The 114,797-nt window shown below is 39.8% G+C and overlaps 12 protein-coding genes and 1 long non-coding RNA gene across 24 annotated transcripts; 5 read left to right on the forward strand and 8 right to left on the reverse strand.

The window, feature by feature from the left end:
- The first annotated feature begins 10,872 nt into the window (after positions 1–10,872).
- Positions 10,873–18,358, forward strand: p2rx3b (purinergic receptor P2X, ligand-gated ion channel, 3b). The gene is made up of 12 exons (XM_018660606.2): positions 10,873–11,489; positions 12,284–12,419; positions 12,501–12,572; positions 13,606–13,675; positions 13,798–13,891; positions 14,259–14,336; positions 14,418–14,559; positions 15,356–15,492; positions 16,318–16,411; positions 16,907–16,972; positions 17,222–17,299; positions 17,695–18,358. The coding sequence occupies exons 1-12, from the start codon at positions 11,368–11,370 to the stop codon at positions 17,818–17,820; spliced, it is 1,215 nt and encodes a 404-aa protein (XP_018516122.1). The 5' UTR covers positions 10,873–11,367; the 3' UTR covers positions 17,821–18,358.
- Positions 18,359–19,070: 712 nt separating this feature from the next.
- LOC108872767 (zinc finger protein 239) lies at positions 19,071–31,728 on the forward strand. Of its 4 annotated transcripts, none has more exons than XM_018660663.2 (9): positions 19,071–19,175; positions 19,989–20,063; positions 21,050–21,134; positions 22,915–23,022; positions 23,570–27,209; positions 28,450–28,561; positions 29,705–30,008; positions 30,302–30,340; positions 31,327–31,728. In XM_018660663.2, exons 4-5 carry the CDS (start codon positions 23,020–23,022, stop codon positions 24,662–24,664), a joined length of 1,098 nt encoding a protein of 365 aa, XP_018516179.1. In that variant the 5' UTR covers positions 19,071–19,175; positions 19,989–20,063; positions 21,050–21,134; positions 22,915–23,019; the 3' UTR covers positions 24,665–27,209; positions 28,450–28,561; positions 29,705–30,008; positions 30,302–30,340; positions 31,327–31,728. The 4 variants fall into 4 exon arrangements, with proteins under 4 accessions (XP_018516179.1, XP_050926522.1, XP_018516144.1 ...); XM_051070565.1 differs by lacking the exon at positions 22,915–23,022 and adding an exon at positions 30,876–30,967; XM_018660628.2 differs by lacking the exon at positions 22,915–23,022.
- A 1,839-nt stretch (positions 31,729–33,567) lies between these two features.
- On the reverse strand, positions 33,568–35,670 carry LOC127142429 (uncharacterized). Its single transcript, XR_007813168.1, has 3 exons — positions 35,460–35,670; positions 34,622–34,685; positions 33,568–34,184 (listed from the first exon to the last, which is right to left on the reverse strand). It is a non-coding gene; the product is annotated as an uncharacterized LOC127142429 (long non-coding RNA).
- A 974-nt stretch (positions 35,671–36,644) lies between these two features.
- On the reverse strand, positions 36,645–42,122 carry LOC108872852 (zinc finger protein 239). 2 transcript variants are annotated; one of them, XM_018660747.2, is made up of 4 exons: positions 41,333–42,122; positions 41,001–41,118; positions 39,867–39,948; positions 36,645–38,456 (listed from the first exon to the last, which is right to left on the reverse strand). In XM_018660747.2, the coding sequence occupies exons 3-4, from the start codon at positions 39,882–39,884 to the stop codon at positions 37,575–37,577; spliced, it is 900 nt and encodes a 299-aa protein (XP_018516263.1). In that variant the 5' UTR covers positions 39,885–39,948; positions 41,001–41,118; positions 41,333–42,122; the 3' UTR covers positions 36,645–37,574. The 2 variants fall into 2 exon arrangements, with proteins under 2 accessions (XP_018516263.1, XP_018516270.1); XM_018660754.2 differs by lacking the exon at positions 41,001–41,118.
- Positions 42,123–42,274: 152 nt separating this feature from the next.
- On the reverse strand, positions 42,275–48,019 carry ndufs8a (NADH:ubiquinone oxidoreductase core subunit S8a). The gene is given in 9 exon segments (XM_018660788.2): positions 42,275–43,329; positions 43,574–43,669; positions 43,671–43,703; positions 43,938–44,001; positions 44,689–44,797; positions 45,190–45,279; positions 45,606–45,671; positions 46,495–46,550; positions 47,930–48,019. Coding segments are annotated over 8 exon segments (633 nt in total). The 5' UTR covers positions 46,538–46,550; positions 47,930–48,019; the 3' UTR covers positions 42,275–43,197.
- A 105-nt stretch (positions 48,020–48,124) lies between these two features.
- Positions 48,125–52,223, forward strand: si:dkey-9i23.8 (parapinopsin). Its single transcript, XM_018660724.2, has 8 exons — positions 48,125–48,767; positions 49,137–49,276; positions 49,375–49,438; positions 49,595–49,720; positions 50,318–50,456; positions 50,804–50,968; positions 51,538–51,622; positions 51,761–52,223. Coding segments are annotated over exons 1-8 (930 nt in total). The 5' UTR covers positions 48,125–48,766; the 3' UTR covers positions 51,971–52,223.
- tmem187 (transmembrane protein 187) lies at positions 50,904–54,306 on the reverse strand. Of its 2 annotated transcripts, XR_001959289.2 has the most exons (3): positions 53,357–54,306; positions 51,836–51,904; positions 50,904–50,977 (listed from the first exon to the last, which is right to left on the reverse strand). XR_001959289.2 is itself a non-coding variant. In XM_018660776.2 (2 exons), exon 1 carries the CDS (start codon positions 54,194–54,196, stop codon positions 53,393–53,395), a length of 804 nt encoding a protein of 267 aa, XP_018516292.1. In that variant the 5' UTR covers positions 54,197–54,306; the 3' UTR covers positions 51,782–51,904; positions 53,357–53,392. The 2 variants fall into 2 exon arrangements, 1 of the variants encoding a protein (XP_018516292.1); XM_018660776.2 differs by lacking the exon at positions 50,904–50,977 and having other exon boundaries at positions 51,782–51,904.
- A 267-nt stretch (positions 54,307–54,573) lies between these two features.
- LOC108872805 (uncharacterized) lies at positions 54,574–61,359 on the forward strand. 5 transcript variants are annotated; one of them, XM_051070566.1, is made up of 8 exons: positions 54,574–54,836; positions 55,565–57,437; positions 58,150–58,292; positions 59,058–59,377; positions 60,006–60,094; positions 60,202–60,304; positions 60,421–60,539; positions 60,630–61,359. In XM_051070566.1, the coding sequence occupies exons 2-8, from the start codon at positions 55,629–55,631 to the stop codon at positions 60,732–60,734; spliced, it is 2,688 nt and encodes an 895-aa protein (XP_050926523.1). In that variant the 5' UTR covers positions 54,574–54,836; positions 55,565–55,628; the 3' UTR covers positions 60,735–61,359. The 5 variants fall into 5 exon arrangements, 4 of the variants coding, with proteins under 4 accessions (XP_050926523.1, XP_018516219.1, XP_050926524.1 ...); XM_018660703.2 differs by having other exon boundaries at positions 55,730–57,437; XM_051070567.1 differs by having other exon boundaries at positions 55,735–57,437.
- A 444-nt stretch (positions 61,360–61,803) lies between these two features.
- Positions 61,804–65,642, reverse strand: saraf (store-operated calcium entry-associated regulatory factor). Its single transcript, XM_018660713.2, has 7 exons — positions 65,455–65,642; positions 64,772–64,950; positions 64,025–64,223; positions 63,654–63,932; positions 63,326–63,479; positions 63,134–63,234; positions 61,804–62,667 (listed from the first exon to the last, which is right to left on the reverse strand). The coding sequence occupies exons 1-7, from the start codon at positions 65,519–65,521 to the stop codon at positions 62,642–62,644; spliced, it is 1,005 nt and encodes a 334-aa protein (XP_018516229.1). The 5' UTR covers positions 65,522–65,642; the 3' UTR covers positions 61,804–62,641.
- Positions 65,643–66,472: 830 nt separating this feature from the next.
- On the reverse strand, positions 66,473–81,898 carry galnt7 (UDP-N-acetyl-alpha-D-galactosamine: polypeptide N-acetylgalactosaminyltransferase 7). 2 transcript variants are annotated; one of them, XM_018660799.2, is made up of 15 exons: positions 81,218–81,898; positions 78,438–78,549; positions 77,374–77,692; positions 75,103–75,269; positions 74,141–74,271; positions 73,869–73,948; positions 73,300–73,482; positions 71,685–71,802; positions 71,458–71,580; positions 70,972–71,087; positions 70,765–70,867; positions 70,552–70,650; positions 69,407–69,532; positions 69,214–69,244; positions 66,473–67,973 (listed from the first exon to the last, which is right to left on the reverse strand). In XM_018660799.2, exons 1-15 carry the CDS (start codon positions 81,338–81,340, stop codon positions 67,867–67,869), a joined length of 1,938 nt encoding a protein of 645 aa, XP_018516315.1. In that variant the 5' UTR covers positions 81,341–81,898; the 3' UTR covers positions 66,473–67,866. The 2 variants fall into 2 exon arrangements, with proteins under 2 accessions (XP_018516315.1, XP_018516324.1); XM_018660808.2 differs by lacking the exon at positions 73,300–73,482 and adding an exon at positions 72,866–73,048 and having other exon boundaries at positions 81,218–81,897.
- A 1,028-nt stretch (positions 81,899–82,926) lies between these two features.
- LOC108872917 (ankyrin repeat and SOCS box protein 5) lies at positions 82,927–89,528 on the reverse strand. 2 transcript variants are annotated; one of them, XM_051070569.1, is made up of 8 exons: positions 89,258–89,401; positions 87,518–87,635; positions 85,212–85,291; positions 84,972–85,079; positions 84,715–84,868; positions 84,400–84,534; positions 83,835–84,026; positions 82,927–83,722 (listed from the first exon to the last, which is right to left on the reverse strand). In XM_051070569.1, the coding sequence occupies exons 2-8, from the start codon at positions 87,567–87,569 to the stop codon at positions 83,595–83,597; spliced, it is 849 nt and encodes a 282-aa protein (XP_050926526.1). In that variant the 5' UTR covers positions 87,570–87,635; positions 89,258–89,401; the 3' UTR covers positions 82,927–83,594. The 2 variants fall into 2 exon arrangements, with proteins under 2 accessions (XP_050926526.1, XP_018516357.1); XM_018660841.2 differs by lacking the exon at positions 87,518–87,635 and having other exon boundaries at positions 89,258–89,528.
- Positions 89,529–92,637: 3,109 nt separating this feature from the next.
- spcs3 (signal peptidase complex subunit 3) lies at positions 92,638–96,079 on the forward strand. The gene is made up of 5 exons (XM_018660871.2): positions 92,638–92,893; positions 93,397–93,470; positions 94,612–94,688; positions 95,503–95,618; positions 95,790–96,079. Exons 1-5 carry the CDS (start codon positions 92,751–92,753, stop codon positions 95,920–95,922), a joined length of 543 nt encoding a protein of 180 aa, XP_018516387.1. The 5' UTR covers positions 92,638–92,750; the 3' UTR covers positions 95,923–96,079.
- Positions 96,080–98,045: 1,966 nt separating this feature from the next.
- Positions 98,046–113,159, reverse strand: kdm2aa (lysine (K)-specific demethylase 2Aa). The gene is given in 26 exon segments (XM_018660820.2): positions 98,046–98,900; positions 99,487–99,705; positions 100,333–100,479; positions 100,575–100,738; positions 100,891–101,142; positions 101,503–101,668; positions 101,785–102,390; positions 102,583–102,688; positions 102,830–102,865; positions 105,209–105,292; positions 106,455–106,583; positions 106,656–106,779; positions 106,952–107,079; positions 107,575–107,604; positions 107,606–107,653; positions 107,766–108,007; positions 108,102–108,228; positions 108,313–108,428; positions 108,524–108,677; positions 108,855–108,948; positions 109,084–109,190; positions 109,435–109,613; positions 110,314–110,360; positions 110,461–110,539; positions 110,884–111,022; positions 112,433–113,159. Coding segments are annotated over 26 exon segments (3,741 nt in total). The 5' UTR covers positions 112,469–113,159; the 3' UTR covers positions 98,046–98,718.
- Between the last annotated feature and the right edge of the window lie 1,638 nt (positions 113,160–114,797).

Genomic DNA, 114,797 nt, shown 5'->3' on the forward strand with positions numbered 1-114,797 from the left:
ACAGTATGGTTCTCTACATCTTGTCTTGGTTTTTCCTCACACTTAAAAATGTCTTAGAGTTGGATTAGTAAACTGAATGTTTTAAATCTCATCTAAAGACCTAAAGCATTTTACTGTATAATATGATGTTTTGTAACTAATTGTGAAGCACTTTGTCATTTTGGTTTGGTTTGGAAACTTTTACTAACTTATGTTCTTAAAAAGTGTGTCTTTTCTTTTCTTTCATTTACTTTTTTTTTTTACATTATTTTGTTTTGTCATTTTATCATAGTTTATTTGATATTTCAATTTGTTGAGTTTTTGTTATAAAGCACTTTTTAAAAACGTTTTCTGATAAGGTGTGAGATAAATTTAATTATTATCATTTAGTCCATGGACAGGCAATTAAATCAGGTCCAGCTGGGATGTGTTGACTGAGTGATTGTGTGTTTATGTGCTAATAGGAATGTCTGACATCCCAGACTTTCAAGTCAGCTAGTTAAATTGCATTCATGTGTCATTGCTGTAAATCCAAAGAAGGCCAGCAGTCAGTGTAAAGCTGTAAACAACTGCAGTTTTCACTTCACATACAGATTCCTTGCAATGCTTTCTGCTCTACAAAATAATGAATGATTATTTAATTGCATTTTTAGTTTTGAATCATAATTTTTTGTTTCAAAGATTCAGTATCTTTCGTATCATATCGTATAAGTTTCGTTCAGGCCTCATTTCTCAGCAAGTTTAAATTTCAGTTTGGTCTCTGAATATTTTTCTCAAAATGAAATTGCCATTGTAAATAACATATTTCTGACAAGAGCTTTGTATATGACACTTTGTTTGATTGACCTGAAAGGTGAGTCCAGGTGTGCTTTTGGCCTAAATCAGGCCTTTAATGGGAGACCAGATGTCAGTTCATGAAGGAGTCTGTTCTGCATGTTAGCACTGATTTTTGAAATTTGTAATGTCACCAGTAATGAATGTAAAATCTGTGCTATCAGTATTCATAAAATATAATAGAATAAGATTGATTAATTATTGATTTCACAGATGAATTGTGCAGTAGGTAATTGTATGTTACATGGTGCTGGTGTGCAGTTCTACTACTCATGTTGTGTTACCCATGCCGAACTACCTTTTAGGGACAAAATTTACAATAATGTAAATCATTAAGTCAAAGAAGTCATCTGAAGTGATAGAAACAACTTTATATGTGTGTGTATGTGTGCATATATGCACACATACACACACTATCTGATTCATCTATAGCTGATTTTCTATTATTAGTATCATTACCAGCAGCAGCAGTTGAGAGCAGCAGGAGAATCCAAATTAACAGTGATGATACTGTTACCAAACAGGCAGCACCAGCTCATCATTTGATCATTTAATATTTCATGTAATGGATTTCTAACAGACGACTGTTTTAAAACACACCGCTGTGATTCAGATCAGAGAGCAGGTTTTTATTCTTTGTAAATCTGAAAAATCATATGCTGTGGATATTAAACCATTAAATGATTCCTACGTACACTATACCTGCAAATTTGACTGAGAGCAATCATCTTGGCTTTTATCTCAGGCTTAACTTTTCATTTCTTATTTGATGTCTTTATGCATTTTATAAATTTTTTTAATATTCTTGCTCTGAATGTTTTAATTTTGTTGTTGCTCTTGTTTCTAAAATTATGCTGCATGGTGGATGAAATATTAGTAACATCTTTCAACATAATTCAGTCCACTATAACATCAATAATAATCATAAAGAAGGATTATCCCCTCTCTGAAAAAGGCTACGCTTTGTGAAAGTAGAATTTTGTTATAGAGTTATTATATTGCATTGCGTCTGAGTGTACAGGTGTACCTAATAAAGTGATCAGTGAGTGTGTTCTTAAAGAAAAAATGATCCTCAAAGAACAAAAAAGTGACATAAACAAATGTAACTCAAAATAATTGTTTTCTTAGTTTTTCTTGGAGCCAGCATACACTAGAATGTCAGTGTCTTTAGTAGACATAAACAAATCCATGTCCAAATAAAATAAAATGTTTTGAAATGTTTTTAATTTTGAAATAAGCAAAATTAGAATAATCAAATTAATTTAAATTATCTTTGAAAAAAGTCATGACGTGACAATAAATCACCATCTTACTCACGCTTGTCTCCTCTTCTGTCTCTCTTTTATTCAACCTTGATTTACAGCAGTGTGAGCAGGTCAGTCGCGCTGGCAATTTATTGGTCATTAGTTGCAATGTTGGCAGGTCTCACACCTCTTAATCCTGGGTGGCCCTCTCCTTACCTCTGCCTCTTTCGAAATCAAACCCAGGAGTTTGTCTGAGGGGAAAACACATTTTACCTGCTCTGTTTCAATCACTTCAAATTGGTTTTTATCAAATAGAGAAAAAAAAAATCTCAATCTCTGCCAGAATTTCTTGTGTGCAGGTAAAACTAGCTCACTACACTACTGTCACGAAATGCAGGGCAATGTTCAATACATTGTATATTGCAATGTTCTGTAACAAATTTTAATGCACAAATTGAAAGAGCAGAAACACAAGTAGAGTGCTGACAAAATTTCAACCTCTGGATTTGAGAACAACAGAGGGTTTGGTTCCTGTTTGTGGATCAGGCAGACAGATAATAAAACCAGCTATTACCCTGCGTACTCATGCTTTCACCTGAAACAAGATGTGATTATTCTGCAACACCCTCCTGGTCTGTGACAGCCATCTAGTGCACTTGATCTGGAAATGAGATTGTTGTAAAGAGATACAAATTATCCAGCAACCTCAGTAACTAACAACATTCCCCAGAACACACAGGCACACACACACACAGCTTGCTGTAAATCCTGAGACCACCCGGGTCCAGGCAGACCACCAGGCCGACCAGTCTGTTGCTGCATGTTTTTGATCACCAGGTCTGGGAACATACATAAAACCTGGTAAAAGGTGAACACGCACACATATGCATGACCATAACACGGCTACACGTAGGCACACACATGGACAATAATGGAGCCCTGGGTTTTATGTTTTCAGTTATGTCCGGCTGATGTGTGTGTGTGTGTGTGCCCAACACCATTAGGGCTGTTGTGTGACATGATGGGTACTAATGGGCTGACTGATGGAGGCACACTCAGTGGGAGAGTGAGTGAGTGGATGTGGATTAGCATGGGGGACACCAGAAACATATCCAGGACTAATTAGAGTTCACTTGGTGCAGGCTGCAGGCCAGTGTTGAAAGATTTTGGATCTGAAGCTGCAACTGAAACTGTCATTAATGTGGCACAACAGCAAACTGAACTGGTATTGTGTATTTAGACATGGAAGGGAAGGTAGAATCAGAGAAAGAAAAAGAAAATGAAAGAAGTAAGAACAGAAAACAGTAAGGACAGTAAAAGTAAGAAGAAGTTAAAAAAGTAAGGAATTCAAACAAGAAGGAAAAGAAAGGGAGATTTTTTAAAAAAGCAGAAAGGATAGGATGTAAAAAAAAAAATAGGACAGAAGGGGGAAGTAAGGACAGGAGGAATGAGTCAGAAAAGAAATGAACAAATGGAAGATGGGAGGAAAAGAAGGAAAAGGAAAATTAAACAACGACAGAAAAAAGAATGTGAGAGAAAGGAAAGAATGAAATTAGGACAGATGGAAGGAGGGGACTGTGCTGCAGGAGTAGGTTGAAAGGTTTTTATACCTTTACCTTTTTATACCTTATACCTTCACTCTGTTTGAACTGCTGTAAATCCTAACTGAGTAAAGCTGCCGTGCTGTGTGTAGGAACAAGGAACTTCTCAGTGCTGGAAACACTGCACACTAATGTATATTAAAGAGCTTTTAAATGTTTTATAGCCCTAGTGCTTAAGTAAGATGGTGTAGAGGGTAGAAGTGGCAATGACGTTGTGTGGCCGCTGGGCGGCAGCAGTGTGCTAGACTCTGCCCACTCCGCCGGAAAAGAGAGAGAAGAAGAATACCAGCTGGTGGCGGTGATTACCAACTGCCGGAGTGTGAAGCTTGTCGTTTTCTACTCTGGTTTGCCTCGACCGATCCCGGTAATAAAGAAGACTAAATTATAAAGGTAAGACTACATGCTGTCCTGTGTTTTTGTTTGTTTATGCTGCTAACTTTGTTAGCTTTGACGTGTTATGTTAACGGTAGCTAGGCTACTGCAGTAGATCAGCGTCCACGTTGGAGCTAAATGAGGCGTTGTGTGTGTGGTCATGTGTCAGTTTCTCGCTGCAAGTTATGTCTGTTCCGTTCAATGGCAAACCATCAGCCACTTCCTGATCTCAGCATCACTTGTAAACCGGCTGCTGATGCTGATGTACCACTGTGCAGATTTACCACTGCAATGGAGTTATCTTTTGGTAAAATATTAACAGCATAGTTTAACACTGTGTGAAGTTGTTGGAGAACATGGACTTGCATGTACGGATCTATTCACTGCCTGAGTTTGGATTTAAAGTTATAAGTGTGTTGGACTGAACTTGTTTCTGTTCATCCTGTTAAACTCCTGTCATCTTTTTACAACAGCACTTCACTCAGCTGCACAGAGAGCACAATGGAAGTGCATCATTTTCCTACTGAGTAAAATGAAGTTTTTGACTAGAAGTTTCTTATATAGCATATAGTATGGTAGATAGTTTAAAAAACTAAAATTTAACTCTAATATCCTCGTGCTCAAAAAATTACTTTAATTACTTTAATCATTCTTTTCTCTTTAGGTATCACATACTTCCATAACTGGATTCAGTATTGACCTTCAGTCACTTATCACTGCAGTGTTAATTGTTTCAGTCTGTTTTCCTACTCTGACCAGTTTGTCTTTATTTGCTGATTTCAGAGCTGAAACATGCTGACAGGAGGAAAAGCATTTGAATTCATCATTGGTATAGTATTCAGTCATGATAATTTGGGTTTTTTTGAAATTGTCATGATTCATATTCGGATTAAAGAATTCACCATAAATGCCAACATTATCATTATTCAGAAGAGTTGAAAGTATAATTAAAACAATTTGTGCGTGTATGTGCACAAACTAAAGTTAAAATAGATGCACAAGTAGCAGGACATTTCTAATTACGACAAGGGTGAATAATCATCATGTCCTACTACTTAAAAAGGGAAATATTTACTTTCAGTCATTCAGCTTTGAGTTGGGCGGCAGAACATGCTTGCTCAAATATATACAAATATATACAAGCAACATTTGCGCATCCACACTGGAGAGAAACCATACCACTGCGACCAGTGTGGTAAGAGATTCAGTCAATTAAGTATTTACAGGCAACACCAGCGCATTCATACCGGAGAGAAACCATACTGGTGTGAACAGTGTCAGAAAAGTTTTAGTCGTTTAAGTTATTTCAAGGTGCACCAGCGTGTCCATACTGGAGAGAAATCAAACTGGTGTGACAAATGTGGGAAAGGTTTCACCCAGCTTGGTAGCTACTACAGACACCTTCGTATTCACAGCGGAGAGAAACCATATAAGTGCGACAAATGTGGGAAAGCTTTCAGTCAGGCATATAGCTACAACCAACACCAGCGTGTCCATACTGGAGAGAAACCATACTGGTGTTAAGCTAAACTGTGTGTTTGTGATTTTATTTTATTATTTTATTTATTTATTTATTTATTTTGAGATTTTAAATTTAAAGCGTATCAGCACTGGGGTAATATGGGAGTGCATTAAGTATTTGGTAGTAATTGTGCAGCATAATTTTCAGCTAACTGTAGATGTGCTTTGGTTTCTTGGCTTGGATGGTTTGTTAAAGCTGTTGGAGAGCAAAAGCGTTCCTTACTCACAGAAAAATATTCAAAGATATGATGCATTTCCTAATTTATCTCCTTTCACGTTGCCTTGTATATTTAGCACTTACATTTACTGAAGCTTTGGTGTTGACCCTCACTTGTATGTTACTTTGGATAAAAGCAACAAATGAGTAAATGTAAAATAAAGGGCAACCGTGAGATGGTTCTGTAGTTTGGGGGTTGAGAAGGATCAAAATGCTTCAGTGGTTGAATAGAGGTGATCTTATATCTGGAAAAAAAAAGTGAAATTAATTTGGAGACGATGTCAGCTTACTTGTTTAGCAAAATGGGAGGGAAAGTAAGTATGGCAGAGGATAAATAGGAGTGTAACAGAAGCTGCAGTTGTGGTAATTTTAAGATAAGATAAGATAAGATAATCTTTTATTAGTCCCACAATGGGGAAATTTACATTGTTGCAGCAGCATAAGTGATTGAAAAGATAGAAAAAGACATAAATACGAGTAAAGGCAAGATAAGGCTATAAAAAATATACACAACAGTATAAAGATGACAATGTAATAAAAAATATTAACGAGAATAATATACACAGGACTTTATACATAGACAGAAAATGAACTAAATACAGATATTACACATTTATCTTTAAAAATCCAGAAAGTTTTGGTAGTCGAGTACAGAGAGTGATCAAAATAGTGATAGTTGTATTGGTTAAAGGTTGATCACTAGTATCGGAGCCAAAATTAAAATTCTGACGTTCACTTTTATTTTTGATGAATTATACAAAATGACATAACTTTATGAAGTGGAAAAAGACTCATTCTAATCTACTGGAGTTTTGTTACTGAATTGTTGGAATGTGGAGTTTAGACACTGTTCTTTGACAATCAGCTAATCGAGACAGTAATTGTATCAGCTGGTATAAGAGATCTGAGCAGTCCTAAGTCAGGGTTCTTGTAGGTTTGTAGCCACACATTTTTTGACTGCTAAATTTGATTTGGTTTTTTTGGTTTTTTTATGTTGTTGCATGCAGTCTGTTACAGCCTTTGCAGTTAGCTTTATATGTGCAGTTTTCCATAAGTGCAGGCTGCTGGCCAAACTCCTGACTCTTCAGTCCAACAGGCTACATTGTTGTATAAAGTTTTAATCAGCAAGTTGCATTTTGCTCTGTGTGTACATTTTACAACCACTAGTCTCTGCTTTAAAACAATGATTGTGATGAAACTTCCACCAAGTTTGGTACAAATCAGTTCAGTGGTTTTTGTGTAATCCTGCTGACAAATAAACAGACATGACTCTTCCAGCAGCCCTTGGCCTTTGTTAGCTCACACCACTTCTCGCAATTGTGTCATTTTGTATTTGATCTCTAAGTTTGCAAATCTAATCACTGTTGTCTTAATAAATGGCTCTAAATGCCTGATTACATTAGCGTTATGTTGCTTTATTTACCCCTAATGTTTTCTGGGTTGTAAGACATCCTAGAAGACTACATGATGAGAATAGAGAGCCCTGGTGGTGTGTACTCACTGTAAAGCTTGCTTTTGTCATTGTGCATTAGTCTATTAATTCCTCTCCATTAGGACTCAGACTCAGACACAGCAGCAGTGACAACAGAAGTACAATAATATCAGCTGTATATGATCATAGTAATTATTTATATGTCCCTTGAGGCTCCATCTGTAGAGAGCTGTGCTCAGCAGTAGTCGCTGAACTCTTTATTTTAACCCATCAGACAGTCAAATGAAGACATGTATTATACTCTTTATACAAATTACCATTAGCTCCCACAAAGTGGTCACAGAATCCAGTGTACTCACAGTCTAATGCTTCAATCATATGAACAGATGTAATGTTTATCATAGAAATGATGGTGATGATGCTGGAAGTTAACCTGATGATGATGATGATGATGATGATGATGATGATGGGTGACAGGAAGCCTGAGGACATCTCTGTCTCTCTCTCCTCTCTCTCTCTCTCGTTCTCTCACTGGTTGTAAATATTCAAATCAATACAAATCTTTTTGACCTCTTCTGGAGCCCTCTGGTATTTTCCTCCATCCTAATGTATCATTTACGATATAATCTAATCTAAGGTGTGTGTGTGAGAGACAGAGAGAGAGAGAGTCTGATGTAACGAATGTTTCCTGAAGCAGTGCCTCACAAGGTCAGTAGATATGACACAAATAAACCGTTGAAATCACTGTTTAAAATAAATAATTTACCATTTTATGATGTGAAAATGCTATGATAAAGGTTTGGAATTAATTCAGCCTATATTCAACCCTTTCATTGGGATCCGTCTGGGTTTAGGTATTTAGGAATTAAAATCAGTCTCCCACATGACAGAGAAAGCACAGAGAAAGCTGTGCTGTTTTATCCCTAGAGAATGATTTAACAATCTGGGGTCTTTTATTTGTCTCAGACAGGACAAGAATAATTCCTCTTTTAAGACAATGAATTGTTTAAAATGTTGACTTCACAAGCTCAAATCATATATGCTCCTTACACCATGACCAGTTAAAACATTAATTAAAAATTAAAAGTGTTATTTATGACAGAGGAAAGATACAAAAGATCAACATTTGTCATCTTTAACATAATACAAAAGAAAGAGGGAGACAGAGAGCCTTGATAAGTAGTCAGATATCAGTCACAGATTAGTCTTGTATAGAATGAACTCATTTTCAGTCTGAGGATTTTGATTGTTTGCCTTTTGTCCATTAGAACAGATTGACTGGAACTGGCCATTTGACCTTTAAGCTTATCATGCATCTCCTTAATGTGCTAATAGCTTGTGTGTGGCCCCTCGTGTCTGTCAAGTTTTGTGGTTAAATTGTGGGGAAGCAAGCCCTCTGGTCCATAAACTCTGAATGTGAACTCTTTGTGACAGCCTATGACTGATGCCATGATGTGTCTTATCTTAGACATACACTGTGCTGTATTTACCATGCCATGATAATAAAGGCTATTTGAGTTGTTTTGAATAGTTTTTATATCTTTAATCTTAAAACTCTGACACCAAGAGATTTTAACCAAGCGCATGAATATGATTTTGTAAATGTATTTATATAGCAGATCCCTGATCATGTGATTAAATGAATGTGGTGAACATTTTTAAACATTTGACCTGAGGAACTATGGTTATAAATTTTGTGGTTTAGTTTCAGTGTTGTTTTGTATAAAGATAACATATTTTTATGTGGCCCATGAAAACATCTCAAGCTGTTGTTGTTCAGCGCAGATGAACTTTGGACTGGACTGGGACTGGATTTTGTGTGCGAGCGTGTGTGTGTGAAGTATGTTCTCCATCTTCTTGGACATGAGTCGTCAGTCTGACTGGCGACTCTGGAGCAACATAAACAAGACATCCTGTTCTGTCCAGCTTTTTTTTTATGTGTGTGTAAACCTACGCTCTATCCATCCCTTTGCTCTCCTTTCTTGTCTGTTACTCTCCCCCCATTTCCTTGTCCTCCTCCTCCTGCATTATTTCTATCCCTGCCCCCACTTTGTCTCCATCTTTTTCCCAAGCTGCTTCCTCCTCCTTTTCCTCCTTTAGTTGATCAGCCTCCTTTTATTCCCTTCTCTCCTTGCTTTCCAACCCTATTCTCTCCTTTCCCCATCCTCTTATCGTCTGAGAGAAAGAAAGAATTAATGATATTTAACCACTTCCTGGTTCTCATCCAATGGCAGTCCATTATCGACTCGTCATAAGTGACTGCTGTATAATGGAGGCATTCAGCGAGATGGCATTAGACTGAAGGCAGCTATGATTGAATTACTGTGAAATGTTATCTCCTGGATATGGTTTGCGGTTCGTATTTAGATGTAGAAAGTGGTACATGGGGCTGTAGCCTTTTATACAAAATGTGGTCTACTCACTGTGGTCCACCTTTAACATGATGGATATAATGCAGTGTAAATCATTAAATATTTATTGTAAAATTGATGAGCTACATTAGACTTCTGGTTATGTAAAGGAAAACATTTTTTGAGTGCTAAAATGACACTAATGGGATATTTTGATCATTTCAATTTACAGTTGCATATCGATTTATAACAAAAATATCCAGCTATGGTTTCAGTCCAGCTAAGATACTGGGTTCAGCTGATATCAATATTCTGATGTTTTGAGCAAAAACTGAATGAACACATTGTGTCTAGAAATAAAATGTTGGCGTTGTATTTTGGCCAGTCTCTGGTCTGGTCTGTGTCCTTTTAGCATTTTTTTTGTTTGTTTGTTTGTTTGTTTTTTATTAAATGAATAAATGTATTGGTTTGTCACTTTTTCTATTTTCTTTTTCTCTACTTCTGATCGAGTTGGGCTCACTCCCACTGCTTCTGGTCTTTTAGTTAGGCTGGCCTAATTATCCTTGAGTGTGTTTAAGTTGGTTCCTGACTCTCCTTTTAAAATAAGGTCTTGTCCCTTTTTTGATCTCATTTATACATGTTGGCTTCAGGTATCTTGGTTTCCAATAACTCTTCTGTAGCCAACATTTTGCAACTACAGGTTTCTCTGTGTAAAACAACAAAAAAGTAGCATAGCAACTTTCAGGAATTTAAAAGCTTTTTCAGCTTAACATTGTGTTGAACCCAAAAGCGATGATTTATTTTTAAAGGTGTTATATCTGTTTCATCTTGTTTCCAGTCTCTTTACTAAACTATGGAGGGTAAACTAATATGAAACTGATTTTCAGTTTTGTTTTTTAAATTCAATAAAACAACATTCAGGGGTTCTCCCCAAAACATTTGATCCTTCCTCTAAGGCTGTAAATAGAAGAACACATTTGAAGATCATTTTAGTTGCACACACTTATTAAAGGAACGGTTTATACATTTTTTTAAATGGTCAATCTTGACACCACTGAGAATATATTCGACACTCTGATGTTGACCATGCAGCTTTGATTGGAATTTGTCATTTTGGTGTAATGTGTGGCCGCTTATAGACTTTTTAGGCAACACCCTTATTATCTTATGGCTGTTGTTGTTGTTTTTGTCTCTTGACTGTAAATCCAGAATGCTGCACACAAAAAATGCATCCATAAACATCCATGGTGCACTCAGCAGAAGGAGGGAGGGGGGCTTTGAGGAGTCATTTAGATAAGTGAGGGGGAACCAGAGAGTCAGAGATTAATAAAAGAGAGAGAGAGAGCTAGGAAAGAAGAGACTGGCAGAATGGGTGAAGAGAGAGTCAAGGACGAAAGACGCAGAGAGAGAGAGAGCTGTTAACTTGCTGACTAGTCAGTCATCATGATGCATAAAGTCTGGAGTTACAGGAAGAAAGCATCAGCTGAGGATCGGTGTCACTGAGCACAGGCGTTTCTTAGCTTTCAAAGACAGGACCATTTCCATGAGGAAGAAGACATATGACTTCTGGATATCTAGCATACAGCTCTCACTATTTTTTCTTTTTTTGGACACAAAATATTATGAAGATGTCAACCACATTTCAGGACTTAAATCTCTAATTGCAGAAGGCACACACACTAACCTTTATTCTGTGACAATAACACAATACAATTTGTAATTTATTCTTTATTTCTATAATTCTATAAGTGATATCACATACAGAAAATACACAAACATTAACTTTTTTGTATTTAGTGACACTCAAACTGTTAGGATGTGGTCTTGTATAACAGACTTTTTCACCTACGAAACCACCAAGTCGGTGGTAGTGAAGAGCTGGACCATCGGCATCATCAACCGTGTCGTCCAACTTCTCATCATCACGTACTTCGTTGGGTGAGTGTCTCTCCTTCATTCAGCTGTATTTTTAGGATTACATGGTCTTTACTGTGGTTCGGTTGAATTAAACAACAGCAGCTGCCAGTTAAAAGTATTCTTTTATCACTGGCCACATGATTAAAATCTTCTGTTATTAACACTGAAGGCATCTAATCTATACAATTTTTAATGATTGGAAGCTCAGTGTTTTTAAAAATACACAACATATGATGGTGATAATAATCTCATCAACAGTTATTTCCTACTAGCATATTAAATTGATTGATTGAATTGACTGTGATTGTTGGAAGGGTATGTAGGTATGTTAATGATAAAAATTATAATTAGTAGTGTATTACAATGAATAGGGTTATTCTACTCAGAAATGTATTAACATTTGGATTCATTTAAGTAAGTTGAAGGTCAGATAGGCACATATCCACACAGTTTTCCTCTGTAAAGATGCATTTAGCTTGGCATTAGTCAAATACACTTTTGAATAATGGTTGTATTGTTGTCCAGGACACATCTGTTTTGTTTCTTTGGTTAGCATACTGACACACACACAAATACATAAAGAAATTAAAGATTAAATGATGTGTAGTTTTATATTATTACCTGGGGTCAAACACATCTTTATTTTTTTGTTGATAAAAAAACCCATCAGCTGCAGTTGCAGTAGTTTGTCACCCAGTGCTTTTTTATCAATAGGACACTACTCTGATTAGACAAGGATCATTGCTATTTACCTCCTTCCCACCCAGACATCATGATCACTTCCACATGTGAGTGTGTGTGTGTGTGTTTTTCAGGTGGGTCTTTGTCTATGAAAAGGCGTACCAGGTGAGAGACACAGCTATCGAATCCTCTGTGATGACCAAGGTCAAAGGTTTTGGAATCTACAATGACAAGGTCATGGATGTTGCAGACTACGTCACTCCTACGCAGGTACGGACACACAGATGGATGGATGGATGACTGACAGTGGTATACACTGATAGTAATATCCTATATATGTGTTTTGTACAGGGGGCTTCAGTCTTCTGCATTATCACCAAACTGATCACTACAGAGAACCAAGTCCAAGGATACTGTCCTGAGGTCAGTTACTGTCACTACCACTACTGCAATACTACTACCATCATTAGTGCCTCACCATCACTGATACTTCCATTAGAAGCACTGTACAAGATGAGCTAACTAAGATTAACTATGAAAGCTAATCCTCATCTGAGTGCTGCATCTTTCCATTGACTTTGGACACAGTTGAACCACCTTTAAATTTTGCTTTGTATTCTCTCTTACTGCCCCTTTACAGATTTAAATATACAGATATTATTATTATTATTATTAGTTATTAATAATTAATATAAAATGTATTTATATCCTGCATTAAAAACTGTCATATGAACTCATCAACAGCAACAAACATTTTTGTTTGAGTAGTGCAGATATGAATATGTCGTATCTCACATATGAATACATGCCAAAGCTTCAGCATGCTGTAAAAGGTAGATATCTTTATTTGTTTATTTGTATGTATAAAGAAAAAGTTTGAACATTGTGCAGGAGAGGTTGGAGGCCAAAAACAAATACAATACAAAAAAAGTATGTATAAGAGACATATATATATATACCATATCTGACCAATATCCAAAAAAAAAAAAAAAAAAAAAAATCTTCTCTTGCTTTATTAGCCAAGGTATCCTGCTCTGCTCTAAGCAAAGCTAAGACAACACATAAATGCAGCACATGAGCCATAATACATAAATATCATGTTACACACATTATTAGATAAAGTCAGAAAACGTTAGTTGCACTGACCAGGGCAGAGCCACACATTTAAAATAACCAGTAATTAGATTTTATGGTTTTGTCATATCATTCATGGCAGCATGAGAAATGCTGCCAAAGGGGTTGTTTCTTGGTTTTTCGAGCACCCCATATTTTAACGACTGGTACAGTGGGTATATCAGAGCTTTTTTCACTGAGAACAGCTGCAACACAGTGACGAGACCGCAGTTTACACAATTACAGTCACGTAATTATTTGATCTATTGTTATTCTTAATGCAGTTTAATGTGTGTGTGTGTGTGTGTGTGTGTGTGTGTGTGTGTGATTGGATATTACCCAGAGTGAGAAGAAGTATATTTGTACCCACGACAGCAACTGCACCAGACACCTTAATAAGCCAGGAAGTTATGGTGAGTCACGGTATTTTTGAAAAACAATGTTATAATTATTACTGTTACAACACTAATGCATATGTGCATAATGATTATTTCTGTTGAACAGTTTGTCTGAAAGCTTTTCTTTTCCTCCTCAGGAATTCTTACAGGGAAATGTGTTCCTTTCAATGCCACCATCAAAATGTGTCAAATAAAAGGGTGGTGTCCTGCTGAGATAGACACCATCAAGACGTAAGAGGATGCTGTATATGTGATAGGGAGTTTTACACCAGGCTTTGCTTCAACATTTTAATGAAGACTACTGACGTGAACCATTGAGAGAGATCAGGGCTTCCCTCATAGCAAGCTCACGATTTGCAGCTCATTTCAGATACATCTCTATGTTGACCTGCAGTAATATCTATCCATTTTGGTTTTATTTGACCAACTTTTGAGACTTCTAAGATTTCTGCCTCCACCCCAATAAAGCTGAGATGAACAGAATTGTTGTCTGGAAGCAGAAAACTCAGCCTCACCATCATAAGCAAAGAGAAAATTGTGTTGTCTCTCTGTCTTTTCTCACCTTCTGTTTTCCCTCCTTGCCTCTTTTCTTTCTCAGTACACCCATGATGGAAGTGGAAAATTTCACCATCTTCATTAAGAATAGCATCCGCTTCCCAATCTTCAACTACACCAAGTATGATGAGTATGATTTTACATATGATGATGATAACTACAGTGATACTCAAGTCTGACATGATGATATGTTTGTGTGCAGAGGGAACTTCCTTCCTACTATCACTGGTGATTACATTAAAAATTGTAACTTTGACATGGTCAACAACACCTACTGCCCCATCTTCAGAGTGGGAGACGTGGTCCGGTATGCGCAGCAGAACTTCACTAAACTGGCAGACAAGGTAGAGTTTAAAGACATTTTGAAGGGTTTTTGAGCCAAATCCAAGAGGAAACTTGGAAGTCATCATAGATGATTCTGGTCTCTCATTAACAGGCAGACATAAGTATTTGAACATTTTCTCAGTGGTGTTTTTTATGTAAGTGAAATCTATGCGAGGTGTGTGGGTCTTATAAGTGGTCCAAGTCTGAGGGGGCTGCATGCAAAGCAGTGTATACATGTGTTCCCTGAACTGAGCTGAACCTGGTGATATAGGTAAAACTTGTACTCATACACATGAAGTAATGTCATATCTTTACACGTGTGCAAACAAATAACGGGCAAATTTCTGTAAGTGTAGCAAAATATAATACAGTAAAGCTTCTGCACAGACTCTTCTGACACGTTTTAAAGTTGCTGTCTGAGGGGCAGGAGTGAGCTGACAAAGAACAACTACTTTGATACAGTTAGCATACTTTAAATCTCACTACAAATTTTACACTGATAAAAATCAGGCAAACCTGTACAGCCTGATACATTACAATATAACAGCTTTGATAGTCTTGAAACAGATGATGTCTTTAGTTCAAACCTCTTGCACTGATTCAGTAGCTTTATTTGGACAACAGGTAGCTGGGGCATGAGGCTGGTTTGCTGTGGTATAAGGAGCTCACTGTCCTACATATGATCATATCACATCGCAGTGTAACATTTCTCAAACATATTAGCTAAAGCAAATTAGTTACACATATATTTAATTCCTAGTGGACATGGTTAAACACAGACATTCATCCATTCTCTCCTTTTGAAACTTCTGTCAGGGAGGAGTGATTGGCATAAAGATCGGCTGGATGTGTGATCTGGACAAGTCAGACGACCAGTGTAACCCCTCATACTCATTCACCCGACTGGATGCCATGTCTCAGAAGAACGCTGTCTCACCAGGCTACAATTTCAGGTATTTAGCAACATTGTTGGATTCATATAAAATATCTAGAGACTAGAAAACTTGGCTACTGCTGCTAGATTGTCATGAAATGCATCACAGATATTTATTCTCCCTAGGATATGATTTCTAATTATCTTGATAAACCCTTGACCTTTCCTCTAGCCAACGACATTGTGCCAAATGTTCCACTCTTACACAGGAAAAAAAAATATTTAAAGGTAGATTCCTTTATTAGTGGTCTAAGTGGTCCTTTTGTTGCAAGATACTGAAATATGTAAAAATATTTTTCCAAAGTAGTCTTAGATTTCAAGTGCGATCTGCATTAAACTGTACACTTATGTCTTGTCATGATGACAATTTATTAAAAGAGTTTTGCTATAACAAAAAATGCTAAAGTTATAAAGAAAAAAAAACTGTACTCATGCATAGGAAGTGATATTGTGTCTTATGTTTCTCTCCAATTAACACAAAACTTGAGCAAGTGCTTTGCCAAAAAAAAGGTTAATTATAATATTTGGTGACCACCAGGTGACACTTACACAAGGTTGAATATGCAGAATTTACCTTTTCATACAGAAACACTGGATAATTGTTTTCAAATCTCTGTGACTTGAGATTTGAAGTGAAGACTTGTATTGCACCTATGGGCCTGCAGGTCTGGCTTGCACCGCCTCAACAGGCCACCAGGCAGGAATTGCACAGGGGCTTGGATCCCATTAATACCTGTCTGCAGGTCTAATTGTTTTTGTTGTTGTCTTTGTTTACATTTTATGTAAGGCTTTTATCTTTACGACACTGATACATAAGCTTAAAATGGTTTGTCTGTCTTTACAGGTTTGCTAAATACTATAAGATGGAAAATGGGACAGACTACCGCACTCTGGTCAAAGCCTATGCTATTAGGTTTGATGTTCTGGTTAATGGAAATGTAAGTACATATCTTAGAGTGAGTTGGAGTTTATGTATCAGTCATTCATTCCCAATCAGGATAACAAGGTTTAAACATGCACATTAAGAGAGAATTAATATACTGAAGACACCTTGTCTAGAGGGATTTAAATTACTTATAACTGTACTTGTATAACTCTAGCTCTGTATTTAATCATTAGTTCAATATGGAAGCTATCCATTTCTCTTATACTTCTACATCTTTTTAAGTGTCTGATATATTACCAATGTTTTGCTGCATTACCAAAGGTCTCAGCAGAGTAACTTATACATCTACAAACATGTTCTCCCCATTTCATATGGATTTCCTTTGAGTGCTCAGAATGTAGATTTTGGAGACTTATAGCAGAAATAGTAGAGGCAGGGATTAAATGAACAGAAGAAATTATTTCTTGTACAACTGCATTTATAAAGTTCTGATGATATCCAGGAAACCGAAACCTGCTGATATAATGTAGTTTTCTCCCTGTATTAGGCAGGGAAGTTCAACATGATCCCCACGCTCATCAACATGGTGGCAGCCTTCACGTCAGTAGGAGTGGTGAGTTTTACTGGTTACACAACCAGTGCAAAAGTTATGGACCGGTCATTTTTCTCCAATTAATTTTCTGTATGTTCTCAGAGTTGGTTAATGGAGCCTAAAAATATCTCATGTTTAATGTTTTAAACATTATCTACAAACCTTTATTGTACTGAAATACAATATAAAAAGCCCAGCTCACTAAAACTTAACTATGACCTTCTGCTTCTTTTTTCTTCTTCTTCTCCTTATTATTTTATTATTGTATAGGGTACAGTGCTATGTGACATCATACTGCTGAACTTCCTGAAAGGAGCGGAACAGTACAAGGCCAAAAAATTTGAAGAGGTAAAATACCTGGTTCTTTAGATAATTTATTAATCTGTAACGTGTGTTAAATTGAATCTGACCTTATTAACTGTAGTGTTGACAATCACAAAGCTGCATTCATTGACTTTTTAGCCTCGTGGGGTCTTCACAACGAACTATAACAGGGCATACACAAATTATGACCTTTTAAAGCTGATTAACTTGTCAAACAGCCGTCTACACATCCAGGAGACATAAGGCAACATTAGAGAGTGGAGTTTCAGGTTATAAAACTAAAAAAAGAGCTAAAGCTCATTTGAGCCATTATGCATATGAAAGTATTGATTATTCTGGCTTTATGACAATATGTTTGCTAATATATTAAACTAAAGAGCAATAAATATCTCTGTGTCTCTGTCTTTCATGTACTGTAGGTTTCAGACAGGCCGATGGAAACCCAAACCAATGGGCTTTACCGCTCCCAGCTGTCTCTCAGACATAGCGACACCATCCTGAGGTCGAGTGACTCAGGAGCATTTTCTATTGAACATTACAGCTAAATGGTCAGAGAGCAGTGGACTGAGGAGGACAGATGTGGGCTGGGTTTCTCTTAAAATGTTTTAGCAGTTTTACTCTTTCAGGGGTCTCTTCATTATAACACAGCATTATCCACATGTTCATGTCACATGAGGAACCTTGTTGCCCTAAAATATTTTTAAACCGGTAGTGATGATGAAGATATATTTACAATAAATAAATGAATAAATAGAACACAAATGCATGAGTATCTTTGCATGGTGATGGTTTTAAAATCAGACTTTGGCTCAGGATTTTCTGAGTAGAAGGAAATAGACCTGGAAAATATTTTATGTTTGAGCTCTCTTTGCTTCTTTTGCATCTTGTATTGAAACTGCTATAATATAGCTTCAGTGGTGGAATACTTGCTCTGCCCTCTTAATAGTTATGTGGTAGTTTCCATTCTGATAGAATGATTCTGTGTAATGGAGCCAGACTGTGGTTTGGTTTGATAAGAAAAGCATTTTCTCTCTGCTGATTATGAGCTGAAATAAAGCCACAATACAGTGATGGAGAGCATGATCCCTAATGTGTGTGTTTCTGTCTCTGTGTGAGGTCATGTGTCAGTGAATGGCAAAAACCATTTGAAATAACAGGAAGTCATTTTTAGATGTGTTGCTTTTGAATGGGCAGCACTTAACATGGCATGGGGATTTGGGTTTGCGTGTTTATATCACATTATGTCCAATGATCAGAGTCAATGACCAGACAAGATCATACTCTAATTAGTTTTACTGTTAAGTTTAATTACTTGAAATGGCTCGATGTAAACACTAAAATACACAAAGTATATGAACAGGAGAATCTCCTTACTTTTGGCAGAATAATGCAATCGTACCATAACAGAATACCCTTGTAAGCACCCCAGCCATCACTCAAATCAGTCCTGTTTTTTTTTCCTTAACTGCCTGATTCCCCCTTCTCAGCTTCAAACCAGCTGATGTCCTTATATATACTTTCCAGAAATGATAAATGGCAGTTTTGTGTTGTGAATGATTTGTGACGAATAAGACAGGAGAAATTATAAAACATGCCTCAGTTTTCATCATATCACAAACCGATTTGCTGAATTTGGCTTTAAGTTAATCAACGTGATAATTTATAACTCATTTTTTTCAATTCACATACATTTTCATCGCATCCATTGTACTGCCACCCCTCATCAGTAGGTGGCAGTATGCGCTTTACAGCTGCCTACGATCTATAATTAGTAGTAGAAGAAGAACTCGTCCCACAATGCTTCGCGCAGCTACGTCACAGTGCAGTCACTTTCCCAGACGGCGGAATTTGCGTGGCAACATCAACGTTAGCAGAGGAGGGACTGCTACAGAGAAAAAAGGTATTTCCTCCATTCTGTTGTCTTTGTTTTGTCCGTGTCAGCTGGTTAGTGATACTCCGAGTATAAAGCGGGAAATAGTCTAACCCTGTAAATGTAGCGGGTTTCTTCCAGCTCCCTGTAGTGACTTGTGTTAGCTTACTAGCTTGGATGTGTAGTGCTAGGCTGCTGCTGTATGGTTTAGCTCTGTGCTAGATGAACCTGGCGGTTGTTAGTTTGACCCAAACTAAACTGTAGCTTCGCTTCGAGCCTGTTACCATGTAATATCATAATTGAACGATGTGTTGTGTTAATTGGTGAATTTTCCCGAGACTTAGCGAGTTCTGTAGTAAACACAGGTCACTGCTGTGCAGCCAAAAGAGGCAGATGCTCCGTTATTGCATCAGTCTCCTGGATGGGATGGGCCACACATACATGTCTGTGTACTGTCTGAGTTTGGATTGTATTAAAGCTATAACAGTTCATGTGTCCGACAGTTTTCTCTGGCACATTGAAAAGTGGGAGCATCACTTTAAACATCGCTACACACTCCATCAGCTTTTCAAACGACAGTTGAAACTGCTGACAGTGAACACAGCAGTGGTTCACTGTCAGCAGCAGTTACTCGAACAGTCCAACAAATCATCTTTATAGTTTAAAGGTAATTGGTTAACTGCTCAAAGGTTATCAAAAACCGAATAACAATGTAAATTTCATATAAAACAGTCCTTTTTCTGGGATCAAGGAATTTATCAACAGCTTTTATTATCTGTTTTTCTTTTTGGCAGTTTCATCTGATCCATTCATATTGTCTCCTCTTTCTCTTGCTTTTGTCAGACGATAACCAACCTGTGAAAACACCACCAGCACCAGCAAGAACATTTTGGTTTCAGTCAAGATCTGAATAAGCAGGTATGCACCATCATGGTAACTTTACCGTATTCCTGCTGCATTGTGGGAAATCAAGCAGTATTGCAGCAAACTGTTGGAGATCTTAGAGTTCTTATTTATTCCTTCTTAGAGTAAACTGTAAGACTACAGGGCAAAAGAAAAGAACCGTATTGTTCATAATATAAGGCAATATTTTTTTCCCCGAAACTCAGGTTTAAAAATGTGGGTTGTCTCATTTTAGGACCATACAATTATGTTTCCATTCATTACAACAACAATAACTGTCAAAAAAAATAATTATGCGAGAGGAATAGGAGTCAGATCAGTGGTGAGCCGTCTACATTCGACTGAACAGAACCTGAAGCAGCCAGATGACATATCCACTGTTTGATTCCCATTGTGCATTCAAGCCCTTTTGTTCAACCTGTCCTTGTGCTACCATTGGTCCGTGTGGCTGTCCGTGTAACATGGCTTCATCTTTGCCACCGGTGCTCCATTGGAGAAACACTCAATGTGTGTGTTCTGTACCTTAACATAATTTGGTACAAGGTGCCAACTTCCCCATCCAGTGGTGAGGACAGAAATACTGTCAGTATTACATGTGCTTTTAATTCATTTTAGGCACATTTGCTAATTTAAGGCTGCTTTTGCAAGCTCTACATCAATCATATGAAGAAGTATAAACTAAACTCAACACTGGTGCATTTAGTAGGAGTAACTTTGGAAGACCCTCAGTGTTTTATAGTAGCAGGCCACCTCTCCTGATATGAAATGTGTATTTTTTAACACCAATATTTCATAGGTTTTTGGAAAATGACTGGTGAGAGATGAAGAACAAATGCACATGCCTGACTCTGGCTATGGATAAGTGACACTACTTACAATACAGTTTCCTGAGGCAGATGCTTGTCTTTGGTTTATTTTTTTCCCCTTGTTCTTCTGTAGTATTATTGCTTTGTTAGTGGTGCCCCTACTCTAAACAGTTTATGTCTATTTGATGATTTCAGAGCTGAGACCTGCTGACGAGAGGAAAAGCATTTGAAGGACGTTCACTTCGATCAATAAGGATTTCAAATGAGTTCTTCGGAAGAGGTGAGGTGCAGGTATTCTCAGTATGAGATTTATTTTAATTCTACCTTTTCCAATCAGAGAGGATGTCAGACTCATTTTTTTAAACCAAGAACAGCAGGTTAGGTGTCATTGAAGCCAATATAAAACCATGCTCTGTCCACATCGTTAAGTGATTGTTATTGTAGTATAATTAACTGAAAGTTGCTGCAATTTTCTGCAAAGAGACATTCTTTGCAATGTACTGACTCAGTAACTATTACATGACAGGAGTTTAGGACATGCTTGCACGCACATTATCCATATCCCAGTGATGAATTATCCCAATTTGGATAATTATGATATTTGTATGGAACCAGATTCAACCCTGACAATTTTTGTCTTTTATGGAGATGGAGTGACATTGAAAATAAAATTTGTCATTGAAAACAAGACCCAAACTGAAAATGGAAACATTGGCATGGAAATATTTGTATTGGAAAAAGTTCTATTGGCACTGAACCAGGTTTTACTGAAAAATAAGACACAGACATAAAAAAATTACAATCTTACAATATTGTTATCTTGCTTTGTTTTAATATTTTTTGCATTATTATTATTATTATGTGTTTTTCAATGATCTGTACATTTTTTTCATCATGTCTGTCTACTTTCAGTGACAATTTCTTTTACAATGTCAATGTTTTTTCAATTTCATTGGCTATTTGTAACATGTGAGCGAAGCAATAGATAAAGTTGTTTCAGAACCATGGACACTGTAATTTGTTGTGTGTAGGAGCTGCATGTGCTGCAACAGCTGCCTGTGCTGATTTTGATAGGTGTTCATAAATTTTTAAAAAAATTAGTGCTCTGGTAGTATGCTGCTATAAATGTATTATTTTGATTATGTCAAATATCATTCAATTTTCTTTTATGAAAAAAAGATGCCACATCGCAATTGATCTAAAAATTAACATTTTAATCTACAATAATCTCTGGCTTTTGATGTGTCAGAAAGTACGATGAAATGCATAATTTGCTTTGTAAATGCACTGAAGCAGGAGGGAGCTAAGATATAAGCAGAAAATTGCTGAATTTGAAGTCATTGCACAGGTAATTTCAGTGCTTCACAGAATCTGACTGTGGCTAAATCCCAGCCTAAACACCTACTCAGTGGATATGATTGGTCATCCACTTTACAGTTCAAGCCAAGAGTGTCATGATCTGAAATGTATTAATTATTCTAATCATCATCCAATACTTCAATCGAGTAGGCAATTATAACAGACTGTAACAGAAATACTTGTCAGCCTCATTAACTACACACTTAGTTCTAAATGGACAAAAAACCCACTAGATGGCAGTAGTGGACTACTAATACTTTTTTACTTTTTTTTTACTAAATACTTTTTTGAAGAGTTTCTATCTGATGACAGGAAGAATATGTGTTTTTAATAAGCCTCTTAAAACATGAGACAATCTAAGTAAGTGGTCTTTTACAGGTTATACAATTATTTAAGGGTTTGGAGGGTCTAAATGCCAATTATAATACTAAAATACACCAAATACCTTCAAAGTCTTCACTACATATATTGTATGAGTCTTGACAAACCTTGATTGTTTGGAAGAGACATACAGTCGCAAGGTAATTTTAGTTTCAATCTGATTTGACTGACAAATTTCTGAGTCAGGTACAGCCCTACTTCTCCCACCACTGCTTTGCTGACATTTTTTTCTTCAGTGTTTTGTTGTAAACATTGCTGTTGCTGCTCTACAAAGAATAAAAGATAATGCCGTTCTAATTAATCAACATATGATAATGTAGGTACCCCCTGTTGGAAGTTCCCAGGTTACCCACTTACCTGTTACCCACTGAACATTTCCACTGGAGCAGTTGTGGTTAAAGGCCTTGTTCAAGGGAAACTCATCAATGGTAATAAGGCAAAGGCAAGCGTTTTCATTTTACAGGTGTTATCGCATAGTCTGGGGACCCAATCGTCAACCCTCACTCAAGCCATCAGACAGATAAACCAGCTGTATTTTTCACTGTGGGTAAAAATGCTGTGGATCGTAACATTATATCTGATGTCTGGTGCATATTTACATGTTAATGACTGCTTGCTGCCATGACTTGAGTTTTTACCATTGCTGAGACAAAACCCTGTTTTTTGACAGTGGACTGTTGGTGAATAATGCTAGCTGTTTGCAACTACATTCTAGCACACAGCTGCAATGGGTTCAGATGTTTTCAATCATGGTGATCAGATCAGCCATATCACGACAACTGATGTCAGTAAAAGGCTTTCACCCTATTTGAAAACCTTCCCTCTCCTTTTTGGTCTTGTGTTATAGTCTGTTTCCCTTCTTATTACAATAGTGCAGGACCCTCAGCCACTTTGATGAAAATAGAATTAAATGCACGATTTTATGCACCAAGTCCTCCACTCTGATCCTCGTTTCTCTGTCTCTGTTCTTCTCAGTTGCAACAGACCGACACAGACAGGAGCAAACCTCATCAGTGTGAGAAGTGTGGGAAATCTTTCAGTCGGATTTGTAGTCTTCGAAGACATGAACTCTCTCACACTGCAGACAAAGTGTACCACTGTGAACAATGTGGCATCAGTTTCAGCCAACTAAATGAATACAATTTACACCTGTATACCCACCCTGAGGAGACACCATACTGCTGCGACCAGTGTGGGAGGGATTTCAGTGACCAGAGCTCATACAGAAAACACCTGCGTGACCACACTGGGCCATACCAATGTGACCAGTGTGAAAAGAGTTTCAGTTATTTCAGTATTTACAAGATACATATGCGTGTCCACACTAAAGAAAAGCCATACTGCTGTGACCAGTGCCCAAAGAGTTTTAGTTTTTTAAGTTCATACAAGCGACACCTGCTTAGCCACAGCGGAGAGAAGCCCTACCAGTGTGACTTTTGTGGAAAGAGTTTCACTCAGTCAGGGCATTTTAGTCTGCATCTGCGTAACCACACTGGAGAGAAACCATATGAGTGTGACCAATGTGAAAAGAGTTTCAGTGATTTAAGCAGTTATAAGATACACTTGCGTGTACACACTGGAGAGAAACCATACTGCTGTGGCCAGTGTGGGAGGAGTTTCTCCCAGCTAGGTAATTACAAGTCACATTTACGTATCCACACTGGAGAAAAACCATTCCGCTGTGAACTATGTGAGAAGAGTTTCTCCATATCTAAAACATACAAACAACATGTGCGCACCCACACTGGAGAGAAACCATATCAGTGTAAAGAATGTGGGAAAGGTTTCGGTCGCCTTAGTAACTACATGCGCCACCTTCGTATCCATACTGGAGAGCAACCCTTCAGCTGTGACCAGTGTGGCAAATGTTTCAACAGTTCATATAGCTACAGCCGGCACCTGCGCGTCCACACGGGAGAGAAACCATACTGGTGTTCACAATGTAAGAGGCTGTTCACAAGGTCACAGTCTCTGAAAAAACATCGCTGTATTGAAGTAGATGAGGAGAGTTCGACTGTGTGTACCAAAGAAGAACCAGTGAGCTGCTCATCAACAGAACCAACAAACTAAACTGCAGTGTGTGTATTTGTGGTAAATAAGAAATATGCCACTTAGTACGGCAGCATGGCTCACTGAGTTCAATTTCAGTGCTAATGAAATACTGCACTTATCAGTGGGACCCATTAATTGTTGATTTTGGTCTTTTTATGACACTAACGTAAATACAAAAAATATTACCAGTTTTATATTAATCATGTTACTTCTCTTCTGCTCTCTGACTAAAATTTCAGGAGCGAAAAAACATTGGAAATGGGTAGCCTAACACTAATTCCACTCTTTTCAGTTGTTAAATATCAATCACTGTATATAAAGATGGGCAATGCATCTCCAGTTCCTCCCAGTGCACAAAAATGAAGCCAAATTATCCAAGAAACAAGCACTTTGGCCCATACACCCATCCACCCAGTCGCAGGTAGTTGATAATCATGATATTACATCCTGTTTTTACAGCATTAATTAACACCAGATTTATCAGAAAAATTAACACTTGGACAATGTTTTGGTTTTACTTTTGTAGTGCTGACATGTTATCAGTATGTTCACATGATCTTTAAAATGGTAAATATCATCTACAGTCATTTTATTACACCCTCTATTGTTCCTGTTCCTGTGTGTGTGTGTCCAGGGGGCATGTTCATGCTCAAATGGTGTGTTATGGTATTCTTTTAAGGGGCTATTTGTAATTTTCTTTGGTGCTAGTGTTGATGGTCACTTAAAAGCCCTACAACCATCTTTGCAATACAGTATGCCCTCTGAGCAGCACTACTTCTTCAGGGCAGTCTGGATGCTAAAATGACTTGCTATCAGACAGAGACAAGACAGCACAGAAAAGGTGGTCAAACTAGAAACAATGCCATTGCTTTCCACCACTGGAGACAGCTCTTGGCAACGAATTGAATTTGATGCTGAACTTAAAATGTTTCTTCTAGACTAGTAAGTAAACTGTTGTTAATGTCATGGATGCTGGCTACATGGTGATAGCCAAATTTACAAATAGCTCCTTAAAGGAACATCTTAATTGTTAACTTTGTCAAAGACTGAATGAATGACATTGTTCCAAAGTAAGTCGAGCCCTCATCATGCTGAGATTCTGTTATCTCATATCTGAGATTTATTTTTTCAACGTCTTAGACAATGACAAGATTCATGCTGGAGTATGACTTTGTGTTACTTCCAATGTTTATTGTCAATGAAAACATAAATAATATGGAGTCATAATAATATACTAGAGAATAGATAATTGATGACAGGACACCAGCAACAAATTATCCTGAGGTGTTCATTTTGTCCAACTCACTACGCGTGTGATCTATTAATCCTGTATGTTCTTGGATAGTATTTTGTATGTGAGTAGCTGTTAAGTATTGTTATTGCTAAATGCAAGTTCAACTCACAGCTGGAAACATCTGAAAAAAAGAGTATGGATGATGATGAGGCCATGCTAGGAACATCTCTTAAAACAATTTAAGTTTGCTTTTTGCTCTCCTTTTGACATGTTCAAATATATAATTGGCAGTAGTTCTCCAGAGTCACAGCTGGATTGATGTCTGTCAGAGCTCCTGTTGATCATGTCTGGTTTGTACAAAGTAACTTACATTAATTTCTTATGTACTCTTAAAACAGTTACTATTAATATTACTGTCGTATATTGTGTATAATATTTGTATTGCAGTTGGGAGAGTGAATAACAATATTTATTGAGGTATCAACAGAGGAAAGTTTTGTTTGATTAGAATCAAATGAGAAGCCTCTTCATTAAGTGAAGGGCCTAGTGATGGGATGGGGATCCTGTCCCCCCAGATGGACTTTTGTTGAGTGTTTCAAAACTGGATAGACAATAATGCAATGATGGTTAAAGACCCATAGTATGGAAGAAGAAAATTTTAAGTCGTGAGTAAACAAATACATGAACATGCTGTAAATCAAGGTTGAAATCAATGAATTAATGAAGTCTGAATCAATGGTTTGAATGTGCAAATGACTGAACACGTAAATAATGTAACTGTGGGCATCAGTAAATACGTTGTAAATGGTTTCTAAAATTGTGAGTATAAACATTTATTTCCATTTGCACAGTTCTTGATTGTTTCTACATCTACGTGTTATTTGGGCTGGTGGTCCTGACCTACTTCACTCAGCTGCCACATGGAATATGTGCGGGGACCGGCTCCACACAGGGGCAAGAGGGGGCACCTGGGCAGCGCAGTAGTTTAAAAGTCCGACGAAAGAGATACAAGCTCCTCATCTCATCTCTGTATCTCTCCCTCTCTCTCTGTGTGTGTATGTGTTTAGCTTCATAGGCTGCACTCGCTAGAGAACATCCCCCGTGTCTCGTCATTTGTCATCGGCCATGCGCTTCAGGGAGGAGCGCAGAGAGGCGGAGAAACGAAGTCGGAAATCAGGTTAAAACCAACGTTTGAGCCGTCGCCTCGGTTTGTCAGTACTGTGAGAAGAGACAATTACCGAAGAAGCCTGGACGGTAAAGCAAGCTTTGAAGCTGCTTTTTTGTCTAACACGAGTGAGGCTGGACGCTGAACACACCTGCGGCGCCAAGGTAAGGCTAAGGAGCTAGCGGCTAGCGTTAGCGGTGAGCGTTAGCATTAGCCATCTTTTTTAATGATTTCCATTTTCAGTCACTTTTTTATCACGAGGGTAAGTGTGTTTGTGTTTCCGTGACTGAGGCGTCCCTGACATGGGTTGTGCACCCCCGTCGTGGACAGGTGAAAACACTCTGGAAAGACTATTTGAATCCCTGTTGTTGTTGTTTAACAGTCACTTTACCGACATTTTGCATTTCTTTGTAATTTGTGTTCCATCCTTATTTTAACTATAGCGGTCTATCATGTCGTTGTCAGCGTTTTGTGTCTGTTTACGGTCATTTTGTATTATTTTGCGTCTGCACATGTCTGCTTTATACCTGTATGTCAGCGTTAGCAACAGCAAATTTCAGGTGCACGGCCACGGCCACGTTTTTTGACGTAAACTCAAGCTATTGATAACTTTTAATCACAAGGGCGTTAGCAGTATACTGACTGAATTTGCAGTCGATATGATTAAATCTCTAGGAGGAGTTCGTTCAATACAATGTCCCGAAATGGCGAAAAATGCACATTTTGTGTATTCAAGTCAAAATGGCTGACTTCCTGTTGGTTTGAGGTCATGGCACCAGAAGACATTTTGTACACCTGGGCATGTTATATATGTGGTTCACTGTTCGGTCACCTACGACAAACTAAGCTCAACGGGTGATCACTTTTGAATGTTTCCGGGGAGCGCTATATTTTGCACCGCCCATGCAAGAGACCCCTAAAATACATAAATTTTCACCAGGTCTGACGCATGTGCAAAGTTCATATGTTTTTGAGAAATTGTAGGCCCTCAAAAGGGCGATTCATTTCGGAAGGTGATAATATTAAGAATCAGCGCAGTTCCAGCAGGGCCTTCGCACGCTTTCGTGCTCGGGCCCTAATAGTAATATGTAATGGTAAAAGTAATCTAATATTAAAGGTAACAGTAAAAGTAAGCTGTAACATAAAACCAATGCAGAAGTAATAGTAATCCAGAATAAAAGGAAAAATGTCACAATATAAGTATGTGGTCAAAAACGTCATAGTATAGTAAGGCATAAAAATGTCATGAATGCCATACTATAGTTAGGCATAAAAATGTTTGTTAAATGTTTCAGCTGCAATGTTGAATATTCTTATGTGTTTTCATTGTTAAACTGTTAATGAGGAATAGGTAGTGGTGTATTGATCATTTTCTTTTGTATGCTTCTCTTTGATTTCCCCCAGGTGTCACCACTTCGTCCCCGACATTGTCCACAATCACAGAGACGTAGTCTATAATCACAGAGAGCCTTCGTACAATGAAGAAGTTCTTTGAGTCCAGGGCAGAGACCTCCAGGTAATTCAGAAGCAGCTTTACATCAGCTGCCCAACACGAAGCACTGACATTAAATTGTTTATGTTCAATATTCAGTATATCATAAGTGTAATAATGGAGGTAATGTACAATATAAAAATTATGTATAAGTAATCTGTATTAACAGAAGTAATGTAAAAGGAATTAGCAATATCAGAAGATGTAATAGACAAAGTAATCTTTTACTTGATGTAGTTTGCAACAGTAAAAGTTATCTGTAAATTTAGAAGTAATATGTAATAAGAAAGGTAATCTGTAACATAAAAGCATTGCAGAAGTAACAGTAATCCAAAATAGGAGTAAAAATATCACAAAATAGTAAAGCATCAAAAATGTCATTGTATTGTAAGGAATAAAAACATCAAATGATATTGTTATTGTTAAGGATCAGTCAAAATGGGATTGAAAAATATCTTAACTTTAGATTGATTGTACGTGATCAGAAATTCTTAATTATGTGTATGTATTAGACATACTAGATGACACCATACAAAACAATATCAATTCTACAAATAAAATGAGTTTTTCATAAGAGTGTTAATTTTAACTTTTGGTCACAGAGTGATTTTAAACATACCTTTACAGTGTTTAACAACCAGTTCTACACTTAATCACTTGAGATTTTTCACATAAGCTGCTGTTAAAACCTTAGTAAATGTGGCTGTTTCATTAAAGGAGAACAAAAGACATTTTGAATATGTGTTAATAATAATAAGAAATAGTGATTCTGAATGTAACTGTCTGTGGTGGAAGAAACACTCAGACTTTTTACTGAAAAATAATAAACAGCTAAAATCCTGCATTCAAAAATGTACTTAACTGATGTTGTTTATTATTGTTGTGCAGTTCACAGTAACAGACATGATTGCTTCAGTGATTAGTTGATAGACACACAATTAATAATCAGTTTACTTTTTTCCCCAAACATTTGTTGATGTTGGTTCTTAAAGAGGTGATGACAGTCAACTGTTCATTTTCTGAAACAGCCATCTAATGTTTTAAATGTTCTGGTTCAGCTGTAATGTTGAATATATATCTGTGTTTTCACGGTGAAACTGTTGATGAGGAATAGGTAGTAGTGTATTGATCATTTTCCTTTGTATGTTTTTCTTTGATTTCCTCCAGGTTTCACCACTTTGTCCACGACAGTGTCCACCATCACAGAGACGTGAACCGCGATCGCAGAGACATGGTCCATGATGGGAGAGACATTGTTGAGGATGAGGGAGACCTTGTCAAAGATGAGAGAGACGTTTGTCCATGATCAGACACATTGTCCCATGCTTCGTAGAGACCTTGCGATAGAATCGGCGAAGACGGGGTCACCGATTTGACGGCATTGCCCGCGATCAGGGACATTGTTGATGATCACAGACACCCCGTCTATGATCTCAGAGATGTAGTCTTTGACCAGAACAGAGGCCTTCAGGTAATTCACAAACAGCTTTACATCAACTGTCCAACACAGAGCACTGACATTAAACTGTTCAGTATTTGATCTTCAGTCTGAATAGTTCATTATTTGTCAAAAAATAGACCTAACCCATTAGTGAAGTTTATTTATATAGTTCATGTGAGAACAGTTGAAAGAAAAGGAGGAATTTAAGGAAAAAATTAAAAGTATTGGAATGATAATGACCAGCCTCGTTAGTAGTAGTTATTTTTGATTAATGTTATGTTTGGAAAAAACCTGGCTTTAAAGAAATGTTCTATGTGTTTCAGCTGAATTCACAGAAACAACAGGATCCACCAATGGTGAAGGTAAGAAAATACTTTTATTTAAAACCATCAAAACATGTGATAGTATATGAAGGCATCAGAGATCATCCAAAAAATCTAAAACTACTGTATGGCGTCACAAATTCTCAAAAAATGTCATATTATAATTAAGCATCAAAAACCATCGTAAATTGACATATTATAATTGAGCATCAAAAACCTTCCAAAAATGTCACAGTACAGTAAGGCATCAAAAACCTTCAAAAAATGTCATTGTATAGTATGGTGTCACAAATCCGTCAAAAAATGTAATATTATAATTAAGCACCAAAAACCTTCAAAAAATGCCATAGTAATAAGCTGTCTAAAAATCTTATATAAAATACATATTTTAAAAAACAGTATAGTAAAGGGCTAAAAAATAAAAAGCTGTTGCCCAAACTCTAACATCTGGCTAAAATATTCAATGCAGAAGCATTTGTTTGATTAGAAGTACAATAATCCTAATTCAGTGTTGCAGCAGCAAAAATCTAAAGATATATAAAACTTCTAAGCAGGACTATGTTCACATTAATAGATTGGATCTGAGCAATGATGAACACCACAATCTAACCCACCAACACTGTGTAGAGGTGAGAGTGTGTGAATATGTGTCTGGTGAAAACAAAGGTAAGATTGCTGCTTTTAGATAGTTCCTTTGTCTTAAGCCAAATATCATAGTATAGTAAGGCGTCAGAAATTGTCTTAGTATGGCATGAAAATGAAATTTTAAAAAGGCCATAGTATAAAATGCAGTGAAAAATGTCAGTGTATTCTGTCATTAAAACATGCCACAGGAATTTTGGTGAAATAACTATTAAATAACAATTTTAGTAACAGTATACATTTTTTCATGTATGTAATACATGGTTCACGAACCATGATAAACATGAACCATGGCATAAATACATGAATTAGGTCAGTTTAGGAAAGGAAAAATAGATTTACTGATCAGTTTCTGTGATTAACACATGTTCTTGTCTCTGCAGCAGAAGAAGACACAAGTGGATCAAAGAAACAAAAGCCAAAAGTGTTACAAAGCTGTTAATTGGATAAAAGACCTCCACCGCCTAACTGCTGTAAAACACTTTGTTTTTCTCTACCATCTATGATGTAGTCATGGGCATATTTTCCAAAGACTAATATGTCTTTATTTTTGAGACCATTCAACTGCTTATGATACAATTGTTTAATTGTTAATTGTACCACAAGCAGTTAAATGATCACAGAGATGCTTAGTAGACACGTTCATCTTTGGAAAATGTGCTCATAACTACATTGACCCTAATCAGCTCTAACAAGTGTTTCCTTGTGGTCAAATGTCTGTCATTATCTTTGCTGTGATTTGTTAAATGTTGTCTGGAATAAAATCATTCTAAGTTTCTTCATAAGCTTTTGAGTTGTATTTCTCTATTTTGAAACTGATGTTATAGAAATTATTTTATTGCAAGAAAATGTAATGATTCTTGTGTTTTCATTTTTAAGATCAATTTTTAAACATTTTGAGAATATTTGTTTAGGTTTTATACTCATAGCTCAGACATATTTTTTGAAATGTTTCATACTTTTAAGGATTTGACACTGTTTTTTAAGGTTCTGAATTTATTTTTTTCAGGTTTCATGCTTAATTCTTAGACCTATTTTTAAAGGTTTGTAATATACACACACACACACACACACATATATATATATATATATATATATATATATATATATATATATATATATAGATATATAGATATAGATATAGATATAGATATAGATATAGATATATATAGATATCGAATGTGTATTTTTAAAAGGTTTTTGTTATTGTTTTATCCTTATCTTTTAGACCTACTCCTTTAAGGTCTGAAATGTATTTTTAAATGATTATTTATTTTGTCCCAGTAGTAAATTTAGTTTTTATTCTATTACCTTTATTTAACCAGGATGTCCCATTGAGATGAGAAATCTTTCCATGGTAGCAGCCATACAAAATCAAAACTATATAATACACATACATGATACATAAATGAATAATAAAACAGAATGAAAGCTGTTCAAAAGGTTTATATTTATTTTTAAACATTTTTTAAAGTTTTACATTTAATTTTTATATGTTTTCTACTGGTTTTCAACAGGTTTTACAGTTAATATTTAAAGTTTTTCAATTTATTGAAATTATTCAATTTAGGTTTTATACTTCTTTGTTTAGACCTATTTATTAAAAGGGTTTCTATTCTAAACTAAGGTTTTATATTTTTTGTTTCATATATATGTATGTTGTTATACATATTTTTTAGACTTATTTTTGCAGCTACATAAAAGCTACACAAAATACTAATTAAAATTGATAAGTTACAGCAGCTTTAATTTACTGCTATTTGTTCCAGACAACAGGTTTTAAAGAGTCAAACTGCAGCTGAGATAATGACAGAGTCAGACTGAAAAGAATAAACTAACACTGACCTTCTGGAGAATGTCTTCACGTCTGTCTCTTCTCTGTGATTTAATGGTGCAAGTTTGAAACCTGTGGAGAAAGACACAACAAACATTAATATAAAGATGCAACTTTTAACACATCAAAATAAAAGCACAGAGAGTTTCTAGGTATTGAACTTCAAACTGTCAAAAGATAAAGAAGTAAAAGACACTAAATCTACAAAGAAACCAGAGTGTGGACTAGCTGGTTCTGGACTAATCAGAACTAGTCCAAGAGTTAAATTTGCTTTATACACAAAGACAGAAGAAGCTGCTCTGACTGGAGAACTGACTGCCACCAGCTCCTGATATTCACACAACAGCAGTGGATGCAAATGTTTGTTTCTCCAAAGTCTGTTAAAAATTTGAACTAAATTTGGTTGATAGAAGCCAAAATGAAGCAAAACGACAGTGTTTCCAGTGTGAAACCAAACTGAATAAGTTCCTCACATATTTATGATTTACTGTACTAATGAGAGAGGGGGGAGAGAGCAAGGAAGAGAGAAAGGAGGCAGAGAAAGAGGGAGAAGGAGACAGACAAAATTAGAAAGAGTAAAGCTGGGTACACACCAAAAGATAATCAGGCTGATATTCAGCCCAAATCCCCCCCCCCCCCTCCTGATAACGTCAGCAAAGGTCTGATTCTAATGGTCTTGGTTCTAATGATTATCTTGCCAGATGTTCACATTGTGTGCAGTGTGTGATTTTACCCTCCCTGATCTTCTCCGAGGACAATCGGATCAATAAATAATAAATATGTTCAATATTTACGATCGAAAAGTGGGGAGTACACCAAGGAAAACCAAGCACGCACTCTGTGGATTGTCTCATGGAACAGGGCGTTAGCCGATCAGGGTGCAAGCTGACTGAAGACGGAAGCACAACAAACAAGAGACATCGTCATCCGCCATGTTTGAGAGTCCAGACTCTGGTTGTTGGTGGTGAATCTGTTAGTGTGTGGTTTACTGTGTTGGTCTTCTCGCTGCACATCACACACTATAAGAACAAAACTCTGAAATCGGACATTATTTGTCGTTGTGTGTGTGGTCTCTCACATTTTCTAAATCAGGTAAGATTTTAAAAATCTGTTAGTGTGTGCCAGGCTTAGGAGAATGAGGGAGAGAGAAAGAGACAGAGAGAGAGCTCATATTTAAATTCTTCATTTTCTTTGAACTGTACATTCATGAACTATGTACTTTTTGTGTCAAATCAAACTAGTCAGACTGAAGATCAGTTACTGAAGATATATAATTTACTGTCACTGCTCTGTGTTGGACAGTTGATGTAAAGCTGTTTGTGAATTACCTGGAGGCTTCATTCCTGATTTCAAAGAACTTCTTCATTGTACAAAGACTCTCTGTGATCATGGACAAAGTAGTGACACCTGGAGGAAATAAAAAGAGAAACATACGAAGAAAAATGATCAACACACTATAACCTATTCCTCATCAACAGTTTCATCAAGCAAAGCATCACATCTTTAAGAATCAATAACAATAAATATTTGGGAAAAATGACTAAAATGATTATCTTAAATCTTAAGTTTCTATATTAATTGTCTGTCAAGTAATCACTGGAGGAATCATGTATATTACTGTGAACTGCATAATAAAAACTTTCACTATATACTTTCAGTATACTTTTGAAAGCAGGGTTTTAACTTGTGGTATTTTTGTTATATTTCACTCCACAGGCAGAAAATTAACAAACAACTATTTTGCGTTTAAAAATGATTAGAACTAGTACTATTTTCTGACAATGCATAGACATGTTTAATCAGTTATTATTACATTCAATATAGTAAATCTTCAGGACACATACCTGTTTGATTTGTAAGGTGAGAGCTGGTGTTTCTGTCCAGACTGGCGCAGCTGAACGAGTAAACCTGGAAAACACAAGTACAACACTTGAAAAACAAATTAATATCTAATTATAAAGAATAGCTCCCCCTAGGATTACAACATCAAAGATGCACAAAGACAGGTTAAATGGCCAGGAATAGACACAATAAGATGCAAAACACCCACGAAGAAGCTGGTGATAAGTAGATGACACGCAAAACGATGCACCACCACAAACAGATCCAAAATGATAACATCGACATGATAATCTGCCATAATCTGATTTAAAAATTACCAAGACGGAGCACAAAATTACAAAGAAGCTGCAAAGTTATTGCAAAGAGACACAAGTGGGGTTGTAAATGGACAAACTGACTTGACTACTAAGCAGTTACCACCTTCCACAACTCATGTCAGGGACGCTTTAGCCACTGAAATACAAACACACTTAAACCCACGCAAATAAAAACAACGCCAAAAACGGAAAAAGCTCCGAAGTCATCATTAGATAAACGATATAAAACGGCCACAAAAAGCCACAAACCGATGACAACGACGACGATAAACCACCATAAACTGAGTTAAAATTACCAGGATGGAACACAAACTAACAAAGAGACGAAGGATGTGCAATCATCCATCCACGTTGGGGGATTCAATGTCAGGGACGCTTCAGTCACAGAAACACAAACACACTCTAAGCCCCGCGATATAAACGACTGAAAATGGAATTAAACAATATCATTATAAGATCATGCTAATTCTAACGCTCAACGATAAAGCTATCGCTAACGTTAGCCGCTAATTGTTAGCCTTACCTTCGCGCCGCAGGTGTGTTCAGCGTCCAGTCTCACTCCTGTTCGACAAAAAAGCAGAGGAGAGGAGTTTGTTTTAGCATTCAGTCCTCTTCATTAACGACAAAAAGCAGCTCCAGAGTTTGTTTTAGCATCCAGTCTTCTTCGGTAACAACGTTTTCTCACAGTACTGGCAAACAGATGCAATGCTTCAAACTTGGTTTAAGTCTATTTCCCGCCTTACTTTCTCCGCCTCTCTGAGCTCCACCCATAAGGACAGGGCCAATGACGAGTCACGTCGCGACCAATGACGACATACGTCAGCTAACATTGGCAGAAAAACGCTGATTGGCCGGCCCATTCTGGTCCGCCTAGCAACCGCCTCTGATTGGTCTTAAAATACATCGTAAAGACGGAGAGAAGCCTTAGATGTATTATAATATTTGAGGGACACAGTGGCCTCTGGTTCCTATATTGTTGACTCTGTCCTGCCTTTGTCCAGGGAAACTGATACCGGTGACCGTATCCCCAGTTGTGGGATGGGGTTAAAGATCCTCCCTGTTCCTTTGCACAAGATGATTCTTGGTTAAAGGTGAGGTAGCTGTTGGCGTACAGCCGGCGTTGCCTGTTGAAGGTGTACACTGTATTTGGGGCAACAGCTTGGCTGGTAACAGAGTTTGGTCTAACACTCCTCCCTCTCCTGTGCATCCAGCTGTGCACCTTTGCTAAATATCATTCCCTATCTCTTTCTCTCCCTGACCTCCTGTCTTTTGTCTACCCTTAAATCAGGTGTAAAAGTATAAATTAGGTCACCCTTTTTACATACATAGTCACTTTGACAAACTTATCACCAGCACGATAATTCACAATGCTCAAGTGTTACAGGGTACATGCATATATGTCAAACAATGTGTTTGGAACTCATTTCTTCCTCATGGGTGTGCGCTACCATCCTCCAAATGCTTTTCTACCCATCAGAACATTTCAGCTCTGAAATCGTCAATCGCTGTGTTTGCATACATCTGAAGAAATGTTGAGATTAAGCAAATCTATATCTTAAAACAAGACAGCAGCCTTGGAAATGCTGATTTTTTTCTCAGTTTGGTGTGGTTACAATACCTTTAATGTACTTAGATGTCTTATTTTTCTACCTGTATATGTACTTGTATATGTTAATTCTTAAATGGAACATTAATATTCAGGGGAAAATTGTTTTCAAAGATAAATACTTTATTTTACAACTACATGCTTACACAGTACTCTCAAAATTGTACAGAATTAATGAATCACATGTGCAGTGGTTGGACAAAAAAGCAAAACCTTTGGAATTTATACTTCAACATGCAGGAACTACCTTTTTCAGCCACCTGGGGGCAGCAGGAAGAAGTTGTGAGCATTGGATTGACACATCAGCTTTACAGTTGGTATTGGTGATCAGCAAACAGCTCCTTGTTCACACATTCAGCAGACACAGAGCAACATGTTTATCCATTTTGAGTCATGTTTTCTGGCCACCTAATTCCTTTATCTCTGTTTTTTGGGCTCTTCTGACTCATGAGGGGAATATCTATCTCTTAAACTCATAAATGCTCCACTGTTCATCAGCTGTCTGTCTGCTGTTTGGTGCTGAGCAGGGAGTGTGCAGTGAGTTACAGCCACTTGAAGTTAATTTGTTTGTAGTGCCTTATTATCCATTTTGAGAATGGAACATAACTGAGTATCCACAACAAATTTGTCTCTTGTTTTTCTTGCAAAAATTATTCCTCACACTTGGATGGTGACACTGGTCAAAGACCTGGTGTGTCTATCTTACACTCACAGTCTAGCAGAGAGACTACCACTAACACACTTATGCTTCTTAGTCAAAGAGTAAATCTGGTCATATCTGTACTTTTTTTACAGATCCAATGAACAACCTAAATGCATATCTGTCAGGGAACACCAATAAATGTGTCATGAAGCATGTTTTTGCTTTGCCTTGAAAATGTCATGATGTTATTCCTCCTTAAATTATGACTCAATACTAATATAACTTTTGAAACTCTTTACAGTATTATAAATTTATACCATAAATGTAGCTCAAATACAATGTTATACTTAAAAACTCACTCTGAGATGAAATCAGAAAGCTTGTCTTTGCTATACACAGTCTGAGCTCTCTCCATCTACCTCAACACAATGATGCCTCCTCAAGGACAAAGACCATGTAAACAATTTCTTACACTGCTGACACCAGTATGGTTTTTCTCCAGTGTGAATCCGCAGGTGTTGGTTATAACTCCCTGACTGACTGAAGCCTTTACCACACTGGTCACACCAGTATGGCTTCTCACCAGTGTGGACACGAAGGTGCCGGACGTAGCTTCCTAGCCTACTAAATTTTTTCCCACACTGTTCACACCAGCTTGATTTCTCTCCAGTGTGAACACGCTGGTGCTGCTTGTAATTACTTGAGCGACTGAAACTCTTCCCACACTGTTCGCACTGATATGGCTTCTCTCCAGTGTGGATACGCAGATGTTGCGTATAGGTGCTGTACTGAGTGAATCTCTTTCCACAATAATCACAGCAGTAGGGTTTCTCTCCAGTGTGAGTCCGCACATGATTCTTGTATGTACTTAAGCAGCGAAAACTTTTACCACAGTAGTCACAATGGTGTGGTTTTTCTCCAGTGTGTACTCGCAGGTGTACTGTGAAATTACCCCACTGACTGAAGCTCTTTTCACACCGGTCACACTTGTATGGTCCCGTGTGATCATGCAGGTGTTTTCTGTATGAGCTCTGGTCACTGAAATCCCTCCCACACTGGTCGCAGCAGTATGGTGTCTCTTCAGGGTGGGTATACAGGTGTAGCTTGTATTCATTTAGTCGGCTGAAACTGCTGTCACATTGTTCACAGTGGTACATTTTCTCTGCAGCATGAGTGAGCTCATGTCTTCTCAGGTTACAAATCCGACCAAAAGTTTTCCCACACTTCTGACACTGATGAGGTTTGCTCCTGTCCATGTCTGTCTGTTTCAACTGGGAAGAACAGAGACAGAGAAATAAAGGTCAGAGTGGAGAATTTGATAAAATGCAGACTGAATGCTCCAAAAGACTGAAGATTAATGATACACACCAGAATATAAAATTATGGTAGAAAATATAACATTTACAAAAAAAAAGTGTATGATGAAAAAAATGTAAAGCTTTAAAAAAAAAAAAAAAAACAGATTCTCACTCAGTGGCGAGTACATTTGAAGACAGAGTTAAAAGCATGTTCCTAAAAAACCACAAGACCTTAAGATTATGCAACCAAATACTTAGTTCTGGTCATATGCCTCTCCTCTATGGGAGAAAATACAATTATGATATCAGAGAAACTGTGCAATGTTTTTCCCTGAAGCCATGCTGGTGTGGCTTTAATAGAGGTGTTGGTTAAGAATGCAGTAAGTTGGTTATGAATTAAAGATCCAGATATCCTGGCTGAACATTGAAATTAGGTAGTGATTATATATTGCAGTGCATGTGTGAATGCAGCTTAAAGTGCTTCAGCAACTACACTGGGAAAGAAAGTTTGGGGGTTGAACTGCAACACTTAATCAGTGGAAACAGCTTACAGCTCTGCAGAAGAATTCCTCATCCTGAGTCAATAACTCTGCTCCACTGTTTGTCTACTTATTTTCAAAGAAATAGCCAGTGGCAAAAAATGATTCCACACAGATTCCGTTAATAATGTTAATATTTCTTTTAACCAAAAACCTGAAAAATGTTATTCATGTCCTCATCAACTGTCGACCTGACAATGGTAGGTACCCACTCTCTGGCATATGCAAAATTTCCATCCTGATAACAGACTCATAGCTTATCTGCTAAGGCTTTAACTGGAACAAAGAAAGTATATTTCACCAGTTGTGGTATCCTTGCACTAGCCACCTGCTGTTTTTTAAACCAACTACAAACCTTGCTGATAAAGAAGGAAGATGCTTCTCCTCTTTTCACGTAAACCTTACTCTGTTTCTTATTCTAAATTATTTAGAGAAACCTTCTTTAAAGTACTTTTTCAGTGATACATTTATAGTTATATTGTCTTAAGTTACTGTTGTTTTGATTTGTTGTGTTGTACATGAGCTGAAGTTCTTTTTTGTTACATAATTACAGTTAGCACTGCTGCAGTCAGTTTACCTTTTCTTTACAATGAGAGAAATGAACCATTTGTCTTAATATTTTAATGCTGACAGCAGTTTGCTTCCCCTTGCTTGGTCTCAAATAAAACACCTGCAGACACTTCTGATGATAACCAGCTGATGCTACTGACAGCTGGAAAGTGACCCTGTGATAGGAGCAAATGCACCTGAAACGGCTGCATGTGGCAGATTTTAGGTTTTAATCTATGGCAGCCATGGTCATGACAAAATGCTGTTTAATGATCATTTGTGTGTTTGTTCTCACCTCTTCTGAAGAACTCATTTCACCACCTCATTGGTCAAACTTAACATCCAAATGTTTTTCGTCTTGTCAGCATGTTTCACCTCTGAAATCATCAAATAAAGATAAACTGGTCAGAGAAAGAACAACTAAAACAGCGATAATACTTTCTGGACCTGACCTAAAGTGACCATTAATACCCAGTCCTCCGTGTGTCACCCTGTTTGGAGTCCTGTCAGTGAACTCTCCCCCATCTGGGTAACCAAAATGTTCCCATACTGCTGATGTGAATGTGCTTGAGAGGTCTGCAAACTATGTCCATCTTGAGATAATTAAACTAGACTAACTTTTACAAGGTAGATGCAATGAGTAATATTTACTAAGTATACAGCTTGTGTTTTCACAGTTCCATCTTCCAGTATCGCAACATAGAGTTGTTGTTTTGCAGTTTCAGATTCATTCATTAATAACCTTCTGGATATGTTACAATGTCAAACTGCAAATAAAAACTGGAAATTTTAATCAATTCCACTACAGGAATTTAAAGACCTGTAATTTAAGGTGTAGCCAGTGTTGTGGGCTCTGCTTTGGTTTCCACTCCTGAGCTTACATTTTGGCACTGTGGTGAATTCAAGTTCCCAGTTCTCAGTTCATTTAATAACACACAACATATGTTTAGACAGGAAGTTTGTCAATATTCTGATTATTAAAACCTGATGTGTGTTTTGTTGTGTAGACTATTATTTATTTAATGTTTCTGCACTACACACTACCAGTTTAATCACTATGCACAATCCAAACCATTCTTGTCATAGTTGTTCCAGCAGTAAGCCCACCAGACTGACATCTGTGGACAGCTAAGCTTATGCTTTCCATTTTCGCCAGGATGTGATTGTCTGCTACAGTCCAGGTGACATAAATGACATAATCATGCAGTATTTGAGATAAAGATGAGAGGTCATGACTGAAAATTACAAAATTTAATCCATTAAACTCAAAGTTATTCACACGCTGCCAAATGTAAACACATTCTACTTAAAAATAGCAGATTATAGCTTCAAATTAGTGGAATAAACTTATGTTTAAGAGTGATGCAGTTAAATGATATATGTACATTGTAAGTGAATTGTTTCAGTACAGGTGTGTTGACAGTGTTACCTGAGGAAAATGTTACTCTGCAGGAAATCATTCACTTAACTCCCAACACCTCACCGCTTCATTCATGTTCACTAATTAACAACCTTCACATTTGTTGTTTCCATGTCACGAGCTTTGTCTAAAAAAAAACAAAACAAAAATATATATCCACGTATCAACAACAACCAGGCTCACGGAGCACAGAGCTAAAACACACCGGCCTGCTGTTACACATCAGCCGGGAGAAGCCGCTACTTTCCCCGGTCAGGCTGTTTCCGGCTTTGACCCCGCAGTGCCGTCAATAACCTCCAACACTGACACAGAAAACCAAGAAAACAGAGCGGGACAGATACCTTTCTCTCTCCAACAATCTCTCCTCAGACAGGAAGCGGCACCGGCTTCTTCTTCTTCTTCTTCTTCAGCAGTAGTTGACATCCGCAGTGTTGCGTTTACTGCCACCTTCTGTTTCTCTGTTAACTCACCGCCCATACATCCCAGATCCTTCAATCGACTCCCGTCAGCCTTAGCAAATGAAATAATTTCCTCTCTTTAACACTGTCTCTCCATTCTGAGACGCATTTAACACTGTTGTCCCAGTTCTCCTAAACTGAGTCATCATTTAATTTCCTGCATGATATGAGTACATGCTCTACAGTTACGCTTCTTCCTTCTGATTTTTACAGTTTAATATTGAGCTCAACATTTCCTTTAAAACAAACACACACACATCTTTTGCCAACTTGTCTTTTTCTTAGTCCTGACTTTGACCACAGAATTTTATACAACAGGTCTTGGGCTCTGCCCATCTTGATACATACAAGAGCACATCAGCATCGTCTTCTTTTCACTGCCCTCTACTTCTTTTCCAGCAGACTGGGCAGTTTAGTGCATTGCTGCCTCCCACTGGAGTTACGTCATTTTTATGGAGTAGAACCAGACTCAGGGTCTATGTACATTCAATCTTATTTAAAGGTGCTGAATACTAATTGGCTTGTGAACAGACTAAACAAGTGTAGTCGAGAGCTGCTTGAAATGAGTCTCTCTGATTTTATTTTTAAAACTACTGGTATCTGAACATGCCAACTTATTTTAAGAAATCTCATCAAATAGAGATCACTTTCTGCACTGGCAGCCAAATTAGTTTTACCTTGTTTCAAGCCACAGAAAGCTCCTATCTTAAATGTTTTCACTTAACTGTGAGTTAGGTGTCAGTGGCCATCTTCCACCACCTGACCCTCATTACCTGAGTCAATCTTTAAATATGTCTTCAGGCAAAAACTAAGGACTCCTTCACATTCAGTGTTCCTCCCAGAATTTTATTATTTGAGTCAGGGTGGAAACAGCATGAAGATCATAACTATGCACTGACACCCAAGATACAATAATCCATGTATGGTAATGTGGGACATCAGAATCAAAGCAGGATGAAATCTGCCATCAGAGTACAGCATCTGTACTGTCACAACATGACTCAGCATGCCTGTTAGTCCAGTGAGACTGATGATCACACACTGGTCCATGCTGTCTCACAGACAGCCAGCGTAGGATTCATCGCTCTACAATAAATATGTAATCCAAACAATGCCAGGGTAAAAATCAGAGACGTGAAAAATTAGAATCAGAAGAGGATGACATTGATGTTTGGTTTGAAACAAAGGATCCATCATCAAATACACATCCATCACAGCTGAGGCTGTCTTCTCTCAGTATGTACAGTATGGACGTATGTGTGTGTGTGTATGTCACAGAGGTTATGGTGGTAAGTGCTAACTGTACACTGTGTCTGTATGTGTGCTTTGTTCATACGTGGCGTTAACATCCATCTTGGGTGATCTGATCACAAATGGACGGCTCTGTACGTCAGGTGCCTCTCGAGTGACCTCTTGTGATTGAACGTCACTTCCCCACTCTTTATACGTCATTTCTGTTTGCAAAGACCAAATGTGTTGTTGTTTGTAGCCGGTCTCACTGTGACAGACAGGTCAATTGTCAGTGCCTGTCTGCGGTGGACACCAGTTGAGCAGGTGGTCCTTCAATGTGGCCCAATGTCTTGCTCAGACTGCTAAAAAAAAAAAAAAAAGCGTCCCAGACCACCAACGAATGTGGTCCAAGCAACCAGATCACCACACATCCCGTACTTAGAGCTTGTCCACTTGTAATTGCATCACCCATGAGACATGTTAGTGCCAGGTATGAACAGAGTCTGTGCGTGTGGTGACTATCGGTAGAGGTAATCAGCCTGTATGTTGGCAGCTATCTCTGCTTCCCATTTGTCTCCGTTGTTGAGGAGCTTCTCCTTGTTGTAGAGCAGCTCTTCATGGGTTTCAGTGGAAAACTCAAAGTTAGGACCCTGCAGGAAGAAGAGAGAGGAGAGGAGAGGGATGAAGGGTAAGAGCAGAGGTAAAGATGAAGACCATCACAGTTTATTGTCATTAAAACAATTCAAGATGTAAGTCATCTTTCAAATGGGAAGAAAAATGCGGACAGGCCTAACAGGCAAGACAGTTAGACAACATTCTCTGGCTTTAACTCAGGTTTTCAGGCCTTTTCCACTGCAGGAACAACAGGTGCTGTAACACGGGATGAACACATACCTCTACGATGGCGTCCACAGGACATGCCTCCTGACAGAAGCCGCAGTAGATGCATTTGGTCATGTCGATGTCGTAGCGAGTCGTCCTCCTGCTGCCAGTCGGCGCGAGTCTCAGCTTCAATGGTGATGGCCTGGACACACACATTGTTGGAGATGAAGAGAGAAACCGACAGTGTTCTACCAAAGGCTTTCCTCTGCTCTGCTACCTGCTCTCTAGATTTATGACAAATGCCTATATTCATTCACAACTGACATAAAATGTTTATTTAATTAGGGCTGTTCCTGAATTTTGTCAGTCGACTCAGGTTCAGCTCTGTGGCTGATGAACCTGACATTATGACTGAACATTATGAAATGCTGTGTACCTGGGCGGGGCAGATGGCTTCACACAGCTTGCAGGCGATGCAGCGCTCCTCTCCTGAAGGATACCTGGTGCAACATCATCACAAAGATTTTGTTAAGCTTTGATCTCAAGTGTTGTTACTGCACCACAGAGTCGATTTAATATCATAAAACGTAATCTGGAGTTTTGGTCAGCAGTAACTGAGAAGGGGTTAAAGCACAAAGTATAAAACTGAAACTATAGGGGTGTCCGGTCACAAAAAAATGATTGTATTGTAGGGCTTTAAAATAATTAATGTTGTAACCCCAGACTCAGAGACTCTTTCTCCTCATTAATATGTTAGAGAGAGAGAGAGACAGAAGAGCTCTAACTTCATGAGCGTTAGATGTAGAAGAATATGAAAAATGTAAAGCTCAATATATCAGAATGTAACACTTTATAGTGAACAGGATGTCTGTTTTTCTGGTTGGGATCAGGAATAAAAACATTTTTTTTTTTTTTTTTTAATTATTATTTTAGTTGCTTTATGTGATTTGATATGAATGGAAGTGATTGTGTTAAATCAAAATTATATCATCTCATATCGATCGCTGGCTCCTGAATCCATAGCAGACTTTGTGATATCAGCAAACATCAAAAAGTTATCCATTGAATCAATATAATATTGTACTGTGATTTACACACCTACTAGCAACATAATGCATGTCATTCAACACTTGAGAAAAAGCCTGTCGTGTGACACATATCACACACTGAGTAGTGGTAATCCTCACCTGCGCAGGGCGTGCTCTCCTCTGAAGCGAGGTGACAGCGGTCCCTTCTCAAATGGGTAGTTGATGGTGGCGGGCTCTCTGAACAGGTAGCTCATGGTCATGCCCAGACCTGACACAACAAGATCATTCATGTGGAGGGAGATCAGACTGACGTGTGCAGTAGCAGAGCTGTGTCTGGACTTTTTCATGATCTCTGAGTTCATCATCTTAACATCATCTTTACACACCCACTAGTCCCTGTTATGTGCTATCCTGGTTTTAATAATATAAAACTTAACTTGATTTATTAACATCCCGGTATGACTCTACCATTATCAGTTGACAGATTTTTTCATTTTCTATATTTTCATTCCATCATTTTTTAATTGCATAAAATAAAGGTCTACATTAACATTAGTGTCAAAATTTACATTTGTTTAATAGCTGAAAAGCAATATACACATGACACATACAACAAAATACAACATGCTCTTTTCCTGTAGCGTCCTAAGTTCAACTGACCTCTGAAGAGCTCTGTCCACAGCAGTGTCTGAGCAGCTCGGTCTGTGATGGACTTCATATCTGTAGGGACCTCCTGGGCATTGACATACTCTACACACACACACACAGAAACACATACACAGGACCTTTAATCTGAGAAATGTTAAGAAACATTTAGGGCAAAATATCAAATTACTTTCATGAATCTGTCCAGGTCATTACTCATAAATAATATAATTCCGGGCCCTACCAACCCTATTAGTTTTCCATCATAGTTTAACTCTTAGATGAAAATGGTATTAAACTGCATTCTATGTGATATTACAAAGGGCTTAAAAGTCAATGTAATTTCGTGACAGAGCAGAAACCCTGTTAGCTCAGTGAAAAGTGAGTTTGTTTTGCAATGAGCTGTGTTTGTGTGTTGTAGTTGTACTTACTGAACCCCCCCCTTTGTGTAGAGACGCTGAAGGACCTCACTAGATTCTGGCTGGTCACAAATGTGCCTGGAGGTGAAGATTCATTAAAAAGTGCATTAATATCAACATGTTGTATTTCCACAAAGACACAACTTCTTGTGTTCAACCGTCTGCCGAGAGCAGACAGATATATATATTTTGTAAACTGACACATCTGTTTAACTACTGTCATGTCAGTTGCACTGAGAGAAAAGAGAAGTTGGAGCTTGTCAGACATTGGCAACACAGCAGGCACAGTGTGCAGAAATCAGTTGTGTGCACCGGTTCACGGTTATTGACCAATACTGCACTGAATCCAAAGACTTTTTGTCCCTATAAATTATTTACATATGAATATATGAGAATAACAGAGAGATCCCTTTTTACACATAAACTTATGTATATTATACAAAAGTTTGGTTTTGCCGTGTCTGATTCACTGAGTGTTTGGTCATGTAATATAAACATTTAGCACAACTCCGACATGTAGGAGCAGACATGCTTCAAGTAGTTCAGTCATCATGTGCTTTATTGTTGTGTAAATGTAGGTTATTATAAGCCTATTTAAAACATGTCCAGTAGTTGCTCCAAATCGCCATAATTCTTGAATGTTAACAGAATAAAAAAGGTCTAAACTCTGAACTCAACACCAACAATTGTGGCCATTCTGCCACATGTACAGAATCAAACCTATGAATGAAATCAGTCTAAGATGTATCAATGACACTGTAACTAGTGACCAGTTTATGTGGTTATTCATCAACTTATAACCATGATTCAATTGTATCTGCTTTAAATGTTTTTAAAGTCACAACAGCTAGACTGGATTGTTCGTCTTGATATTTTTGTAGTAAAATTATTAGCGTCTTACCTGGCCTCGACACACAGTAAAGTAGACGCAATGTTGCAGCCATGATGTCTTAGAAGCTGAAACCACACACAAAATAACAATGAGGAAGTGAAATGACAACTGTATCAATGCATTATTATACATTTACTATTTAAAGTTAAAATGAGGCCACCGGCTGTTGATCAACAAGCCCAACAGCAGCAGTGACACACAGTTCATGGAGGACATAAACAGGAATAAACAATTCTGACTTAAGACTTGACATTTGAATTCAACCTGACATTACTGTTACTTTATATCTGTGTCACATATTCACAATAACTCAGAATAAATCACCATCAGACAAAACAACAGAAACACTCACTCAGTAAGAAACGAATCAAGCAATCAATTTTTGTACTTATTTACAGTAAATCCTCAGTCTGACCTTTATTATTTCTAGTGTTTCTTTTCTATTCTAGTCATGTGATCATACTGTAAATATTCCACCTTGTTAATTATAATTTTTGATATCGCTCTGACCAAATCTATCTGCAGGTATCGTTGTCTCTTCTAATTTGATATTATCTGCTTCATTCATGGTTCTGGACTGTATCGGATTACAATCACTTACTGCATCTTTATGGTAGGATACTTAAAACCCTCAGCACCCAAATACAGCAATGCATGACAAAAATCAGAAATCACAGGAAGTTTAAGTTCGCATACTTTTAGTTTTCCAAAATGTAAATAAATACAGGCTAAAAAAACAGGACTCAAGTTGTAACACCCAGTGTACCTCACTGGATCCATGGCAAACTAATTATTTCTTTAAATTGCTTATATCTGTTCATTTAAGTGGAGACTAATGAAAAAATATGTTGATTTTGGACATGTATACACACCTAAATATATGTATATATGTTCGAGTATAAACAAAAAATCTACTGTCCTATTTGCCAATCAAAGAATACGATACTTTTACGATGATGTTACGGTGTCTGAGCTGCTATCGTTAACCTTATTGCAGTTTGTGCTGCACAGTCAAATACAGAGGCACAGCGAACTAACCTTAATGTAGTTCTTCACCTTAGACAACCCTGAAGTCCGTCAGCACTAGCACTCAACTCTGCCTCGGTAACATGACATTGTCTAGCTTTCAGTAGCTTGCAAAGCACACACACAGTACACTATGACCACTCGACTGCACTGCACACATGTACTGTGCACATTAAATGGTCCCTGACTTTGAATTTACCTCGTGAAAAGCCTTGGTTTATTGCTATGCTAATGTAGCACGGATCAGTAGCCGGGTTAGATCACATACTGTCAAGGACTTTAGCACAAAGGTCGCCTGACGTGACTTAAAGGTAATTCTCTAAGAGCAGATATGAACGATTACATTGACTGTTTGGTGTCACGTAAAGGAACTTTGCAAGAAATTGCATTTTGTGCCTTAAAATTGTTTAAAACTCACCGAAATGTCGCTATTTGGCCTTCTGAACCAGAACAGCGGACGATTTGCGGAACGGACCCTGCGTCAACAGGAAGTAACAAAACGTGTTACGTCGATAGACGTACGACCTACGTAACATGGCAGTAGGTGTTTTTTTAAGCAAAACTTTATTTCGCAATTCTTCTTTAGAATTAAAGAATGATGTGATCAGAGTTAGCCTTGTACGTTGGGAAAAGATTTCGGTTTTTTTTTTTTGTTTGTTCATTTATAAAGCAAAACTTTACTCAAATTTTCTTTTTTCAAATAAAAAAAGAGCATCATGCACTTAAAAAATAATTAAACCTAAAACATAGAGTTTATGTATTTTAATTACATAATATTTTTTCATGTAATTTTACCACATCCTTTAAATGTAAAAGGTCATATTTAATGCTATGTTTTTCTATCATGTTGAGTCTGTGTGATTAAATTAAATCATGTCAGCTTTGTTTAAATTAAGTTAGTGTAAACTAAACCATATGTGTTCATTATGTATAAAGTTGAGGGGAATTCTTACATTAACATTACATGTTTATTCAAGAATTATAATTCTTGAATAAGTGGGTGTTGTAGTTCAATCATCACTTAAAGGGTAATGATGGCAGTAGTACTTAGTATTTAGTAGTAGAAGCTACTACAAGCACACACTCACAACATGCGTCAGAGCCAGTCTAACATGCGTCAGAGCCAGTCTAGTTAAGGTAATGGAGCATGTGGGTTTTAATTGAAAATGGTTTTGATGACACCTCCATCTGAGCTCTCCACTACAAACACCTAGTACCCATCCCTGACGGCTGTGGACTGACAGATCACCATAAAAGTAAGTGCAGCTTTTTCTCTATCAAATATCGTCGGTTTGAGTTTTAAATTTAAGTGTCTGTCCTTACACATGACTAAACTGCCATTGTCTCTAAGACAAGTCTGTATATTGTCTGTAAGACAAGGTTGAAGCTCAAATATCATTTGGTTTTGACCATCTTATTATTTGTTCATTCTTTGTTTTTTCTGTTTCTTTGGTTACTAATTATTCTAATGCATGAGCAGTAACTTATTCCAGCTCACAGAACATGTTGGTGTAAAACCTCATTCGGTAGTACCAGCTTTAGTCTGGTGGACATAAGCTCTCTCAGCTCGATGCAGGTAGTTACTTTATAAGAAATTCTGCCACGCTGTGTTGCTTGTCTCCCAGTGGCTGAGTGGTTTAATGGGACAGTGTTCATGGAGTTTCTGTGGCCAGAGGCAGAGAAGTGGCTGCTGGTGGCTGTGCTGGGACTAGAGATGGTCATGGGAATAGTGGGAAACTGTCTTGTTCTGCTGGTCAAAGTCATGGTAAGGATTTTTATGTTAGCTATGTTTGTAAGTACAGAAGACCACAACGAACTGACTGAAATCTCAACATATTGTCTTCTTCTGTCTTTCATTTTCAGTGCAGGGGTCAGTTCTGCTGTCGTAACTGGCTTCCTTTCATCAGTCTCACCTTGTCAGATTTAGGTACAACATACAGTGACACCAACACCAGTGCATTATAGGAATACATGTTGTCATTTCTTCCGTCATCTCTCTAGTTTTGTGACACGTTCATCACAGTGCTTTGTATCTCAGTGCAAGAAGTCATCATTTCTGACAATGAACCACTGTGTTGTGAAGGATGCTCCTTTCTCATCATCTCTGGCTCCCTCCTTGCCATGCTGACAGGAGGTCAGAGATCGCCATGGTGTGAGGTCGTAAGCCTGCTGAAGTTTGCCTTCATCACCTCCTCCATAGGGAGTATAGGTACCACTCAGCTCTACACACACACTCACAGAGACGACTTTATCGTGTTCTCCATTCAGTGGAAGTCAAAGTAACAGTTCTACATTAAGGCTTTTATTCATGTTTAGTTGATCCAAGATTATTATTTGTTGCATGACTTCATGAGAATGTGGGCCACTATTCAGTTGAGCTGCTGGCTGAGTATGAAAGAAATAAAACATCAGAGAGAGTCAGTGAAGGACAGGAAAGTGAGAGAGAGACAGAGAGAGAGAGAGATGTGGCTGTGTTGTGGTGATTATCAGTTTCTGATTATGATATTTTCTAAACTGATCATATGTATAGGTATGTATATGAATTGTATACTATATATATATATATATATATATATATATATATATATATATATATATAGTATACAATCATATATATATATATATATATATATAATATATATATATATATATATATATATATATATATAAATATAAATATATAGTAACTACTGCTGTTGAGTAAATGTAATGCAGTTAAACAAACACTGTAATATTTCCTTCTGAAGGGTCATAAGTGGACTAGAAGTATAAAGAGGCAGAAAATGGTTTTCATTCTCCTTCACAGCTATCCTCTGTGTGCAGCGGGTGATTGGCAGGTCCTCAGGAGGAAAAGCTCTCTTTGTTGTCATGGTGACAGCCTGCTTGGCCTCTTGGGTGACAGGGGTGGTGTTTGGGAGCGTTCCTGTTGTCTATACCTGGATCAGGTATGCAGTTTACATGCTTTCTGTTAGTGCCCCACATTAATCCCAGCTGACACTGGGAAAGACGCTGGAGACGTCACCAGTCTTTCTCAATTCCCCATAATGACAAATGGAAAACATGATTTTAGATTTTTTTCTCTCAAATTTATAAAAATAAAAAAAAAATAAAAAAAAGAAAGAAATATCACATTAACATTTTCAGATCCTTTGCTTTGACACTTGAAATTTAGCTCAGGTGTCTGTCATTTCACTTGGTCATCTTTGAGATTTTTCTACACCAATAACTGGATAACTAAAACTGCATGTTGTTTGTTGTTGTTCATCCCCATCACATCTTCTCTCTCCTGCAGGTATGACAGTGCAGAGATGCTGTGTGCTGTCTTTTGGGAGAACAGCTACTCAGACATGTTGGTCTACATTCTCTGTGCTTTCTCCATCTGTATCTTCCTCCCCTTCCTCCTCATCGTCTTCTGCTCTCTGCTGAGTGCCACGAGCTGCTGCTCAAACAGCAACAGGTGAACCACCTGAGAGAAGATAATTTCAAGCTGGAAACTGCTCAGATGACAACTTAGTCATTAAGTATATAGTAATTTATGCTGTTTATGCCTAGCAACCTAAAATGGACTCACAGTTGTTTTGTAGTTCTTTGTGATCACTTTGGATCTCTGTGGTCATCTGGAGTCTCTTTGTGGTCATTTTCTGGTTGTTTTATATCTCCGTTAGCATCTCTTTGTGGTCATTTGTGTCTTTCTTTATGGTGGTCCTAAGTCTCTGGTCATTTTGTGCCTATTTGTGGTTGTCTTGCATTTCTGTGGTTATTTTGAGTCTTGTTACAGTCTCTTTGTAGTCATTTCAGTCTCTTTTTGGTCACTTTGTGTCACTGTTTTCAGTCTCTTGTGGTCATATTGATTTTTCATATTGATTTTTTAGGTAAAAGAGTTTATAGAGAGTCTCTGTGGGCCTGTTTCCCAGATCGCTCATAACTTAGTTTGAATACAGACATACCTATGATATGTAGTGTAATAACTACTACTAAACTGAGGGTATGTGTAAACAAAGCCATCTTGTTTCCTCTTTTTCTCAGTGATGATGAAGAAGATCTGTCTACAGTTACTCCTCTGCTAGTGGCATCCTACATCTTCTGCTACACTCCCTTTGTTGTGTCTGAGGTGACAACTGCACTCACTCACTATGAAATATTAAGAGCTACTGTATCTGCAGGTACACAAGTGGAAAACCCACAATGTGAACACACACTTCTCCACTCATAGACTGTCTTTGTGTCCTTCTCTCCATTGACCAATCAGCTAATCCTATTAGGGAGGCTGGACCTGTCACCTGCACCTAATTGGTTAAGGACGTTGTCATCGGTGATGTCATACCTGGACTGTGGTCTGAACCCTCTCATCTACTGCTCCCACCAGGACTTCAGGGAGGCAGGCCTGGCCCTGCTGTGGACCAACAGGAAACCACCGTCAGAGCCTGTCCTCACAGCTATCACTAAACATGAGCTGTAAACATGTGAGGGGATCAGGAGAGGAACCCATTGATAGATCTCACAAATACGTCTTTGTTATCCTTACAATATATAATATTAAATCCATTGCTTTTTATTTCTCTCTCTGTTTAATGTGATAACAGTAAAGAAATATACACTCTAACTCTAACTTTCAACTTCAGTTTTTGAAACAAGGATGTTCTCTGCAGTAAAATTCATTCGTATTCAGGTTTACTGTACGGACACTACGTTGTATCAGAGGTTCCTTTATGTCCATTGTAGAAGTAATAGTCAACACCTAAACTGTTCACCAGATCTTTAGTAGATATCTAAACACTGATTGTTTTCATTATAGGTTAATCTGCTAATTATTTTCTGAATTGACTTTGGTTTGCAAAAATTCAGAAAACAGAGAGAATCCAAGAGATTATAAAGAGTTAGTTTCTAAATGGAGTTTGTTCCAGATGTCCTTAGGTCAGTCAAACAGTCTCCCTAATGAATTAAAGAGATAAAAAGACAAAGACACTCATGTTCAACCCTGGAAGTAACATGTTTCTTTGGGTGATCTGATCATCAGTGGACAACTCAAATACATTAGTTCACACCTGGTATCAGAATGTATCTCCACGTTCATCTCGAGTAAGTGAGCTCTTATTACTCTACCACACAAAGTACGCTAGAATAAACCCCATGTGTGATTTCTTAAAGCTTTTACGTGTCTTTCAAAAGGCGGTGGCTAACCATGTGACATGTGACTACAGAGGCTGTGGACATAATAACACTGCATGTGAAGGCTGTTCTGTTCACCATCTTTACAGCTTTGTTGTGTTTATACTTGTGCTCTTGCAAACTATTACTAATGTTCTAAGAAGAAAGGTTTCTGTGGAAGAGGTGAGCACACTAAATGAAATTACAAGTTAGAAGTTTAGTGGTGGCGGCGTTGAAGTCATGCAACCACGGTGTAGTTCGTTTACAGCTGAACATTAGCTTTTTACTGGATGAATGCGCACTTCCACTTATGCAGAGGACATCATTTGAGTGGGCGATCATTGAGACCTAGAACACCTTCACATACACACTGCTAAAAGAATGTGGCCCATATACATCTAAGACCACCTCTGAATGTGGTCTGACGATGAGGTCTGAGCGGATGCGTTTTAGTTGCATCCACACCTGTAAATAAGAGTTGTACACTTGTGATTGGATCACCCAATGACATATGTTAATGATAGGTGTGAACAGAGCCTCGTGTCTGCGGGAGGAGGATTTTCCAAAACTTGGCAACCCAGAAGTTGTTCTTACTAAAGGCTTATATCAGTTAGGTTTAGTTAAAGTGCTACAACATCTACAAGGCCAAAGTCAAACAACACTGGGTTAGTTTTAATCTCCCGGTTTTTCTTCTTACACGGGAGCATCACGGCTCCTGGTCCCCGTTGGTCTCTCATTCCTGCTGCTCCGCTGTCTTTCCCTGGGTCCTCTGTGTCAGTGTTGTCAGGAAACAGAAGCTGAAGTGAAACTGCAGCACGTCGCACACTTTGGACCAGAAGTGTCCGGTGAACCGCTGGAACAGGCGGTACCGAGCGAGCCAGTGATCCAGCAGCTTTAGCACTACGAATCCCGCACATGACAGCGTCGCCAGCAGCAGATATCCCCGCGTGCGACCGTCCCCGTGGGCCAACTGCACGCGAACTCCCAGGTACACAGCGAGGCCGACGTGACAGCCCAGTGCCACCTCAAAGCCCCGCTCGTGCGCCAGCGCCAGGCCGTAGCTGAGGAGAGAACACAGTTCGAGCGCCGCCGCTGGCGACGCGCGCCACTTCGCCGGCCCGCGCTCGATGAAGCCGATCCACACCGGAACCCACGCGAAGATCGGTAAGGTGAACCACTGGTCGAGCACAGCCGGAGCGCGCCGCAGCACCGCCAAGCGCGTCCACTGCACGGGCGCGTAAAAGACGGCCATGAAGGCGAACACTTGCCTCATGTAGCGGCTCTGGTCCGTTTCATTACCGCCTCTGTACCACAGCAGCCAGTGCAGCCCCATGTAGATATAAGCCAAGTTTATAAGACAGTTACAGGGCATCGCCAGGAAAGCGGGCAGATACTCGACCCGACGCTCAGCGTAGTGCTCATACGACAAATCCACTTTAACCTCGTCGAACAGGCTGGTGTTCGCCAAAGCGACGCAGAGCGCGAAAGGCAGCAGAACGTGGAGCAGAGCCGACTTCATGACTGCTGCTCTCTGCATGACATGGACTCTAAAGAAAAGTCATATGTGAACTGACTGAAGCTCAAAACGCTACAATGTTTTCTCTAACTTTCCTTTCCGGGGTTCAAAGTCACATGGTAGAAAAAAAGAGGGTTTTGATTGGCTTTCTTGCTGCTCGCCCCGCCCCCAAATATACATAATGTACATAAAGCATTTAGTTATTACTGTGAGTTTCTTTTCCTTTTTACCTCACTGGTAACTCTATATTGTGCTTTTTGAGTCCCTGGTGAATATGTAAACTCTGAGATCATTTTATAACCCTCTCCAGTTTAATGCAAATCAACAATTCTTGATCACAAGTCTTCTGAGATCTCCTTTTTTGCGAGGCATGGTTCACATCAGCAGATTCCTCTTGTGAATAGCAAACTGAAAAAGGTCCTGATAGTGCTCACAGTTGTTGGTCCCTACTCAAAAAATGAGAGAGAGAGAAAGAGAGTCAAAAAAAGTGCATGAGTCAGAACTGGTTTTGTCAGTTTATTATACCTTGGAAGAAGGAAGAAGGGATGAAAATACAAAGGCTGAAGCATTAAAACACACAGAGGTGACGCACTCAGAGGGACAAAGAGAGAGTCATCAAGAAAGAGACACAAAGAAGGAAACCTGCTAAGACAGAAAAGTGGTAAGAGACTGCACGTTTATTGTGAATATTTTGAAAAAAAAAAAAAAAACATTTTGTTACACACTACAAACTATGAGGATGAATATATTAAATAAGTAGTACAGACTATTGAATAGATCAGATTTAGCAGTGGTGGATAATAAATTAATGCAGCTTTTAAGTCTAAATATGGATTTTTATGTTAGTTTATTTTAATTTCTGATGCATTAATGTATAAATGCAATTCAAATGTTATAGTTGGTTAAGGTGGGCTCATTTTAACTACTTTATATTCCAGACTATAGTTTGTTTAATCTGTAATAACACATAATATTATATATGCATCTGTCAGCTCACCTTATGCTTTCCATGAAAAATCTTTATCTATAAAGAAACTAAGTTGTAACACTAGATGTTTGCTTAAGACGTACAGGGTTTACCTTTGAAATGTAGTGAAGCAGAGGTACAGATTAGCATAAAAAGTACTTCTATTAAAGTATTTGTACTTTACCCTGAAACTGTACTGGAATTCAGTGCTTCAGTAAATGTGCTTACTTAATTTCCACAACTGTTGTATTACAAGGCACACACAAATACAACACACAGCAGACATGCTACTGATCAGAGAGATGGGAATGAAAAGTATTGTTTGTTGATCTGGGTGCTACATTATGAGATGGGTTTACTTCAGTATTCATTATATGACTGATGATGAGTCATGCTGCTACTCTTTGTCTCTCTCACATTAGAGCAGACACTAAATAGATAAATGCTCAAAAACACTGCACGACAAGACAGATTCAAACACTCACCATGACAACACACACAGCATTGCAGCCACACATGCTCACACACTCCGTGGACTCAGGTGTGTGTGTGAATAAAGATCTCAGCTTTGACGTTTCTTTGCAAAGCACAGACTGTGGAGCCACGAGCGATCACAGAGAAAACAATCAAGTTGATGGCCCAGAAACCAACTCTCAACCTGAAGCGCAAAACAGTAACGAGGAACCGGCTGAAAGGAACTCAGAGGATCGAGATATGAATTACGCTGCCATTTCAGATCCAGGTCTAGTCACTGGTACTGCTGGGGGATTGAAGGGTTCCACCTCTGCTGTTACTCCTGAAATGGACAACACAAAAGCTCTTTCCATGTTGGCACTTCCACCTCCACTTCCTCCCAAGCGCCGCCAGAGGTCACCCACATTTGAGAAAACTTCAAGCCCGGGCCAAGAATTTAAAGCTTTCAATACAGAGGATAAAACCTTGAAGTCACTGGCATGCCAGATGTCTCCTGTTCTGGGTGGAGTTACAGACAACACTCGATGCTCTGATCTTATTAGTGGGAAAGTACCTAACACGCACAACAACTACACATTTGGAACTTTACCAAAATTGCAACCACAATGTGTACCACAGCCTCCTCAAAGACCTCCTCCCAAACCTGTAAAATCCTCACAGGTTGTTAACTCGAAGTGGAGGAAACACAACAAAAAGACTCGAGACACAATGAACATGCAAAAGCGAGATTTAACTGAGACAAATGAGATGATGGGAGAGAATGAGGAAAAATCAGAGATGGAATATCATTTGAATGTGAGTAAACCTGTACGAGAGATCTTAGTATTATTCACTGACATTGAGAAAGATGGAGAAAAGATGAAGGAAGATGAATATCTAAGTGATACTGAGTTGACTCCTACCATGACAGAAAATCCTTCCCTGCCACCCTCAGGTGAAAAACCTGACTCGGCAGCAACCAGCTGCAACTCTACAGTTTCACCAAAGCCAGGACCAATGATTCCAGCACTGCCTCCTCCAAAATCATATCAGAAATGTCCCCCAAAGCCACCTATCAAACCCCCACACCTCCTCAGTACAATGAGAGCTGGGATAGAAGAGGAAAAGGAGAGGAGGAACCAGGAGGAAAAACAGTGGAGAGAGAAAGACCTGTTGGATGAGGAGAGAGATGAAAATGGAGGCGAAAGAAAAGACAGGGGAGAGGTAAATGGAGAGCCCAGAGATACTGAGTTGACCAGTCCAACGGTGACAGAAATATCTTCCCAACTGGGAGAAATGGTTAAGAAGTCCACCTCCAACACTTCAGGAAGTCAGGAGGTAGAATCTCCAAGAGGAGGAACTCTTGATGGTCAATCTCAGCACCAATGGAAACAACACCAGAGCGAAGCAAACAGACAGGTTAAATCTGGTCCTCTTCCACAAGAGGTTCCTGCTCAGATCAACCCCATAGGTCCAGACTCAAACATGGAGATGATCAAATGGACGGAAAAAAGCAAAGGAATCCAGATGTCAGGGCAAGGTGGGCAAGTGATTTCTGATTTGCCACCTGGATTTTCAGAAGGGACAGAGGTGGTAGGGACACAGTTCAGTCCATGTCAGCCAGGGCTGAAGAGGTTAGAGGACGTATTGGAAATTGTGGAGACACCTCCAGATGGAAAAGCAAAGCAAACAAACCAGAAGCCTGGTGCAAAAGGAAAGGTGAGACAGCTTGCCAAGAAGGTGATGTGTAGACTGAAAGAGGGAAGAGAGGAGAAAAGAAGAACCAAAGTGGGAGAAATAGAAATAGAAGGAATAACAGAGGATGAAACTGAAGTGGCACAGGTACGTTTCACTTAATTCACTTCTTAAAACATACCACCCTCATTTTAACACTTCTGTTCATATACTTTGTCAGGGAAAGCTGGCATCTTTCTGCAGAGTCCGGCTTGACATGCTTAGTTATCCACAGTCCTGACAAGAACCTTATCAATTCAGCTTTCCACTTTATTGTACTTTACTCTTCTTATTAATAAAAGTGGAAAGTCCACCATTTTTGTACCTGAGTAAAATATGAAAAATATATTAATATGATATGCGCTCAATGCAGAGGTTTATTACTACACAGAGAAGATGTCTGCTCACAACATTTCCCAATCAATTAAAGATAAACTTGTTCTATAAAAAAAATAATAATAACACATGCACACATGTACGCCACAGCGAAATCCTGATAAATGGGTCATGAAAGTCAGTTCCAGGATGACTATTATTGGACAATAGAGGGAGAAATACACATTCCAGAGGTGTGTGCACATCAGTTAAGAAAAAGCTGGAGGAGCCTCATGCAGCTTGAGCTGATGTACACTGGTTTGAATGAATGGAGTATTTCTGCTGTCACTGAGACAATTACTGTTGTGGATAATAAAGTGTTTGGTTTTTTTTTTTTACCATGATAACTAACCAGAGTTGTGAGGTCCAAGTATTTTGCATTTATATTAGTATTTAATTATTTTTCCTCATAAATAACGGCTCCTATTACGTGCTTATTATTAAGGATGACAGGAGACACGGGGGAGAAGAAGGGATGAAGGCTAAGGAGGAGGAAGTGATGAACGAAGATGCAGCAGTGACAAAGATAGCGAGCCATGTTGACCTGATAGAGAAGAGCATTAAAAGAAGAAATGCAACATCTGAAAGGTGAGCATATACTCTGACCTCCATTCTGTCTCATTCATTCACTCATTCATTTTCTCATTCATTCATGCTGCATTTTTCAGTCGTCTGACTTGCACACACCCGACAGAACAGATTAGCTCACACTTTTCTCAGTCCTGATGTCTACGCAGTGTAAAGGTCAGGAATTTTTGGGCTCTGCTGCCTCCATTTTGACCATCCTTTGTTCAGTTTGTTCTCTCATCATAACTTTGTTCTTTTCAATCACACAGCACACACACTGTCTTAAAGTGTTTGTCTTATCACATTTCAGGGGAAACTTAAACTGATAAAAGGTGGAAAACTCTGGGTCAAACTCGTCTCACCACTTCAGCATTTGTTTTCTCTTCTTCCTTCTTCCTTTTCACATTCTCTCTCTATCAGACTCTATAACAAAGCATGATATTTTATAATCTCTTCATAGGTTTTGTAAATGAAATCTCGTTTGTAAAGTAAATAGTACTTAAAGTAGATATTTGTCATGCTGTAAGAAAGTTAGGGTTAGGAAGTGGCAGGGGAAAAATAATAATACAAAATAGCTCTCAATGATCAAATGAAGTAGGCTACAAGTACTTCAGATTTGTTCTTAAGGAACTTTATTCCGCAGCTAGAAGTCAGAGACTGAGGAGTGATAATCTCATGTCTGTGTAGATATGAAGCTGCAGCCAGAGGCTAGTTAGCTTAGCACACAGACAGCAAAAGTGTTTCTGTAGATGATCCCTACAGTACTATTACTATTTTTTTATTCAGTCCTTTTAGCTCATTCAAAGTGTGCAGCCCAGTGAAGCTGGTGGAGGAGCTCCTGGCAGGTGATGAGTGGTCACAGTTTGTGTACCAGAGCTCCACAGCTGAGCTGACCTCGCAGCAGACAGAGGACACAGCACAGTTTAACTCTGACCTGGAGCCCAGTGTGGATGTGTTTGAAGGTAACCCTCCTGTCCCAGAGGAGGAACCTATCTATGAGGACGTCAACCTATTAAGTGTCATCACAGAGGAGCAACAGGAGAGGAACACAGCACCTGTTACTGCTCTACCACAGGTTTTACTGGAGAGTGACACACATCTGATGAGTGAGTCTAACTATGATAGATGATATGTTTCTGTCTGTATTATTAGAGGAGAGATTATTAGCCTCTGATTCCAGCTGCTGGAACACCATCCAGATAAACAAGTCACACTTGAACTCACCGCTGAAAACCAGACTGGTAATAGCTCCTCAACATTTTCATGGCTGACACTTTGTCAGTTTGTATTTCAGTGGATTTACACTGTTTTTAAAAAGTTGACAAAACTCAAATTTCAAGGCAACAAACCTCAGTAAAATTTAGAGTTAGGACAGTTTAACTTAATTTTCTAAGTTGGGAAAACACACTGACAATACGGGTTCACTGCATCACAATATTCCCTCTTTGCTTTGCACAGCAGGCACATAATCATAGCTACAGTCAGACAGGACTTCTTATTTCCTTAGTAAAGGGCAAATATTTGCCTGATATGAAAACGCTCCTGAATATTTTACCAAAAGCATGAATTAAGTTTGTATCATACAGAGTCTTAATATAAATGCAATATATTTGACGATAATTCCAGTCACTCCTGATATTTCTGTATTCTTTAGAGCTATTTAATTGGATTTATTGTTTCCTAAGAATACAAAGTGTTACTGACTCATTTTCATCTTTTGATGCTTCCTAACAGGCCCCAGGACCAAAGACATTTACGAGACAGTGAAGTTTATCGAGCCTGTGCAGCCTGCAAACACATATAACGAATTTACTTTTGTTAAGGTTGGTGAGAGGTTGAAAACAATGTGTCATCTCCATATTTTAAGTCATGTCAGACGCTGTCACTTGTGCGAGTTTAACTGTTATATTCGTTTCTCTCTCTCTGTTAGTCTCAGGTGGTTCTGGACAGTTCAGTTCAGAAATATCTCATCAAGCTGAACAAGAAGAGGAAACACAGAACAGTATGGAAACGACGTCGGGACAGAAACCACGGTCAGACACTCATCTCCTTTCTAATAATCCATCTGAAAATAATAGACAATATCTTTCTATATGAAGGAATTTGCAAAAAGTAAGTGCAGAGAACTGACATCAGTCTTATTCTGAAGCAGAGACCCACAGTCAGTCTCCCTTATCCACCTCTCCACAACAAGTCTTCCCTACTTCCGTCTTCTACAATGTCCTAGCTGTAGGAGGAGAGGAAGAACAACAGCTCTCTGCAATCAAAGTTAGTATAAGAAACTTTTACTCTACTTTACTATATGGATGAATGCTCTTCATCTGATGTCTTGGTCTTGTCTGTGTCTGTGTGTGGCAGTCTGGAGGAAGCAGTCCCAGGAGTCTGGCCAAGATAAAGAAGACGGCTCTGAAGGATAAAACCATACTGAGACCAGCTCAGCCAAAGGAGGGCAGAGGAAAGTAGAGGACACTTCATCCAGTGTGTTTAATGTTAACATCATGTGTCCTAACCATCAAGACTGGTAATTCACATAGATGAGCGTGTGATCTTTCAACCTTGGCAATCACCAAATTTGGAAATTCAGTGTTAAGAGGGAATGTAATGTTACCTTCCTCTTTTTTTTTATCTAATACATTTTATTGGGTATTCTAACAGACTTGATATCTGATCTTGAAAACCAAACAGGGTCAGGCCTCGTCAGTACCTCCCAGTGCTGTAATGTTTTTCACCCTATGGGTCCAGTGTGAAATATTTACAGGGATCTATTAGTAGAAATGAAATATAATATACAAAAATATGTTTTTATTAGTGAGTAATCACCTAAAACTAATCATCACTGTGTTTTCGTTCTCTTAGAATGAACGGTTTATATCTACATATGGAGCAGGTCCTCTTCTACAGAGTCAGCCACGTTTCTACAGTAGCCCAGAACGGACAAACTGAACCAAACAGTGGCTTAATATAAAGCTGTTCATGTTTTCATGTTGACATCACAGCCTGTACCATGTCAGCTGTTACCTACAGTTTTACAGATTAACAAATAAATACAGTATCTAAAATACACTGTGTTTCCTGTGAGGTGACTGTTATGGTTGTGGTTGTATAATAATTACTAATAATCAAACGTAAGATTTGGGTTAACTTCCCTGTCATCAGCAGCAGATACACTGCTGTCAGATGATATTTTTTTAGATACTTAATAACGACTGTGGGAGATTTTCTTGTAACAAGTTGTCAGTCTCCTCTGAAACAAGAGGAGAGGAGATAAACACAGTGACAACTCTGACATGCATGGAGAGGGAGAGTTCAGGGGACAGATGTTCAGTCAGCTGCAATCTACTAAATTCAGTCAACTAAATTCTTCACACTGCTGCTTCACAAAACACACAGCTGACAGACAGCACTTAGTGTGGTGTATGTTAAGGTTTTGAATAGGTTTGGAGTCTCACAAGATGATACTGTGTATAGTGTCATGTATAGTCTGTGATTTTAGCTTTAGGAAGGAAAGGAAAAAGCAGCAGGATGAAAAAGATACAATTTTTGTCTTTTTATTAGCTAAGTTACAAAATATCACAAATCATTTCCTCAAAATAATATGTTTACTTCAACACAATGCTACACACACTTTAAGCGATTTCATCAAATGCTATGGGAAGCAAAGGTGTGAGGGCTAGCAGGTAAAGGCAAATAAAGCACTGATGAAACTGGATTTTGAATGTACACACAAATGTTATGTTTTTGTTTTGTTTACTGATTTACTAATTCGATTCATATCACTCATGTTTCTCACTTCTGTTCAGCTGCAGTTTTAAAAACAGGAGCACAGAGCCAGACAGAACCTGTGCACATTATTTTCTCCATATTTCTGTTATGTGAATGCAGAAGGTGTTCAAGTTTTAATTTCTGGTCTGAGACAGAACACACTCATTCTCACAAAGAAAGTCAAGAGGAGTTCAGGAAAGAGAAAACTGAGACAACATTTCCCTCTACAAGATCACACGACTAAAAGTAAGAATTTAAGAGGGGATTCTCATTGTAATTCGTCATCTTTCCTACAAAGAGACCATCCTCTTTTTAAAACATCTGAAAGTTATACCACGTCCAAAAACTAAAGCCTTTAGGCAAAAGCTCAAACCGCACAAAAACAAGAGCTTCCTGTGGTTGAAATAACAGTGAGCTGTCCAGAGGAATGCAGAGCAGGAGAGCAATGTTACTATATTGTTGGACAAGTTTATCTCTGCACGAGAGGCTCTTCCCATGGCGCCTTTGTCATGTGTGACCTGCCACCAGCAAACACTGACCTCATCTGTCACCACTTTACATTCTGTCAGTGCCATCCACTGGAGAGAAATTGTCCATTTTCACAGCTTCTATCTTCTTTTGGTTCCTCCAAAACCTGACAAACAAACAAAGATGTCAGTCGGCCAGAGACCTACAACAAGTCTCAGGATGCTTATGAATGACGTAGACAACTCATTTATGGAAACACAGTGTTTTCATCAAAGAAAAACTTACTACCTCATAATAATGAGATCTGATTCTGATCTTTTATTTGCTTTGCTTCTGAAACAGTGTTTATGGGACATTTATGATATAAAAGGTCTCTTTCAGTAGATTCATTTCAGTGGTCTCTCATAATATACCATCATATCACCCAGTTGTAATAATCATAATAAGACTCACCCCATGTCTCCTCCTCAGGTTTCTCTTACACAAACTATCAGCCTGATATTTAGTATCAGTATCAATCCTTTCATCAGTATCTGATCAGTTTAACTGTTTTGATATCAGTGGTGGTAAAAGTTGATGGTGTCACGTGTGTGTTTGACTTTGTGGCTCTGTTAGTGAACACGCTAACATACCTGAAGCAGTGCGTGTCCCAGAAGAGGAGGTGGAGGGGTGTGTAGCAGTAGGAGGCCTGCTGTCATTGTAACTGGAGTAGTTGTAATTGTGGGGCTGGTTTCTGCAAAGTAAACACACAATTAACCTCAGAGTGAAATGGAAGAGGAATGATATTCTCTCGTCTGTCTCTCTCTCTCCATCTCTTTACTAACCTCTGACGACCAAAAAGATATCCTAGCAGGCCTCCTGTCCCCATGCCAGACCAGAAGCCTCCACCTGTGCCGGGAGCAGCTCGGCCTCCTGGGTACTGTTGTCCGTGAGTGTAGTCACTATGGAAACCGTAGCCTGGATTGGCATCAGGATAGCCTGAACGGACAACAGGAATAGATTCTGGATTTCAACAAGGTGTTGGTATTCATATTTCAGACTACAACACTACAAGCTGTACAGAGCAAAGAAGATGACAGTCCTGTGTGTCCTCCCTAACAGCAGGACATGAACGATTGCTCCATCCACACTGTATCTTTCTGCATCAGCTACCTGTGTAGTCAGGTTTGAATCCAGGGGGTGGTGGTCCTGCAGTGGAGCCATGGTGATTGTCTCTGGGGTACCCTGCCTGTCCTCCATTCTGCCCCCAGTTGTTTGTGTTCCCACTGAGGAACAGCTTGTAGACGCCGTAGCCTAAGAGCAGAAGCACAGCCACCACCAGCAGGCCTCCTGAGTCCTCACTGCCTTTGGGGTATGAGGTCTGACGGCTCTGCTGCTGATGCTTGTTTCCAGAGAAACCGCTGAAGAAACTGGAAGCGAAGCCCCCGAGATCTGAGAGAGACAAACAGAATAATTACGTTTATAAATAGCTAATCTGTTTGTGAGGATGAAGCCTAATCAATCTCATATTTATATCCACCAACCTCCAAATCCCTTGAATCCACTTTGGGAGCCCCAGCTGCCTTGCGTCCTCCTCCGGCCCTCTTCAGTCAGTTCCAATGTGTACTCCAACCCACAGGAGCCCTTCAGTATGTAGGCATCAGCAGGATGGTTATAGCCCTCACAGCTCACCTGGATGCTACCAAATCGGTACATGTTGTCCATATCGGTCTTACATTCCCACTGTGAAAAGAAGGGGGGGTCACAACCAGTGACCACATCTTTTAAAACACAGAGACTTCCTCACATCACACACATCCTGACGTCCTGCTTTATTACCAAATCAGCTCAACTGGACATTATAGTCTTTATACTAGGGAGCTGGGAGGGTAATGTCAACTTATAAAGGGTGACATATACATTGTAACCAATACATAATGGTCCGTATATGAGCCTGGCAGATTATCAGTCAGACTATGGTTGGATAACACTACAACACCAGGTTCTCCATGGTGATGGATGGGAAATCTATATGACCTGTACCTACTTTCTTAAAACTGATTATTTGCGTAAAAACTGAAGATCTTTGGGTGTTAGACTGTTGGTTGGTTAAACTGAACTGTCTGGAAACATCAGCTTGGACTTTGAAAGGATGTGATGGTCATTTTTTTTCTATTTTGTGACATTTTATAGACCATTAGCTTAAACAAGAAAATAATCCGCAAATTAATCACCAGATGCAACCCTGCTCAGAGCAAATATTACACTTTATACACTCTCTCTGTCCTCACCTGTACGTCCACTCCATCCCAGCCTTTGTTCTGACATTGGACCACCTCGGGGACGAAGGCCTGGCAGCCTGCTGATCCTCCAACACAGTGGAGCTGAGGAATGGGGCTGGAGCGCCTCGCTGTGGTGTAGCGACCCTTGTACAGAGTCAACACCTGGATGTCCCGTAGCAGCACGCTGCCTGCAGCGGGGAGAGGAGAAAAAAAAAAGCTGGTTGCAACGATTCAACAGGCCTACAGTAAGTGTTAAGTGTTAATGATCAGTTTCTGGATGGAGCTTGGTCCAGATTCTGGTGGATCAGCGGTCAAATAGTCCACTGCAGAGATCTCACAGCTGAATAAAAGTGATATAAGTGTCTGCTGGAGGAGAATGTGAACCTGTAAGTTGTTCTTATGAATGGCTTATAACTAATCTATTAAGTGTAAGTGGATGATGTATTGAAAATTAAAGAGAGCTAATAAAACCTTTAAAACTGGTGCCTAATCACAGAGAGGAGCCGTTAAAATAAACTTTATCATTAAAAATAACTAATGTGCTGCAGGCTTTACAGTAAACTCATATGTCTTGTTTGTTTTGAGTGTGAAGGCTGTTTCCGGAAGTGATGGTGTTTGTTACATGTCCTAAACATGGCGGGTGTCTGTTAATACTGAACCGAAAATTAAAATAGAAATAAAGCACAACGTACCGTCATCCCAGCTCCGGACGTGAACCACCATCAGAAAAAGAAACACAGCCGAAACAAACAGCCTCATCGCTCTGCTCAGGAGCTCAGGAAAATCGTTAGGAAAGCGAAAACTTCCGTCACCGCCGCTCAGTGAAGCAGACACACAACTGAAGCAAACTTTAACTTCCCTGTTGCGTCATCGGCTTCTGATGTTGCGAACCAATGAGGAGCAACCACGGCTGTCAGTTCACCCAATCACTCAGTCGGTTTTCACAGCTATGGATGATGTAAATGAATGAAAGTCAGTGGCGGGGAGGCCATCAGGAGTGTACCATGTCTGTATTATTAGATCGATTAGGTCTTCTAAAACATCCATGATTAAAACAGGATGATTTGGATAAGATCTGAAAATGGCGCCCATTCAGTCCGATATTACTAATACTTCTATTTGTTCACTGTAAATTAATAAAATCAAATATTATTCATCCACTGATTTATTAATTTGAAGGCACTGTTAAATACAAAATTGCATTACAAGCAAATAACATACACTGATCAGCCAACATTAAACCACTGACATCTTGTTAAAATCCAGTGTTCTGCTGAAAAAACTTGGGCCTCCCCCAGCAGGAAGATGAACCTACTACGCCACCAAGCCTGTTCAGAAGTGTCTCAAGGAACACGACAAGGAGCCCAAGGTGTTTACCTGGACTCCAGACTCCCCCAGATCCCAATCTGATCCAGCATCTGTGGAATGATCTGAAACAAGCCAGCTCCTTGGAGGCGCCACCTGCAACCCACCAGACCCAAAGGATTCACAGGACACACCCAGGGATCCTGGTCCATGCCCTGATGGGTCAGTGACCCCTTGTGGTATGCAGGATTTCAGTTAAGATTATGTTTTTCTGGGTCCGACATGACTCCACTCCAGCACCTCCTGAGAGGCAGTCAATCATTTCCCTTAAACCACAATAAAAAACAAAACAAAACAAATAAACAAACAACAACAACAAAAAACAAAACAACAGAACACAGTGGCCGTAGTAAAAATCAGGTCTTTTATTTCCTCAATCACCCACTGTTCAGCCCATATTATTAAATCTCTGCTATAAGTTAGATATTTACATCATTCAAGACCCTTCACAAAATGTATCATGATCATCTTTAGAAAGAAATCTATTTACATTGTACAAAACATTGCATACATGATGATCCATACACCAAAACCCTCTTTCCCTCGCAAAAACAAACAAAAATGCAGTCACATTTTTTCCTTTGTTGTTTTCCCCACCATAAGTTGTGCATTTCTTATTGTTATCATTCCCCAACCCAACAACCCTGTATTTTTTTTTTTTTTCCTTTTCAGACAGGAAGTTACTAAGTCACAGTCAACTGGTCAGCTACTGAATTACTCATCAAGACTGTCAGTAAGGCAGGCAGGTCATAAGTTCTCAGTCAGTCAGATCACTGTGCTCTCCTCTAAAGCTTCTCAGTCTGTGGACATTGCTAACAAGGGATGCTAAAAATGCCTTTCACTGACTGGGGTGCAAATGTGAAGAAAAATAAATATAATTCATAGTCCTTATTAGCCTACTCATGTGCCTGTAGGAGTTTGAAGACATCCTCTCCACTTTCTGTCTGCTTCGGCCTCAGAGGAAGGTTAAATTAAGTTCAACAGACATGGTGACGCTATCAGTCTATTAAACAGAATTGGCTCACCTGAGTGTTCTCTTTTGATATTTCCAATAAATGTTTTTTTTGACATCCTAAAGCCATCAAGCCATGACATGCAGACAAAAGCAGGTATTATACCAGCCAGTGTCTGTACAAACACTTGGTTAAACACGCTGATGATGTGAAGACTCTTTGGTAAGTGAGCTAATCAGTTTGATTGAAAATGTCTAATTAGAGCATGACTGTTCAATGGTTAGAGTGTATGTGATTGATTCCATAAATCAGTGTAGTGGTTTAGAAAAGACCTGAACAGAGCAGATAGAGAGAGGTGGTAAACAGAACCATGAGGGACTTAGACAGAGCCCAACATGTTTCCACTTCAGTGTTTCTGAGGACCAGTAGCTTCAGTCTCCATATCAACCTGTTCTACCACCTATGTGTCTGTGTTGTGGCTGAATATATGGACTGAAGTTTGACAGAGGCATGTTTGGGCTGATGTCAACAGTTTTGGGTTGAAGCTGTTTAGAGTGGACACTCACTATCTTTAAGTTTGACTCCATCAGGTTTGAGGTGCACCAACAATGACTGGCTCATAACAAGAACATTTTCTTCAAAAGGACAGTGTCAGCTTTATATATCTGTAAACTTATAGTAAGGGCGTGGTTCTTGGCATGTGCTAATCAGTGTGTATGTCCTCAAATAGTCACCATCTTGTACTCCAAGCTCCCAGTGGTCCTCTCTGTGCCAGCTGTTCAGACTTCATACAGCCACTATGTTGTTCATTTCCCACTTCTGAGTGGTTTTACTGGTGTCACAGTCTGATATGAATACTTTGTGGAGCAGGTCAGAGCGGTCCAAACATTTCCCTGTTGAGAGCACACAGATGAACATTACTGCTTGTGTTTGTTACAGACGCCTCCAGCAACAAAAGGAAAAGGGCTGAAACTAGTCTGAACCCACAATCTGAGTCTACATCACCACACACAAACTCCCTCATGGATGCAGACGTCAGCCAATCAGAACTTATTTTTCAGTGATAAGTGACCGTGTTTCTGGCACATCTGATAGTCAGAGGATAAGAAGAGAGCCTTCTAGCATTTTCGTTGTCTACTAACAAGTGTCCTCTTTCTTAAAAATGTAAATATGGTCACCGTAGGTTCATGTTAACATGATTTATTTATCATGTTCACAAATCTGTTGAACTGGAACTGAACACAACCTGTGGGACAGCAGCACATCCAAATTATGTTTTGTATCAGGCTAAACGTTATCAAGCTGGCTAGTTAGCTAATTAGCTACTGTTAGCTAATGCAATCTAATGTTAGGTAGCTAGTTAGCTAAGCTTGCTAGCAGTGCTTTAGTTGTAAATCAGGAGATCCCAGATCCAACTGGGTCATGTGTAGCTAGCTAGCTAACAGTACTTAAGTTGTCACAACAGGCTGCCTTCAGTGTCTGTAGTAAAATTAACTATTGTGTCAGAAGAGATGTGATGAGGCTGTATTAGTTTGACAGCTAACTAGCTATTAGTAATACCGCAGTTGCAGATGGTGCCTGACTTGCAGCCAAATTTACATCAGGTACAGTTTTTGTTCATTTTGTTCAAGCGCAGTCAGTTTCATACATAGATCTGTGAATATGTAGAGAAATCTGTGCAAAACTGCTTCAGTCTCTTCATGACGCTGTTGAGCAGACAGGACTTTGAATGGGGCTGCGAGAACAGCTGTGGGCCCAGCTTGTTTCTCTGAGTACTGAAGATCCAGACGTCTGATGATAAAAATCCCTCATCTGGTTTTATATTATAGTTTATATATATATATATTTAAAAAGTGACAGTGATGGGACTTGTAACACTAAGAAAGTAGTCTGATGAAAATGTTTCAGTGTCTGGCCATCTGGACTACAGTTGACGCTTACAGAAAACCCTGCACAAACATGGAGGGAGGAGGGATCAGTGATTAAGTGTTTTTCTCCTTTCACTGTACAGATAAAACTGACCAAAAGTACTAAAGACCACACTAACAGGCCAGTAGATTTGGATTCGGCGTCCTAATCCTCCTTCCACTGATGAAATGATGACTGTCAGTGATGCCTATGAAAAATATTTACCTGTTGGCACATGAGTGAACCGATGGAGATCCTGGATAGACAAAGAGAGAAACAGAGTACATGTTCAATCCAACAAACTGTAAATAAAAACTTGTCTGGTCTGATCAGTGTGCCCTCATTCTTTCAGTCAGTGAAAGAGTGAGTGAGTGTGTGTGTGTGTGTGTGTGTGTGTGTGTGTGTGTGTGTGTGTCACCTTGAAGTACTTCCACTCAGTGTGCTGGTTCTGGTCACAGTGTGTGATAATGACAGCTGAATTATCTCCTCTGGTCAGGCACTGGTCGTACTGCATCAGCTGGTTGGCTTCATTTATACGGAACAACTACACACACAAAGACACACAAACAACTGCTGGATCACAGATCCCATTGTTGGGTAGATACCCTGAGGTAGGTAAAAACCAACATTGACAAAACAAAAATCAAAACATCTGTAACAGAATCAGGGTTTAGTGAAAACTCTCTTTCTTAAAATATTCCTTGACTGGATGAAATTCCCATGAAATCCCATGGAATGTTTCTAATTTTGAAAATTACTGGAATTTTACAACCCTATGATGGATTCACCCTCAGCTCAGCTCAGAATAAATCTTTATTCATTATTTAATAAATCTTTTTTGCAGGTGGAAGTTTTCTGTGACTGCTCACATTCAATCAGCTTTCAGGCTGATGAACAGTTCCCCTGCACTGAAACTGTAGTGATCTGTTGAAATGTAAAACCTGTGTGAACATGAGACAGTGAATAATTATCTCTCACGTTGTGATTGGCTGCATTCATAGTTATCAGATCATACGGAGAAGATAGTGCGAATATTTCTGAGGGAGGATGACGGCGGTGCAGCTGAAAAGACTTTAAATATAGTCTTAACATATTTTACAAGTGACTATGTTCAACACTTGAACATAGTCACTATGTAAAACTATTTATATGTTAAATAAAAAGAAGAAAAAAAGGCTCTTCCTCTGTTGGAGGTATTTTACAGGTAAATGTACATTCATTTCACACAGCAATATTTCTACGTACTACTAATATATTTCCACAACTACAAATATATTCCACAATTTTCCGTCTTGATTTTTCACCTGCGTTAAAATTAAGCAGGAAAATTGCCAAAAGCTAAAGCTGATGTCTGATGGAGCATTACAAACTAAGAAATGGACAGGATACAAAAAAGTACTTGGGGGACATGGAGTCCATTTGTGTCAGTAAGTTAATCAGATAGGCTGCATATTGTTCTGCAATTATCTGTCCAACAAGCCAATCAAAACCACCCTGAACCAGATCTAGACCATCTCCATTTAGACTGAGCAGTGATACAGGAGACAAAGAAACACACATTACCTGGTTGCCCCCCATCCTGTGGCACGGTCCTATTTCCACAGTGCCTCCATTGGTGTGTCCCATACTGTCGATACAGTAACTTGTCTCAAAGCCCCGAATCTACACATGCAGACAGGATTAAAACACACACACACACAATCTCATCACAGGATGTTTCACAAAATGGTTAAAATGCAGCATCTAAATCTGAACATTGTGTGCGTGTGTGCTTACCTCCCCCCATTCTACATTTTTAGGAGGCAGAGGATAGTGCTGTGGAATGTCATACGCTATCTCCTCCATGAACCATTTGAAGCTCTTGCATCGATGTTCCTCCCTTAGAAAAAGGTTCAGTAAACAGTTCAGAGATGCAGGATAAAAAGTCAGAATCTCTATTTTAAATGAATAAAATGCATTATTGTTGTATTATGTGTGTCATACCTGAAGCGTTTAAGCTCACTGATGTCGCCGTAGGCTAGAGTGAGAGTTTCAGGACGACTGGCATAGAAGTAGTCCTTATAATCATCCCACCATACCTCCACCACACGGACATAGTTCTGCACACACAAATGTTTTGATGGTATACAGTGAGTGAAGTGACGGCATCATAATGACACCTGCTCTAGCATTGTTGTAGAGCCATGAAGATCACAATCTACAAATTTGCAATTCTTTTTTGCTTTTTTCTCCAAAGACAGGTTTAAAAACAAGTGGAACAGGTACAAATATTGAAATGCAAACAGGATATCCAATTTGTAGCCAAGAGCTGGAGTGGAAACCACTCACCCAATTCAGCAATGAACAAGATTTAAAAACACAGAACCATACTCATGCGCAGCTTTAGAAATATGATTAAAAAAAAGAAAGCACTATCATATTTGTGTCTTTGTTAAGGATTAGTCGTAAATCTACACAGATCCTTTCTACCTTCAGAGTGGGTGAGGATCCAACATGTGCAGGTGGAGGGTTGCCTTGCCATCCCTGAAGTCTGTAGATGTGGCCGACACGGGAGCATGGTACAAAGAGCAGCTGGCCGCCACATTGCCAGATCTGTGTAACAACAGAAAGAGTGAAAATTGCTCTGAGGTCCTCTGAATGGTCTGTGTGAGGAGCGTCAGCCTCACTACCTGTAAACTGGACTAGTCCATGTCTACCTTGTATGATATTTCAAAATTCTCTCCTCCCCATATCTGCAGTCCTGGGTCATACAGACCCAGCTCAAAGAAGAAGTCTCTCTCTATAGCAAACAGACCACCTGCCATGGCTGGTGACCTGCAGGTAAAAAGACACACACACACACACACACACACATCCAGAAACAGATACATGGTCAGGCATGTGCATCACTTTGTAGCTCAACACTGATACATGTACTGTATCTGTGAAAGTCATCACATCATCATCTACTCTTCATTAAACAATAATTCATTTCTGTCTAAACACATTATCTTTACTTAGAGCACAGTCAGTCAGTCAGTTACTGTATTAATAACAATGAGAACACAGAGAAGACAAGAGCAGACTGACAAACAAGCAAAATAAGATTATTGGAAAGCAAAGCTGAGGGGAAAAAAGACTGACAGTGAGACATGATGAATGAAAAAGTGAGTGGGGAAGGTGGGCGTGGTGGTGCCCCAGTCCGAACCCAATTCACACCAGAAGCTCCCTCTGTAGACCTGACAAAACATCCCAACACAAACTCATCATCCCCACAGCTCTTAGATTAAGACTCAATCATTTCTTATTGTAGCCAGTGCTGTTATGTTGTCATAGCCCTTCAACCACGCCCCCAAGCTTCCAGTGGGCTAAAGAGAAAAGATAGGTTCACAGACCCCCAAAACATTACTACATACTGCAGTTATACCAAAAATAGAGTCAGAGAGAGAGTAGAGGATGAATGCGCGTAAATCCCACTAAATAAAGAGACAGAGACCACAACACATTGTGGTGAAAGACCCATTAACTCCCAGTAGTAGAGACATTAGAGTGCAGAAGCAGCCGATGCACAGGACAGTAAGCTACTCCTTATTAAAGAGAGAGAGTTTGGTTTAGTTCGTTAGTGGTGATATGCAGTAAGGGTTAGACTCAGCTCTGTATTTCAAGTGTTCCAGATTTAAATATCCTAACAGCTGCTAGTACCCATACACCCAGTCTTGATATTCGTGTTACTGACTTTAATTCAGGCTGTTCTGCTTACATGAGTTGGTTTAGAATTAGCATTTCTTCACAGTTAGTAGAAGTCTTAATGTCAGACATGATTAGCACTGGTCCATGTTAGCTGGGGTATGTTTGTGTTGACACGGCCCAGATTAGTCAGGAGGCATATTTTCTGTACCTATACGGTTCAGTCTGAGTTTTTCTGAGTATTTTTTCTCTGTCTCCCAGAGGGACTCTCTTCCAGAGCATGCTCCAATCCCAGGCTCCTCTAGCAAAGCCGTCCTGGTCTCCTCCACCCTGGGGCTCGATGGTGAACTTCTGGCCGTGGATGGAGTCGATCAGAGGCACCGTGCACACCGTTCTGACGGGATGGGTGTGGGTCCATGCATACAAGATACATGGGGGGAGGAGGAGGTGTGGGGGTGGTGCACATGAAGGGAAAATAACAGGCAAATACAGACAGCGGTGCCAGGAAAAACACAGACATGGGGTGGGGTGTCAGAGACAGATTGAGACACAGTGGAAGACAGGAAAGGTGGGAGGAAGGGATGGGAGATGGAGACACAAACAGAACAGGGATGAGTGTTAGCATGCTGGCTATGGAATGTGTACCGGTACGGCTCGGTGGTATGCTTTCTCTTGGCCTTCTCTCTCTGGCTAAGTGGCACTCTCTTCCAGAGCAGGCTCCAATCCCATGCTCCTCTGGCCAGGCCGTCCTCATCTCCACCCTGCTGAGGCTCCATACTGTACTCATTACCATCTATATAGTCTATCAGTGGAACTGTACATACTGACCTACAAACACACACACACACATACACATATATAAACCTTTGTCTATATTGGACTATGATGATTAGTTTACATATAAAGCTCATTCAGAAAGTTTTCAAATTCAACTGACTGGACATGATTTGGGAAGGCAAACACTCTCAGTCTCACAGCTGATAATGATGTCAGAACAAAAAAAAGTAGCTCAGAGACAGGATTGTGTCAAGGCACAGATCTGAAGGAGGCAGTAAAAAATTTCCTGACACACTAAAGGTTCCTAAGAGCACAGTGGCCTCCATAATTCGTAAATGAAAGAAGTTTGGAACAATCAGGACTTACAGCTATTATTGAGCATGTGTGTGTGTGTGTGTGTGTGTGTGTGTGTGTGTGTGTGTGTGTGTGTGTGTTACCTGTCTTTTGAAATAGGAGCAACCAGTGGAGCATACCAATTGATTCCAACCTCACAATGAGCATCAAGGTAGATCAGCACCTAGAAAACAAGTGTGTGATTATTGTGTTTTATGCCTTTAAGTTTGAGGGCCTAAAGTTAGAAACTGTCCCAGCAATACTAAAACATTTTGAAAGAAAAGACACCAGTAAATATTCACACTGGTGACAGCAGCAGAGGCTGTGGCATGATCAGTGACAGAAGTGAAGCAGTAGCAGTAAAACCATAAGATACCTGTCCTTTAGTGGCTTTGTGGGCTCCTATACTCCTGGCCTGGATCAGTCCTTCTCTTTTCTCATTTCTGAAGAGTTTCACAAGTCCGTTCCATTGCTTGATGTACTCCTCTAAACGCTCCTTCAGATGGACTACATAAACACACATGCACACACACACACACACGCTCTATTAACACATACTGGCATTTATAGAGTTTCATAAAATTTCACTTTGTAAACCATTAACAAAGCTACTTACAGAGGATATTTATATTAAATAAAGTGAGTCCAGTTGTCATCTTCAAATAAGATCAACGTACATGTTTACAAATTTATTAAAAAGGAAAAACTGAATAGGCCACTGTGCTCTTGGGAACCTTCAATTAATACTTATGTGAATAAAATATTTCCTTTTTATATATGGATTTTCCTTTTTAATAAATTTGTAAACATTTCTAAAATGTAGATTGATCAGGAAAAAATGTTTATTCAGTAGGGATACTTTCCAGATGCACTGCATATCCATGACACTGTCTCTGTCAGTTAAATAGCAACAGGCTCTACTCTTCTTCTTGTGATAAACTGGAGGTTTAGTGAGACTATGAATCTTGTTTCTAGACGTGAATGGCAGTCCTGGAAAGATTTGGTCAGACTATGAAATGATGACAACTGAGTTATCAATGAGGTGACTTCATGTTTTATTTATCATAGCAGAATCAAAGCATATTCACACTTGTTTGTTCTTTGTTGGTGTTACTTTTGTGCAATGGGATCAAGCAGAACAGCTTATGCTGATTAACATAATGTAGTGGAGACCTCACCATGGTGACAGAGATAAGTCATCAGCTTTTTAGCCTAACACCAGCATTTTGGTAGCTGTCTGAAATCTGACTGCTTATTTCTGTGCACTGATGCTAAATTCTTAAAGGGATAATCACATTTTCCCAACCTCTGTACTGAATGAGAGGAAATCAAACCCACCTTTGTTGCTGTAGTCATCTATCAGGACTATCTCAGCCAGGAATTTCCTGGGAGTCCTCTTGATGACACTGTGGACGGTTCTCATCAGTGTAGACCAGCCCTCATTGTGGAAGACTATCACTACACTGGAGGTCAGCAGTTTTTCGTCATAATGCCAGTACTTACACCTGGAGAGGTGAGACAGTTACAGTCATTCAGAAAAGTTGCAGGTTCTCATAATGAACGTTGCTGCGATCTCTCTAATGCAACCTTGTGTCACTGTGCAGAAACTCAGAGTCTTAGCTTCTCTGGGGCCTTCCCATTTTGTCATCGATATTAATGGATATTGTTGTCTTGTTCTTCCAGTTCAGTAGTCTGGTCTTCTTTGCAAAGGTTAAGTCTACAAGAAAAAGGGCTTGGCTTGCGTTGGAATATGTGTGTTGGACAGATCTCCTAGGAGAAAAATAGAGGGACAGAGGGGGAGGCTGATGTCAGGAATCTCCCACCTCCAGACACACAGTTTTGTCCTTCTCTGATTGTGATGTACTATGTGAACAGAGCAGATACTGTGCATGCTCAGATCCATTCAGATTCACTTGGGTATTAGACCCATTGACAGATAGATCTGAGACTTGCAGCAGTAAAACTAGACCCTACTCTCCCTTATTACAATTGCATTATGTGAGGTTCAGTCTCGTTTCATCAGAATCAAATGGACCTAACCTGGCACATTGGTTGGGGTATCTGGTGAGATAAGAACTTTGTAAATGTTTTAAATCATCTTAGGTAGATGGAGGAGATTCAGTTTTTGGTAGAGGTGGAGTAGAACACTGAAAGGTGTCAATATAAACTTTGCATACTGTAGTCTGTTTGCCTTGCAGATACTGGGAATAGGATTGGGTGGGACAATTGTATGTATCCTATAGTTGGTTGAAGGTCATGAACAAGCCATTACTGAAACAACGTCCCAGGCTGGCTGCTTCTTTTTCTTTCCATTGTAGAAATCAGTACTAACTGACATTGCTGGCCCTCCATTGGGCTGACAGCATTGTGTTGAAGGTGTAAAAAGTAAAACATCAATTTCTTGATGGTTTGGGTCAGTAAGGGTAACATCTTTAATGTGAAGTTTCTGAATGTTTTAAGGCTAAGAACTCTCTGCCAAGAAAGGCATCCTCTTCATCATTCTCATATCCAAGGAGATCCAAGTTAAGATCCTCCTCCTAGTTACCACCATGTTCTTCCTCAGAATGAAGGATCTGACTAAACTGGGGGGTAATTCCAGATCTGCCATATTCCCCCAAGTTGGAAGTTGGACTCTCTCTACCACTGTGTCAGAAAGACATGGTTCGGCCTTTGGTGCCTCCACCACTCACTCCAGTAATGTGGCTAGAGCAGCACTAGGCATGAAAGGAGAGGAAAGTAGCAGCTAGCTATCTTGTTAAATTTTTTTAAAAAAAGAAGTAACAACCAGAACAACCAAAACCCTATAATCCCAACACCAGATATCCACATTTGGAGACTACCTCTAGGGCTGCACTGGTGAAATCCAGAAGTCAGGAGGAGCTCAAATGATCTTCACAAGGTTTGAAAGAGCAGAAAGCCGGTAGTTCTTAGTCAATTTCCTGTTATGAAGTTTTCATGTGACATATCAAGGATCAAGGCTTTCTCTGCTTTTCTGTCTCCATCTGACTGTTAATTTTTTTATTAATGTAGTTAGATCACAAGCTAGCTAGTATGAGGATGACAATCCCATCCTGGATGCTGGATGTTCCCCTAAATACAATAGTTGTTTTAAAAGTTGCTGTAAGAAAACCTGTGTATTACTTTAAGACTGAGCTGTCAGATTATGTTAGAGCCTCTGAATACACTGAGTGGGACTCAGAAGTGAAGTAAGATGAAACATGACGAACTGATAAAACTCTGGATCAACCTGACCTGTGCCTGTAAGACCGGTTAGAGTGATGTTGTTCAGTGGGGTGTGTACAAGTCACACCTTCCTGCCTTCTGTTTGTGTGTGAATATTTGTTTAAAAGGCATGTCAGTCTTCAGGTGTTTGGTCTGGTCCAGTGCCAGATATATTAGAGTAACAATCATGTATGTATGTCTGTGCATGTGCATGTGCAGACTTTTTGCATTAAACTGTGCAAAAGCATGAACAAATGCCACAGTTTCACTCTCTAAACTCCAAAAAATTAACTCAGTTACATATCTGCAAGAATGTGACATCAGCAGAACACTGCAGATTGGTGAGGTGGTCCTGTACTTATAATCAGTATGAACAGCAGCACTTACTCTTCATGTCGTATATCACTGATGGTTCTGTCCAGTGAGATCATGTCACTAGCCACCATGTTGAAGCCAAACTCTTTGATGGAAGCCTGGACTGAGTCTTTGTACTCTGGACCGAGGACAAAAGGCTTAGCTCCTTCTCCAGGACCGCCAGGGACGCCTGGAGGCTCAGGTTCCTTGGGCTCAAAGTTTCCCAGGATACCTTTCTTCAGGATGGGGCTGGTGTAGGAATGAGTGTGAGGTCTGAACGTCACATACTGCTGCTGGATCACCTGCTTCTGGTTGGACGGCTGGTCAGGGTTCTGGGGAGGGTTGGCTCCTCCTGGAGGAAAAAACAGAAACCAAAAGATGACCAAATACCCGTGAGATGTACAGAGAAAATTAAAATAAATACTTTTTAAGGCCCCTTAAGACCTGTAGATAACCTGTTGTGGTGGTTCTGTTTTTGAGACCTCATTACAGGTCTTGCCTTGACTATTCAAATACTTGGTCTTGTTTTATTATTAATTACTAGGGCTGCATTTAACAATTTTGATAGAAGTAAATGTGTTGATTGTTTTATCAATTGAAGATACACTTCCTGATTTGGTTCTAGCAATCAGTATAACCACCGCTGATATTTTACATTACAGTATACACAATACTGAATTTTGAATTTCATCAGCAGGGTAAGTATTTGAGGACAAAGGAGGGAAAAATTAACTGGGGCTGATTAGACACATTTTAAATATAATTACACCATTACATTAGACTTTGCATTGAGTTGCCTTCATATGATGAATTGTATTTGAATTAAACCTCAGATACAGTGGGAAAAAAAGTAAGTAAACCGTCCGGCCTGATTTTCTGCATTAGATCATGATTAAATGTGACCTGATCTTCATCACAAGTCACAACTATAGACAAACACAATGTGGTTAAGTTAATAAAACACAAAAAATTAATTGAACCTCGTTTGGCAGATGAGACCTGGCCGGATGTTTAGACCACTCTGTATGTAGCACTGAATGTATTTTTCTAGAGAATGTAGATGCATCTTTTATCATGGTTTTAAAAATGGAACTCACCATGTTTGAGTCGAATAGAATTGAGGTCAACCTCCACCCCCTCCACATGAGGCCATGGCACTACAGGCTTAAACTGATCTGCTGGGTCTCCTTTGGGCAGCAAAATGTCAGCCTGCATGGAGAGATACGACAGAGGCCATTATTTATTGCACAGATGCACATCATTAACATTACATCAGAGAGGGACACAGCGGTTGGACGTGCTGGGATAAAACAATGAATGAAAAAGTCTGAAGTGCTAAAGTTGAGGGCACACAATTTCAGCACTGGTCTGGTCAAGAAACAGCAGTTTGGCGCAGAATCCCTGTGCAACTGATACCAAATACTCTACTTCAGTTCTGGAAGTTGACTTTTGTTACTTACAAACAAAAAGCTCATTACAAACTTTGTTTTGGTTTAGCCCACTAATATTTAATGCCATGTTGTGTGAGTCAATGTTTGCGGTAAACCGTGACAACAGTAATGTCAGGTTCAGTCAAGACTGTCGTAATGATGCAAGACTATAATGCTGTAGGCTTAACATTGCTGTAAAACCACAGAATACACAACATTTGCTAACTTATGCAAAATTAAGAAAACATTGGTAAATCCCAGAAACCAATGCACACTGACACAATAAGAACAAACTGAGGATACAAACAAAATAATAGTAAATTTATACGTATATTACTTCCTGCATGAAGCCATCAAAACACCTCAGACACCTATCTTTGGCCTCTTTAAGATTATATATCTCTTTATGTAGATTTGTTTCGAGGTGTCCATATGGAACCAATGTGATCATGTCTGAATCGGTATGAACTGGTTACAGCCTAAATCTCAAAGGCAATTTCACTAGTGATTTGTTTATTTCAATAGTCCTTCCCATTTGAAACTGCTTTTGGCTCCATTGCACTTACTGATGATGTATTTGATTCATTATCTGGGTCTATGTAACAATTTCTTCTTGCACAACAGCTGAGGTCTGGGGTGTGGGTGGGAGTGGGTGGGTGAGCTGTCTATATTTCTGTATCTGTAGTGGATGTCATGTTTTATAATTTTCTATTTGTGCCTATAGTACCCCTAAAAAATGAGACATGCTACATCTGAAAGGGCTATCCTTTCAATTAATTCTCAAACGGCTCTTTAAAAAGAAACCCTGTGGAGTTTTTGACCACTAGTAGCACTGTGGAGCTGTGTTGTTATGAGCTGGTCCCTCCATGAAAACCTGAACTGATTCATAAAGAAAAACAGAAGTGCTGTCGCAGATCTTAAAGAAGATGAGGTCAATAAAGCAGAAAACAAACTTTCAAACACTTCTGAAACTTTTAAAAGTCTTTTACTATCCATAGTTGTGTTAAAGTCAGATTCAGAGGGATTAATATTTGTGGAGATGTGGTGATGAAACATTAACCAGCCTCTTCATTAACTACACTCTGCTGCTAACTCAAGGCCAAATACAAGAGGTTGTTTGTCGATAACAACACATTCCCCTGACTGCTCCACATCCAAGTCATATATTACTGGAGGGCAGAATGTAGCATAAATAGACTGCTACACTGAAGCTGACATTACAATATCCCACTTTCTCTTTTCTTTTAAGATTTTTGTGCTGATGTGATAAAAAACCTCTTTAGTTATGATGAAATTACACAACAGAGTGCACATAATTATACATGAATAATTATTGACAAATTATTGACATTTTATAATAGTCATAACTTTTTCATCCCACCTCATCATCACCTTATTTTTTAAATCTGTGAAAAACCCCAGACTACATCACTGGTTACCTCAATCCATGTTGGAAAGTCAATATTATGAAATGTTCTACAGGTGGCACCACACCTATACCAAAGTGATTTAGTAGTAGTTGTATTAAACACTACTCCACTGGGAAGTGCGTCCAAACCAACAGGTAGTTCCTTATCATGAAGCAAATGTTGTCAGTTCTTACACAGGTCCTGTAGTAAGGGGTAAAATAGTTTGGTGGTCTAATTCAGAGCTATAACTATTTATCAATTAATCAACAACTATTTTCACATTATTGTCTGACATGTTTCAATGAGAAAATGCCAGATCAGGACATGGGTTTGTTTGTCACACATGATAGAAAAGTGAGTATATTTGGATTTTGGACGTTTTTTTTGGGGGGGGGACAACACATTTGAAAGCTATTTCCTTGGGCTATGAGAAAGTTTAACAAGCATTTCTCACTATTTTGATTTTTATTTTTTTATTTTTTTTACTTCACCATCTTCTTGGTGAATGTAGTAAGGAGACTGGTACTAGAAAAAGCAAACAACAGAGCAGTCCGTAAAAACAATCTGGTAGATATTATTTTGTATTAAAGACATGACTAAACTGTGAACTGACAACACAGTTCCGCCTTAAGGACCCACGACACCGACATGGTGGCATATGCGGATATACATCCTGGAGTGAACCGGAGTGATTTATAACCTTATAACCTTATGCACCATGTGCATAAAGATATTAATATTAAACGAGGGAGGGTGTTGCTGTTCATCCAAAGGTGTCTGTTCACTACACAGATATCAAGGCAGCTCGGAGCAAATCCCTGTGACAACCAGTGTAGTAAAGCTAGCTGAATGACAGTGTATTCTCATGCTCTTTATATCTGTTTTTTGCTATCCTCAGTCATCACCCACAGACTGGCTTTGCAGAGCTAACGTACCATGCATTATACTGGAGTTATGCTAGCACTGCTAGCTGTCAATGCTACGTGCACTTCCTTCTGTTAAACAGTTTTGGTTTGAGCTGCTTTGCAGTTGACTCACCCGTTTTCCAAAAGGGTTTTCATCGCTGGGTTTGGGTGACAGAGAGGACCAGAGCACGACCAAGCCAAGAAACGTCCCAATGACAAGCACACTCCGTAAAATGAATCCTAATTTCAGCCTCATGTTGGGAGACGCTCTTCCCGGGTAGCCAGGGTAGCCGACGGCTAAGCTAGGTTAGCTAGCTACTGCTCCTAGCACGGACCAACCGGCTGGCAGCTAACAGGTCGGCGGCTGCTGATGTTGCAACTTTGAGCCGGAGTGGCAGCGACGAGACAACAGGCAGAGCTGCTGCTGCGTCTTTACACTAAAACGGTATCTTGTGCTCCACCAGGCGGAGTGGAAAGTGCCTCTGTGTCCGTCTCCTTATCGACAGTTTCCCGGTATAACTGCTGACACGTCTCGGGAGGAGCAGCAGCCGAGAAACACCCGCCTGTGGCAGCGTTAAATGGCTTCACCTTCCGGGCGCTGTGCCTCCACACACAAGCAAAAACATATTTAAAAAAATATATGAATTATTCTGTGATTCTCAGTATATTGCTAAACACCCAGATTTTAAATATTCAGCTTGTGTCTCCCCGGGTCTAACAGCAGTGCGCAGCCGGGCTGGTCCGGGACTCGGATGTTAAAGCAGGTTTTACCGGGTACGGGAAAGGTTCTTCAGACCACGTTTGTTAACTGACGTGCAGGTGTGTTATTATGAGGGCGGTGGCTCATTGTTCTAATGACCACGTCATTTATAAAGTAGGAATGCAGAGTCTTCAATGCAGCAACCAGGGAAAGAATAAACACACCACAATGCCTTTTCACAAATGAATGAAGAAATAAACCGGCAGTGACATTATTATTTTAAAGCATTAGAATAAATAATGTTGTGTGTACAGGTAACTTTAGATCCTTGTCAGACCTCACAGCATCAGACGTCATTTAACAACATTTCTTAGGAGTCAAACACCACAGTAGAACAAATAGGCTTCTTTCTTTGACTTGGACTGAGAATCTTCCTGGACAACTTATTAAATGAGTTTTTCAGTCTGCAGTCAACCACAAATGATTATCGGCAAAGTGGAACCCAGTGGTGGGATGTAACTAAAGTGGGGTACACACTACAAGATAATGGTTCTTTGTCACAGATGAAGCTAACCAACATCATTAAATGGGTGACAAATTAAAGGAAAAACCAAACATCAAATGTGTTAGTTCAGGTATTGTTCCACCATGAGCCTTCAGAATAACTTCAGTCCTCCTTGGCACTGATTGTTCAAGTCATCTAAAACTCCTCTGGAGGGACAAACACCATTCTCCCAAAACGCATTCTCTCAGTTGGTGCTGTGATGATGGTGGACGTCCAAAATCTTCCACAGGTGTTCAACTGAGATTGGGTGACTGCGAAAAGCCATAGCATCTGATTCACATCATTTTCTTTCTCATCAAACCATTCAGTGACTCCGTTGCTCCTGTGGGTGGGGACATTGTCATCCTGTTTCTCCACCTCCTTTTTAGGCTTTCATTTGTTACCTGTCTCTACATGATTTATCAATTAATCAAGTCTTCTGTTAACAGAAAATCTGTTGGGAACTAATTTGATAGTTGTTTAGGTTATTTCTCATGTGAAAACATTTCATGCACCTAACTTTTATTTGGAATTATTCTAATAGTAGTCTTTTTTAATGAATTTTAAAGTGGGACAAAAGAAAGCATTGTGAATGTGCCACTTTTAGCATTTTTTAATATTTTCTGAATTTTTACAAACCAAACAACTGATCCCGAATATACTTACATACTTTTACTTAGGTAACATTTTCAGTGCAGGACTCTTACTCATAATGGAGTATTTTTACATTGTGGTATTAGTACTTTTACTTAAGAAAAAGATCTGAATATTCCCTCCACAAATGATGAAACCTGTAATATGAATAATGAATTACCAACTAAACCGTTTACTGGCTCCATGCTGGACAGGTCACTGAGATCACATCATGGATCATTTATTGGTATTTACATATATGAACAAATATTTCAAGGCTTGCCGATGGAAAATAAATTCCAGTAATCACAAGACAACACACTGTGCTTAACCAAGACATAGAATAAGATGAGTTAAAAGTCTGGGTAAGCTGTCACTGTCATCTGACAGGGAAAAATATAAAGTCCTACTGCATAAACATTTAAAACAGAGAGAGACTGTGCTATTTCTGGCAACACAAAGTCAACGTATGATGAAGCTTTCACTGTAATTTGATGAAATGACGAAGCCAACCATACAGTATAAACCATGGTGATGATATGTTGACATGAAATGTGGTTAATTAGGAGCTTGGTGCATCCCAGAGAGTTTTTAGTTGCTGTGTGTGTGTGTGTGTGTGTGTGTGTGTATCGTCTACGTGTGCTCCAGGTAGCGCGTGAGCAGGGAAGGTAGAGGGAGGCGGGGGAGCTGCTCAAGTCTGGATCGACCAATCAGCTTCCTGATCTGGAGACGACACAGCTGGCAGAGACTCCTCGGAGAAACTAGAGAGAGACAGAGTGATTTGACTGCTGTGATACAGCTCAGCTTGAATTTCAAGTGGTTCCACCTATCAGTGATGATAGTGATGATCCTCAATGGAAGAAACCGCAGTACCTTCAAATGCCAGTAGCAGCTGCTGCGTTTTCCCACCAGGGGGCGCTAGCTCCACAGGTCTCTGATTGTTACTGTCTCTGAGGTTGACATCAGCTCCGTAGTCAAGTAACACTGACACCTGATCAGCACTGTCCTGTCTGACAGCTGCATGCAGAGGACTGTCACCTCCTCTGCCCACATTAACACTGGCTCCTGGAAAAGACAAGGACGAGAGAGCAGGAGGAGTCGGGAGGAAAATGTAATAAATGAGATTAAATATAAATGTAGTTACCAGTAGAGCTAGCCTATTACTTAGCTACTGAGATGTTTGTCCCAGGAGTGACCTGGTTGACACGCTACACTTTTTGTTTCATTACTGTAAGTGAGTATCGCCTCCTCACAGAATCCACAGGCTGCTCTGGTTTGCAGGATAAAGTTCCTTATTTCTCCACTCTGCATAAACGTGACCAGTGTCCATAAGCTACATTGCTTGTGCTGCAGATTGACAGTCACAGCCCACACACAGCAGGTAACACAGCTGTACCACAGACTGAAGTGGCAGAAAGCTGCAGTGAATGAGACCCACCTGTGTGCAGCAGGATCTCTGAGCAGGCTGTGTGGCGGTGCAGACAGCTCATATAGAGAGGAGAGCCCAGGTGGGGTACTTCATAGTCTGGATCTGCTCCATGAGACAGCAGGGACTCTACACACTGGCTGCTACCTGCACACACACACACACACACACACACACACCGAAGTGAGATGAGTCATTCGGGCCATGTTCAGCCAGAATCTGATGACGCGGTGTTTGAGATATTGTACATGACAGATGGACGTCTGGACAAACACACAAAGGCTAATCCAGCTACAAAGACACATGACCCCCGGATGCTGTGTTTACCTCTCTTGCAGGCCTCATGCAGTGCTGACGGGAAGTGTGCGTGTGGTGTGTGTACGTGTGCTCCGTTCTGCAGCAGCAGCTCCATACAGCCAACACTTCCAGAGGCACAACAGTTGTACAGAGGAGTGACTCCATCAATGGTAGCAGCATTCACCTGGACACACATATAAATGTTTCCTTCTCCTGAACTCTGTCTGTGTCACCCTGTGTCTGGGTCAGAAACTAATGTAGCAGGTGGTGATGAAAAGAAAACTCACATTAGCTCCAGCAGTTATCAATGCTCTGACGCAGGCTACATGTCCCGATAGACAGGCTTCATGGAGAGGTGTCACATGATCGATGGTGACATTGTTGGCGTGATATCCCTAAAGAAATAAAAGCACACAGCATTATGACTTTATTTGTTGAAGAAGCACACTGCCTCATTTGGATCAGTCTTTCTGTTTGACTTGTTTCAAGTCACACACTGTGTGTGTGTGTGTGTGTGTGTGTGTTACCTGAGCCAGCAGAGTGCGCAGGGCAAGAAGTCGACCCTGAGAGGCTGCTTCATGGAGAGGGGAGCGATCTGCCCAGGACCCTGGACACAAACACACACATTCACAGAGACAAGAAACTAGATTTTAGTTTTGAAGTATAGCAGTAGCACTTAACTCACATACCGACTTAGCTACTTGTTCATTATTCTCAAAATTATAAATGCCCAAATTATAAAAATTAATGCAGTTTATGATGTGACAACGCTGCCTTCCAGTGACATTATTATTTATGTAAGACTGTATTTTATTATGTTGTTAATCAAACTGTTTTTTTACTCTTTTTGATTCATTGGTGACATTGGAATGATCTGAATGATTCCTGGATATTCCTTCCTGGATGCTGCACTTATTGTTGCTCAAACCATACACTTTCCTTAATATTATACAGTATCTAATATTAATGCAATGTAATCCTAGTAATAAACTGATACACACAATTCAGGTTAGATTCACTGTTGATTGACCATAGTGATAACCTGAAGTGTGTGATACTCAAATTAATCTCCCTATAGTAACAAAAATTACAGCATCAGCTCTGTATCAAGTTGACACTGATAGAAACACTAATTAGAGGCCATGGCTCCAGGGGAATCTCTGTCTGTATTGTGGCCAGTCTGACCACTTCCTCATGACCTGTTCAGTAAAAGCCATGCTTAACCAGTAACCGTGATGGTGCTGGTGAGCTCTCACACAATCCTGTCCTCTGCAATTCATCCTCCCAGACCAGGTGGACTCTGTAGTGGTATTAATCAATGCTGACTTCATGGACGGGGGCCTTGCCGAAACCTGTGGAGGTGTGTACCATCAATGGACATCTCCTCTGTTCTGAGACACACTAGTCAGGTCCCCTGTACCTGAGCCTGTCAGGTAATCACAATGAGTTTGTTAACTTTCCTCTGCTCATCCTGGGATATCCTTGGCTGTGTGGGCATAATCCACATGTTAACTAGTCCAGAGGGGTTGGACTAGTGGCACCAGCATTGTCATGCTGTGTCTGAATCTGCTTGTCATCCTCCCCCAGCAACTCAGATAAAATTCAGAGTATACTGACCTGTGTAACACCCACTCAGAGCAGTTTTCAACAAAGCTACCCGCTCGTCTCTGTGTCACCCTTATGACCATCAACGTCTTCCCACCCACCACCCCACCCTAAGTCCATCTGAACTCCCTGTCCACTGCAGAGACCATTGGTGAGTCCCTGACAGCCGGCATCATCCTTCCAACCTCCTCCTCAACCAGGAGCTGGTTTCTTTGAGGAGAAGAAAAATAAGAACAAGTACATCCTTCTACTCATTTTGAACTGTTTTTCACTAAACTGCACTTGAGAAATGCCTATCACTTGCATCAGGGGACGACAGCATTCATCACTCCTAGTGGCCATTATGAGTATCTGGTCATGCCTTTCGGGCTCACCAATACCCTTGCTGTTGTCCAAGCCTTGGTGAATGATGTGCTCTTGTAGTTCTTGTTTACTTTGATGACATCCTTGTCTTTTCCAAGACCAGACAGGAACACATCCAGCAAGTCTGAGTCATTCTCCAGAGGAACCAACTTTTTGTGACAACATCTCCAAGGTGTGGTGGCTGACTGGCCTAGGCCTGGGTCCCACAACGGGTCCAGCATTTCCTAGACCGTGCCACCTCGATTCATCCCGGACTACAGCTCCATCCTGGCCCCCACCCCCTCAAACTCTCTCACCTCCTCCAGTGTCCGGAGGACCAGACAGATCAGCCTTTCCAGGAACTCAAACATCAGTTATCCTCGGCACTCACTTCCTCACCATCCCTAACCCCCGTCACCAGTTTGCGATTAGGGTCAATTATTTAATTGGAGGACAATTAATTAACAACACTTCATAATCAAATAATTATACTGAATATTCTCAACAAACAATTTAAAGACAAGACCCTGAGTCGCCCAAAAATGTCAAATGTGAACATTTATGACTTGGTCGACCTCCAGGTAGTATCAAATAAGACCCTTAGGTGAACTCATTTCCTCCAGGGTTTTATATGTCATTAAAAAGATGCTATATTAGTTGTTGCATCATTTATTTTGAATGCAGTAAAAATAAACCAATCAGCCATACCATTAATTAATACCACTTCTAACCAGTTTTGTCTGTTAACAGAATCTATAGCAGGGCATTAGCATTGCTCCCTGTAGCTATATATAGTGCTAGTGAACGTTTTCTCAACAGCTGTGGCAGCAGTAACTGCACTCACTATACACATCAACACACACAGTCTTATTAACAAAGAACATACCCATGTCTCCGTCTCCCCATGGCACATCCAGCCACTGGTAGATGTATGACATCTTGAATGAAAGTGGATGTGAAAGGACCTCCACACCTCTTCAGGTTCTTATGCAGAGTCTGTCAGACTGAAGATCACCTTACAGCCTTCACTGAAAACTGACAACACACTGCAAATACTAAAAATAACTAGTAACTAGCTTACTAGCTCACTGAATCACTAGCTGGATAACAGACAGGCTGTGTCTCTCACAGGGAGAACATCTTTTCACTATGTTCAGATCACACCTAACAAACAAACCTAACCTGTCCAAACTCGCTATGTCACCTATCGAATCTACCAAGACTTTATCTTTGAAGAAAAACATGTTTAAAAGAGGTGTTGTTCTCATCTAATATGCTGAGAGTGGACAGTTATAGAGGCAGGCAGCCATATTTAGAAGGTCTGTAAGGTCATTTACGTCCCTGGCCTCCTCCGGGTGGTGCGTGCCAGCAGCCATTTTGGAAAGGTCCTGAGCAACAACAACACAAATAGCCACGGAAAACACTTTGATTCCCCCTTTTTACGTCAAACATTAACCACCTGTCTGAATCTCATCCTCACCTTTCACCACAACACTCTCTTTAATCACTCTCTCTGTTCCTTATTTTTCCTGTACACCTTCATCCTTTCACATCTTGTTCAGTTTATTCATTTTAAATCTATTTTTCAGATGTACAATGATCCACATAGCACATACCTTTGTCACAAATATTTTAAAATCTAATTTAAGGGATCCTTATCAAAATGTTTCTGTCAATCATATGATTACGTTTAAAAAAAAATACTTTCCAATATATTCTTATAAGACCATAAACCCTATGTCCCTAAGCCAACCCTACATCATTTCTCTGCTGTTCATGAATAATTTGGTCAGACATGTGAGCTGTAAGCCTTCAGAGCAGTGATGGAGAGAAAGGAGGAAACACCAGCAGACAAGTACAGTACATAGACTGAGGGATTGGTTTGATATTACACAGAAGCAACATATGATTCTATCATGGGTGTCTGCTTCTGATATGATGGATGAGGAGCATCCTGATCAGCTACTTATTTATTGTAGAACTGAACTAACTAACCAAAATTATTCCGAATTCAGCCCCACTGTGATTTTTAAATCAAATTAAAATCCTACATTACACTAGTTATGATAATAATATATCATTATTATTTTATTAGTAGTAGTATTAGCAGCAGTGGTACCATTCTGATTTTAATTTAAGGTTTTAAACAACAATATGCTTTTTAAAAATAGCTCAAATCAATGCTGTGGCAGGAAGCATTCAATCAAAATAGGAGGAGAATCATTTTACTCTCTATTTCTCTTTCACTCTGTCACTAGATCTTGAGATGTGGAAAAAAAAAGTTGCTCCTATCTAGGAAAGAGCTTTTTCAGTTATGATACTGGAGGCATTTTAAAGCCAGTCACTCCTGAACATTTGCTGCAGATGCTCTTGCTGGAATCTCACTGCATGTCAGTTTTGAGAATTAAATATGTCTGATTGCAGCCCTCACTCTAATCTGACTCTCCTCAGCTTTCCAAGTCTATCAGACATTCCTAACAGCAGTTGAGAGTTTTTTTCTGTTAAGTGTGCAAATAGACTCAGGCTGTCAAAAGTTGTAAATATGAGGTGTAAGATTAGAGATTCCCCGTTTCCATAGCGGTATAAACAGCCTGTGATTTTAACCACAGCACAACAGTGCACCGACCTTGGCTGGTCAGAATACCCCAGCAGGCCTTCTTCCTCTCCGGGCTTCGTTCAGTCAACGATCCGGTCTCGGCTCCTCTTTTCCGGGACACCTCCGGAGCTCCGGACGAAACCTCTGGCATGTTCCCTCGTCCCGTCCTCACGCGGTTACCGTTCAAACTCAACTGCAACAGTGCGGGCGGGCTGAGGAGAGAGGGGAGCGACCGGAGCGACGCGATTGGCTGAATGGCTTTGTTGTTGTTGTGTTCAACGCACATGACCGCTTCACATGCGCGTCCACGTGTCGACGAGAGAGGCTATTTTTGTCCTTGACGTGAAGCAGTCTGCCTACAGCTTTCAGCTATATGTGGTATATATAGCTATATATAAACAGTATATGGTCAGTGGGCAGTGAGAGCATGTGATCAGCTGTGTCTGACAGACTCCTGGCAGATATCATGTCTGATCTTTAACTCTTTGTGTCCCGCAGAGGATCTTACTGAATGTCATCAAATCTGACCTCTGATCAGATCCCACTGTCACACCACACACACGACACATGTGTCCTGTCTGCACTGACAAAGCCAGTGGTCAGTATTGTGTGTTATAGTATTTTAAAAGATTCCAAAATATGGACTTTTTTCACTGTTTTAAAAAACTGTATATCCTAAACAATCAATTAATATCAAATCAACCAGGAAGTAATTGTCAGTCTAATAAACAGTTAAGTCCTGGCATCCTTCTGGATATTACTCAACATATACAACCCACCTAAACATTGTTGCAGACCACTGCACACTCCCCCAGCCACACTTTTTCTTGAGCTATGTAACCGTAGTGAGTGGGTACGATCACAAGAATTGCACAGCAGCTTAAACGGCCAGAATGAGGCCCAGCAAGTTTAAGAGTAATGCCCAAACTGCAGGACTTAAAAATTAAAAACCGGTGTTCATCTCTTGCAAATTTCCCCATTGTGGGAACTAATAAAGGACTATCTTATCTTATCTTATCTTATCTTATCTTAATATCCAGTGAGGAGACTGCATGTTTGTTAGCAGCAAGAGTTCTTCCTGTTTCAGCTCGGCTGTGTTTTACTTCAATGAGTTGGAATACACAGTCGTAGCTCCAAGCACGTGGTTGATAAGCTTTGTTTTCTGTACATGAAAACAGCTTAACTGCTTTCACTTGGAGTCCAACAGAATGAATTACCACTTGTGCCTGCAAAGGCTGCTGTTGCACATTGAAAGTTACGTTGTGTTGCTTTAAGGGTCATAAAACTGTACAATTTCAAATACACACGCACGCACACACACAGCTGTTACCATAGATATACACATCAGCACATCACATGTTAAGATGCAGGAGTGTCCAGACACAGTAGCAATATCCAGATCCAGGTTAGTGATATGAAAAGTTATAAGATTCATAAAGTGAAATTGACTTCAATTGACTTCACTGAGGACACCCTCTTCATGTCTACCCCTGTGATATACAACTTAAGAGACACTTTTCAAAACCAGTATCATCATATATGAAGATGAAGGGGACGATCCCAAGAGGAGACTTGTGCTGTGTGATGGAAGCTGGCAGGAATGACTTCCTCTGAAGTTTTTGACAGAGCAGAGCTCAAGAGGAATCTTACTGAAAGTGCTCCACTGTTTGACCAGTAGGTCGTGGAGGGGATGAGGCGCATTCTCCATCACATTTAACAGTTTGTCCTCCTTCCTCCTATCCACATTGTGTTGGAATCCAAGATATTTACAGGAATTACTTGTCTGACATCTCATATGATAATAAAAAATAAAAGTAGATTGTTGTGGGAGAGTCTCCATTACACCCCTGAGGGGCACCACACTGACTGACTGGACCAGTTACACCAAATAACCAATATCAGTCCCATACCAGTCTAACTTTAGACACACACACACACACACACACACACACACAGCAGTGTGACCTAAGTAGCAGTTGCTGTATATATAGACTGGACTATAGCTTTCTAAAGTAGGTCGAACTGTGTCAGCCTCAGTCTGAATTCCATGTTCAGATTGAAAGATCGGCGCATAATTCACAACATGCTCCTGTGCTTTCAATTACATTTACTCATTTGGCAGATGCTTTTATTCAAAGTGACTCACAAGTGAGGAACAGCATTAAAGCCTCAGTGCAGTAGGAGACCCTGGAGTAAGAACTGAGAACTAAATCTCATTCAATAAGGCAAAGTGCAAGGAAAATTAAAGAAGTGCAGTTAATGGGCGTACAGCAACTGTTGTGCTAGCGCTTGTTAAATGGAGACTTAGTGATGTCAAACCACTCCTAAATCCATCCTCACTAAATATTGGAAACAATCTACAGTTCTGTATTACTCACATAACTCTACTTGAACTTGCTGAGCAAATAAAAAATATTTTGAAGCTGTTACTTTAAGGTAAAATAGTTGCATAATGTTGCTTTAAACAATTATCAAAATTGTTGCCACGTAATTTCTTGTCAATCGACTAATCAATTGATCAACTATTATTTGCTGGTTGGTTAGTTTCTGGATGCCTGGGGAAATAATGACAGTAACATGGGGTCAAAAGTCAGTGTGTGTGCATGTAATAAGATACTTAATAAAGACCACAATATTAAGGGCAAAATCTCAAATAATAGATGTGATCAAAGTTATTGCCTATTGACAATATAATTAATATACACGGTCATTGTGTTAACTAAAATAGGCCCATGATATGTGTTTCATGAAATATCTCTATTTCCATTACTATTTAATTATAATTAAAAATTGCAAAAAACAAAATTACCTTTAGAACAATTTTGTATTTTATTTTTTGACTACGTATTTACATACAGTGGACTGTATGCTTCCTGCAATCCTTGCATTTAGGATGGTACTGACTGAACATTACACAGACTTCACCGGGCCCCATGTTGTTCTTGAATGTGGTATGAATAAAGTTTTGACTTCTTCCGCCGAATCATCGCTCGTATTTAAATTTATTTCCTGTTTCCTGTTGCGTCAAGTTAACGGAGATACACACAGACATGAAATCGGAAGTAAATTTATTTAGCCGTTTCCACTGCTGCTTGTCTAAAACTTACAGTTACATTAATACGAACAGATCATCTCATGGTCTGTGGTTATCGGTTAATCTGCCAACTGTTCGAGTAATCGTTCTGTCTACAAAGTAAATAGTGAAAATGCGGTTATATTTTCCATAGTCGAGCTGATGTTTACAAATATATTTTTGGTCTGATTAACAGTCCAAACCAAGAATATGAAGTTCAGTAAATATTAACGTTTTGCTGAAAATGACTAACATGATATCGGTACAACAAACGGTCAAACGTCCTGAAGTCACGGTGGTTTTATTTTGAAAGACATGGAACGGAAGTACGCATTCACTGTGTAAGACTTGACAACTTCCTTTTTGTGCTCAGCGGAGAATCAACCGTGCACAGCTTGAGTGATACAACGTTATTCTCCTCATTCCCGTGGCTGTAGCTGTCATTTAAAGATGAATACGGTTCTGTCCAGAGCTAACTCCCTGTTCGCTTTCTCTCTGAGCGTCATGGCAGCTTTAACTTTCGGGTGTTTCATCACGACAGCTTTCAAAGACAGAAGAGTGCCAGTGGACATCCACGTCTCCAAAGTGATGCTGTAAGAGTCCTCTGTAGCAGCTGTGTTGCCTTACAACGCTGGTATAACTGTGTGATGTATATTACTGCTGCTTGTTTATAATCCACACGGTCAATGAGCAGTTCAAAGCCGTTTCTAAGATGCTGTTCCGGTAAACAGACAGTCTGCACGGCCTTCTGCTGCTGCTGCTGCTGGGTCAGGTTTCAGTTTAACATCTTGTGAACTTGGACGTCTCACGGCCTCCAAACTCCCCAGATCCCAATCTGATCCAGCATCTGTGGGACCTGCCTACTATTATGTAGGTCCCCCTTGTGTCGCCAAAACAGCTCTGTCCAATCGGGGCCTGGACATGAGACCTGTGTGGCCATGGATCCAACAGATCAGTGTTATTCACCTCTCCTGTCAGTGGGTTTAATGTTGCGGCTGATGGGTGTGTAGTAGACAGCAGTCAGTTTCCTTAATCCTAACACCTCCCATATCCCTCACCCTCTCTCACCCTACTTTCATCTCTTTCTGTTCAACAGGAAGAACGTTGATGACTTCACAGGACCCAGGGAGCGCAGTGATCTGGGTTTCATCACTTTTGACCTCTCAGCTGATATCCTTTAGACTACATCTACTCAGAGTTATGTATTGTAGTGCACAGCACATGTATGAAGAAGTTCATGTAGATTTGTTTATAGAGCACATTTATGGTTTTATTTTCTCCCATTCCTACATAGCAGATTCTTCTTCTTCTTCTTCCACTCCTCTACATTTTAGAGGGAAATATAAGATTTTCTACTCCACTACTATTCGACAGCTTTTGTTACTAGTTTCTTTTAAGGTGTAGATTTTACACAATGGAAAATATAACAGCACATTGTCATAGACCAACCTTTTTGGCGTCTGACGTCTTACAATAAGTGTTGTGTCGTCACATGTCAGAAGTCTATGAGCTGTTATCAGCTCCATCTAATAGTGATTTTTCCCTCTAAACTTCTTGCATGGTTTCATTTCAATAAATGATCTAATATCTCAGCAAAAAATCAGTGGTTAGAGAAAAAGTCTAAAACTGAAAACAGAGCTTTGTTTTTCCTTCTTTCTTCTCACAACCCTTCAGATTGATCTGGCGTCCCAGTATATGAAACTGTAGAAAGTAGTTCAAACAGTAACATGCTGCTTAAGCACTGATGTTAACAGTATCAGTTAGCGAGGCCAAACCAGTACTTTCCATTACTTTTACTTTAATACTTTACCTACATTTCTGTTTACTTTCAGACAGACTCAGAAACAAGTATTGGAAATGATTCATGTTTTTTAGTTATTTGGGAAGTTTTAGGAGGCTTGTGGCAATAGCCCCAATATCACTGTGTTGTGTGAGTCCTCGTTTCCCTGTACCTCAACAACAGAGGTGGCAAATGGAAAGTTATCACCACTCAAAGAGCCACACTAGTCACATTTATGGGAAATAACACCAGGTTTAAATATACTGGAATTATCCTTTTAATATGAACACACAGATGTGATACACAGTCTGTATATTTAGATTCAGTGTGATTTCCCCAGTGAACTTCCTCAGAATATCATCATCCCATAAGAAATAGACCCATCTGTCCGTCATAGGTTATATCCCGTTTATATGGTGTTGATGTGGTCCCTGTGTGATTAGAGACAGTGTAAGAAAGAAGTGAACTTGACCAGCTCTTGTTTCTGCAGGGAAAGTGTCTAATGTCTTGTTGTTCCTTAATATTTCCTACATTTGCAGCCAATTTTTGACTGGAACGTGAAACAGCTGTTTCTCTATCTGTCTGCTGAGTATGCCACGAAGAGCAATGTAAGTCACATTCACACAGACACACACAGAGCAAGATTACTCTGACTCACGGGTATGTTACTAGCCTTTTCATTAAGTAGAACTATGAGCAGATCAGATGTGTGTCTGTGTTTGCTTATATATAACATGTTTTTCAGATTGAAGCTGCAATGATTAGTTGATTTAGTCTACTGAAATAAAACTGAGTCGGCATCTATTTTGATAACCAAATATCGTCTCATTTAATTGTCTCCGTTATTTTCAAGCAAACGTCAAACCTTCGATGGTTCCAGATTCTCACATGTGAGAATTTGCTGTTTTTCTTGATTATCACGATAAAGTGATTATCTTGTGGTTTTGTACGATCGAGTTGGTTCAAAGACATTTCCTGAACTTGTGCTCTAAGATAACATGATGGACATGTTTCAGCGTTTGCTGATGTTTTAAAGACATAATTAATATCAAAAACAACTGACAGGCTGATCAATAATAAATTAATGGTTAGTTGCAGCTCTGCTTCAGATCAGTGACACTGCACAAAGAAATAGAGTTCTATTGATTCATTGATATCAGTCGTGGATATGTTGATGTGTGTTATATATTTATGCAATGCAACATTGAATACATGGTAATATATATATTAGATATATATATTAGATTTAGAAATTAAATTAATACATATAGAATCAAATATTTTAATTTTAGTGTGGCTGTTAACATTCAGTCTAGATGTTAGTGTCTCATTTGCAGCTTTTCTGTTGATCAGTGGACATGTCAGTGACACAGAGAGAGTGTGTGAAATGAATCTGCGTGTATGTTTGTATATGTGTGTCAGTCTCTCAATCAGGTGGTGCTGTGGGATAAGATAGTTCTCAGAGGAGAAAACACCAAACTGAACCTCAGAGACATGAAGTCTAAATACTTCTTCTTTGATGATGGGAATGGACTCAGGTTAGTGACACACACACACACACACACACACACCACACACACACACACACATCATTAAATCACCAACTGATTCACCAGCTTTCCTCACAGAAACCCAGATCCATCTGACCAGGCTGTGTGTGCTTTGTAATGTGATTGGCTGACTAACTGTCACGTCTGTCTTGTCTCCAGAGCCAATAAGAACATCACCCTGACACTGTCCTGGAACGTTGTTCCCAATGCTGGAGTTCTGCCTCTAGTGGCTGGAAGTGGACACGTCAGCCTCCCTTTCCCAGACACATACGAGACCACCAAGAGCTATTAGACCGACACAAACACACATCCAGCCAGTTTCATACATTCTCACACTGATAAAACAAGACAAGCACACGCAAAAACTGATGACTAACACACACGATACACTGGTGTTTCCTCATGTATGTAAATGAATTTATGGTTTGTAATAAAAGTTGAAATTGGAACATGTGCGTCTTTTGTGAGATTCTTTTAAAAATAAGAATAGCAACTGTTGACAGACACAGAATAGTTCATCCAAATAACAAAGCACATGTTCTTTGCTCATGTGATATATTCATGTAAATACCAAATTCAATTCTACTGTGGACAAGATGCTTTGAGACACTGCAGACAGCAAAAGGAACCAAACAAACAGAATTCATGCCTCATTCAAAACCTTCAACAGAATACAACCTCAACACGCCACAGACGCTGCAGTGTTGAGACCAAACCTATTCCCTTGATCATAAGGATCCAGATTGGAGAGACATTGTTTTGTTTTCTTGTTTACTGGGTGTACGAGGTGTAATCCAACCTTGCAAAGAGAAGGGATGTGGTTCCTTGATGAAAAAAACTGTCATGAATTTGTGACATAAATCACAGAGAATATCTGACAGAGTGCTGTGTCAGATGACCCAGCCTCCACAATCACCTGACCTAAACCCAGTTGAGATGGTTTAGGATGAGTTGGACTGCAGAGTGAAGGCAAAGCAGCCAACAAGTGCTCAGCACTTCTGGGAACTTCTTCAAGACTGTTAGAAAACCATTCCAGGCGACTACCTCATGAATCTGACTGAGAGAGAATCTAAAATATAAAACATATTCAGGATTGGTAAACACTGTTTTGTTTGCTACCTAATTCTGTATGTGTTCTGTCATAGTTTTGAAGTCTTCAGTATTAATCTACAATTTAGAAAGTAATAAAAACAAAGAAAAACCTGAATGAGAAAGTGTATCCAAACTTTTGACTGGTTCTGTATATACTTACTTCCTGTTTTCACCTATGATTGCTGTTGTAGGAAAGGTTGTCCACATAGTCCTGATGTACCCTGGACAGAACTTAGGCAATGTTACATGGGACTTTCTTCTTCTTCCTCTTAGTTTAAATAGGAAACTGCAACCAGGCGGAGCACCATCACCACCTACTGTTGTATTACAACGTGTTCTCAGTCTTTGCTGATGTGAAAAGAAATTGAGAAAAATAAACATGAAATGAGTGACAAAAAATATTGAATTAATATAAATAAATTATACAATGAAATTTAAAACAGATGCAAGAGTACAGACCATATGAATGTATGAAACCACAGTCATCAGTGCAGTGTTAGACTGTCTGGTATAGCTCCACAGCTCCAACTCCAAACTACTGCAAAGCTCCATCAGGACAGTTCTTCGTAGCCTGAAGTGTCCCAACTCGTCACTCTCTGCAGATAGATAGACAGGCCTGTAGCATCTTGAAACAACAGTAAATATGCCATTGTGCAAGTATGCCTAGGGTGCAAAAACAGTCCTATTTTTGGTCTATAAATAATGTCATCAATCATTATTGGTTCCCAATTAACATAACTGAGGTGAATAGTTGAGGTACTGTTGGTTATTTCAAGACTACGATGCTTTGTAAAATAATAAAAGTAATTCTTAAAAAATATTATAATTGATAAAAAATATTTTAATTTAAATCTATATCGTCATAAAACTCTAGATTTGAAGAAGCTGGGCTTGTATAATATAATAATGATTATTATTATTTGTGTTTTGAGTAGAACAACCATCAGTTATCTTCCAGATAGCACCTGGTTTTTCTACATGGTCTCTCACTCAAGAACAGTCCAAGCCTGACCCTGCTTAGCTTTAGGGATCAGGCCTGTTCAGGGTGGTCGTGTGTAACTATGCGTTTAGTGGAAACCACGCTGTGTTCCTGTGTCACAAGCTGCCACACATCCTCAGAGCAGAATATTTCCACCCCCATGCTGAACAGCTGGCAAAGAGGGCATTACTTAGTTCTGACTTGCAAACGTTTGCACTTCACTATTTTTATCGTTTTTGTGCATTTTGTCAATTAACATTTGAAGCTGGATTTTCTTCTTTTAACTTCTAAAATTAAGTTAATATGAAATTTGCCCAAATGTCTCTAAGTAAAAAACATAATGCTCCAACAGTTTATTTTATTACGTTTCTACACGATGTTTGACACAATTAACAAGTATGACGTCAAATACCTGATTCCTTAATTTTTAACATGGCTGTAACATAAAAAATAGACATATATACAATGAATTCACAGTTCACTCACACAATACAATGCCCTTTGGTGAAGTTTAGTAAACAGGTTCATTTTTCCCATATTTCCCTCCTATTCCATCCTGTGCACAGTAAAGGTGGTTTCACATTTAACCACACATCTGGGTGATTAACATCATGTGTACATTCTCGCAATGATACGAGATCACAGAAGTTTATGATGGAATAATCTGACATTTTGAAATAATGCTCTTTGTAGTTTTGCCAGATAAGAAGATCGATCCAAGTTCAAGTGTTAAGCCTAGCTTAGCACAAAGACTAGAGGTGATGGGAAAATGCTAACCTGCCCCCATCAACGGGGAAAAAAAATACATCTTCCAACAACTCCAAAGACGTCTTTATTTACAGGTTGTATCAGAGGACACTGATTGTAGAAGCCATTTCGTTTGGCTGCCAAAGGACTGGCAGAACTAGTCAGTCTGGTGAGATTTAATGTTTCTGTCAGCTAACTGCAGGTTTATGTGCAGACACACAAACAGTTGAGAGTATAAAAAATAAATCCGACAAAGCATCTGTGTTTGTTTTAGTCCAGGCGCTGGATGAGCTTCTCCTCCATCATACAGTAGAGGGCAACATGAGACAGATCAGAGATGAAGGCATCACAGGCCCGTCTGCTGACGCCCTTACAGCCTCTGAGGTCCAGCAGAGTCAGAGACGAGAGCCGTTTCAGGTAGGATAGACAGCCATCGGTCAGTTCACTACAGCCTGCACACACACAGATAGAGATGGAAAGATGAGTCAGGAGCTGCTCTCATCTCCTTTGACAAATGCGGATCGTTGAGTTTCTGAGGTGAATCCATTCAGGCTGTACCCAACTCTGAATTTGCTCTTCTCTCTCTCTACCACTCGCCTTAACTGGGCGCCACTGAGTCTCCACTTCTTGTAACTATTTCAAATTAAAAGCCCTCTGCAGAGTCATATAATTGCAACTTCATAACACTGCAGCAGATGTAATTTTCCTACTGTAAAGTAAACAGCCTGCCACTCTGGTGCTATTCAGTACAAGGACATTCAGAAATGGTAGACTTCTGCTACTACAGGAGCTCAATCATTACTGCTCAGTATCGACTGGTCAGGCAGTGCAGCTCCGGAGATGTTTGATGCACAAAGCTTTTCTGTTGGTGGTAGTGTTCAAATGAGAAATATTTGACCAGAACTGTATGTAATTCTTAGTGGCAGCCCTTTGTAACTACCTCCAGACTTGAACATATGAAGAGCGTATGTTCCTGATTACAGGATAAAGCAGAAACTGTGTTGACTTCTACTAAAGAACCAGAGTTCAAACACCCACCTGCCAGCGTGAGCTCGGTGAGGTTGTTGCGGGTGTGAGTCCCGGCAGCTGCCAGCAGAGCAATGGATGAGTCCATTATGTCTCTGCAGTGAGCCAGGTCCAGCCTCTCCAGCTGAGGCATGTGGCGCTGCAGCAGCCTCAGAGTAGACTCACTTATGTCTAAACCAGACAGACGCAGTGTCACCATGTTCCTCAGTCTGCTGCGAGATGACTCTGAACCTACAAGGACAAACAGGGAGGTGAAAATGGTCACCTATGCTGGATAGGTCAATATGGGGATTACAGGCTATATTTTGGTGAACTGTGCAGCACAGCACAGTTCCAACACACTTTTGGTATTTTCATGGCGAGGCACACAGTTACATTCGGGCTGAGATGAGAAAGAATACATTACATTTACTAACTCTACTGTTCCATACCACCGTACTGCCTTATGTGAAATTAGGGCAGAGTTTAAAAAGCATTTGAGTTTTTTTCATGTTGTATTTGTTTTTTTTTTAAGCTTTTTTCCAGTTAGATTTTACAAGCAAAAACAATTGCTGACAATCTGGGAACAAAGAAAAGCTGAATGTTAAATCCTTGAATTACAGATGAGCTGAGCTCTCGACCTCTTAGCAGGCAGTTGGTGGATCTCACAAGACAATCTTGGCACCAGTCTTAGCGTGATTATTGTATGTTGCTGGACCACCATCCGCTCTACTGCACCTCTCCTCCCACTGGTACCAAACCAGTGCAGGACTGGGCCTCAGTGCGACTGCTGTGACACTGTTCTGCACCTGACACCAAACCAGAGCCTGAGTACACAGTTACTGAGCTTTGAGTCAGCTCATTTCTGTTGCTACTGACCAGGTGGGGTGATGATCTCTTTAATCTGGGTGTCTTTAAGGCCTTCACACCAGCGCAGGTCCAGCAACCGCAGGTAGGGTAGAGTTGGAGAGACCAGAGCTGACAGACAGGACCAGGACAGACCAGTCACCCTCAGCTCCCTCAGACCTGAAAAACGCACAAAGACACAAAGGGAGGGGGTGTAATGAGACATGTGGAGACAGCAGGATCTGTGCACGCATGCGTGTTAAGTCTGTTTGTACCTGGGAGCCTGGTGAGCAGACAGTTGAGCTGTCTCTTGGCCAGCGGGGTCCAGGACAGGTCCAGAGAGGTGGGCTGGCGTTTGATGATGCCCGCCAGGGCCTGGTTACTGAGCGGGCTGCAGCGACTCACGTCCACGTGACTCCACAGACGCTTGTCACAGCTCCTGCACAGGACAATGAGACAGAGCTGGTTTATTCATAAGTCGATGTCAGAGCTCAGCTTGTTGAGGACGGTTAAGGTAAAAACAAAGACACGTACTGTATGCATGTTTTGTTTGCGCAATAAAAAAAAAAAAAAAAAAAGTGTGTGACGTACCACTTGTACCAGGCCTTACAGACGGTCATGCAGGCCAGCAGCTCGGCTCTGCTCAGGTATCTGAACACTGACACCCACACCTCCTTCTCCCCTCCTTTCTCATTACCCACATCCTTAAAGGAGGGCAGAGACAGCAGGGATGGAGGAGACAGGGAGGAGGATGCAGGAGGAGCAGCAGCTTCCTGTTCCTCTGAAGAAGATACAGAACGATCTCTAGTGCCTCTGTCACCGTGGATAGCCCGCAGACGCGGCCTACAAGATAACAAACAAAATGGGGTTTGGGTTAATAATGTCACATACCTGACATTCCGCCATATTCCAGCTAGAAAAAACGTAGATATACTATAAGCCAATTGCAATGGGTGGAATAGCCATAAAGGATTAGCTACTTAGTCCTCTACATATTTAACTTGCACAGCGATAGACCGTTAACAACAATAACACTTCAAGTTACCCAGACAATGTAATCCTCCCAACTCCTGTTGTGATTGGGCTGTTTGTTGAATACTGCTTTGGTCTTAAAGTAAATGTATGAGTGTTTGGGATGTCACATTCGACTGTAATAAACCAAATAACATTTTAGACATTATGAATTATAGGTTTGAGCTCTACCTGCCGGGTCCTCTTGGCGTTACACCGTCAGCGGTGGCGTCGGTGCTCTTGAGTCGTGCAGGTTTGGACAGTGCCGACTTTCTCTGGATGAAGCCCTGCTGACCACTGGAAACCGCTGCAGCCGTCCTCGGACCCATGGCTGCTTCCAGCTTTGGAACGATGGAGCCTGAGCAGCAACAACATGAGTTTACAGTTCACATACGGAACATGAATATATATTATACTTGGGGTGTTTTTGTTTGACCACATGTAAACAGATTAAACTATAAATGTTGGACTTACCAAACTGTCTCTTGGCCTTGTGAGGGCGCTGAAGGGTGACAGTCAGGTAGGAGCCACTCAGCAGGTCATCGTTCAGATCAGACACCAGGAGAACTGGGGGTTCTGGGTCTGAATCCCAGCGCCCGTCTCCTTCTACCTCCTCCTCCTCTTCCTCCTCTTCATCCTCTAGTGTGTCCATCTCCTCCTCTTCAGGGTCAAACTCCTGTCCCTCACTGTCCTCATCTTCATCTTCATCGTCGTCTGTCCTGCGCCTCCTCCGACGCTGACGGTGCCGTCGCTCTTTGTCTCCGTCTTCGCTGTCCTCTTCCTCCTCCTCCTCCTCTTCATCGTCATCGTCGTCGTCAGACTCCTCAGTCTCGTCCCCTCGTCGCTGCATCCTGGAGCCTCCCCGCAGCCTCACCCCCCGTCCCCTCCGGCCGCTCTCCCTCATGCCCATCCCTCGCTTTAGCTTGAGGATGGAGGAGGAGCCGGGAGCCATGAGCCCTCCTCTGCTTCCTCTCTGAGCTGAGCCTCCTCTTAACAGGCCTCTCCTGTTGGCACCAAACCCTCTTCTGGTGGACTGGCTCCCTCCCCGAGCGTGGAGCGCCATCTTTCTTCTCTGGGCAGCTGCAGAGATGGATGGATGGCACAGATAATACGGTCAGAACAATCAGCCATAATTAAACACATAGCAAAGTCAAATTGAAGTTTTCTTTTTTTCAGGGGAAAGATTCTTATTGACACTTGTTGTGATTTATCACTGCCAGGCATTAGCCCGTGAAAAAGTGCTTCAGGTTTATTTTTTTAAGACAGAGAAACCTTCATCATCGTCATCACTGGCAGAGTCATCTCCATCATGGCTGTGTCTCTGCCGTCTGTAAATCTTAGCCATACGAGCGTCCAGGAGGGAGGAAGATTTGCGCTTCTGGAGGTGCAGCAAAAGAGGGAAAGGAAGACAAAGAATTAGAAAAAAAAATGAAGGATGGAAGGAAGGTTTTAGAGAGCTTCAATCAAAAATGCCTTCAGAAACAAACTCAACATGTTAAACCTCACATTTAACACTCACCACTGGATGGCCTTCACCTTTGTCGCCTTTAGACTGCTGGAGGAAGAAGAAAAAACTGTCAACAGAGACTTGAGAAATTGACAACTAAATCACAAACAGTCAACTGTCAGACTTTGAGATTCTTCTGACAGATTCAGATTTGCATGAATAATGTTTTTTGGGACAGAAGTTGCTATTGTGTTGTGCTGATGTTCACTAATTCTGATCATCAGTCAATCAGGGATCCATCTGTCTGGGCAAGATAGCTTTTGGGTTGTGACTCATTAAATGAAGAGCTTGCGATTATCTGCTCACACTCATCTGTCAAAGTATAGTAAAATAAACATAAGATAAAGTGTTGTAGAGACAAAACAAGCAAAAGAACATGAAATAATGTAGAATACATCATCATGCTTCTACCATGGACCAAAACAAAGGAAACAAAATATTAAAAACGAGAATCTTATCTTTGACATAACTGTTAGTTTAACTAGCTAAATACATACATCAGCATACATACTTATGGCACAAGTCAATACATCTACTTATGACGAGATTTTTACTGTTCACGTCTTCCGATATTACAGTGAAGGTTGTATTTCCAAAAAATACAAAAATACATGTTATCTGCATGTGATGAACATCAGAACCTGTCAGTCAACGCTAAAAAACACCCTGACTTTTTTGCTTCAATTTTGGACCAGTCAAAGAAACGTCTGACATCTAAACTCACTGAGCACTTTATTAGGAACACCTGTACACCTCCTTGTTCATGAAATTATCCAACCAGCCAATCATATATATGGCAGCAGTGCAGTGCATAAAATCGTGCAGATACAGGTTGGGAACCACAGTTACTGTACACGTCAAACATCAGACTGTGATCTCAGCGACTTTGACCGCTGCGTGACTGTTAGCGATCAGACAGGCTGTGTTTCTGAAACTGCTGATCTCTTGGGGGCCAGAAACAAAAAACATCAGTAAGCTGCAGTCCTGCAAATGAAAGGGCCTTGTTGATGAGAGGTCAGAGGAGAATCTGGCTTTCTTGTGCTTTGGCTTCAGCGGTGGCTTTCTGCATGGACAACCATGCGTTCCACCTCTGTGCAGGGTGCGTTTTACTGTATGAGATGAAACAGTCACTCTACTTTAGGTTTTCCTTGCTGATTCTCCTGCATTTCTCAGCAGAGCTCGCTCATCTTGAAGTGAAAACTTATGTCAACAACCAGGACGTTTTCCTTTCCGAATTTCTGTGTCACTTTTGCTGCTGCATTCGGACATAATAAAAATAGTTTACTAATACTCTTGTACCCCTGCCCTTTTCTGTGCAATGAAATAATTGGTCTCTCTCAAGCCTCCATACAATTCGCTCCCATGTGGCGCCAGAGAGTGCACTCATTTATGATGTATACTATATTTACATCATTTTGGTCGAGGTTAATTTAAGTACTCTGCTGTTGATTTTGGAAAACCAACTACCTTTAATGTCTCTCTGTATATGCTTGTCTTGTCAAACAACAGCTTACTGTCTGTCAGGCTACACAATGTCCATTATGATAACCTATCAAAAAAAATATTTATAAAGTACAGAGAAGGGGAAAAGGCAGCTCCAAAATGAAAACAGCTCAGTCTGAGAAGAGGCACTACTCTTGTTTAAACAATGAAAGTAGAATTCCTTAAAAATTGTTCTGTCAGCGACAAGATCATTTGGACAGTGAAATTTACATCGAGAGTTGTGTCTCTTCTCTTGAAAAAATGGAAAGGAAAAAGGGGGTGGAAGAGCACGCAACAGACAGGTGGATGTACGCAGAGTAGGCGGCACCTCTCACCAGTCTCGAACTGATTGGCTGAGAAGGCAGAGGGGCCGCCACCAACAGAAGTGATGCTGAGGAGGAGGAAGAGCAGGAAGGAAGAGGAGGAGGGAAGAAGCCACAGCGAACCACCTCCCCATCCTGCTGGGAGCCCACAGGACTCCCTTTGGCAGCAGAGGGCCCAGGGCCCAGCCTGAGGACCAGAGGGCCATGGGGACGGATGTGCTGCTGGTGGCTGGCAGCCAACGATTCATCGCTGCCTGATGACTGACGGAGTTAAATTAAATTTAAAGGTAATCAAAATTAAAGCAACCGAAACCGAAAAACAAAATAAATAAATAAAAAATGAAAACAGACAGACAGGAGACATATAATACCCATTAGCTTTGACACACTGCAACTGAGTGTGTGTGAATGCCGGGTCAATCAGACACTTTGCAAACACTCGCGCTCTCTCTTACACTGTCTGCAGTCATGTTTTAAAACATGAAGATACAAGAAGTTGGAAACCCTGAGGTGTGTGTGTGTGTGTCTGTGTGTGTGTGTGTGTGTGTGTCTGTGTGTGTGTGTCTGTGAGTGCGCGCACGTGTACCTCTGGGTCAGTGATTCCTTGGACACACTTTGGGCACTCCCAACAACTGGGCAGGTCTTTATTCACCACTCCTTCACCCTGGACCTTCAGAGGCAGACAAAGACAAATCATTAGAAAAAGGATGAACGGAAGCCTTAAGCAGGTTAAAGTAAGGCCATTACAAATCATGACCAATCCCACCACTTAAACCATCCGGTGGAACAAGGAGCAGATACAGAGGAGATTTTTTTTTCCACACCACATCAGTGATTAGCCCTTGAGTAAAATCTATTTTCACCCCAGGGGTCAAGTGACATAGGACGCACAGGACAAGCAGGTAAAACCCTGACCTAAGAAAGGAGTTTATTCTCCTGCCAACAGGACTCATGCTCTAAGAGATATCTGACTGTTATTTCTTTTGAGAAAGCAGTTACTTCCTTCAAAAAAAGAAGTGACCAAAAGGACTTAAACTTAGTCTTCCAGTTTTAACCATATTTGAAATAAGGTCAAATTAATCTATATATAAGTAAATCTAATCTAATGTGGGCAATACCTCAGAAAATGCATGCTACTCCAGTTAACTAAAAACTGAGATTTTGAACACATGTGTAATTGATCTGTAAAGAATGTGTTTTTGCCGTCATGTTGTTGTTCAGCCGAAACAGGTGATGACAGGTAACGAGGACGCTGATCAAACAAGTAAAAAAACCACAAATGAACCACGAGAGAATCACAAGCGAGATACCATACAGAGAGAGACTAGAGAGAAACTAAACTCAACAGTGATGTGGTGTATAATCTGCGATAATGACTGATAGAGTGTCAGCTAGCATTAGGCTAATTTTAGCCAGTCGCATGTCCAATACATAGACTGTATATTAAAAGATGATGGAGGAAAAAATGTTGGAGATGTGAGCATCGATAGCTCCTCTGCCTCCCTGTTTAGTTTCTTATATTACATTTTTTAATCCCATTCACAGTTTTCCATTTTGGTCCTGTGGACAGTTCACCACTCTGATGACTCTGTAATCTCCACAATTTAACTTTCAAATCCAAAATCAAAGTCTGTCTCCATGGGGCCCATAATGCATTGCTAGTACTGACGTCAAGATCCCAAGCTCTATAAAATACAGAGCAGTTCACTACTGTAATACTCCCAAATGTTACACCCACAAATTCAGTCACTCAAATACAGCAAATATAATCCACAGTTTAGCAAACAGGGGCTGATTTATGATGCAATCCAATATATATGAGTGTGCTGTACCGTGAGGCAGGCAGGATGGACTATCTGTGCACAGTTGGAGCACTCCATCAGGGTGAGGGATGGATCTCCACTTTCCTCCTGATTGGGCTCCTTGCAGATCTCACACACTGCAGACAGGGGAAGGCCCGGCTGGAGGGAACAGAGGATGAGTTACTAAAACAGACACATCTAACAGTTAATAAAGAAATTCCGGTTACTTACAGAGAGACACTGTCGCAGAACACAGGTCTGCTTGAGCTTCCCCGGTCCTCCAAACTTCTTCATGTCTCTGCAGAAGTTACAGTCTCCACACTCTGGTCTCATACAGGCTTCACAGCGCTTACACCTGCAGAGAGGGAAAACATAACAGAAAATTACAGACCATTAATCTTACACCTACACAATTGCATCAATCATAGAAGACTTGTGTTGTTGATTTGTGTTGGCTCCAAACAGCTGGTAATTTCTGGGCTTAATTGAGAACAACCCCTAAAAGTGACGTAATGGGTTTTTCTTACCTGACCCTGCGCCGTCTCAACACAGACATGGAGGAGGCTGGTTTCTGTGGTCGTGGGATGATGGGTGTAGAGGCCAGCTTAGGACGAGGAGGAGGTGGTGGAGGAGGTGGTGGCTGGTACCATGAGGGCTGGGAGGATAAAAGTAAGGAAGAAACAATGGATGACCGAGCCAATCCTATAATCATGATGTATCTAATCTATTCAAGAAAGCAGGTTTAACAAAATGAGTGTAACCCTGAACTCTGAGTTGACAAACCTGAAGATGGAAAACTGAGTTTTCAGTTCCTGAGCAGCTGATCTGAGTTAGTTCAATCAACTCTGACACAGTTTGTCCTGACATTTGAGAATTCATTACTAACATTAATGGCACATTTCTTCCAAGTATTACCTAGTTCAAAAAGTTCCTGAAAAGTGGTTTACAGACTAGGGCTGGGCGATGAAACGACCTTGATCTGGGATCGTGATAAAATTCATGTCAATAAAGACGAAAAGCTCAGGACATTTTATTCTACCAACCTACCACACAGCAGGATTAACACAACAACAGCTGGTCATGCAGCAGTTTTTGGCTGCACGTCAAAGTATACACTCATTTCACACACATAAAAGTGAGGACTGCTTACTCTCTTTGGCCACTTGATGATGGGTTTTCCCTGTGTAGGACAGTTTGGGATTATCGCTGCTGTGTTCTTTCAGTAGTGCCTGCAAGACAGCAGAGACAAGAACAATCACTACAATCAGTACTAAATATCAAGAAAAAAGTGTTTTATTACACCACCAGCCAAGTAAACACACGCACGCACAAAAATCATACCTTGATGTGTGTGATGAGTGCTGGGGCATTGTGTATCCCTGCTGGGACACACTTCTTATTGGAGGGCAGGGTCTCCAGTTTACCCAGCAGGTTCCACAGCCCCTCCAGCTCGAGAGGAGTCAGGTGAACTTTAGCTGCAGACTTGTCAGACTGTTGTTCTGAAGCCTCTCCATCGCTGCTGCCACCCACCTCCTCCTTCACCTGCTCACTAGCTGGATCGGGGCCAGGCGGCTTCTTCAGACCTGACAGAAGGAATGAGATACACAATCTACTGAGAACCAATCTAGACAAACACCCCATCATTAAAAAGTTCCCTCCATGCGCCTGTGGTCATACCAATGCCCAGTGAGTGTTTCTGGAACTCTGGAGTGAGGTAGGAGATCTTGGTCAGGCTGAAGACGTAACGCTCCAACACGTACCAGCACATCTCGTAGTAGAAGGGATAACGAAACTTAACTGGAACCTGCAGGTGGAGATGAAAGAAAGCCATTTTAAAAATCAGTCTCTCCGTCGCTGACTGTGGACAGGTGAGTGTGTTTGGGCATACCCGTGTTCGGTCCTCTATGTTACAGATGTTAAGTTGCATGGGGATATTGAAACTGTGCAGGAAGTTTCCTCCAAACACCATAGAGTCCACAGGGGTGTAGACAGCATGAATCCAACCTGAGTGTAACACACACATTAATATTCCACTTCTGTCACATCACTGAAATCAGTTTGACATGTAGCATGTGTGTGTGTGTGTGTATGTGGCAGACCTGAGGGTATGATGAAGGTACAGCCCTGCTTCAGTTCAATCCTCTGGCAGTCAGATGCTCTGTCGCCCAGGAAAACGTCTCCCTGTTTCCCTGACAGCACCCAGTTCTCATACAGCTCCAGGTTCTGAGGGGTGGGAGGGATCAGCCAGAACACCTGAAAACACACACCAGCAGTTATAAACACACTCCACTCTGTGTACCAGTCAAACATTTGGTTGTAATGAATAAAAATGTAATTGTATTGTCCTAAAATATGAGAGCTCCATTTTTTTTTTTTTGCACTGCGGTCGGCAGAATAAGATAATAACTACTAAGCCCCCTCTGGTCCCACCTTGCTCCCTCTCAGGATGTGATACCACACAGAGGTCCCTCCGAAGTCAATGTGAAAGTCTGTGTAGCAGCCCTCGACACTCATCAGACAGTATCTGCACAGACACAAGAACATCAGCAATGTTTACATTCAAATCTCGAGTAAGTTAAATCAAGTAATTTATTCAAATCAATCAGATGAAGTATTTTTAAAGTTATTAAAGTGATTAAAGTGAACATGGGGCACTTACTTCTGTACTTTGGGGTACTGCATGTCGTTAATAGAGTTTGTTGAGTCTCTCTGTCTCTCTTTCAGGTGACGAGGCCACATGTTGTCCACCCAGTCTATCAGATCCACCTATACACACAAATACAGGGCAAGATGGAAAAGATAGATTAGAAAGACAGACAGAAAACAACCTTTATTTACCATCTCTGAGAAAACAAAACAGACACTAATTACAGTTTAAACTCAAATGTTTTCATTCCAAACTTTCTAGAGAACAGAGCAGTATAGACAGATTTACTTGTGTTTGCATGGGCTGTTCATTAAATGTATAACAAACATAAAGAAGAGCCCTTCATGAAGCGTGTGGACGTACTGTGGCAGGTCTCTTGACCAGGTTCTCCAGCTTGGTGTGGCTGAACTCCAGGCTAATGACATTATAGAGCTTCTCTCTCTGGGATGGAGGGGTCTCGTAGTAACGTGTCCACTGGGCCATGGACATCTCTGTCCCCTTCTGAGTACTCACGTCCATCACATCTATCATACGTCTGCTACCTGAGAGGGGGTTTTTGGCAGTGGTTAGTCACAGCAAACGGCAGCTAGTGCACAGTTAAAGGTTGTGGTTTACAGTATACAAACTCAGGCTTGTCAGCCCAATGTAATACCTAAAATAAGTAGTTCATTATTTAGGGGCGGAGATGTGTATCAGAGCAATCAGCTGAGCAGCTGCGGTGAACCAGGTGAGGTTAGGATAACTTGAGCTGACGACAGTTATGCTCATTAAATGCAATAAAAGTAAAGGAAAGCAAAAACTTATTTATCAAACCATCGCATTCCAAAAGCATTCAGAGAAGTTTTATTTTCAGCTGTTCTGTCCCCAGTCTCCTGATGTGTTTAACACAACCACAGCGCTGGTTAAGCCAATAATGAATTGCTGTGAACAAGCTGAAAGGAAAGCTGTCTGTAATCTATCGGATTATCTAAGGGTCACAAAAATCTTAAAATTTAGCAAATTCCTGTAAACTTCACTGGCTGAGACATCAGCCACCCCGATGTCTGTGTTAATTAAATGTTTGTTGATGGACAGAAAATTGGACAAAATCTGATGATGAACTCATCCTTTAGTAATTTATAAAGTAAAAATATAAAACATTAATCAATTCCAAATTCTTGACTTGCACCTGAGATTTGTAGCAGCATCTAATTAATTAAAAGAAAAAAAACAAAACATCCAAGTTCATTTGTGAAGTCTTACCAACAAACATCTTGACGTCATTAACACTGAAGTCAGGATCGGGCATCCTACAGAAAAACAAGAAGATGCTCACCATATTAAAAGGCTCATATCTTTCCAGTAATACAACGTAATAAGGTGGATGTAGAAATGAAAGAGGATGCCTACTTGATTCCCAATCCATCCGGCTTCTCGAAGATGATCGGGTCCCTCAGACCACCTCTCTGGATGAACTCATATGTCAAGTCTAAGTAATATAATAAAAAAACACACACACAAAGTCTATTTTTAGTTTTTTATCATTAGCTGCCAGTTGTTTGATTTTCTATAATTCCTGATTCTTGGCTTTTATTTATTTATTTATTTATTTTTACATATAAGCATGTATAATGCAAAAGTTTGGTTCTACCTTTGCTTTTTTATTCATGGAGAGTTTGGTCACATATTAATTTGATTAATATGTTGATTAAGTGTGATTAATAAAAAAAAACTTCTCCACTATTAAACTTGCCTATTAACATACCTATCCCAACTTGAGAAGCAGGTTTCCACAAACAAACAACAGAAACCTCGCTGACTGTGCTCGCCTACCTTTCCCCTCCATGTGAAGGACCCGGTCAGAGTTGAACCTCTGACTGTTGACTTTCTCCTCCAGGTCAAACATCCTCCTTCCATCAATCTCCTCATCAGAAATACCATCATCATGGTAACGCCGACGGGTTCCAGCCCGCTAATGAAATGGGACAAATGGATGAGAGCGATGAGAAGAGATAAATGGTGGAAGGTAGGGACTATGAAACCAAGAGCAAAAGAGAATATGTCAATTAAACCTTTTCCTACTTTTCCACTTTCACATATTTCTTAAATCCTGCAAGGAAGGGGTGCATATAGTTGCTGGTGATATTAACGCCATCAACTCCTTTGATCATTTGTACCTCTGTGTATTTAATGGTGACAGAGACAGACAGTGAAGAGAACAAAGCTTTGGCAGTCGCATTAATCTCTATCAGGAGGAGCTAAATCAACTTAACATGATATGAGAAGAAATGCTGATACCTGCAGGTTAATTCAGTTATAACAACATCCAGAAGTTATTATGAGCTGAAGTGATGGGTTAAGAGTAAAAGCATCAATGCTGTTAGGATTTAGTGGTAAACCATGTTCTGTTTGTTAAAAGCTCAAGGCCTCCAACAAACAGGGAGTTTCTCACACTTGATAAACACTACTTCTCTCATTACTTTTACCTTCACAAAACATCTGCATCACATGTTCAGAATTTGTTTATCTTCAGACAAAAGACGAAAACACTGCAAGAAACTTTCACATGAACACACTCATGGCCTGATCAGGATGTCCTAAGCTGATTTGCCCAGCTGATAACCAACATCATATGACACTGCAGCACTGCAGTTGTTAGGTTGAGTGAAGCCAGATAAGGCCTGGCACACACTAAAAGATTTTAAAAATCTTAAGTGATGAAGAAAATGGGAGACACCACACAGGACAACAAATAATGACAGGTTTCACAATTTTGTTCTTATAGTGTGTGACGTGCACTGAGAAGACCAACACAGTACACCACACCACACACTAACAGATTCACCAACAACCAGAGTCAAACGCAACTTTAGATTAAACAAATATGGTGGACGACGATATATCTTGCTTGCTTCCTGATTTCCTGATTGGCTATCATTCCGTTCCACGTGATAATCCACAGAATGCGTGCTCGGCTTTCCGCTGTGTTTCCCACACATAATACGACCTCTGATTGTAAATATTGAACAGATTTAATATTTATTGGGGTGGCCCCGATTGTCTTCTGAGCAGATCGGGAAGGGTAAAATCACTCTGAACAGACCTCACATGACAGGAAAATCTTAAAAGACCATCTTTAGAACCAGCAGATAATCAGACCTTTGTTGTCTGTGATCGGGACAAAAATCGATCGACCGATTAGGCAAGGGGTTTAACCTTTGAGGGGTACGTGATTCTTCACCCCAGACCATGTCACCGTTTATATTTAACTATAGTTACATACAAAATCTATACAAAACGTGAGTAAAATCACATACAGGACTAGTTTCTGGTATAAAACATCAACTTGATTGCTAAATTGCAGAATGAACTTTAGACTTACCAGCCTTTTGCTGTACCGTGGCTTGGAATCATCCATTATGACTGGGAAACCGGGTTTTGTCCAACCAAAAGCAGGTATTTAACGACAATGCAGAGTAAACCCATTAGACTAGAACTAAGTTGTACCTGGGCGCCACATGGCTCCGCTGAATAGTAAACAAGCAGCAAGAGGGCGTGTGTTCAGCGCACTGAGCGTAAATTACAACAGAAAAGTGACTAACTCCTGGGTCGCTTGTTTAGCTAACGTTAAGGGAGATGACAAAATGCTCTCTGCAGAACTCTGTCTTTGCAAAACTCTGGGTGAACGTTAATCTCTCGTAGTCTGACGTTTCTCTACACTTAATAACTTCACGTTTAGTGATCCAGCGCAATATAGAAGCTTAATGCACGGCCTCGACTCATTTAAAGAGGTTAACTACTGACCTACAGTGACTAAAAGTGAACATTTACAGAAAATGATCATTATCATGGCTTCCAGACAGTCTGAATACTCGAGCTTTGTTCCTTGCCTTCTTCATTCCAAGTCGTGTCCAGCTAATGATACCTTTTTGGGAGGCGTCGTGCTTGTAACGATAGCAAACATGACCCGAACTCGTATTAAAATTTCCACATGCAGATATTTCTTAAGACCTGCGAGAAAAGGGTGTACAATACTGCTGCTGGTATTACTGCTACAGTGTAAAGTTAATACGGTCTCCGAACAGCCGCCATTTTCCGTCCCATCACAAAACATCAACATGTCCCGCCCATAAAAGTACATTGGACCAATCACAGATAAGTCGGCGATGCGTTCATTGGACTACAGCAGTGTCAGTCACATGAAAGATTTGTAAACTGTGATTGGACAAGAATGTCCAATAAGTGTACGAGGGAGCTGGCAAGCTACCAATAACAGCACAATTCGAAAACGACCTTATACTTTATTGGTTAATATGGCCCAATGACGTTAATTAGTGGACAAACACGCTCTCAGTCAAGAGAAGTAGCCAATCACGCAATGATACAACACAGTAACCACCACCCCATTTCCCAATATATCTGGTCATTAGTCAGAAATAACCATTATTGCTCTAAAATGATTCGTTTTACAATCCTTACCCCCATATTCACACAAGTCCGTGCGCTTCCAACCGCCTCCACTGGTCCGAGACGTGTGACGTCTTCTGCGTCCTGTGTTTCCCTTCCCAAAGACTCACATCGAAGAGGCACGTTTTGATGCCTTCACCTCAACGAGGAAGTGCCTGCCGTTCCATAAATGGAAGTGCACTTTGAACAAACTGTTGTGGATTGGCTGGACAATGTTGCATGACTCTTGTGATTGGAGGCAGTGACTTGTCTTTCAAACACGCGCAGCTAAAATACGGCAAGCGAGAGGAACAAGTTAAACTGACGCGCCTTACGAACGCTGTAAAGTGTATGATTAATCATAAGCCAAATAATTAACAGATTAATTTTATTTTCTCCAACAGGTGGACAGAGCTACAAAAGACGTGTTTTTTTAAAATAACAGTATAACTTCCCATATAAACTGCTACAAGTCATAGGCTGTAAATAATGCAGAAAAAACACACACAAGCTCACTATGTTATTAAGTGTCACACAATTTAACAGGTGAACCATGGTTGACCAGTCGTCCTGCCTAATTTCCAACCTGCCCCCTTAATTGTTTCCACACGTCATACCCAGCATATATTATTTTTTAATTATTATAAGATTTTAAGACTTTTATGATTTTACATCTCCATTTAGCCTGGTGGAAACCTGCAGAACAGGCGATCCTACATGCAAGTCAGGAGAGATGTCATGTTATCTTATTTTCGGGACATTTGTTTTATCCGGTGCATTGTCAGTGTCTGTAGCTGAGTGTATTTGTGGATCTAGAACAAAGAGGTAGGATGCAAACGTCAAAGACCAACCAGAGTCAAGCCATGGCATGAAACAAGAACATCTTTGGAAATACAGCTCTAGTCCTTTTATAAAAGAGAGGTGGGAAAACACAAAATTATATTAAAAATGAAAGCAATTTTGGTAATAAATACACAAAGAACATAGATCTGATGCAGTAAAAACACCTCCAAGGCAGTGTAAGTGTAACCAAATAAAGCCAGTCTGTGTTTATTTCCATTTCTAATCTAACACCTTCTAAATTTACTCATATTCTTGGGTCATGCAGCATCTACCATCAATAATCTTTTATCAGTTTAATATCAGCACTCCAGTATGTGATTCTTTAAGGAACGTGACTTTCTTCTTTAAACTGATTTGAAAATGATTTGATTAAAGCCCCACTACGGAGTCATAGCAGGTTCTTCTCCACAACATGATATGAATTGTATCATTAGATGCAGTCGATAGCATAAGTATTG

Source organism: Lates calcarifer, linkage group LG5 (genome assembly GCF_001640805.2).
Source record: "Lates calcarifer isolate ASB-BC8 linkage group LG5, TLL_Latcal_v3, whole genome shotgun sequence".
Taxonomy (NCBI): domain Eukaryota; kingdom Metazoa; phylum Chordata; class Actinopteri; family Centropomidae; genus Lates; species Lates calcarifer.

Excerpts from the sequence above, each read along its gene's own strand:
- p2rx3b (XM_018660606.2), top strand. The coding sequence starts at position 11,368 with ATGTGGTCTTGTATAACAGACTTTTTCACCTACGAAACCACCAAGTCG. Across the intron at positions 14,337-14,417 it reads CCAATCTTCAACTACACCAA|AGGGAACTTCCTTCCTACTA; the intron begins GTATGATGAGTA and ends GTTTGTGTGCAG. Across the intron at positions 16,973-17,221 it reads CCTTCACGTCAGTAGGAGTG|GGTACAGTGCTATGTGACAT; the intron begins GTGAGTTTTACT and ends ATTATTGTATAG.
- si:dkey-9i23.8 (XM_018660724.2), top strand. Across the intron at positions 49,721-50,317 it reads CTCCTCCATAGGGAGTATAG|CTATCCTCTGTGTGCAGCGG; the intron begins GTACCACTCAGC and ends TCTCCTTCACAG. Across the intron at positions 50,969-51,537 it reads TGCTGCTCAAACAGCAACAG|TGATGATGAAGAAGATCTGT; the intron begins GTGAACCACCTG and ends TCTTTTTCTCAG.
- tmem187 (XM_018660776.2), bottom strand. The coding sequence starts at position 54,196 with ATGCAGAGAGCAGCAGTCATGAAGTCGGCTCTGCTCCACGTTCTGCTG.
- LOC108872805 (XM_051070566.1), top strand. The coding sequence starts at position 55,629 with ATGACAACACACACAGCATTGCAGCCACACATGCTCACACACTCCGTG. Across the intron at positions 57,438-58,149 it reads ATGAAACTGAAGTGGCACAG|GATGACAGGAGACACGGGGG; the intron begins GTACGTTTCACT and ends CTTATTATTAAG. Across the intron at positions 60,305-60,420 it reads ACGTCGGGACAGAAACCACG|CAGAGACCCACAGTCAGTCT; the intron begins GTCAGACACTCA and ends CTTATTCTGAAG.
- saraf (XM_018660713.2), bottom strand. The coding sequence starts at position 65,521 with ATGAGGCTGTTTGTTTCGGCTGTGTTTCTTTTTCTGATGGTGGTTCAC. Across the intron at positions 63,480-63,653 it reads ATTCAAACCTGACTACACAG|GCTATCCTGATGCCAATCCA; the intron begins GTAGCTGATGCA and ends TTGTCCGTTCAG. Across the intron at positions 63,235-63,325 it reads TATCTTTTTGGTCGTCAGAG|AAACCAGCCCCACAATTACA; the intron begins GTTAGTAAAGAG and ends TTTACTTTGCAG.
- galnt7 (XM_018660799.2), bottom strand. The coding sequence starts at position 81,340 with ATGAGGCTGAAATTAGGATTCATTTTACGGAGTGTGCTTGTCATTGGG. Across the intron at positions 77,693-78,437 it reads TTCTATTCGACTCAAACATG|GAGGAGCCAACCCTCCCCAG; the intron begins GTGAGTTCCATT and ends TTTTTCCTCCAG. Across the intron at positions 71,088-71,457 it reads GATCCTCACCCACTCTGAAG|AACTATGTCCGTGTGGTGGA; the intron begins GTAGAAAGGATC and ends TTGTGTGTGCAG.
- LOC108872917 (XM_018660841.2), bottom strand. The coding sequence starts at position 89,513 with ATGTGCGTTGAACACAACAACAACAAAGCCATTCAGCCAATCGCGTCG. Across the intron at positions 84,869-84,971 it reads TGATAACTGCTGGAGCTAAT|GTGAATGCTGCTACCATTGA; the intron begins GTGAGTTTTCTT and ends ATGTGTGTCCAG. Across the intron at positions 84,535-84,714 it reads GCATGAGGCCTGCAAGAGAG|GTAGCAGCCAGTGTGTAGAG; the intron begins GTAAACACAGCA and ends GTGTGTGTGCAG.
- spcs3 (XM_018660871.2), top strand. The coding sequence starts at position 92,751 with ATGAATACGGTTCTGTCCAGAGCTAACTCCCTGTTCGCTTTCTCTCTG. Across the intron at positions 92,894-93,396 it reads CACGTCTCCAAAGTGATGCT|GAAGAACGTTGATGACTTCA; the intron begins GTAAGAGTCCTC and ends TCTGTTCAACAG. Across the intron at positions 95,619-95,789 it reads GATGATGGGAATGGACTCAG|AGCCAATAAGAACATCACCC; the intron begins GTTAGTGACACA and ends TCTTGTCTCCAG.